The 101,349-nt window shown below is 44.7% G+C and overlaps 1 protein-coding gene across 1 annotated transcript; it reads left to right on the top strand.

The window, feature by feature from the left end:
• The first annotated feature begins 5,030 nt into the window (after positions 1-5,030).
• LOC132589606 (cytosolic phospholipase A2 epsilon-like) lies at positions 5,031-96,869 on the top strand. Its single transcript, XM_060262357.1, has 20 exons — positions 5,031-5,057; positions 7,156-7,228; positions 40,459-40,595; positions 40,985-41,113; positions 43,243-43,283; positions 46,774-46,816; positions 51,503-51,572; positions 53,352-53,521; positions 53,641-53,736; positions 57,381-57,418; positions 59,941-60,076; positions 60,375-60,511; positions 68,822-69,047; positions 70,629-70,743; positions 71,115-71,252; positions 79,210-79,317; positions 81,100-81,285; positions 81,733-81,899; positions 82,467-82,650; positions 96,525-96,869. Exons 1-20 carry the CDS (start codon positions 5,031-5,033, stop codon positions 96,785-96,787), a joined length of 2,484 nt encoding a protein of 827 aa, XP_060118340.1. The 3' UTR covers positions 96,788-96,869.
• The last annotated feature ends 4,480 nt before the right edge of the window (positions 96,870-101,349 follow it).

The following is a 101,349-nucleotide window of genomic DNA, read 5'->3' as shown; positions in this document are numbered from 1 at the left end:
GAGGCAGGAATTGTATATAGAAGATATTGGATTTATATTGGATTTATTGGATTTATATCCCGCCCTCCACTCCAAAGAGTCTCAGAGCGGCTCACAATCTCCTTTACCTTCCTCCCCCACAACAGACACCCTGTGAGGTGGGTGGGGCTGGAGACGGCTCTCCACTAGTCTCTGGAAACACAGCTGCCACCTCAAGGAGAATGAGGTCAGTGGTGGGGCTTTGGAAAGTGAGAGCTAGCAGGAAAGGTTACCCCGGCAATCTCTGGAAACACAGAAGCCACCTCAAAGAAATGCTGGTCAGTGTTGGGATTTTGGAAAACAGGAGCTGGCAGGAAAGTTCATCCCTGGCTGGCCTTCAGACATTATGGTCACCCTACTGGATACAGAGATGCCACTCCAAAAGAGAAACAGATCAGTGGTGGGGATTTGGAAAGCAAGTTTAGAGAGCTGGCAGGAAAGATCACCCCAGGAAATCTCTGGATATGCCAATGCCACCTCAAAGGCAATCAGGTGGAGCTTTGGAAAGTGATATTGATGATGATGATGATGATATTGGATTTATATCCCGCCCTCCACTCCGAAGAGTCTCAGAGCGGCTCACAATCTCCTTTATCTTCCTCCCCCACAACAGACACCCTGTGAGGTGGGTGTGTTAGGGAAACTGCTCTCAAAATAAAGTTGGGGAATTAGACTGAGAGACAGCTAGCCCTAAAAAGGAATCTTTGTTATCTGTGTATACGAGGCTCAACCGATCAGAGAGTCAATGCTCAATAAAAGGACTCTAATTTAATAAAATCAATTGTGGTTTATTTGAAACAATAGTTCTTTCATTCAAGGTACAAAATCAATCACACATTCACACAGGTCTAAGAAATATAGAGAGATCGATAGGGGAACATAAAGGATGAACATACAGGGTAATACTACCTCTCGCAGACTCCAATGGAAGGCTCCGATGGCGACGAATGAGGGAATAGGGGTAAGGTCCCGAAACTGATCAGGAATCGGGGGTGTAACTACACAGCGGGAGTGGGGTTTACTGAGTAGAAGGCACACCTGTGGGTAGCTAGTCCACAGGTTATATAGAGTCACCTTAGTCCTGAGGGGATGGGAGGTGACTGGGAGTGGTAATGGGAGGTTCTGCTGATGACCAGGAAGGCTGGACATCGGCTGGACCAATGGTGGGTCAATGGCGACACCTGATTGGGTGTGTGCTTCGACCAATGAACATCACCTTCATCCTGGGCATCCTGGAAACTTCCAGGTTGCGACAGGGCCTGGGGCGGCTCCGTTGGTATCAATGTGGGAATGGTTGGGTGATTGGGAGGAGATGGGATTAACTGGGAAAGGGACAATAGAGAATCAGATATGCACCTAGGTATTCCGGTGTAGACAAAAGGGCTTGGTGGTATCAGGAGAGATCCTTCCTCTTTCTCAACTCTCCGGGGTGAAGACAGTTGTTTAGGAAATCACTGGGCAATCAGGATTAATAGTGGAGCCATTAATCCATTCATAGACTAGGTGGGTTGCTTGCGGGCTAGGAATGACTCAAGGTGTGTACGTGAGGTTTCCACCTCGAAGGAATGAATCCCATCCAGGCAGGAAGATGGCTACATGTGGTGTTAGCAAAACACAGTGGTTTCCATGCTTAGCGCTTCACACCGTTCGCCTGGACAGCTCCGTGGCGGCGTAGCCTCCTCCTTACCATGGCGGGTTTCACGCGATGGCGGGGAACCTTTAGAGCGCGGCTGCAGACACTTTGTGCCTGACTCAAGCGCTTATATACTTGTTAATAGGTACACGGGAGTCTTATGTAGTTCCTGGGTAGCGTCACTCGCATTCACTGGCCAGGCGGATGCAAGCTTACTTCTCCAGGCGCCCTGGCAACCATGATGGTAATCATGATGTTCACGTGTATGAAAAGTAGGGGGCTTTTCCTCACAGGTGGGGCTGGAGACGGCTCTCACAGCAGCTGCCCTTTCAAGGACAACCTCTGCCAGAGCTATGGCTGACCCAAGGCCATGCTAGCAGGTGCAAGTGGAGGAGTGGGGAGTCAAACCCAGTTCTCCCAGATAAGAGTCCGCACACTTAACCACTACAGCAAACCACTACACCACTACACCAAAACAGAGCAGGCAGTGAAATTGACCCCAGGAAGCTCTGGACACAACAACCAGGTCAATGTTGGGACTTTAGAAAGGGGGATCTGGCAAGGAAGGTGATCCCAGGCATTCTCCATACATATAGCTGCCACTTCAAAGACAAACAGTTGGGGGGGGGGTTTCGAAATGGAGAACTGCCAGTCAAAGGAATTCACCCCAGTATTTCTGGACACACAGATCACCCCCAAATAGAACAAGATCAGGGGGTGACTGAAATGAAGAAGTTACTAACCGGATGGCACCCCAATACGTCTGGACACACAAATCGTCTCCCAAGTAGAGCAAGATTTGGGGGGGATGTGTTACTGGCAGTAAACGGAAGGTATCCCAGTAATTCTGGAACAAGTTCCCCAAGGCAGGCTGGGAGCAAGGAGACAGGCTGACAAACACAGATCAGACCCCCAGAAAAAGCAGATAAGTAGAGGAGTTTCAAATGAAGAACAGCAAAGCCAGTGGGCATTAAAATAAAGACAAACACAGATCACCATAAAACAAAGCAGTCCAGTGTGTGGGAAGGGGATAAAATAGCAGAGAACTGAGTTGAAACCTCCTCACCCCCCAAGATCCCAAAGATCAATCCCTCCACTGCAACTCAGTGTGTGGGGGGGGAGGGGATGAAATGAAAAGAAAAGGGAAGAGAAACCCCCAAGAAAGCAGACAGCAGCAAACTCCCGCTAAACCAAAATACTTGCTATGTGAAAGAGGAATTTTATCCTGATTTTCCCACCCTTTGTACCAAACAAACAAACAAAACCCAAATCAAAGCACAAAGGAACCCATGGCAAAACTAAGCCCCCAGCCAGCGACTGAGTAGGCTAGCTAAGCAACCCACCACCACCACGCCCAGCAGCAAAGCTCTTTTGTGCGCTGGTACACCCTCTCCATCCCAAAACACCCCACCCCACCACCAAAGGGTGTGCTTGTTCAATGAGTATATACATCATTGTCTCCCATAGTGAGCAATGGGAAGGGAACTCTGCCTGTCAAGCTTTGAGGGCCCCCTTTCATGTTTCCAAGGCTGGAAAACATCACCCATCCACACCATTACCCAGCACTTTTGTGCCAGCCTTTGTGGGTGGATTTCATTGTGCCAGTCTCTCTGAGTCACACCCCAAAACTTGGAGATTTATTCAATGAACACGTCAGTGACAAACTTTGACTTGTGAGCTGCAAACCAAAGTTCAGTTCAGATTTTGGCTCATCATGCAGTTCATGCCCATCCTTACAGACTATTACTGCACTCTCCCTGAGGCAGATATAAACTCTTCCTGCTGCTGTGCTTCCCTCCAATATTCCATCTACCTCCTGAAAGGTGACTGGATCAAACCTCCAATGGCTAATCTGAAGCCTTGCTGGGCAGAAGACTACCCTAGCCCCACCCACTTTCTAAAAACACCTCTGGACACTAGAAAATGTGGTGCTGAGCACCATGGTGCCCACAGGTACCATGTTGTGGATTGATTGATTAAATTTATAGATCACCCCATCTCTGCCATAGCAGGACTTTGGGCAATATACAGCATACTCAAGCAATTAAAATAAAATAATCAATAAAAACAAAATTAAAAACGTACAGGACTAGAACAATATAAAAAAAGAACAGATGGCAGACTTCTGGCTACAGGGAGGGGCAAACAAGATGAAATGAACAAGACAGGATGCCAGTACTGGATGATCTGTCACTGTCCTCAATTGAAAGCCTGGTGAAACATCTCTACCTTGCAGGTCCTGCAGAACTGCATAAGAACCTGCAGGGCCCTGATGGAATTTGGCAGAGAGCTCCACTAGGTTGGGGCCAGGATCCCTGCTCTATGGTAATGACCATTTAATGATGGCATTTCTATAACCAGAGAGGCCTGAACTCTTAGCAGAAAGGCATGATAGTTCAGGGTAGAATACAAAGTACTCCCTTTCCAATTTGATTTCTGCTACAGTCCTATGAGGTAGATGAGACTGAAAGAGAGAGAGTGCCTGGCTCAGGCTTACCCAGATTGATTTCTGGCTGAGTTGAGGTTTGAACTTGGGTCTTCCTGGTCCAGGACCAAAATATACATTATATACATAACATAGTGTGAAATATAGCCCAACAAGTCACTTCAAGAGGGGCTAAATGCAAATGTATGATTGGAATCCCCTTGGAAAGGATATCTGGAGCAGTAATATGTTAGAGAAAGAAAGAGTTTATTGCCCCAGCTCCTTCTGTGCACACACCTGTACATTCCAAATGGAGAAGGGAAATATGTACCTACATTTGCACACATTTATGAGTAATGTCTACCTGACTCTTAAACATATATTTTAAAAAATTGAGAGAGCTGAATGTAAGCTTAATAGATTGTTACTATTTAGCATTTATCTTTAGCAGGGCATTTTTTGAGCAGAAATGCTAAGGAACTCAGTTCTTGCTGAATTGGCACAAGGGGGTGTGGTCTAATATGCAAATGAGTTCCTGCTGGGGGTTTTCTACAACAAAAATCCTGATCTTTAGTATTTGTGGTAATATTTTCCAAAAGGAAAATATTACAGAATGCAATTGTAGTTCTGTCATTGTTTGCTCATAAGTACCCTTTATCAGTCCTCTGTTGTGGAATCTACAGACTATGGATTTTCTCTAGTTTCAGTTCTACAGTCACCCAGTGGGGGAAAAAAAAACCCTCTCTTGCAACAGGCTTTTGCATGGTGCAAGCTAAAATGGGTGGGGATTCTTTCTGTTTCTGAAATCCCAAAGAGGTGGGGCTCTGACTCAGTGTTTATAACACCTGCTGAACAGCTCTGACAATTTCAAACTGTGATATACACTTGAGGAGCCATGGCTACATTTTAGATGTACTGTTCCTAGCATCTAACAGGAATGCAGTGAAGTCCACAATGGGATCACCCACTACCTTCCCCCTGGTAAGTTGATTAAAACTGGACAATTTATTTGGAGATTCTAAATGTAATGCTAAAACAAACAGAAGATTTAGTGACTAACAAGTTTTTATTCCAGCATAATTTTTTGTGGACTGGAGCCCATTCACCAGATGCAAAGTAAAACATATATTCTTCTCTTCCAATCCAGCCCTGTGATTCACTGATACAGATAGGCTGCTGTGATAAAACTAATGTTTCTACCATAATCCCTATGCTTCTTTTATCACACAAGACACATTTTCTTTAATATTTCTAGAGGCAGCAGACAGGGTGGCTTGAGAACAGACTGGACTGATAAAAAAGCCAGAGTGAGAAGACAAAACATAAATGAAATGCCCAACATCAGAAAGGATTGTTGAGTGAGATCATCTTGAAAAACCAAGTAGAAACTTCAAATGGTTCTTAATTGAAAAAAAAAAAGTAATGAGGTGAAGCCGTCGGTATTATCATTTGTAAATCAGCAAAAACCTCTGTTCTTGCTGCCTCAGCTCTTGAGAAACAAGAAATGAGAAAGTTTGGTAACAGCATGGAGAGCAATCAAATTATATGTAATCAAGGACTGAAACAGAATCAAAGAAGGATTTGTTGCAGTAGATACCTGATGATAATACAGAGAAAGAAAGAATGCTGCATGGCCTTTGGAGTGGCACTCTTGGTGGAAGAGAACCGTAGGCATGTGTATGGCTGCATATTTCCTAGAGATGCCAGTGTTCACCGGGCCAAATTCTGGTGTGCTAGTATACCAGTCTCATCTGTGCATTCTGTGACAAACCAAATTATGATTCAGAAGCTATCTGAATTTTTCTGAAAAATTTTCTGAAAACAACATCAGGGAGAGGACCGCCCCCTGAGGCACCCCACAATTAAGTAGGTGTTTCTGGGATAGTTCTCCCCCAATCTCCACCCTTTGTCCCTGACCCTCAAGGAAGAAGGAAAGCCACTGCAAGGCTAGCCCCTGAATCTGTGCTTCGGCGAGGCAGTGGGACAGCAACTGATGATCGACCATATCGAACGCAGCCGAAAGGTCTAACAACAACAGTACAGAACGGTGTAATGATACAAATTAAAACAGTACATTTCTAAAACCCCGAAGGTGTCCTGGTGATTTTGTTCTTCATCCAGATTTTTGGAACATATGGGGGGAAAGGGGGAGAGCAGAGCAGCATTATCAGCGTAAAGCAGAGCTGGAATATAGCAACTGGCCAAACGGGGTGGATGACAAAGCTCATTAGAGGAAGTTGAAAGATCATTTATACATAGATTGAACAAAAATGGGGACAAAAGGCAACCTTGCTTAATCCCTTTATTGAGGTTAAATGGCTCAGTCAGCTCACCATCATAGTCACAGTGAACCTGAGCTGTAAGGTCCACATGAAGTTGCTGCAAGAGCTATAGCAGCCTTCTATCAATTGTGATATGACACAGCTTTTCCCAGAGTCTTGCTGTAGGGATGGTATCAAAAGCCCCTTTCAGATCAATAAATTCTATGTAAAGGGTGCCATTTGAGAAATTGGTGTATTTTTCTGTCTAGTGATATAGAACTAGACTGGCCAAAGGTTGAACTATCTCTTCTGAACCCTATGCTCCTGGCCTAGAATATCATTCTATTCAAGCCAATCAGATAAGGCATCTAGCAAATACAAAGAGTATAATTTGCCAAAGCAAGATAATAAACTGGATGATAGCAGCTTTGCTCTGAGCACTGACCCTTCTTGAAGATCAGAACTAATGTAATGGCCAGTGTTACTATGGTTGCTGCCAGGACAGCTGTGTGGAAGCTAAGCATGAGTCTTGTGAATAAGATGCTGGTGGCATATTGTAACATTTGAGGTTCAAGGGACAACTACAATCCAGTGATGTTTAAGTGTATTGGTTGCTTATTGGAGATCATGTGGATCTTGCAGGGTGATCACATTTGCCCAGAGAAATTATAGGGAAGAGTCCACTGGGGGGAGGGGTGTTTGAGCTAAGTCTTCTAGTATTATTTATTTTATGTTCAGACATTCTCCATTTGTAATATAGTACATTCGAGTTCAAGTACTTTAATGATTCACCTTCCCCAAAATGCCTTGTTTTCCAGAGAGTGGCATCATCTTGCTATATACTCACTGTAAGAGTCATACGGATGCGAAATGTCCACCAAGAAGATTTTTGTGAGTATTGGATTTGTCATTATGCTTCCTCATCACTCTAAAATTGCTATGTCTGAATACTAATATTAATTGACCCTTAAGATCACCATTTCAAGGGGGAACAGATGGTGTTACACATGGCTTCCCCCCCCCCCCCCCAGTGGCCAACAGCTGAGGGGGGGGGAATGTAACAGAGGCAATGTGCGGAAATGGGCAGTTGAAGCTTTTCATGGCATGGAGGTAAATAAGCCTCTCTTAAGGATGCAGGACATTGTGATAGTCTGTTTTATAAATACTGCAAGTTATACCGTACAGTTTTGGTTTAGACATCATGCCAAACTATTACTTGAACTTAAACAAACAAAATATGTTTGTTTGCTTTCCTTTTCAGTCTGCATAACATTCTCTTTTTTAAGTGCAGAGGCAGAGCAATGACAGTAATAATGGATTCTCAATTCAGACATCACAACAAACCATAATTGGTACAAACCATAGCTTGCAAATCCACTTCTGATTGTACTTTACTGGCTAATTGCAAACTATAACTCACCAATCAAGATGGGCACAAACTGAGAATATGCAGTTCCATTTGGTTCATGGCAGACCCACAAGCTGAACCACAAACTGTCATGAACGAAAAGACTTCATATGAACTAAACTGGTTTGTGATGTGGTAGGCCCCCCGAGTGCTGGAGACAACTAATTTGTAGGGAATCTCTGGCTGACTCTCCTCTACCTTTCCTCCAAGTGGTGGCTATTGGATTTCCAGGGTCCAAGTTACAGCCCCCCAAAGAAGGTGTCCCCAGGAAAGTGCTTTCTGGGGAAATGGCAGACACAGGTTCAGGAAGTTATAGAACAGCCCAGCAGAACCAGTGCAATGTACCCTAAGACCACCTGAGACCCAAACCCAAACCTGTATGCAATGATGTATGTAGACATGGTGGCTTGAAGTCCTGAGACATATGTAGATATGGTGGCTTGAAGCCCTACTGAGACCACCCAAGACCCAAACCCAAAAGTATGCAATGATACATGTAGACAATGGTGGCTCAAAGCCCCCATGCCCATGATATGTATATAGACATAGTGTCTCAAAGCCCTGAGATGGATATAGATATAGCAGCTTGAAGCCTTGAGTCCTCCCCTGACACTCAAACCCCAAATGGTACAATAATGTATGTAGACATGGTGACACAAAATCCTGAGTCTAACTCTGACACCCCAAACCCAAAGCATGTCCACAATGATCACAATCCCCCAGCAGGGCTGAAACACATAGCCAGTTATGATGCACCCCTTCCACTTCCTTCCCTCAGAGGCTAGATTTTCCCTCCATTTCTCTTTCCTTTCACCAACTGAGCAGCCCTGGTAACTTGCTTTCTTCTCACCTGAAGAAACTGTGGCTGTTCCACCCTGTCAGTAAGATATATTTTGGCTATTTGCTCAGCACAGGAACTTGAGGGAAGGGATAGGATCACATTTCCCTTAAATCTTTGAAAATGGCACTTGAGACACTTTAAAATTCAAAAATAACAAAACATTTTATTTAACACTGAGGGGAAAGGTCAGGTAAAATCAGGGGATTGAAACTATTGAGGTAAAACTAGTACAAGCACAGACTTTTGTTCTTATATATCAGGCTCATGAGAGGTGCTTAAATTATTTACAGTTATTTAGATCTTTATATTGAGAGGCTTTTGTTCCAATGTTTTCACAAACACTCTAATACGCTTTGTTTATATAATTGCTGACTCTTTTAGTTCCCAGAAGATTGGTACCCTCTTCCCAGTACCCAAACCCCTTCTCTTGGAATGCCAGCACTCTTCTTGAGTTTTTTTTTTATAAAAAGTCAGAAGTAAAGCCATCCAGCCCTGGTGATTTACCCTTTTTGAGCGCTTTTATTACTTCCTTTATCTCTTGGAGTGTAATCTCAGCACCCAGTGAGGCTTTTGCTTCCTCCTCTATAATTAGCTTAGGTGCGTCCCACACCTCCGTTATATTCTTTTTCATATATAAATTTTTATAGAAGTCTTCAAATGCCTTAGTGATTTCCTTAGAGTTTTGAGTTGTACTATTATTAATTTTAATAGTTCTAATTGATTGTTTTGCCTTTTTAACTTTCAAATAATTAGCTAATCTTTTTGCTGTATTAATGCTATTCCTCTGGAAGTTGTTCTTAACCATTATTTCCTTTTTCCACATTGTTGCCATATCTAGGGCCTCCAACTGTTTTTGAATCTCTTTAATTCTAATCTGTAAACTAGGATTACACTTTCCCACTATTTCTTTTTGTAACTCCTCCAATTCCTTAAGTTTTGTTTGCCTTTTTTTATACCATTCACTTTTTATGTCTTTTTCCTTCCTAACCAAATGGCCCCTTATTACCGCTTTAGCAGCGTCCCACAATATATTAGTTGACACAGTTCCTCTATTTTCCTTAAAATATAATTTTAACTGTGTCATTAAGTATTCCCTATCCTCTTCTTTTGTCATTACCAAGTTGTTATACCTCCAAGGTCTATTTTTCGAGGGAAGATTTAATTCTAATTCAATACTTAGAGGGGCATGGTCAGAAATCAAAATTGGATGGGTCTTGATCTCTTTAACCACCATATTATTATTTTTTTCCAAAATTATATAATCTAAGCGGGATGCTGTTTTATGTCTACAAGAAATATGTGTCGGGCTGGGTCTCGTATTGGTGAACTCATGAGCGTCCTTCAAGCCCCAATCTCTTAGGTTAATACTATTGTTCTTAGTTATGTCCATATTTAGATCGCCCACTACAATTAGTTCGCCCTCTGAAAACTGTTGTATCTTCTTAAAAACCAAGTTTAAGAATTTCCTTTGTCTTTTATTTGGTGCATAAACATTTACTATAGTGATTTTTATGGCTTCCAGCTTAAACTTAACTAAGAGGTATCTACCTTCCTTATCTACTAATTTTTCCATGTTCTCCACCTTAATATCCTTACGAATCAATGTAGCCACGCCTCTAGCTTTGGAAGACCCTCTTGCTTCTGCTAAAACCTGCCACCTCAGATCTTTTATCAATGGTTTTCTATCATTTATTTTTTTGTGAGTTTCCTGTAGGCACAACAAATCTATTCTTTGTTCTTTAGCCATTTTAATTACTCTGAATCTCTTAAGATTTGATGATAGACCATTCGCATTCAGTGAAAGGACTCTTAAAGATCTATCCATTCTCTTTATATGTAACAGACTTGGGCCCTAATGGCTGAGGGTATTTTTCTATACTTCTTACTGAACCCCCCCCCCCCTATTCCCTTCCCCTGTGGCACAGACAACTTCCTGGATGAAACCATCATCCTGTCTTTCACCTTCCAGGGGGCACGCATCCCGCCCTCCCCTTCAAGCTTATAGCTAAATTTAGCTCAAAATATTTTATACTTCCCTTTAGTAGTCCGTTCTTGGCCTTTTCTCTTGTCTACTTGAGCTTCCTTCTCCCGGGTCCACACCGAGCTCCACTGTTTCTTCTTCTTCTTCTTCTTCTTCTTCTTCTTCTTCTTCTTCTTCTTCTCTCGGGTCTCTTAGGTCGTCTGTGGCGATGCCCAGGCGAGTGAGGAGATCTTTTGCTTCTTTAGGGTTGCGGGCCACCAGCCTTTTTTCAACTTTAAAAATAATTATTGAGGAGGGGTACCCCCAAGAGAATTTAATCTTGTTGTCATATAATTTTTGCCCAAAGGGTCTCATTAGCCTTCTCTTTCTGATGGTTTCCTGGCAGAAGTCTTCTCTCACCCAAACTTTCCTTCCTCTAAAAGAAAGGTCTTTCCTTTTTTTCAAAGTCTTGAAAACTGTCTGCTGAGTCTTTTCCCTTGAAAATTTAATTATGACTTCCCTTGGGGCACCCCCATCTTGTCTCCTTTGCAGTCTATGAGCTCTCTCAATATCCTGAGATTGCAGAGTGACTCCTTGCTCACCCATCCAGTCTATAAGGGTTCCTTCCAGGAGCTTATTATTTATTTCCTCTGAAATTCCACCCAGGATCAGATTCGCTCTTCTGTTACGATCAGAGAGCTCTGTAAGTTGCGAATTCAGCTGGAGTATTTTTTGTTTATTAGATAAGGCCAGCTCATTAGCAGAGATTGCAATGTTCCGTGTGTCCTTGAGCTCTGCACTCAACTCTGTAAAAGCGTCCCTCAGTGATTTAATTTCAGATCTCATCTGGTCCTGGGACGACATTATTAAAGTCTGGAAAGCTGATATCTGCTCAGATAATTCTTTAATTGTCTTAGCCATGATGATTATTTTCCGGAGTTACCCGCGACCGCTGAGTAATTAACCAGGGCGTTGCCTCGTTAATTTGATAGTAAAAGTTGTTGTCTTACCCTCTGGGACCCCAGAAAGGAATTCTTATGATCTTCAGACCTTCGTAAGTAAGCTCGTTTTTCAAATAGACTTGCCAAAGAGCTATTTACAGTCTTTTGAGCTATTTAAAATTCCAGTTCGAAGGGGAGGACGAGCACACAGCCGGCTTAGTTAACGCATGCGTACAAACCCCCCGAGTTTTTGACTGACTTTTAAGATCTCTACAGGCAGTTTCTAATCACACCAGACCAGGGAACTTTGTACTCCTTGGTGATAACTCTCCATGTTAGACTGTCTCTAGAAGATCTATCTATCCTGTTTCCTTTGTCCAGAATGGGAGAGCAACAGGCTTGGTATCTCCAGTATCGATCTTGTGTTGAGCTAACTGGGTTCTCTCTAGGAAATTGGAATAATTGGTCTGATACTCTGTTAAGACGTATCTGCCATCACTGGTCTTTGGTCAGGGTTGGTGCCAAATTAACCTTACTAACCATGCTTCCCTTGGTTATTTTCCCCCAACTCATCAATGCAATTGGCCAAATGGGACAGGAGAGTGAGAAGTGGCAGGTCTTTGTGCTTCTCGCAGTCAACTGGCTGCGAAAGAAGGAAGACTTGGTCCATGGAGGCCGCCTCTCAGGGGCATAGCCAGGATTTTCAGGTCAGAGGGATTTTAAAAATTTGAATGCCCCTCAGATTTTTTAATAGCCCCCCCCCCCCCAACCTAAAAAATCCTGTCTATGTCCCTGCTAGCTGGCAGACTTACATTTGACAAAGGCAAACAAGTGGCAGGGCAGGGTGAGAACTCTGGAATTATTCAGAAAAGTCACCCCACATGAGAAGCTCAAACAGAGTATGTATTCAGTGTAATTTTATCCTACTTTTCTTCCAGAGGATCCATCAAAGGACCTTAAAAATAATAATACATTTTAAAGACATTTAATTTAAAACAACAACAAGTGGTACACATAACATCCTGGGCTGTAGCCATCAGTTATACCCCCTATCCCCTATATCCCCAGTGGTCAGGAGGGAACCTGGCAACCCTACCCACTGTCTTCAACTGACTTAGAAGGGTATGAACCCTGCATAGGGTTATTCTCATAACTGAAATAGTAAGAACTATAGGCATTGCATGAAAGTACCTTACTGCCTTCTTTAGACCTATAACATATGTATCTATCTGATTCCACCTTTTGGGGGCATACTAGTTTGATATACAGAGATGCCAAAATATGGAAATATCAATATAACACTAGAACACTTTATAGAACAATTGTTGTAATAATCAATGTATCATAGCATAAACACTCATGAGCTTGAGCTCACTTCATGAGATCATCAACAAATATCAATTCTTTTTCATATGATTGTTTAATATTTTCTCTATCTTTCTGTTTAATTAATTTGAGAATAACAAGGAATAATAGAAAATGTTCCTCCATTTTTTCTGCATAATTTAATTTTAATTTAATTTACTTTAATTTTTCAATTTATACTCCACCCTATCCCGCAAGCGGGCTCTGGGCAGCTTACAACATTAAGAAACCTTATAAAACATCAAGCAAACTACATTCAAACTAGATAATCTCATAATTACAGAATTGACAAAAAACATGATCTACGTAATTGGCAACAAGTCATAAACCACATATAGGCTGTTAATGTTCAGCATAACAAAAGCATAAGGTGCTGGGGGGAGCGATGATTTCAGGGGACACCTACTGGATCAATTAAAAGACTGATGGAAGAGCTCCATCTTACAAGCCCTGCAAAACTTAGATAAATCCTGCAGGGCCCGGATCTCCAGCAGGAGCTCATTCCACCAGGTAGGGGCCCAGATCGAAAAGGCCCTGACCCTTGTTGAAGCCAGTCGGGTGTCCTTAGGCCCAGGGATCATAAGAAGATGTTGTGCAGCTGACCTCAGAACCCCACAGGGGTTTATATGGGGAGAGGCGATCCCGAAGATATGCAGGCCCCAGGCTGTAAAGGGCCTAAATTGTAGTAATAACAGCCAAACTACATATTACGTAGTAGGGCAATGAGCAGATTTCCTGAAATTTTCATTTTTACTTAAACACAAATGCAAGGAGATGGGAGCCACAGTACAGGAGAATATTTAACTCTGTTCCCATGGCATTTTTTTGTGATCTAAACCACTTCCTTTGGATGTATGTGTATGTGTGATACAAAAAATGGCACCAAGGAAGAGTCAAATGCTCCAATTCCCCAAGCACCGCTGTCCCAATCACATTTGGAGTTTCCTGTAGCTGCTATTAAGTAACAATTAAAATGTCAGCAGTCCAATCAGGGATTGCTGGCAAGCTCGTATTTCACCTTGAGTCCTTAGACTGAGAAGCTTATGTTATGCTGATCAGGATTCATGTTATGCTGATCAGGACTTACTTACCAAACATCACAGCTTTATGGGCTTTAAAAGATGGGGTTAGATAAATTACTAAACCCAGCTGAGTATTCCTCCATGAAGCTCACCACAACATTAAAAAGATGCACTTAATTCTGAGATATCTTTCAGGATTTAAATGACAAATAGATACCTGCTGCTACCTGGCAAGGCACACCGTGCTTTCATGTCATGCCTGTCGAAGCTGCAGCAACGCCTCCTTCACCAGAAAAACCTGAACACACCATAATACTGTATATAAACTGAATGATATCTTAATAACAATATTAAATGCCAAGTCACCCAAAGTCTGTCATTATTCGTTTATCACACTATTAATTTAAGAGGTTATCAGAACATCTGTATCCTAGTTTGCAAGATGAGGTCTTCAGAACAATCAGCTAGACATGTGATAGATTCATGTGATAGATTCAGGTTCTGAAGCAACAGAACAAAGTTTGTTCAAGACATGCAATGACAATCATCTGATTTATTTATCTCATATTTATACCATTCATACATAGAATGTGTGTGGGTGTGCTGGAAGTCTAATTTTTAATGTCCAAAAAAGAGACATAAGAGAAGGAAATTGAACCCTCCTGCTCCTACCTTTGTATAGAACATACCCCATGGACTTTTATCCCAGTTTGGCTCACTTTTGCTATTGGAAAAGAGCTGAGAGAAGAAAAGGAGCTTGGATTTAGAGTTCAGTGTGGAGAGAGACTTAAGAGTCAAAGTAACCTTTAATGGCATATAACAATTTAACAAATAAATGGCCAGCAGTAGAACAATAATCAAGAGCTATTTTTGGTACAATCTCTCCTCCTAGAGGCAAAATACAAAAACTTGGCAACTGCTTCGATTGTACCAACACAACAACTGAAGAGTACAAAACGTGTCTTATGTTCATCAGGCTGATTTTTTTGTTTTCTCAGTAAAGGCTCTAGATATAAAGCACGAAAGTCACAATAACAACAATAGAAAAACACATGGTCTAGAGATTCTATTTCGTCTGCACTACAAGCACATAGTCTTATCACAATATGGGATTTGATGAAACCTCCCATACAGAACCGCAGAAAGTAACACATTAAAGTGGGCTTGCATATTGGCTCTTCGAAGATGTGGAACTGTTATGCAAAAAAAAAAAAAAAAATACTCTGCTATAGACCTTTGGGGGAAAGTCCCTAACCTTATGGGGGAGCATCTACAGGTAGCCCGGCTGATAAGCTCTTGTTGTTCAATGTCTATAAACTTTTGCTTGATGAGGATAAAGGCTGTTTTTTTCTGTGAGAAGACAGAGTTCCTCAAGGCTAAGCCCTAGTAAGACAATCTTCTTTTCTATATGAGATAACCATACAGATGATTGGGACTCCACAAACATTTGTGGGATGAGTGAGCAGTGGTTGGTTCTAAAGGGTAATTTAAGCCAAAATTTGAATGTTGTAATCCAGGCTATTGTAACCAGAAGTCTTTGATTGAGTTCCAAACAGATAGCTGCATATGGAACACAAAAAGGGAGGCCTAATATCATTCGCAGAACTAATATCTTTTTCAGAACTTTGTCTATTTCATTATTGATGGCTGTGATCCAAATTGGGATCCCATAGAAGAATTTGGCTCTGATCTTGTAATTAAAGATTCTGAGCACAGTGGGTACATAATGATTACCCTTGGTGTAATAAAATCATGTGATTGCAGGTGTGTTAGTGTTAATAGAGTTAATCATTTCCTTCTTTTGGACCAGCCATCTGGAACTATAATGAAAATAGACTGCTAAATATCTGAAACTTGGCACCTGCTTGATCCTATTGCCTCTTACATTCCAGTTAAAGGCTTTCCACACTTTCCCAAAATTGGTTGGGGAGGGACGGTGGCTCAGTGGTAGAGCATCTGCTTGGGAAGCAGAAGGTTCCAGGTTCAATCCCTGGCATCTCCAAAAAAGGGTCCAGGCAAATAGGTGTAAAAACCTCAGTTTGAGACCCTGGAGAGCTGCTGCCAGTCTGAGTAGACAATACTGACTTTGATGGACCAAGGGTCTGATTCAGTATAAGGCAGCTTCATATGTCCATGTCCAAAACCCATGATTTTTGATTTTTCAAAATTTAGAGTTAATTTGTTTAGATCACAGTACTCCAAAAAAATGAACTAGCAGCCTTTTCATTTCAGTTTTTTGATAGTGAAAGAAGCAAGGCATCATCTGCATAGAGGAGAAGTGGGAGATACATTGTCCCAAGTTTTGGACTGTTGCCATCAATGGATTTCAAAAATGAATCCAGATCATTCACAAACTGGAAGAGCCAGTTTGGTGTAGTGGTTAAGTATGCGGACTCATATCTGGGAGAACTGGGTTTGATTCCCCACTCCTCCACTTGCACCAACTAGCATGGCCTTGGGTCTGAGACTCTTCGGAGTGGAGGGCGGGATATAAATCCAGTATCATCATCATTATCATCATCATCAAAAAGGTTAAATAATAGAGGGGCTGGAATACAGCCTTGCTTTACTCCTATATTTATTAAGATCAAGGCTTTTTTGGAACCCCGCTTGTTCTGGGTCCAAGATTTGCTGCTCTAGCAACCAGAGTCTGAGTTTATCTGCCAGATATCGAGCATACAATTTCCTGACCACAGACAGAAGACTGATCAGCTTGAAGTTACTCGGAGTTTGTCAGTCTCCTTTTTTAAATATTGGGCCAATTATAACATTTGTTCAAGTTTCTGGCATTAAACCTGTACAATCAATTACAGTAAATAGGGCAGCTAGAAATGGAGACTTCATTTTATGCCAAAATTAATCTTCCCCATACAAATACTTTATATCAGTGGAGCAAACATATGATTAAAGAAGTAGCTACCAAAGATGGAAGACAGTTGGATCAGTGAAATTCTCAACATATGCATTCAATACACCAGCATGCAATGTGGGAATGTTGCCAGAAAGAAGGCAGACCACTTATCAATACCAAAGGGTCATTTCATAGAAAAAGAGGTGCTGGAGCTCATTAGCACAACTCATTTGCATAACTCATTTGCATATGCCACACACCTTTGATATCACTGGAAGGTGTGCTAAATTATATCAGCTCAGCATCTACCTTAAAATACTTATTAAATTATAATTATCATAATAAAAACTGACTCCCATTATACTTTAAAAATTACTTTCTCCTATGTGGCCACAGTGGTATGCTTTATATGTTTTGGTTATTTTCCCATTTTTTATGGGGGGAAATATTAGAAAGTTTGTCAAATCTCAGAGCTCAGCAAAATTCTCACCAGGGGTTTGAACAATGGAGCCCAGAAGCAATTTTTTTTTGCGGGGGGGGAGGGGTAAGAAAGAAAGAGCATAGTAAAATTTAGAGGTTCTGGAGCTCCACTGCCCAAAATGAGGCCTGTCAATATCATACAAGAAAGCTAAAAAGAAGACAAGATAGGAAGACAGGGTAGGCCTGCCAGAATCCCCATTTTTGTGGGGTGTTTTCCTGCCATGGGCCAGCTGGCTGGTGGGGAAAATCCTGTCCACGACTGGCCCAAAAGACAATGTGATGACATCATCTAGAAGTGACATAATCATGTCACTGATGTCACATGGCAATGCTCCAGTTTTTGGGCAAAACTCTATGGTAAAATAAAAATTGGATACGAACCATAGAGTTTTGCCCAAAAACTAGTGTCGCCCCCCGACTTTCAGGTGACATCATTGTGAAGCGCACATGGCAGAAGATCCTAAAGACGACCAAGGATCCCCCCACCAACTGCCAGGTAGGACCTCACAACCAAGAGTGATTCATAGTATGTAAGTTACAAACAGAAGCAAAAAGCTGTGAACATAAGTAACATTATAATCATAATTTCAAAACATGGATTGTATTGTACAACAATAATTTACAATAAAGACAATATGAATAAAGTGTAATATATGTAAATCAGAATATGAATAAGGTGCAATATATAACAGCCTTTCCAAATACAAATAATATAATCCAGCTTCCAGCCTCTTCAACCGAGTAGGTACAAAAGTGCTTAGGTCAACCCTATGAATTTCCAATAAAGTGCTTCAAAGAATATAGTCTTTGTCAGTTTATTCTTGTGGATTTTCAGCTGATGATTTCTCTAGATGAAATGGATGTATTCAATTTGTGGAGTTGTTTCTTAATAATTCTTCCTCAGAGAGGCATAAGAACAGTCCATATCCTTCAACAGTCTCAGGCACCAATTTTCTGGAGAAAAGCACTTTTGTACCTATTCGGTTGAAGAGGTTGGAAGTAGGATTATATTCTTTGTATTTGTATTGCACCTTATTCATATTCTGAAAGACTTACATACATAGGAAGGGAAAAGCTATATGCAGTCAGACTTATAGGTTGGACTTCAGAAAGGCAAACTTCGATAAACTTAGAACTATGCTGGGTGAAATCCCATGGTCAGAAATACTTAGGAAGAAAGGGGTTCAGGAGGGGTGGGAGTTTCTTAAAAGTGAAATACTGAAAGTGCAATCACAGACAATTCCTATGAGAAGAAAAAATGGAAAAAACCTGAAGAAGCCAAGTTGGCTCCATAAATAGCTCTCTAAAGACTTGAGAAATAAAAAAGACTCCTTTAGGGGTTCTTTTCTTATGTTCAAAGAAAGAAAAAGAGCATGGACATGGTAGGCCCGTTGCGAGGGCATTAAAAAGAGAAATTGTAACAGGTAATGAAGAGAGGGCGGAACTGCTCAATTCCTACTTTTCCTTAGTCTTCTCTTCTGAGAGAAATAGTGCTCAACATGGCAAAAACAGAACAAATAAGGAGGGTATGAAGTTCCAACCTAGGATCAGCATAGGGTTAGTACATAAACACTTGGTTTCTTTAAATGAAGCTAAGTCCTCAGGACCAGATGAATTGCATCCAAGGGTTCTAAAAGAGCTTGCAGATGTAATTTCTGAACCTCTGGCTATTATTTTTGAGAATTCTTGTAGAACAGGAGAGGTGCCAGAAGATTGGAGGCGGGCAAATGTTGTCCCCATCTTCAAGAAGAGGAAAAAAGATGATCTGGGTAACTAACGACCCTTCAGTTTGACGTCTATACCTGGAAAAGTGTTAGAACAAATAATCAAACAGTCGGTCCTGGCCTGGAACATTTAGAAAGAATGGATGTGATTACTAAGAGCCAGCAAGGGTTTCTCAAGAACAAGTCATATCAGACTAACCTGATCTCCTTTTCTTAGAAAGTGACTACCTTGCTGGATCAAGGGAATGCTGTAGACATCATTTATCTTGATTTCAGTAAGGCTTTTGATAAGGTTCCACATACTATCCTTGTTGACAAGTTGGTAGTTTGGATCCTGTTACCATTAGGTGGATCTGTAACTGGTTGACAGATCGCACCCAAAGAGTGCTTGTGAATGGTTCCTCATCCTCTTGGAGAGGAGTGACAAGTGGAGTGCCTCAAGGATCTGTCCTGGGACCTGTTTTGTTCAACATCTTCATAAATGATTTGGATGAAGGAATAGAGGGAATGCTTATTACATTTGCTGATGATACTAAATTGGGAGGGGTTGCAAATACAGTAGAAGACAGAAACAGGTTACAGGATGACCTTGACAGGCTGGAAAACTGGGCTAAAATCAATAAAATGAATTTTAACAGGGTTAAATGTAAAATTCTGCAATTAGGTAGGAAAAATCCAATGCATGGTTATAGGATGGGGGAGCCTTGTCTTAGCAGTAGTATGTAGGAAAAGGATCTAGGGATCTGTTGTGTCCTAGGCTCAAATGGGAGAACTGTTACTTTTGGAGGGAACTGTTACTTTTGGAGGGAAGTTGAACAAGCCAAAGCTTGTACTCCACACCAGGGTTCCAGAGAAGGCCTAAGCGTGCCCAATCAGGGGAAGGATTGAAACATAAGTAGCCAATCAACATCTAGGCTCATACTGTACCCTGATAGGCCCTTAGGCCCCTGTAAATAGCCAATCCATGTACATAGTAAAGGACCAATCAGAAGGGGGCAAGAATTGTATAAAGGAGCGGGAGGTTTGAATAGAGCTCAGTCTGTGTTTGTGTTCCTGAAGTAAAGCTTGCTGAAATCACTCTCTGACTCTGGTCTCTTACTGCGTCGACCCCAGTACTTTACACTGGCGACGAGGATGGGATGCCAGTAAGAACCAGCAACAGAACCAGGAACATGGAAAGGTGGCTAAATCCAAGCCATCTGGGTCCGCACCTCCGCTCTGCACACACCCCATCTCGCAAGCCTCCCAGACACGCTGCCAAGAATGGAGGCTTCAGCCAACCTCCTGCAGCCCTTTAGCATCGATCGCCCCGAGCTGTGGGACTCGTGGGTCGAAGGCTTCCAGTCATACCTGACCTTTTGGAAGATTACAGAGACTACCATGCAGAGAGCTCTGCTTATCAGTACGTGTGGCACGGAGACCGTGGACTTAGCCAGGGCTCTTCTCCAACCCAGGAAGCTCTCAGAGACGCCGGTGGACGACATCATCAGCGCTCTGGAGAAGTATTTCCAGCCTCAGCCAACCAAGCTCACCCGGCACTGGGACTTCCGACAAAGGACACAGAAGGCAGGCGAAACCACCATGGCGTTCTTGACAAGCCTGCGCCGGGTGGCAAGCCGATGCAGTTTCGCAGACCTCAATGAAGCCCTGCTCGACCAGTTTGTATGGGGCTTGAGGGACAAAAAACTAGTACAGAAACTCCTGTCCCTCTCGAAGTGCGACCTAACACAGGCAATCGACGTGGCCACCAGCTGGGAGAAGGGCAGATCAGCAGAGCCGCGGCTGACAAGACAGGCTGTGACACACCAGATCAACCCTGAACCATCTATGGAGGACTCGGACGAGGACAGAGCTCTACAAACCGGCTATTGTTCAGCAGGAAGGAAGACCACCCATGTCCCACAGGGCATGAGACACAAGAAATCACCTGCATGTGCAAGTTGCGGGGGCCAGCACGAGCGGAAGACCTGCCGATTCCGAAATGCCACCTGTCGACTCTGCAACAAGGAAGGCCACATCGCCTGTGCCTGCAGATCCACATCCCGAGCACGCGTCCCGCAAAGATCTGCGCACTCCGAAGGCCAGCCAGACTTCGAGACCGACGCTCTCCACGCCCACCGATACCCGGTACAGTACCTACCCTCGCCAGTCAGGCCCTCCAAAATCCGGGTCAATGTAGGGATCGGGGGGGGGGGGGGTGCCCTGCCAAATGGAGGTGGACTCTGGGTCAGCATCATCTATTATAGCGGCAGAGACATTTTTTAAAATCCCCACCAGGCTGAGGCCTCGTCTCAGGGACCCGGGGTTTACCTTAGTGGACTTCCAGAAGAATAAGGTGCCTATCTTGGGAGTGGGCCCGGTCCCAGTCCAATACAAGGGGTTCAAGGGCCAGCTACAAGTGCTACTGGTCAAGAACCACCTTACAAACCTTTTGGGTCTCGACTGGTTCAAGCCCCTGGGAATAGAGATCAGGGGGGTCAATAAGACTGTCGGAGTGGACTTTAACAAGGTTTGTGAAGAGTTCCCGGCCGTTTTCGATGGCACCTTGGGCTGCTACACAGGTCCCCCGGTTACACTACACCTCGACCCCACAGTGCGGCCTATTAGGCTTAAAGCGCGGCGAGTTCCATTCGCGCTCAAGCCTAAAATTGAGGAGGAACTGGATAAACTGATTGCACAGGGAATACTAGAGCCTGTCACCCACGCAACCTGGGAAACTCCCATCGTGACTCCAGTCAAGCCCAGTGGGGAGGTGCGGATTTGTGCAGACTATAAGTGCACCCTCAACAAGGCTCTTCAGGCCCACGCATACCCTGTGCCCATCGTCAGCCACGTTTTAGCCACCCTAGCCGGCGCAAAATTTTTTGGCAAGTTGGACTTGGCCCAAGCTTACCAACAGCTGCTGGTGGATGAGGCCACGGCTAACGCCCAAACAATTGTGACCCACCGGGGGGCCTTTAGAGTAAAGCGGTTGCAATTTGGCGTGAGTGTGGCTCCGGGGTTGTTCCAGGAACTCATGGACTCTCTTTTAAAAGGACTTCCCGGAGTCACTCCATTCTTCGACGTTGATGTGCTGATCGCTGCAGCCTCGCCTGAAGAATTTGCCGCCCGCCTTAGAGGAGTCCTACAACGTTTTGAAACAGCCGGCCTCAAGGTCAAACGGGAGAAGTGCCTCCTGGGCGTGGATCGGGTGGAATTCCTGGGGTTCTCCATCGATGCCCAGGGGGTCCACCCCTCCGACACCAAGCTGCGTGCCATCAGAGATGCTCCAGCGCCCACCAACAAGCAAGAACTCCAGGCCTTCCTCGGCCTCCTAAACTTTTATCATGCTTTTCTCCCCCACAAGGCAGCGGTGGCCGAACCCCTGCACCGGCTTCTAGACAAGAACCGACCCTGGGCGTGGGGCCGCCAGCACGCTAAAGCCTTCCAGGATATCAAGGGCCTCCTGATGTCCAACTCCATCCTTGCCCATTTCGACGAGACCCTGCCCTTGGTCCTTGCATGCGACGCATCCCCTTATGGCGTGGGGGCAGTTCTGGGCCACCGACTCCCTGATGGGACCGAAGTCCCTATCGCATACTACTCGCGGACCCTCTCGTTGGCGGAGCGGAACTACGCCCAAATCGACAAAGAAGGGTTGGCAGTTGTGGCCGGCGTCAAAAAATTTCATGATTACATCTACGGCCGGCCCTTTACCCTCTATACGGACCACAAACCCCTCTTGGGCCTCTTTGCATCAGACCGGCAGACCCCTCAGGTGTTGTCCCCACGGGTCCTCCGTTGGTCCATTTTTCTAGCCGGCTACACTTACACCCTAGTGCATCGCCCGGGCAAGGCAATGGGCCATGCTGACGCCCTGAGCCGCTTGCCCTTGCCTGACGTGGATCCCGATCCAGCCCCGGCTCATCAGATCCTACTGATGGACATGCTTCCGGACAGGCCATTGCTCGCCCGCGACGTTGCTGCCCGCTCCGCTCGTGATCCAGTCCTCTCCCGTGTCTTGGACTGGGTGGGGAGGGGGTGGCCCAAGGGCTCGACTGGGCCGGAATTTACTCCGTTTGCAGCCCGGAAAGACGAACTATCCACCCACAAAGGCTGCCTACTATGGGGCAACAGAGTCGTCATCCCCAAACCCTTGCAAGACCAAGTGCTTAGAGCCCTGCACGAGGCACACCCGGGCATAGTCCGCATGAAGGCTCTCGCACGGAGCTATGTCTGGTGGCCCGGCCTCGATGCAGAAATTGAGGCTTGGGTTAAAAGGTGCCCGACATGCCAAGTGTCAAGGCCTGACCCCCCACGTGGCCCAGTGCAACCATGGGAATCCACCAAAACCCCCTGGTCAAGACTGCATATGGACTTTGCTGGCCCCTTCCATGGGCGGACTCTACTCATACTAGTGGATTCATACTCCAGGTGGTTGGAGGTGGTCCAGGTGCCCTCGCCATCATCGCAGGCGACCGTCACGGCTCTGAGGGCCATCTTTGCAACCCACGGGTTGCCAGAGACCATCGTCACCGACAACGGCACAGCATTCACGTCCGCAGTGTTCCAGGACTTCTTAGCCAGGAACCTCATTAGGCACATTCGCTCTGTCCCATTTCATCCAGCCACCAACGGCCAGGCAGAGCGGATGGTGCACACGGCAAAGGAGGACTTGAACCCTCTGGGCCCCTCAGGCTGGCCAAAAGACATGGCGTGTTTCCTAATGGCCTACCGGACCACACCCACCGCCTCCACAGGTCGCAGTCCAGCCGAACTCCTCATGGGCCGCCGCATCACCACCCTGCTGGACAAGCTGCACCCTGACCGAGCCCCAGACAGGCGACCGGCGCTGGAACACCTTAAAGCCCCCAGAGGGTTCTACCCAGGTGAGACAGTGTGGGCACGGAACTATGCCACCACTGGCCCCTGGCTCCCTGGAAAGGTGGACCACGTCACCGGACCGGTCTCCTATGCAGTGACCTTGGAGGGTGGACATCTCCTGAGGCAACACATCGACCAACTCCGTGGTTGCCTGCCTGCCGAGGAGCCAAGGTCAGAGGCTCCAGATCCGGACAACGTAAGTCCCCGTGAGCCTGACACAGAACAGGGTTCCGTGGAGCCCGCTTCGGCCCAGCAGGAGGAGACCCCCGACTGCGCAGCTGAACCCAGGTCTCCCGGGGCCGCCGTCCCAGATGTCTCCAGCTCTGCAGCCGCGGAACCACCAACCGAGTTGGAACGCCCAGTCCCCTCGGAGCTCCGACGCTCGACACGAGACCGCCGCCCTCCGGCGTATCTCCAGGACTATGTCACCTGATAGCTGGATCTATGGGGGGAGGGGTGTTGTGTCCTAGGCTCAAATGGGAGAACTGTTACTTTTGGAGGGAACTGTTACTTTTGGAGGGAAGCTGAACAAGCCAAAGTTTGTACTCCACACCAGGGTTCCAGAGAAGGCCTAAGCGTGCCCAATCAGGGGAAGGATTGAAACATAAGTAGCCAATCAACATCTAGGTTCATACTGTACCCTGATAGGCCCTTAGGCCCCTGTAAATAGCCAATCCATGTACATAGTTAAGGACCAATCAGAAGGGGGCAAGAATTGTATAAAGGAGCGGGAGGTTTGAATAGAGCTCAGTCTGTGTTTGTGTTCCTGAAGTAAAGCTTGCTGAAATCACTCTCCGACTCTGGTCTCTTACTGCGTCGACCCCAGTACTTTACAGGATCATACACTGAACATGAGTCAACAGTGTGATGCGGTGGCTAAAAAGCCAAATGCAGTTTTGGGCTGTATCAACAGAAGTATAGTGTCCAGATCACGTGATGTAATGGTATCACTTTACTCTGCTCTGGTAAGACCTCACCTGGAGTATTGTATTCAGTTTTTGGCATCACATTTTAAGAAGGATATAGACAAGCTGGAACGGCTCCAGAGCAGAGCGATGAAGATGATGTAGGGTCTGGAGACCAAGTCCTGTGAGGAAAGGTTGAAGGAGCTGGGGATGTTTTGCCTGGAGAGGAGGCAGCTGAGAGGTGATATGATCACCATCTTCAAGTACTTGAAGGGCTGTCATCTAGAGGATGTTGTGGAATAGTTTGCTGTGGCCCCAGAAGGTAGGACAAGAACCAATGGGTTGAAATTAAATCAAAAGAGTTTCCGGCTCAACATTAGAAAGAACTTCGTGACAGAGCAATTTCTCAGTGGAACAGGCTTCCTTGGGAGGTGGTGGGCTCTCCTTCCTTGGAGGTTTTTAAACAGAGGCTAGATGGCCATCTGACAGCAATGAAGATCCTGTGAATTTAGGGGGAGGTGTTTGTGAGTTTCCTGCATTGTGCAGGGGGTTGGATTAGATGACCCTGGAGGTCCCTTCCAACTCTATGATTCTATGATTGCACTTTATTCATATTACCTTTATTGTAAATTGTTGCAACCAATTGTTATACAATCCATGTTTTGAAATTATGATTATAATGTATTAGTGACTTATATCCATGGGTTTTTTTGCGTCTGTTTGTAGCCAGATAGGACCTGGCAACCTTAGGACAAGGAGGATGATATACCTGATGCAAAAAAAAACTCTACAAAAATTGCTGATGCCAGAAAGACAATTAGAGAGAGCAGTTGAGCTGGAACTGATACGGAATGCTGTAAGGGAAAGAAGGCCATTTCCATCATGACTAGTGGGGTGGCACTGAATTAAAAGGCAGGAAGGATTGTGGGATTCAGATAGAACTTTCTGTTGAGGACAAAGACATGAGGGGAAGAAGAGGTCATGGAGCATGGCTATTTTTTTTCCTGCATGAGGAAGTAGCAATTGAAGAGGAAACAGGAGATGAAAAGGCTATTGAGGATGGGATGAATGGGAGGCTGTCATGATGCTTGAAACCATCATATAAAGGTCAGGGGGGGAAAGGGTAGGGTGGTGGATAAATTGTTAACAGGAAGAGTAATGCGATAGGAATAAGATGATCATATCGTAAGGTTCAGTTCACCAGGTGAAGTAGCTGGTTACACATAGGAACTAAAGAAGGTATGCACTTAATAACCACTCTGCCTGGCCTGGAAACTGACTGAAGTCAAAGCAGTAGAAATCGAAACAAAAATAATTGGACAGCTGTTATGGGCAAGAGGTTTATAAAGCCAAAATAACAGCCACACCCATTTGTTCCAAGCAGGAGCCAGATTTTAGTGAGATCCAGGTGGGTGCAGAAAGCAGAGCATGTCTTAACTTGCAAAACAGTGACCACACCCTTGAAATCAAAGCAACAGCTTGCTTTTAGTGGGATGCAAGTGACACACCTAGTTTAAAAGACCTTCATTCCTTGGTTAGTAAGGGCTGATAAAGCCAGAGCAGCTGACACACCCAGCATAGCAGTAAATTGTCAATGGGATCTAGGTGGATGCAGAAAGCAGAGCACATTTAGCAACTGCCTTGCTTCTTGACTGGCAGAATACTCTCAGTTTCCCAGTTAGTCAGTTCATATCTCTTATCAATATTAGTGGGAAGGAGGAGATCTGAACTTAATGCACAGGCCTTCAGTCTTATGTGCATTTACTTGGAAGTAAGCTCCATAGAACAGGACTGTATGAAAGACAAAGCATTTTAAATTTTTTCATAAAGCTTTCAGCCTGCAGTAGTGGTAGAACTCAGAGCATTCAATGGAACTATTCCAGCTGTGCGTAACTTCAGTCTCTATGCATGAAAGCTTGCCTTCCCTATCCTCCACTCTCAAATCAGCAGCAAATGTCCCTTGAAATTCTGCTTCTTGGGAACAGGACATGCCCAGGGGCAACATGAAGGGAGAGCTGGAGGGCTACCACAAAAGTGGGAATTCTGCACGCCCCCCCCCCACCCCACCCATGGGCAGATCTTCACAACAGGATCCAAGCCAGAGGTTTTAAAAAGCACCATCTCAAAAAAAAAAAAAAAGGTACCTTTGACTCGTTTCTCCTATGCTTCTTTGTCTTTGTTGATCTGGAATTGAATCTAGTATGCTGTTTCTCCCTTGGCATGTAACAATGCAAGAGTAAAAAGAAGGCAGCACACATGTGTGTACAAAAATTGATCCAGAGACAGTATGGATCATTCCCTTCATTTGGGGGGCAGCCGCCTTCTGAGTCATCAACACTGGCATGACACTGGCACCACTATGCAGCATTCTATAGCCATTCAGCAGAGAAGAATTAAGTAAAAGGAACACCTCTCAGCAAGGTTTTGGCCACAGAGAATTCATGTTCCATTATCAACCCTGATCATGGACCAGGATGCTGCCAACACTCCTGTGATTAGCAGCTCCTGACACAACCAAGCGTAGCTCACCCATGCAGCCTGTCCCACTCCTGAGTCTCACCACCCACCATGCAGAGTGTTAGAAGACAGGAAGGAGAGAGCAGCCAGCCCTTGGACTCCCAAGAAGGAGCCACCAGTCTGTGTACAGAAATCATGATTGGAAGGTCAAGGAGAGTCAACAAGGGACCTGGTCTGAGGCTGCAGGCATTTGTGACAAATTTATACCCCAGTTTTCTTCCCAAAGAGGCTTACAACATTTTTGTCTCCTCCATTTTATCCTCACAACAAGCGCATGACATAGGTTAGACTTGTGGTGTGTGACTGGCCCAAGGTCACCCAGCATCTTTGGGAGAGGCTATGGCTCAATAGCAGAGCATGTGCATGGCATGTAGGAGGTCCCAGGTTCAATCCCAAGTGTTGCCAGTTAAAAGATCTGACAGTAGGTGATGTGAAAGACCTCTGCTTGAAACTTTGGAGAGCTGCTGTCAGTCTGAGTCGAAAATACTGAGTTGCTCGACAATGGAATCAGCTACTGAAGGAAATGGTGAGTTTCCCCTCACTGGCAGTCTTTAAGCAATGGCTGGATGCACTGGTCAGGGATGCTCTAGGCTGATTCTGGATTGAGCAGAGGTTTGGGCTAGATGGCCTTTATCTCCCTTTCCAACTCTATGATTCTATAACGGACCAAGGGGCTGATTCAGTATAAAGCAGTTTCATGTGTTCACACTTGAGTGGCAGAGTGGGGTATTTGTGCTAACTGTTCCTCTGTGGTGTTATGCCCTTTAAACATAGTGCCCACCACCCAAGAGCATCGTATTGTCCTGATGGCATGATACTGGAGTGAATAGCCTTGGACAGGATATGTGATTGGATAGTGAGCTTGGGGGGATCAAAAGCAAAGATCATGAAGGTCCATGAGGATCCGTGATTCAAAATTAAGTTTTTGGTCCATGGCACTGCCACAAAGCCGTGGATATATCATTTCTGTGGTGCAAACTCTGCCCATGGACATGATATGTGATTGGATAGTGAGCTTAGGGTGGTCCAAAGCAAAAATCATGAGGATCCATGAGTTTTTGGTCCAAGTTGCTGCCACAAAGCTGTAGATCCATGATTGCTGTAGTGCAAACTCTGCCCGTGGACATGATACGTGATTGGATGGTGAGCCTGGGGTGGCCTAAAGCAAAAATCATGAGGATCCATGAGGATCTGTGGTTCAAAACCAAGTTTTTGGTCCATGGTGCTGCCACGAAGCTGTGGATCTACAATTTCTGGAGTGCAAACTCTGCCCATGGGCATGATACAAGAATTGATGGTGAGCTTGGGAAGATCTGAAGCAAAAATCATGGGGATCTATAGGATCCATGGTTTGGAAACATGTTTTTCCACTGTTGTGGCGCCACAGATTCATGGAGGCATGATTTTTCTGGTGCTGCCTATAGTCTAAGACAGAATCTACAGCATGATGGTTGTTTGATTTCATTTCACCATAAAAATTATATGAATTCATGAGGATCCATGCTTTGGAACCCTGTTTTTGCACTGGTGAGGCGCCACGAATCCGTGGAAGCATGATTTTTGTGGTCCTGCCTATAGTCTAAGACAGGATCTATAGAATAATAGTGGTTTGATTTCATTTCAATGTAAAAATCATATGAATTCATGAAGATCCATGTAGATCCTACTTTTACCTTTTCCCCAAAAAACTTGCTCCAATGCAAGTCAATCACTGACTTCTTTGAGATTCTCTTACCAGTATGTGCATAATAATAATAATAAGTTTTTATTTATATCCCGCCCTCCCCGCCAAGGCAGGCTCAGGGCGGCTTACAGAACATAGCCGTGATCTTCCCTTCGGGCTTGTTGGCTCTAAGTCTGGAAAGGGTGGAGGGACAGGGGGTGGGGGTCTTGGAGAGAGCCAGTGGGTCTTGTTTATGGAAGAATCCCAGAGGTGGAACAGAGAAAGCGACTCTTCTTTTTATTCTGTTTCGGTAGCAGCAAATTGCCCCCCCAGGCGGAATAACGAGACACACATCAGATTGGATTAAAGGGCCACTTTATTAAACTTAACGGCAAGGGCAAAACATGGGGACAGATCAAGCCAGGGGTCAACCCGACCACCTCCTTGACCTGAAACTGGGCGAGCCCCCAAAGCCCCGGGTATGAGCCAACCCAACGGCTCAGACCCAGCCGGCCCAGCAACATGATCACCGCTCACCTGAGCTCCGCCATCCCCACAGCCGTGCAGCCTGGGATGCAGACACTCACCGCGTGCCGGGATCCACAGACTCCCTGGAGCCAACCTTGGGCCGTACAGCTTAACGGTCCCCCAGGGAAGCCCTGCACCAAAATGGCGCGATGCTACGGGAGCTCACCAATCCCCAAAACATAATCCCAACCACAAACTGCCAGTGACCAACCTATATAACGGCACCACCATTCCCAATTTGCCAGCACCAAACTTCAGCAGTACAGGGTAGGCGAAAACACCCCCGAACAAGGCCAATCAGTCCGAGGGCGAAAAATTCCTACCCAGCCCCCAGAAACAGGCGACCAGCCTCTGCCGGTACTGCTTGACGGGCGGGCGGATGGGCCGAGAGCGGATTTCCAACTGCGTGCGAGGGGCCGGGAGTGGCCTCTTAAGGCCGCTCCTTGCCCCCTCCCCTATGGGAAAAGCCATTGCCTTGCATCTGCACGGGGAGGCAATGGGCGGCTCCCAGCCTCAGCGGTCGATGGACCGCTTGGCTGGGAAGGGGCCGAATTGTCAGCCTGGATTTTTTTCTCACCTGCTTTACTTTGATGAGCTGCAGGAATGAACTGCAATTGTCAGACTACTGGCAAAGGGCTTTTTCATGCAGAGCAGAGGCTGGTTTTTTTGGGGAGGAGGCGAGATGAAAGCACTTCTGAAGTGGGGGGGAGGAGATAGTCCATGAGATTCTTCCTTCCTTCCATCCCTCCCACCCCAACACACACAACCGGTTACACTGTTGGGGAAGTGTGTAGGACCAGGCGCCAATGGGAAGGGGCTGGGGTGGTGGGGGGGGAGAGAAGAAAAGCAGCCGGGAGGGAGCTATTATTGCATTCCTGTATCTCTGCGGGTGAGGCAAAGGAAGGGAGTCCAGCGGACTGGGTGGCAGTGCAAAAGAACCCAATCTTTCTCTCCCCCCGTCATTCCTGGGGGGGAGGCGCCCAATTTGGACCCCCCCCCTCTGGCAGTGCTGGGGACAAAACACCCTCTCTGCCCCTCCCTAGATCCGGCCCTGCCCCAGGTTTGTGAGATAGTATAGATGGTGGTCTTATACAAATACTCTGTGTACTTTCAGCTACCACAGTATAAGCTTTTAAAAAATACACCATGTTGTTGGTTTCTCTCTCAGGTGCAATTTAGGAACTGCAGTGATCAGTGATCTTCCCATGCAGGGTTGCCAAGTGCGTCATTCCGCTGGTGATGTTGTGCGCCGGTAGCTCTAGGAGCATCAGGGAAAACTCTATGGTTTTCCCAGACGCTCTAGAAATTTGGAAGGAAAAACTCTATGGTACCTATTGTACCATAGAGTTTCCCCTCCCAAATTGCTAGAGCGTCTGGGAAAACCATAGAGTTTTCCTGGGTGCTCATAGAGCAGCTGACATGAGCTGATGCAATGATGTCACTGCAAGTGACATTGCGCTGGCGATGTCAGGGGAGGATTTCCCCCCACTGGCCCAATGTGGGCTGGTGGGTTGGGAACCTCCTGGGCGGTGGAACCCCCACCAGGCCTGGGGATTTTACAGCCCTACTCTCATATAGTCAGCTCTACTCTCATGATAGTCCCATTGCCCTAGTATTAGAACTGTCTGGTCTTTGATTTTTTTTTTCAGAGTCAAGATGTTTTAGCAGGGGTGTTGAACTCATTTGTTATGAAGGATGGATTTGACATAAATGGGACTTCGTTGGGGCCAGCCATGTGTGTCATAAAATATAATGCCAGGTAGCAGAGATATAACCTTTATAAAGGATATAGACAATCACAAATAAAGATATTAATTTTTTAAGTTAAAATAAAAACATGCTTAAAACAGTAATGCTCTTTATTTAATGGTCTTTGATATCTGACACCTCTCAAACCTCCCCCACAGTGGCAGTGGCTCTCCAGGATCTCAGGCTTTTTTGCAGGGTGGTTTGAGATAATTTTGGTTGACTTCTTCACCATTTATTCTGCTCTCACATTAGGAGGGTGTGTGTGTTAAAGGGTGCGTGTGTTAAAGCTAATATTTCTTTGCAAAACTGGAGTTCCTTGAATTTGTAGAACTGTGGTTGGTCCCAAACTCACCCCTCCCTCACTTAAAAGGTGCCTGCCTAAAATGGATATGGGGGGGGGAGGAATAGTGGGATTTGGCAATGCAATTTTTAAAATAAAACATCAAGAAAAAGCACATGGATCACAGCAGAAACTAAAAATCTGAACTAGAAAATCTAAAATGCTCTGAGCCTAGGAAAACTTGAAATGGCTGGGCATTGCAAGCTTCTCCTCCCTGCATGTCTACTCAGAGTGGCAGTGGCTCTCCATGTAACCCTTTGACTATGGGTTCCCAAGTTAGACAACTTGCTCAGGCACCCATTCTCAAGTCCATTCAGCAAAGACAAACTGACTGAAAACACCACACTCCAGGGTCTCAGGTTTTTTACAGGGTGGTTTGAGATGGGAGATGCTTGAAGGCCTATTGGATATAATGGGAGCCAAGAATGCAAGTTGACTTGCATGGGCTCCATTGAAAAACACTGCAGCACAAAAAAGTTGTAAAGAAAATGCAGAATGGATGATCCATTAAAGTCTCTTGACCCAGATAGACTAGGGTTGCCAAGTCCACTTCAAGAAATATCTGGGGACTTTGGGGGTGGAGCCAGGAGACATTGGGGATGGAGCCAGGAACAAGGGTGTGACAAGCATAATTGAACTCCAAGGGAGTTCAGGCCATCACATTTAAAGGGACAGCACACCTTTTTAAATGTCTTCCTTCCATAGGAAATAATGAAGGATAAGGGCACCTTCTTTTGGGGCTCATAGAATTGGACACCCTGGACTAATCATTTTGAATCTTGGGGGGTACTTTGGTGAGAGGCACTAGATACTATACTGAAAATTTGGTGTCTCTACCTCAAAAAACAGCTCCCCCAGAGCCCCCGAAACCTCCAGATCAATTCCCCATTATACCCTATGAGAATCGATCTCCACATAGGGAATAATGAAGTGCTCAGCAGACGTTTCCCTCCCTCTCCTCCCCTCCCCCCATTTCTGGCAACTGAAGTGAGGAATTGGCCTCTCTACTCACGAGTTGCTGCCAACTTCTTCAAAGTAACACAAACACACCATCCCAAGAGGAAGCCTTTCCAATCTGAGACTGAAGCCTCCGGAGGTGCAAAGGCACATGGTCTTCTGGGGGCAGGGCTTCCCCCCGCCGGCCAGCTGACTGGGGGCAGGAAGTAGCCTAGGAAAGCAGAAGAACCCCCACTGGGACCTGGGGAATGGCAAGCCTAAAATTGACTACTCTTGGAATGGAAAATCCATTCTGCATTTTCTTTGCAATTTTTTTTGTGCTGCAGTGTATTTTAAGGAGCCCAGAGGAGCCTCGGGTGGACAAGAAGCCCACAAAGACAAGCTGGGGAGTTCAGCAGCCCTGCACTCAGTGACAGCTCAAGCTTGAGCTCAGAAGTGTGAGGACAGGCAGGGGAGAGGGAGAGAGCCGCAGGCCAAATTAAAGCCCTGGGCAGGCCAGTTCTGGCCTGTGGACCAGAGGTTCAACACCCATTTTAGAGTGTTGTTGAATCTGTATATCTACCTTTCTTGGACATTGCACTATGGGATACCAACCTTCAGTCAATGCAGAAACCTAAAAAGGTATCACTATGTTTTCTTTTCCTTATAATCCTATGCTCAGGGCTGATGGAAAAGACTGGAATATGAGTGATTATTCATAGTTAGAAACACCTGGATGTCCCTGCAGTTCTTTAACTGCATTCACTCATTTTTGTTGTTGTACTCATCTCATGACATGTTTGATGTTTTTCCAGTTAGGGTTACATTCATAAGGAAGCTCCAACACAGGTGAACAACACTGACATTCCTCAGTAAAATTTAGCTATTGTCACAAATACATACACCTTTGGTGAGAAAACATGAAGTGACATCATTGCTAGAAACAATTACATTGGTAAGAGGAGAAATTAATTTCAGCATATCATGATAACCTTCCTCATTTGCACAAGAGGAAGATGGCGACGAGGCAGGAGCGCAGATGCTAGAGCTCCTGAAAAACCAGGCTTCCACCTGCCTGTAGTCACCTCAAAGCAGCGAAGTACAACATATTTCAGGTAACGTAATCCCCTCACCTCACCCCGAGGAGGGAGGTGTAACATCGGAGGGGAGTGTAACAGCGAAGCGCTGATGGAGTTCGGTTTTGCCACCAACTTTGTAAGTGGGGCCTGTCGCGGACGCGGAGGTGGCAGAGGAGGCACCCCGGGCTGCAGCATGGCCAGCTGGGCGGTGAGCTGAGCTGGCAGCATCAAGTGGAGTGAGGCCAGAGATACCCGCACAGTGAGCGTGACGAGCAGGGCGCTGAACTGCTGACGTGGTCGGACGCCAGGAAAGAGTGCCATCAGGGGGAGTTTGACAGCGGCGACTGGGGTGCCGTCAGCAAGGAGGAGAGCCTATGACAACGACCCCGGGTGCTGTTGAACACACGGGTGGAGCAGGAGTCCCCAATGAGTCGGTCAATTCCGCAGGTAAAATGGCAGAGCTTTACTGCATGACGGGGAGGCACGAGGGGGGTTTCTACCCTCCCCGGGCCTGCCTGGTTGTGCGGGGAGCACTGGACTTGGACCCTTGGCTGCTTGATATGTGTTATCCTACACCCTGTGGCACGACCACTGCTCTCAACACTTCACCTAACGCGGCATTATCTCAACGCCGACACCTGACTCTGCACTTTATTTTACTCAGTGCTCTACCTCGTATTTACTCTAATTTGGAAGAACTTGTAATGACTAGCATGATAGCACTTTCCCTAACAACATTCTACTTCTCATGAACTGCTAGTTTATAATTTGAATTTCTGTCAATTAACTCGTTTTGATTATCTGTTGTTGTATAGATTGGGTTTGAATTATATAAATTTTTGGCAAATTAATTTGAGGGTGGTTATTAGGGTGGGATTTATAGTTAATTGTTGCCATCAGATTTAAATTATATATTTTCCAATTAATGTACAAAGGGAGATTGTGGGTTGGGCTTGACTGGGTTGATTTGAGAATTGGGATCTGGTGGGGCGGAGTGGATAGTTGGGCATTGGTGCTGGCTACGACAGCAGTTGCCACCAGAGGGGGATGACTGGCCTAGGGATTCCCGTGCTCCTGGGGAGGGGGAGGTATGGCGGTGGGAACAGACAACGATATAAGGGAAGGAGACCGAGACCAGTCAGTGCTCAGTCACCTTCCAGTCTGTGTCCCATCCCGAGGGTGACAGGTAGTAGGGTCAGGTCAAATGACTCGCCTCCGTCATTGGTGTTGTGCAATGCCAGGTCCATTAATAATAAGACCTCTATCCTTCGAGAGTTTTTACTCGAACAGGATATGGACCTGGCTTGCGTTACTGAGACCTGGGTCCAAGAGGGAGATACAGTGGCCCTCTCACAAACAGCTCTCCCGGGTTACTCAATCCTTCACCAATCGCAGACTAGCGAGCGGGGGGGGGAGTTATTTATACGAGAGGCATACTCCTTTAGGGCACTCCTCACCCCAAGGATTGAGGGCATTGAATGTGCCAGTCTGGCGTGGGAGGTTGGAGAGGGGTTGGCAATCTGGCTGGTGTACCGTCCACCTAACACACCAGCCAACGCCTTACCGTCCCTGCTCGAGGCTGTAGCAGGCTGGGCGTTGCAGCACCCAAGGCTGGTGATCCTGGGTGACTTCAACGTCCAAGCTGATGACCCGGCCTCTAGTCAGGCGATGGACCTAGTGTCATCCATGGCAATGCTAGGACTCTCTCAATTTGTTACATCCCCAACCCACCAGGCCGGGCACATGTTAGACTTGATCTTTGCAGCTGGGGTTATGGTGGACGATATAACCACAGAAGCGGTGCCATGGTCGGACCACCTCGCCCTGAAGGCTCGTGTAGATGCTCCATTCCAAATCTGTTTAGGCAACGAGCTTATTATGGCTTGCCCATGGAGCCAGATGGACCTGGAACGGTTCCAAATGGCTCTACGGGATCCCTGGCCCTCTGGCAATTCCCTCGATGACCTGGTCGAGACCTGGAATAACTGGCTTTCCAGGGCCATTGATGAGATCGCATTGACGAGATCGGATTAGGCTGGCTCCCGGAGCTATGCCAGCTGAAACAAGGTCTCAGACGGCTAGAGAGGCAATGGCAACGTACTCATAACAAAGCAACTAGAACATCTTATAGGGAGTTTATGAGGTCCTATGAGATGGCAGTCAAGGCCACAAAGAAAATATATTTTGCGGCTAAGATTGCGTCTGCAAATTCGCGCCCGGCACAATTGTTTAGGATAATTCGGAATTTCACTACATTGCCACAAGGCAAGCCAAATGTTAAGCAATTAGAGATTGGCTGTGAGGCTTTTGCGAATTTTTTTACAGACAAGGTCCGGTCACTCCGCCACAATTGCCCTGCCATATTGAATACAGTATGTGAACTTGAGGCCCCGTGCCTGTCTTCTGGTTTGATCCTGGATTGCTTCAACTCGCTCAGCTTGGAGGAAGTTGACATGTGCCAACTACTTGTGATCTGGACCCATGCCCCTCCTGGCTAATTAAAGCTTGTCAGGAGGAGCTAAGATGTCCTATATGGGACATCATAAATAGATCTCTTTCGGAGGGGTTTTTTCCAACACCCCTGAAAGAGGCAGTGGTCCACCCCCTCCTGAAAAAGGCTACATCAGACCCGGCCGAATTGGCGCATTACCGGCCGGTCTCAAATTTGCCCTTTTGGGGCAAAGTTATAGAGAGGGCCATGGCGTTGCAGTTACAGAGTTTTCTCTGGGACGGAGACAGTGCTTGTCGCCCTCATGGATGATCTCCGGCGTCATCTGGATCAAGGCGGTTTGGCGGTATTGCTGTTGTTAGACCTATCAGCCGCGTTCAATATGGTCAATCATCGGCTGCTGACCCACCGCCTTGCCGACGCAGGGATCCAGGAGCTAGCCTTGCAGTGGCTCTCCTCTTTCCTTGAGGGTCAGGGACAAAGGGTGGCGATTGGGGAAGAGCTGTCCCAGGGACACCTACTTAATTGTGGGGTGCCTCAAGGGACAGTTCTCTCCCCAATGTTGTTTAACATCTACATGTGCCTCCTAGCCCAGATTGCCCAGAGATATGGGCTGGGTTGTCACCAGTACGCTGATGACACCCAGCTCTATCTATTGATGGATGGCCGGGCTGACGATGTCCCTGTAAATCTGGACCAGGCGTTGCAAGCCATGGCAGGTTGGCTTAAGTTGAGCAGGCTGAAATTGAATCCAGCAAAGACAGAGGTCCTTTGCTTAGGCCGCGGCGGGCTGGGGGAGGGGATCTCCCTACCAGCTTTTGACGCTGCATCACTGGTACCAGTGCGCAGGGTCAGGAGCCTGGGAGTGCTACTGGAGCCCTCCCTGACAATGGAGGCCCAGATAGCAGCCACTGCTATATCCGCCTTTTTTCATCTCAGGCAGGCGAGGCAGTTGGCCCCCTCCCTGAAGCGTGGCAACCTGGCAACAGTGATCATGCAATGGTCACCTCGAGGTTAGACTACTGTAATGCCCTCTACATGGGGCTGCCCCTGTACCGAACTTGGAAAGTGCAGCTACTGCAGAATGAAGCAGCCAGACTGTTAGTGAGACTACCTCGGTGGGAACAAGTGCGGCCTAGGCTGCGGGAGCTGCACTGGCTGCCAATTGTTTACCGAGTTCACTACAAGGTGCTGGTTATTACCTTTAAAGCCCTATATGGCCGAAAACCCGCCTACCTTAGGGACCGTCTCTCTCTATATGTTCCCCAGAGAGCACTGAGATCTAGTTCACAAAACCTTCTGAAAATCCCTGGGCCAAAGGAGGCCAAGCTAAAAACAACAACGGAGCAGGCCTTCTCGATAATGGCACCCCAATGGTGGAACCAGCTGCCAGAGGAGGTGCGGGCCCTACGGGATCTTAATCAGTTCCGTAGGGCTTGTAAAACCGCCCTCTTTCAACTTGCTTTTTAAGGTGGAACCTTGGCAATAATATTAAGCCGTTTTATATATACTGAGACTGTAGCATCATTAAATTATACTGGTTTTTAGATAATTATTTAATTTAAATTAATTTAAATTTATGAATTGTATTTTAATTGTTATTATTCTGATTTTATTGTTATATCACGGCATACGTACCATGTCTTGTAAGCCGCCCTGAGCCTGCCTTGGCAGGGAGGGCGGGATATAAATAAAAAATTATTATTATTATTAAATCCAGTTACTTGAATGGCCACTATTTAGCTGAACTTAAGTAGGCATGCTTCTTACATAACACTGGTCAGTTCTTCTGGATTAAGTCAGTAAAATATGCCCTTCATCAGGGCTTTTTTTGTAGAAAAAGCCCAGCAGGAACTCATTGGCATATTAGGCCACACCCCCTGACATCTGCATTGTTAAACATAGGGGTTTTGTGTTGAAAAAGCCCAGCAGGACTTCGTTTGCATATTAGGCCACACTCCTTGATGCCAAGCCACCCAGAACTGTGTTCCTATGCGTTCCTGCTCAAAAAAAGTCCTGCCCTTAGTTATTTAGTTAATTGTTAGTTTATGTCATTAGATTTATATCCCACCCTACCCCACAAGTGGGCTTAGGGTGGTTACAACATATAGGAAAATATAAAAAATGTTAAAACATATAGCCTAAAAAATGGATTTGATAGTACCTCCTGCAAGATGTTAGTTAGAGTATAGTTAATTTTATTTGATTTGATTTATAGCCCGCCCTCCCCGCCGAAGCAGGCTCACCTTATTTCTACAATCTTGGAAACAGGATAACATATGGGGCTCTATGGCTGGTGCTGTGAGCAGGGGAGGTCAAGATGGTTGAGCATCCACCACTTCAGCCAAAGAACTGCACAAGGTCCTGCAGGGCCCTGATCTCAGATGAAAGCACATTCCACCGGGCCAGGGCAAAAAAAAGGCCCCGGTTAAGGCTAAGCAGACATTTTTCAGGCTGAGGACTACCAGGAGATGTTGGTCTGAAGAGTGCTGGGCTCTCCGGGGCACGTACAGGAAGAGATTGTTCTGTAGATATGCTGGTCCCTGGCTGCATAGGACTTTGAAGGTCAGCACTAAGGATGGGCATGAACTGGGGAAATGGCGGTTCATTTTATTTTGTGATTCATATGGTTGCCCAAACCAGTTCATGTTTCATTGGTTTGATTTGTTTGGGAGGCGTAAAACTCACTGGGAATCTTCAGCAGGCTCTCCTCCACCCACTCTCCAAGTTTGATGAAGATTGGATTTTGAATGCCCGAGTTGTACCCCCCAAAGCAGGTGCCCCCAGGAAAGCTCAGCTTCAGCTCTCACTCAAGTGCCAGGCTATCTGGAAAAAAGAAAAATGAACCAAATGAATCACCAAGAGCTGAACTGGTTTGGAACAAAACAAGGCTTTTTTTTTAAGCAGGAATGCACAGAAACACAGTTCCGGCTGGCTTGGAGTCAGGGGTGTGGATTAATATGCAAACAAATTCCTGCTGAGCTTTTTCTACAAAAAAGCCCCATGTGAAACAATGGTGATGTCATGGGGTGTGGCCTAATGTGCAAATGAGCTCCTGCTGGACTTTTCCTACAAAAATAAAAAGTCCTGAATTGGCCTTATTCGTACACAAATCACAATTTGTGGATTGGTTCATGCCCATGTCTAGTTAATACCCAAACTTTGAACCACATCCAGTACCCAATTGGCTGCCAGCTATCATACTGCAGTGCCCAAGCAGACAAATAGGGATGGGCACAAACTGCACTTTTGCGGTTCAGTTTGTGGTTCATGGCTGAACTACAAACGAAACCATGAACCAAACTGAATGGATATGTCAGTATCCAAACTGAAATGTTCATATAGGTTTGTGAGCTGTTTAAAGTTTAAGAAAGCGTTCTGTCTTCTGTGAATGTGGTGGGAGCAGAAGGCAGAGGTTTAAATGGCTCAGAGCTATTTAAACCAGATAGCTAAACAGTGGGTCCTCCCATTCTGAGCTATTTAAGCCTTCCAGATCTGCTTCCCACAGCTTTGAAGAAAAACTAGAGGGTTAAATATGGGGGTGAAGTGCCTCTCAAGGGGAACTTCACCCTCTCATATCTGCTGATCATGGCCAGCAAAAAGATGGGGCGAAGGACCCCCGGGAAGGCACTTCGCCCCTTCCTTTCTGCTGGCCCAGCTGTTTGGGGCTTCATTGTGCATCAGGCACTGAAAACAGCTGATCCTGTGGGAAGAGATTTCTTCACACTGGCCCAGCTGCTTTGGGCTCACTTGTGCCTGCTCAGCTGCCTCAGGATGCCTAGTATGGCCCCTTTAAACAGACTATGCAAGTGAGCCTGAGATTGCTCGGCTAGCATGGAGAAGTCTTTCTCTGCTGTTTCATGCTCCCTCTTGCAGCCTGTTTAAAGGGGCTCTGCAAGAGAGCCTGAGGTGGAGGTGAAGTGTCCCCTGGAAGGCACTTCACTTCTTCCACTTAAACTTAGCTTTTAACTCCCCATCGCTTTTAGCTTTTTAAACCAATGTTTTCTGCTCCCCATGGAAGGCTGCAGGGAGCAGAAAGCAGTGGTAGTTTACATGGTTTGGAGCTATTTAAACCCTTTCTGTTCCCCACAAAAGCCACAGGAAGCTGAAAGCAGACTTTAAATGGATCAGAGACATTCAAACCTAACAGCTGAGTGGCAAGGATATCTCAGCTTCTCAGCTCATTCTTGTGAAGACCAGAAAGTAGGGGTAAACTTCTGCTTTCTGCTTTTCACAAACCATCATGAGCCACTACAAATTGCACCAAAATTTGTGACATTTCATCCCAGTTCTTCAGGTCATAAACTTCAGTTCATGAACTTCAAACAGGTTGTCATGATCAAAATTCATAACAAATTTTGGTTCATCAGCTGGTTTGTGTCTTTCCCTAAAAACAAATTGAAATGGCTGCTGCTTCCACCAGATTAAAAGCTCACTCTAGTCTACTATGTATTTCTCTTCTGTCCATAAATTTAACAAAATTCTGTATTTTTTCTGCAGTAAGTGAAACTGATTGTTATGTAACCTTGTGGCTGCCTACTGCCTCATTTGAAAAGGTTCGAACTAAAACGGTTGCCAACTGCAAGGATCCAGTGTGGAATGAAACATTCTTTTTCAGGATCCAGAGTCAGGTTAAGGTAAGGAAATATGTATCTTACCTGGGTTCTACTCGATGAAGCAAAGAAAAGTTTGAGGCCTTTACTAATGATTTCCTCCTCTTTGGTGAACACTTTGCCTTTCCCTATCACTCAGTGCTGCTTTTTCTGATGGGCAGCAACTGTTTCTAGGAGTTTAACAGATATTTCCCAACTCTGCTACTTGAGATAACTTTGAACTGTTTGTCAGAGAGGGAGCCCAAGATCTTTGGTAGGAAAGCCAATTGCTTCACCACTGAGCTTTTAGCTGTTCCCTTTGGCGTATTATGGCAGTCAGATGTCTTCCTCTGAGATACAAAGTTGGGCAAAATGGCTTTTGGTTCACTTACAACTATGTTATGGTGTGCTTCTATAATGTATTTCCATTTCAGAATGTCTTGGAACTGATTGTCTGTGATGAAGACGTTATTCGAGATGATATGCACCGTATCATTCATTTTGACATAGCTGAAGTGCCTCTTAGAGAGTCAATTTTTAAGACATTTGAGTTGAATCCACAGGTGAGTATGTATAGTTAGCCACTGTGCTAATACACATTAATGGAAGGCTTCCATGCTTCCTATTGCTGTCTTTCTATTACAAAGGAAAGCTTAATATTATAATGAGTAACTTGGACAGATCATTTTTATATACAATTCCCACTGTAATCTCTGGTTACCTATAGTGCAATCATAAGTGGAGTTACAGCCTTCAAAGCCCACTGACTCTAATACAATTAGAAGTGTGTAGCTCTTCTTAGGATAGCATTGCCAGCCTAGGGTGGGGATCTGAAGGACCTGTTCTACTCTGCACATTGCAGCATAGGGCCAGAGATGAATTTTGCCATGCAAACCTGAGATCCCCACACATGGTTAGCCTCTATAATAATGCTGGCACTCTATAAAACACTAAGGGCTTCTCAGTTATGTAGAACAATGCACTTTAAAAAGATGTATTGTTAGTATGTCAAATATCTCTCAATTTTTAAAAAAACAAATTTCCTTCCCTTATAAATAAAGCAATATTTCTATTAAGATATTTACTTAAAATGTTATATACTATTTCACCAATGTAATATTCAAAAAGTGATTCAAAACAATAATTAATACAATAAATTATTGTTAAAGTTTGCAATAAATCAAATTAAACCAGCAAGCATAATAATATAAACTGGTACAACAAACCATTAAAAGCAGATTGAGCAAATGTCTAAAATTCAGGTGGTTAAAAAGAAAAAGCCAAAAACCCAAACAAAATAGTAACTGGCTTATAGCCATCCTATGTTGAAAGATCTAAAAGTGGGATTGGCAAATCCGTCTTGGGAAACTCTTAGGGATTTGGAGGCAGTGCCTGAGGAGGGCAGAATGTGTGGAGGAGAGGGAGCTCTGCAGAGTGATAATGTAATATAGACTTTACTCTCCAAAGCTTCCATTTCCCCTAGAGGAGGTGATTTCTGTAACTTGAAGATCAGTTGTAGTTCTCAAAGAACTCCAAGGTACAATTGAAGGTTGCCAACGCAGTTTAAAAGTTCTGAATGCAGCAGTTTTTAAAACTAAAACCATAATGAAACTATCAGTAATGAAATGCTTCACTATCAGCAGGGGTGGAGTTCTAGCAGGCCACACACCCCTGATGTAGCTAATCCTCCAAGAGCTTACAAAAAATAGCCTTCTAAGCTCTTGGAAGATTGGTTACATCAGGAGTGGGTGGCCTAATATGCAAAGGAGCTCCTGCTAGAATTCCACCCCTGACTATCAGTAGAGAATACAAAGGTTTTGGCCCAGTGTCTAAGAGTCAACAGATTGGCTGACAGGTGAACTTCCATAGAAAAGAGATGCAAAGTCTTGGCACCAGAATAGAAAGGGCCCTGTAGGTACACCAGTCAGAGGGCAGGAACTGCAGGCAACTATTTTTGTCACTCATTGTGATTGAAATTTGACTCAAAACCAGACATAATTGCCTCAGGATCTAGTCCAATCCCCTGCACAATGCACAACATTCACAAATACTTCCCCCTAAATTCACAGGATCTGCATTGCTATCAGATGGCCATCTAGCCTCTATTTAAAAACCTCCAAGGAAGGAGAGCCCACCACCTCTCAAGAAAGCCTGTTCCATTGAGGAATTGCTCTGTCAGGACGTTCTTCCTGATGTTGAGCTGGAAACTCTTCATGCATCATTGATATTCCATTTTTATTTAATCTTCACAAATCAAGAGAGAGTTCCCATTTCTGGAATATATCTCAGCTCATGACATTCTACCAAGCAATTTATCTCATTGACAAATCCTCTCTTTTGGCTTTTCTTTACTTATTTTTCCTAAGACTTGGAATGTAGTCAGACAGAACTTTCAAGACATTATTGAACAGTGATTTGTACATCAAGTTTTAGTTGGTAATCTAGATTACTTGAAATAGTTTTTTCCCCCTATTGAAATAGTCTTATTGAATTTGTTTTAGATATAAAGTATAGGATATATTGTACATGTATGTACAGTAGTTTCTTTTGGATATTGTTTAATTATTTCTCAATATACATTATCTGTATCATTATAGTTTGTAAAGCATTTGAAAATTAAAAGAGAGAGAGAGACCACTGTGTGAACCACTGTAGAACTATTGTTTCCCTTATGTTATAACTTAATTTTCAGAAACATGAGGAATTGGAGGTTGAGTTTACACTGGAGAATATGTGAGTAAGCCAATTCTTGTAAAAAAATAAGTCTTGTTATTATTCTGAGACCTGATGTAGTGCAGTTGTTGCCATGTTGGACTAGAATCTGGGAGACCCAGGTTCAAATTTCCACTTTGTCATAGAAGCTTGCTCACTGATCTTGGGCCAGTCACTCTCTCTCAGCCTAACCTACCTGCCTGGACTGTTGTGAGGATAAAATGGAGGGGAGAATAATATAAGTTGTTTTGGTTCTCCAGTGGGTAGAAAGTCAGGGCACAAATGATGTAAATAGATAAATAAATAAATCATAAAGTTTGTAATTAATACAATTGCAGCTGACAGACTAACAAAATCAACCATGAACTTTATTTTAGTCACTTGCTGTCTTTGAAAATAGAAACTCAAGATCCAGTAATTCAAATCAGCAATCTTTAGCCACACCCTGTGTGTTAGCTAGGAAGCAATTAGTAGGATGGAGATTGCCTTTATTTCAACACTTGTATGAGTAGTTATTCAGAACCAGCTTCCATGATGTCAGATTTTCCAATGATGGTTGTCACAAACCTGAAAGCAAAACAGGAATGAATGTGAGTACCTGTCATTATACAGTAGGCAGCTATAGTTTCTTGTTAAGGATGGGCACAAGGCAGGAAAATGCAGTTAGGTTCATGATGTGTCCAGTTTGCAAACCATGAACCATCACAAACTTCTAAGGGCCAAATGAACTGGTTTGGTTCCTGAGGTTCTTGATGCAGTGGAATCCCCCCTCCGGTGCGCTAGAGACATCAAGCTCACAGGAGATCTCTGGCCCTCTATCTGCCCTCCAAGTTAGGTGAGGATTTGATTTATAGGGTCCAAATTATGACACCCCCCCTTGAAGGTGCCCCATTAGAAACAATGGAGGAAAAACGGGGGAGGGGGAATGCAAGGGCTTCTATTGCCCAGCAGAACAAAATCAAAATCCCAGAGAATCTCTGCACTAGAGGGGGTGTTTTTGCAAGTCCCAGTCCCCAGACTGAAATGAAGGCCCCTGAGACTAGGATAAATGTTCTAGGACCCAAAACACTTCGACTCCCTTCCAGAGGCTGCCATTCTACCCTGGGGGCTGTCCTTCCAGTTCCAGAACACTTCTACTCCAAGGAGTTGTCATTCCACTCAGTAGGCTGTCATTCCAGCCCCATAACACTTCTGCTATTCACATGGGGCTGTCATTCCAGTTTGGGGACTGTTATTTCAGTGTTAGAACACTTTTACTCCCAGGGGCTGCCATTCTATTCAGGGGGCTGTCATTCTAGTCCCGTAACACTTCTCCTAGTATCAGGGCTTTCATTCCACTCAGGGAGTTGTCATTTTGGCTCCAGAACACTTCTGCTATTCCCAGGGACTGTCATTCCACTCTGCAGCCTGTCATACCAGTGTCAGTAGTCTTCTTCTACTATCACGGCCCCCCATTGTACTTTAGGGGCTACTATGCCAGCTCCTAAACACATCTACTACTTCCAGGATCCATCATTCCTGTCTCAGGGTTTATGTTTCACTCCCTAAACATTCCCATCACTCCCAGGGGCTCTCATTCCACTCTGGGGCGTGTTATTCCAGTCCCACAGCAGTTTATCTGAACCCAGAGACGTTAACTGAAAATCCACTCCATATTTTCATTGCAAGTATTTTGTGCTGTAATGGATTCCAATTGAGCCCATGCAAGTCAATTGGCATTCCTGGCTCCCATTGTCTCTAATGGGTTTTCAAGCCTCCTGCATCACTTCCAATGGGCAGTCCTTTCATTCTTTTTAGTACATCTCCCATCAGAACCAGTGCAACATACTAGTACCCAGTAGAACCCAGTGCCATTGTGGCAATGCCAGCTCATCAGGACTGATGTGAAGCACAGAATAAGCAGGGAGGGGGGGTTGCAAGCCCAGCAGACCAGTGCAATGTACTAGTGACCAGCAGAACCCAGTGCCATTGTGACAAGACAAGCAAAAGTAAGACTAATGTCAAACCAGAGAACCCCTGCAATTACAATGTGCAGAATGCCCTGCAGAACCCTGCGCCACTGGCATTGCAAGCTTAAAAGGACTGCTTTCAAAGCACTGTCACAACACATCCAAGCAAGGGGGTACTTTGCCAGCTCTGTGCAAAAAAATGGGAAGGGAAAACAGGAAGGTGATCAAAGGGGGAAAACCCTCTTGAAACTGACATGACTAGTTTGAAACTGACCAGAGTTTTTCCAAGGCTGGGGAGTTCTGTCCCCCTCTCATTGTTTTGAAGTTTGGTAAATATTTTGATTAAGGAGGGACAGTCTGTCTGGAAATGTATCCATTCACAAACTGCCATAAACTTCCATGAACATCTTGAAAATTCACTTCATGAACCAGCCACAATTCATCATGGACTTTAGTTTGTGAGCTGGTTTGTGTCCATCCCTATTGCTGGTTTTGTATGATTGTAGATGCTTGCAATGAGCAGATCCGTTTCAACTAGCAGAGGCCAGCAGGGGTATCGACACAAGAAATATCTGGCTTGCAAGAGTTTCATGCACTGGCACAGTGTGCTGGTCTCCCACAAAAGCATTATGATCACTAGAGAAAGCTAGCATTGGACTTCTACATCAGGAGGTAATGTTTTTAATCAAATATAATGGTGTGACCTTTGAATAATGAACCAAATATTTCCTCAGGTTATTTATATACAAAACAACCAATGACAAGTTATTTAGCAATGCAATTCTGAAACAATTTTCTGGTATTAGCAAAATGAATTATGCAGTTGCCAATCCCAGCCAGAAGTTAGGGTTGGGCCACCTCTTCACACTGCTTCAGGGATCTGAATTTCCTTCCCCTGGGAATTTTGCAAGAAGAGACAAAGAGCTGTGTCATCCCAGTCATTCAAAGGAGCATGGTGGTGGGCGGTGACAGCAGCTCTGAGAAAGTATAGCACAACTGTGTTGACCAGGATGGCAGACAGTTTGTAGGACATGATACTAGCAATGAAAACACTAACTGGATTGGTCTTGGAAAATCTTGCTGTCATAATAAATAGGTTCGCTGTCCATATCTAGAGCCAAACATCCTAGTCATATTACTCTCAGTGCACTCCTACACAGTTGTACACTGAAAAGACCATTGAAGTCAATGAGCTCAGAAGGGTGTAATACAGGATCTAAAAGATCTTGCAGGTTAATTGCTGCCTAAATTCTTTCACACATTCTTGACATTGTAGTTTATGCCAGGTTCCAATCAATAAAGCATCCCTCCTTTCTATGGAAAGTGGGTTTGATCAAGAACTCCTTGAATCTTTTTGGCCATTGTGTGTTTCACAATCATTTACTTTTTGACTGGCTTTACTTAGCAGCAAGACTTGGGGTCTCTATCACTAAAGACAATGTCCATCAGAAACAAAAAAGGAAATAAAATGTTAATAGATTTAACTATGACCTGAATTTTTTTTGTAAATTAGATTATTCAAGTTGTAACATCTCTTCTCCCCCCCCCCCCATTTTTTCTAGAATGGGTCCTCCTGAAATGATCACAACAAATGGAGCAATAGTGGTAACCTTCATTTTTTAAATTTATTTTTCTCCTATGGTACAATTAGACAATACATATGACACTACTGGGTCCAGGAGAATCTTTAAGCTGCCTTGTATCATGACGGTATAAGAGGCTGAGAGAGAAGAGAAGGACAGCAGTTTGGAATCCTTTATATAATAAAAGTCCTTTCATCTTGGCAAAATGGAGCACCCTGATTGGCTGGGATTGTTCATCAGCCTTTGGCCCATCAAATCATCAATCAACTGCTCTTGCATTGCATTGGCTGACTCTACTACCCCCACGCACTGCTGCCCCCAGGACAGATGGAGATTGGCCCTCTGGGGAAACTGCTAGGCAGTGGCTGCTGCTAGGCAACTAACCTTGCTTTCTCTCAGTAAAAAGCAACAAGCTTGGTTCTCTCAATAAGAGGTGGCAGGGGAGGTCCTTTCAAGTCCTATTTTGGCCTTTGAGGGAGAACTCATTGGTTGACTTCACTCCACTCTCCCTCCAGAGTGGCTGTTGCTTGCCATCCAAGCTGCTTGTCAGTAAAAGGCAACCACCTTGGTGCTGGCAGTTTCTGACTCTTTCTACTCTCCTTCTGGCTAAGCTGCCTGTTGCACTGCTTTGCAGAGGGAAGAAAGAAAGCCTTCCATTAACTGGCTGAAGGATGGCGGAGGAGGGAAAGAAAAAGCCTTTCATGATTGGCTGAGGGAGGAAGGAGGAGGGAAGGCTTTCTCTCAATTGGCTGAGGACTCCCTTGATTGGCTGTGGACTCCTCCCTATCTCCTCTAGAAGGGGAAAAATTGTGTCCTGTAGCAGCAGGCGAGATTCAGAAAAAGAGATAGGGAAGGAAAACAAGAGACAGGATTTTGTGAAGTCCTGTGCTTAAGACCAACAACATTATCAGAGAGAGAGTATTGGTCTGAAAGGTATCACTGAAGGTCTCTGAGGGAGAACTCATTGGGGCCAGTCCTGACTATGGCTGCCAGTTTCGGGTTGGTGGGAAATTCCTGGAGATTATTTGGTGGAGTTTGAGGAGGGCATAGGAGTTATGGCTTCAGAACAGGGTCTGCCGAACACAGATTCTTTCTGTGGAAGCTGACTGGGTGATTTTGGACCAGTCACAGACTTCCAACCTAACATACATTGCAAGGTTGTTGTTCAGATCAAAGGGGGGAGAGGAGAATGATGTAAACTTCTTTGGTCCCTCCCCCACAATGTGGAGAAATACTGTCCTTTTCCTACGTAGCGGCTGCAGGGAGGGGGGAGGCGATGGAAAGCTGAAGTCAGAGAGGGAATGAGATAGGGTGGCCAACTCCAGGTTAGGAAATTCCTGGAGATTTAAGGGGTGGAGCCTGGAGAGGTGAGGATTGAGGAAAGCCTGGACCTCAGACAGGTACAATACCATATACTCCACTCTCCAAATCAGCCATTTCCTCCTGGGGAACCACTGTTGCCAATCTCCAGGTGATGGCTGGATATCATTCAGAATTACAACTGCTCTCCACATGGCAGAGATCAGCTCCCCCAGAGGTGGGGGGGGGGGAGTGAATGTCTTCACTTGAGTGAGTAGGAAGACAGCAAAGGTGGGAGGGCACTTGCCCAGAGCCTCTTTCTAGAGCCCGTTGTATTGTTTCCCACAACGGGCCTTATTCCTAGTTGCCATCATAAAAACATAAGGGAAACCTTGCTGGATCAGACCAATGGTCCATCTAGTTCAGCATCCCTTCTCACACAGTGGCCAACCAGTAACTCTGGATAGCCAACAACAGAGCATAGAGTCCAAGGCCTTCCCCTGATGTTGCCTCCTGGCTCTGGGATTTACAGGTTTAATGTCTTTGAATGTAGAGGTTCTCCTCAATCACCATTGCTAGTAGCCATTGATAGACTTCTTCTCCATGAATCTATCTAATCCTCTTTTAAAGCTGTTTATTCCTGTGGCCATCACTACACCATCTAGGAGAAATTCTACATATTAATCACTCTCTGTGTAAAGTAATATTTCCTTTTATCCATTCTGAACCTACTGCCCATCAGTTTCATTGGATGCCCTCAAGTTCTAGTATTTTGGTAAAGGGAGGGGGAAAATATCTTTGTCAACTCTCTCCACCCTATGCATAATTTTATAAACCTCTATCATGTCCTCCTTTAATCATCTCTTTTCTTTCCTCATAGGGAAGGTGCTCCAACGCCCTAATCATCTCAGTTGCCCTCTGCTGTATTTTTCCAGCTCTGTAGTGTCCTTTTGGAGACCAGAACTGTACAAAGTATTCCAAATAAGGCACACTATAGGGACATACAGGGGCATCCTCAATCCCTTTTCTAATAATCCCTAACACAGAGTTTGCCTTTTTCATCACTGAAGCACACTGGATTAACACTTTCATTTAACTATCCATTATGACCTCAAGATCTTTTGCCTCTCCGTTTCAGTACATTCTGACCTCATTTTCCTATATTTGAAGGAGGGATTTTTGTCCCAAAGTGCATCATTTTATACTTCCCAACATTGAACTTGATTTGCGGTATTGTCACTCACACCCAGATCGTGGAGGACCTCATGGAACTCTTCACAGTCAGCCTTGGTTTTCACCATCCTGAATAATTTTGTGTCATCTGCAAGCTTGGCCACTACATTGTGCACTCCTAGTTCCAGATCACTGCTGAATACATTAAATAGTATCAGCCCCAATCTAAGCTGAGTTAGCACGAGCTAGCTCACAGATTTTTAGCCTCCAGCTCACACATTTTTGTCTTAGCTCAGGAAGGATGATCCCAGAGCACAATAATTTATGCAGTAGCTCACAACTTTAATGCCAGTAGCTCACAACTTTAATACCAGTAGCTCACAAAGTAGAATTTTTGCTCACAAGACTCTGCAGCTTAGAGGGAACATTGGCCCCAATATTGATCCTTGCAGGATACCACTGTTTACTTCCCTCCATTGTGAGAACTGCCCATTAATCCCTACTCTTTGCTTCCTGTCATTTAACCAGTTTTTAATCCATAAGAGAATGTGTCATCTTATCCCATGACTGCTAAGTTTACTTCAAAGTCTCTGTTGAGGCACCTTGTCAAAAGCCTTTTGAAAATCCAAATATAGAAAGTCTGTTGGGTCACTGTTGTCTACATGCTTCTTCATTTTCTCAAAAAAAAAACTCCAAAAGGTTGGTGAGGCCAGGGCCGGACCATCTACTAGGCAAATTAGGGATTTACCTAGGGTGCTAGCAGGACAAAGGTGCTGAATTTGGACCTCCCCCCTTCCCCTAGGCAAATGCCTCCTTTGCCTGTGAGGGCTGCTCTGTGGCACATGGTGCCCCAGGCAGACTTGCCACCTGCCAGCCCCCCTCAGTGGCACCATACCCTGCTGCCCCCTATGTGGCACCTCACCCCACTGCCCCCCACCCCAGCAACTCCTCCTCCCTCCCTTCCCCACCTTTTCAATGCCTGGGAAGGGGCAGTGGAGCACTGCGCTTCCTGGGCTCTTTAAAGGCCCCCTCACTGATCAGCTGATTGGTGGGTAAAATGGTGCCGAGGTTCGCGGCGCCTATGCTGGCCCTCTGGTGTGATCACAACCAGTGTAAGATTGAGGGGGCAGCAATGGCAGGAAAGATGAGCAAGCCACTGAAATAGTGGCTGCTGCCTCCCACCTTCCTTCCCCATGATCCAGAAAGTGAGGGAGGAGGCAGTGGTGGTGGCTGCTCTTTCAGCAGCTCGCTCGTCCTTCCCAGCACCATTTTATCTGCCAATCAACTGATTGGGGGGGGGCTTTAAAGAGCCTGGGAAGCACAGTGCTCAACCGCCCCTTCCCAGGCATTGAAATGGTGGTGAAGGGAGGGAGGAGGAGGTGCCATGGAGGGGGCAGCGGGGCACAGCACTGCTGAGGGAGCAGCAGGGTGTGTGTCAAGCATTGTGAATTTTCTAGTTGTTATAATAGTCAGAGTATAGAATTGTTACTAACCATGAAATAGATTCAGGCACATCAAAGTAGCTAACCCCCTCCATTGCTCCTTTCGCTTTTACTAATAAATGCAGGAATGTCCTCTTTGAAGATAAGACCTCCTGGGACTCATTCCCAGGCCCAGCGAGGCCTGGACCCAGGAAGAGCCAACCGCAATAGAGATAAGGAAGTTAGAGTGTGAACTTCACACGTGAATGTAGAATTGTTTATAGAACCTTTGATGTGCCATTTTAAAGCTTGTATTCTGTTGTTACTAAGTATCAGTTCCAATACCTAGCTCAACTGAGCCACATGGATTATCAATAAACCAAACTTTGTTTCAAAACCCCAAGGACTGGTTATTTTGAAATCTCATGCTTGACAGGGTGCCACCACGAAGGGGGGCAGTGGGTGGCAAGTCTGCCAGGGGTACCATGCATCCTAGGGCTGGCCTTGGGTGAGGCAGGACTTCCATTTGCAAAAGCCATGCTAATTTCCTCTCAGCAGGCTTTGTCCCTCTATGTGCCTAATAATTCTAACTTTGTTTAATCAATTGATTAATGATTTGCTCATTGTGGGAAGCAATGCAATAAATGGCAGTATAATACATAGAGTAAATGATAAAATAAAACTGAATTACAAAATTAAACAATATGATGGCTGCTTGCATATTCTTCTCAGTATAAACAGTGAGATGAAAACCCAAGCCAGTGCTTTTTGGACTTTTGGTTGTTCACTATTTTGTGGATTATTTTTTCTTATAGTGTCGTGAACTTTGCTGCTTGGAAATTCAGGTGGACCGAAGGAAAAGGAAGAAGAAAAAGCATTCTAAGCGTGAGATTATTACTTCATTAAATTCTTCTTCCAGGTCAAGATTATAGGTTCTTTAAGAATGCACTCTAGATTAAATCTAGGCTAGATTAGTCACAAATACCAGAATCCATAATTTGATATATTTTTAATTTTTTACTTCAAAATTTAAAGTCAAGTCAATTGCCCAGAGTAAAAGACTTGATTAAGTTTATGCACTAGTATCTGAGTTATTACATTTTTTTTGTTTTGCACATTCATTTTTATACTGATTATTAAAGAGTTATTTGGTATTCAGTGAACCCTTTGAGCTTAATTGCCTTGCATCTTGTGAGATCATTATGGTTACATGATATCCAGTTAATAAATGAGCTGGACTAGAACTATTCTTCATAACTGCATAATTTCCTAAAGATACATCAAGACAGTAGTTTGTTATTATAGCTATTGATTTTTATATATACCTTTCCTCCAATCATGCCCACTCACTTTCATCCTCAAACCACTCTGTAAAGTTCACTGGCCCAAAGTCATCCTAAAGGAGCCAAGTGTGGATAGTCCCTGATCTGCATCTACCACTAATCAATGCCACAGAGGCTTTCATTGTTATATTTATTTACAAAATTTGGCCCCTGCCTTTCTGCCCGATCAAGGCCACTTTCATCATGCTGATGACTTATGGTGCTCACTAATTCACCCTACCTATCATGAGCAATCTGCTTTCCTCCTGCCAAACTAGTTATGACCTAATCAATCCATAGACCAATCCTAATTATCCTTTTCCTTCCCCAGAAAATGAAATGTGTCCAGGGAAAGTCCCTTAATAAGCCATTCATAGCCATTCATTGCTTGGTTCCAATGTGCCTGGCTAGCCCCGTGTTGACTTAGGGAAAGTGGAAGGGTAGCAGTACGTGGCAAATGAAATTTACATGAACCCCCTTATATGACTTACCCCTTGGCCCTTCTCATAGCCTAGGCAACTATCTGCCCAGCCTGCACCACATTTAAATTTAGAAGGAGCTGGGACAACAGTATCCATGGCACCAATGGCTGTTAATGAGTTTTTGAAAGTGTTTTCAAGATTGAGATCCTAAGTATACTTAGAGTCTGTTAAGATAAATGTCAGATTAAGAACTGGGACACTCTGAGTCAAATCCCCATTTAGCTATGAGATTTAAATGCACACATGATGGAGTACAAGAGGTTGGTCTAGGTCCATACACTGTCAGGCAACCAAATGTGAGCTGTGGGTTCTCCTGAGTTTCCACATGAGTGCTGCCCAACAGCGATCAGAGATGTGATGGGTATCAAAAAGCCTTCCTCTCTGAACCATTTTCCCAACCTGAAACCGTCCTGAGGTGCTTTGAGGGAAATTCATGTATGCCCTGGGATATATACTGGATTCCCCCAACAGGCCCAGGTGGTAATTCTGTCTTAGCCTAACAAGGTTTTACAAGATTATTGTGAGAATAAAAGGGGAAGACAGGAGAAACATATATGTCACTCTAGCCTCCTTTGAAAATGGTTGGGCTAAAAACATGTAATCATAATTAGTGGGGAAATTTTTCATTTTCTTATTTAGCACTGGAAATGGTTTACTCATAACTCTCTGCACTGGGGTTGGACTAGATGACCCTGGAGATCCCTTCCAACTCTATGATTCTATGAATTTTAAAACAATGTATTATGTCTAAATATACAGGTTCCAATGGAAGGAATGCTGATTTTATTTACAATGGGTTTGGGTGAGATTTGGGGGTGCTAGTATAAACTCTCTTTTTTGTACTTGCTCTCTTTCTTTAGAACAAGTTGTCAAGTGTACATTGAAAGGATCCTTTGAAGAAACCCAAAACCTTTCATTGTGCAGTAAATCCTACTCGCACAGTACAGATCCCGCCATCTTCCACTATGCCAAATACAAGCAAGCGGAGATGGAGATTCTGCTCCCCAAGAAGAGGTCACTTCCTTGCTTTGTATGTTATAAATGAGCATGGTAGCAATCTGGATGAATTATAATTATCATGTCTCTAATTACTAGAGTAATTTTAAAGGGATTTTTAAAATTAAAATAAATAAATCTTGTTTATTTCAGGGTGCTTGCATGTCGTGTAAAACAAATGTACAGAGGAACAGAAGATTGACCTTGCCTTTAAATTCATTTCCCTTTGATCAGGATGTAATAAATGATGTAAGTAATGCCAGACTTTCAGGCAAGGGGGAAAGCCAAGCACATAAGATGTCTCCCAGATGCTCTATATTTATTTTGGACACTATTAGCCTACCTTTTGCTAGTCACTGACTTATGGCAAGTTAGGATATTATCCTGTAATATAGCATCTGTTGCCTTACATTTAGCTCTTTTACTACCAGTAGTAATACCCAAGCTACAGCTGTAGCAGAAATGTATGGTGCAGCTTTTCCCAGATTATTTCTAATCACTGCAAATAGATGCATATCTGAATTTATTCATTTAAACTATTTAAATATTTCTATACCATCTTTCCTCTTTTCCTGCATTATTGTCTCCTTGTAAAGAAACCAAAAATACCATAAATACCAAAAGTACCCCAAATCCAACACTATAAATTATCAAAATTTAAAACAATTTTCAGAAAAGCAGCATAAAACAACCACTGAGCTGCCTAAATGATATACATAAAAATAGGGTTGTCAGGTCTGTGTTGGAAAATAGCTGGAGACTCTGGGAATGGAGCTGGGAGACGGTGGGATTTGGGTAGGGGAGGGGCCTCAGCATGGTACAAAGCCATAGAGTCCACTCTTCAAAGCAGCCATTTTCTCCAGAGGAGTTGATCTCTGCTAGCCAGAGATCAGTTGTAAAAGCAGGAGATCTCTAGGCCCCATCTGGAGGCTGTCAACCCTAGGTTACAGTCCTTGGGCTCATAGGAGACTGTGCAACAACTAAAAATGAGATTGAATTGTAAAAAGAAATGTTTAGGCCTGTCACCTAGGCAAAAGTAAGCAGGACCAGATCTACATGGGTTTTTTTTTTTTGGGGGGGGGCAAAATTAAAAAAAGATGCCCCCTTATGGACCATTCTATTTTATGGTCCCATAGAATACAATGGACTCCATACCGAATTTGGTGCCCCCCCCTCCATTGGCACCCGGAGCAAACACCCCCCTCTGCCCCACCAAGATCTGGCCCTGACAGTAAGGCAGGCACCTGGTGAACCATAAGGGGAATGAATTCCAAAGCTGAGGTGCCACCACTGAAAATTTCCTGTTTCTAGTCACTATCCACCAAACTTTGTAGGTGGTGACTTGTAAGGAAGATCTTAATTGGCAGACTCCTTGTAAGGTTGACAGGTCTAACTCAAACAATACCTGGGGACTTTGGGGGTGAAACATGCAGATTTTCCCAGTTCCCTAAAATAAATAAATAAATAAAAATACAGCACTGCAGTTTCCCTGAATACAGTCTGCATTTCCTTGTACCCCAGCAGCTGCACTTCCACTAAATGAAAGCAAGTCCACAATTTTGTGATCTCCCTGGGGTGATTGCTTTACTCCCTGGTAGAGGGGGTTTTCTTGAAAGTGCTGGAACCTTCAAGAGAAAAATGAAGGAGAAACACATGGGCACCCCTCATAAACTTTTAAATGTTTTTTTTTTCATATTTTTTTTTCCATGAGGGGTTTTCGGAACTCTGTTCTGCCATGTTTCCCAAGAAAAAAAGCCCCGCTCATGGGAGTTACTGAATGTAACAAACTGCTGTATTTCCACCAACTTCTTCAGACTAACACAGGCAAATTAAAGTATAGAAGAGAGAGGTCTAAGGGGTGCAGTTTTCCTCCATCCCATAATCAGGTTCTAATTGACTTTTTACTATCTTTTTAACTATACAGACAACTTCTGAAATGAATACAGGGATTGTGCTCTCTTCTTCTCTCACACACTCACAAGGAAGAGCCATGTGGCTCTGCCTGCTCGCCCCTCTCCATGCAGCTTTCACATCCTGTTGAGATTTAAAGGCACACACACATTCCAAAACACAGTTTGCAAGCTTCTTCTAAAGCTGTCTAGGTCTAAAGGCACAACCTGGCTGTTGGGGCAGGGCTTCCCCCTGCTGGGCAACTGGCTGGCAGTGGGGTGGAGCTTGCAAAACCAGGGATCCCCTACCTGGACTGGAGGCTGGCAAGTCTAGCTCTTTGGGTCATCCCAGTAGGATTACTAGGGTCCCAAACTGGAGACTTCAAGCTAGAATTATGTTGGTTGTTGTGAATGCCACAGACTTGAGACTGTCAATATTCAGTCTACACTTTCTGATTTATTGGCTGAGTTCAGTCATCACATGACACCATGATTTAATTTGTTATAGTAACTTCTTGACTGAATGCAGACACTGAATTTCACTTTGGTTAGTTGGGATTCTTCACACCAAGATCTGAAGCTTATTTATTAACCACAGTTAGTCTTAAGTATGGTTTTGCATGGTGTCTGAATGAAACACCTTGATTTAATCCTGTCTTGTTCTCTGCCGATGCCCTCCTAGTCAAGAGAGAGTAAAGTAAATAGTATTTGTTGAGGGACACCAGAATTGAAGTGGTTGCCTGTGAAATGAAATTTAGTTTCACAAACTAACCATAGTTAAAAAAAACAAAATCTGGTTTTATTTATGCCCCAGAGTGCAAGAAGTTGTAAATCACTAGTGGGACCACGGTGGAATAAAAGGTATAAAGGCAAAAAAACCACACCATGAATAACTGTTCAATACTATAATGTAAATAATAAATATTTATACAAATTCTTCAATGAATTGATGTGTTTTTGCTAATATTCAAATTTGATATAAAAATCAATACAACATCATATCCACCATGTTAAGGACTTTTCAAAAGTATCAAATCCGTAAGAAGCTAGACAATAATTGTGTCAGCATATACAGTAGTTGTCTTCTGGCACAATAATTGATTTAGCCTCTTTGTGTTGCAGTTACTGAAAAAAAAAATTGTTGCTGTCCCCCCAGTCTGATGTGTGAACTCTTTAATTTCTATCCTGTCCACAGGTGGCAGTTATTGTACTTGTAGTGTCCTATCACCTGACAATAGGCATAACATGATTCCTGTATCTGACAGTAGCCATGATATGATTCCTAATTATTTGGCATATAGATTGTGCTTTCATGGTGTATTGTAATCTATCTGGGTGTTTTCGCACTTACGTTTTACTGGCGCGACGACCCTCCTCACGCCGGCGGATCTGCAGTGATTTCGCACTAGAAGCGCCGGCGCAGCCCATTGCGCCGGCTACTTCCGTCGCTAAGCCAGCGCAAACGGAAACCGCCAAGAAGCAGGAAAACGTTTGCGCTGGCTTAGCGACGGAAGTAGCCGGCGCAATGGGCTGCGCCGGCGCTTCTAGTGCGAAATCACTGCAGATCCGCCGGCATGAGGAGGGTCGTCGCGCCAGTAAAACGTAAGTGCGAAAACACCCTCTCAGAATCTTTCTGCCAGTGTTTGTTCCCTATTCACTGCTATGGATCTCAGTTTCACTATGCCTTTTGGATAACCTCTCTCTATAAACTTTTATTGCAAAATTCTGAGTTTCAGTGGAGCTGGTAGAGTAAGGGGTAATGCAAAAGTTTCAGAGAAAATGTGACTTTTGAAGAGGATTTAAAGAAAGGGAGAGAGATGGCATCATGAAGGTGTTCTACAAAACAGTTCCAGGCAAGAAGGAACCAGTTGCAGGAGCAAGAGCTACAGTCATAGTGGAAAACAGAAAATCTATCAGAGAACTGTGCTTACGACTCACAGAAGAAAATCATGAAGGCTCTGATAACATGTCAGAATTTGTGATGCATACTTTCTTGATTTGCAGGACACAGAATTTGATTTACATTTCAAAGCAAAGCAATGGTAAGATAGAATATTTATATGTTCTGTTCACAACTTATAGGAGACAAACATGCTTTCTGCATATATGTTCATACATCTGTTTGAAAAGAACCAATATATGTTCACTTTACAAATAGAACCAGAGACCAGTACCTGGATAAATGTGAGGTTTAAACCACATGTTCAGCTGTTTATGCATTGAATGTAACATGAGAATTACTCAGTGCACATATAAAGAAAAATCAAGTTTACTCTATACACATTTTTTCTGTCTAGGGCCAACACCAGGCCTAGACTTCACCCTCCTTCCTGCAGCTGGGCCCTCCCCAGAGCTGGTGAGCCTAGACCTGCCATTGGGACTGCTGACCTGTTACCTGGAAGGAGCACCATAACAGCAGCCAACAACTGGGGGTCCAGCTGCAGCTTGGGACATCCCTGAGAATGCAGGAAGGAACACTGCCAGCTGCCTCGCCAAAGCCAATGATCGCAGCAAGCAGCACCAGCTGGGGGAGGCCTGTAGTGGCAAAGAACACCATCAGGAAAGCAGTCATCACTCCAAGGGAGTACACCACTTCCTCCACCATAGCCTCAGCCCAGGCAAGGAGCCAGGGACCAAGACAGGACCGGACAGGACAGGTCTGGCTGTGGGAGGGTCCAGAACTGAGTCTCCAGTCAGGATGGAGTTGAGAGGGGCCAGTGGGAGAAAGGGAAGGTAGATGAGGCAGGAGGAAAAGCCAAAAAAGTTTGGTTCTGTGGGAGAAATCTCACATTTTATATGCATTCACTGTAATGTGAACAGGGCTATAGATGAAGATTAGCCCTGAGAACTTTCATTTTTTTTAGGATAAAAGATGCACCTCACTGCATTTTTCCCCCTGCATCTTTTCTTTGTAAAATTGTCTCTTTGCTGGTTAGATTCTAAGAACCAAATTTTGGGCATGAGAGGCTGAGAAAGTTTATTTCAAACTTTTGCTTATGATTGTGATTGGACACCTGAGAAAACAGCAAGCTAATATGGGTCAAGAGGAAGCACAGATAGAATCATAGCATGGATGAGCATGCTTATTCTCTGCCACTACGATTCTTAAATAGTAGCTTGAATTTTGAACTTGAGACTGTAATAATCTACTCTTTAATTCTCTTAATAATAAACTCTCACATACTTTAATATAATTTGTAATAACTGTTTATATCTCTGTATGTAATTTCATAACAACTAAACTAAAATATTTTGGAATCACCTGTCATTCATTCTAGAGGACAAGATTTTTACATATGACCAAAGTAGATATGAGGAATTTACATGTATTTAGAGACATGTTCATCCATACATATCTAAAGTGGGTGAGATTATTTTTAACAAAGTGTCTTACATTGCAACTTGTCATTACATTCAGAACTCTATTTCCAACCCAGCTGCAATACTAGAATTGAGCCAAGCTGGAAGAAACTGCTGAATGCTACAGAGCACAGTACAATATGGTGACAAAAGGGCAGGATTTCTCACCCCTCAATCAAGACATAAGGTGGAATGGGTCAACATGTGTATAAATACATTTCTTCTAGAGACCTCCTGGAATTACAACTGATCACCAGACTACAAAAATCAATTCTCATGAGGAAAACGGTTGTTTTGGAAGGTGGACTCTATGGTATTATACCCCACTGAGGTCACTTCCCAGGTTCCACCTCCAAATCTCTGAGAATTTCCCAATCTGAAGCCAGCAACCCTATAAATATGCATGGATCTGCCAGTCAAGTTTGGCCCATAGCTGTCAAGCATGCTATTTCTAAATGTTGGTTTTAATTGTACCTAGTAAACAGGCCAGATTTACAGCAGAGTATCACCTTTGTCTTTTCCCCTTTTTCTTCTTCTCCCCCCTTCTCTCTTTCCCCCTCTTGGATGCATAATAAATCCATCTGGATCCAGGATGTTTAGAGTAACTTTGTATTAACGGTGTAGAATGCCTCTCCCCCAGATTCACACAGCCATGCCTTATCAGCTCGCAGAGAATGTGTGAGAAATGGAGATGTTGCCATTAGGTAACATTCCTTAGTCATAAAAGAGATACTATAAAGTAGCCTTTGAACCCTCAACTCAATTTGCATCTTTATGTTATTCTTTTGAAGTTATCTGTAACCCTGCCTTTTGAAGTTTGCCTATAAGATACTATTCAACACTATGTAAGCCATTACTTCTAAGGTATCCGTCCTTGTAGCAAGCTATGGAGTTTTACAATAAAACAAGTTTTTGATTAAAGAACAAACGCTTGATTATTGTGAAATATCGATGCTTGACACATTGTGCAAGATGGGTTTGAGTTTTTGAGAAGCAAAACCAGCCCTGGATGCAGATCAGCGTCTTTTCAACAGGAAGCCACATCCATGCTGTGTGATGTATGGCTTTATGTGAAACAATGAACCAGGCAGACTGCATCCCTCATTCATGGGTGGTGGGAGAAGCTGTCTTTTTGAGATCTGGGGTTATTTACTCAGTATATAACTGCAAATTATGATGTGTGACATATCTGCCTGTGTTACAGCACGGCAGGCCCAGATGTTCGCTTGGGTTTTGAACTCTGTCCTGAAGAGCAGGAATTCCTGCAAAAACGGAAGAAAGTGGCTGCTGCGGCTTTGAAAAGAGTTCTTCATCTAGAGGAAGATCTGCAAGATGATGAGGTGAGAGAACAAGAATATCTTTCTATCTTGCACATTTTTGTTCTCATTCAAGGCATTCATGTGGGTGTATATGGTTCTCTCCTCGCCATCTCATGCTCTTTTGCTGGGTGAGCTGAGTTCTGTATGGCTGCACTGTGAGCCAACAGGCAGTCATTAACCAGTGTGTCTGCATTTGTACGTGACAGCTATGAGCAGCTGATTTTTCACCCTTCCTTATCTTGTTGCTCATATCTTGTTCTGATTTGTTAATACAAATTTGTCAATACAAATGTTTCACTTGTGCGTGTTTGTTCAACAGGTACCAATTGTGGCAATTATGACTACTGGTGGAGGCATAAGAGCCCTGACATCAATGTATGCTCATATGCTGACTATCCAGAAGTTGGATATTTTGGACTGTGTTTCATACCTCACTGGCTTATCTGGTACAACCTGGTAAGGAAATGGAAAGCAATAGATTCCTGTTATCCGTTTGGTCTTTCATGATTCAGGATGTTTCTGGATCTTTTTATCTGTAGAAAGTTGTAAGTTGCAGACAGTGCCTTTTACGTTTCTTGTTCCATCGACAGTTTGGGATCAGAAAAGAATTTCATGGAAGTCAGACTGTCAAGCAATCTCTTGTGTTTGTTTCATCTTGCCCCACAGATCAGCAGACGTTGTGCAAATCTCCCCTTGCTATCTGTCATACTGTTAGATGGAATCCCCCCCTCTCCTTTTAGTTTGGTTTTCCATGTGGTATGAATTATCTGGGGAAAATTTTCACTTAGAGGATATATTGCTAAGAGGTGAAAGGTCATTTTCCACTGAGAGATTTGGAAACAATAAGCATTCAACCAGTGAAGGAAAACAGTTTTATTGAAATCTCTTTGGTAATGTATAGAAAAGAATGCTGCCATGCCTGTTTGGGCCTGAAAGGTGTTCCTGCACTTGTGGGATGAACTTCACTGATGTGGCTTTTGGGGGAAACTGTCTTGTGAGGAAGTCAGACATACAGGCTTTAGATGCACTTAATGGACTTGCACTTTCCAAATCACTAATGGGTTTGTGACCAGCAGAGGAAATGGGAAAACACAAGGCTTCCATCATAGTTTCAGTTGACGCAAATATGCCTGTTGCATAATAAGAGGTAATCCAGAGCAGTTTGTGTAAAGGTGTTTTGTTAGAGCCTGAAGGGCTTTTGCATACAATCCTTCTACAGCATTTGGTAGGGGGACAGTTAGTTTGCTTGCTAGTTCTTCATGGTAGAAACCAGTGGCCATGTGGGCCAGATAGCGTCCCTGCAAAAATCCATTGAGTACGTTACGCTGGGAAGAAATGCTTCACAGAATTCTGATTCTATGAACTTAGGCAGATCATGAGAAGGAGGACACGAAGGGCAGCACCTATATTTAGTTCTCATGGCCTTTCTTACATGTCCAGGGAAATGCTGATTGCCACTTTGGGGTCAGGAAGCAATTTGCTCCAGGCCAGTTTGGCCAGGGATCCTGGTGGGGTGGGGTTTGTTGCAGTTGTAGTTGAAGTCTCCCAAGATTAAAAACTTGGGGTATTCCAATACTCAGCTTGCAGCAGCCTTCAATCAGCCTGGCAGGGTATCAGCTGGAGAGTTAGGTGGTTGGTACATCAGCCAGATAGCCAAGCTCTCCTTCACCTCCCACACCAAGCTCACACATTCAATGCCAGCAATTTTCAGGTCAGGGAGTGCCCTAAAGGGGAAAGACTCCCAGATCAACATTGTCACACACACACACACACACACCCCACCCAATAGTCCAGGAATGGTGAAGGACAGAGAAACCTGGAGGAGCAAGCTGGTTTAAGGCAACAGTTTCGCCATCTCTTACCCAGGTCTTGGTCATGCAAGCCAAGTCCACATTTTGCTCTGTAAGATAGTCTCAAGAACAGAGGTCTTGTTATATATGAACCTGGCATTGCACACCAGTGACATATTCCTAAGCCCACAACCAACATTTATTGGGATTGGGTGAAGATGGGAAGGAGGCCAAGCATGCTCATATCTCTGTCTCCTTCCCCTGTGATACCTAGCCCCATCACTATATCTTCCCTGCCTTCCTATAACTGGGATCTCTGACCCTTGCATGGCCCCGCCTGACAGGTCTTCTGGACTCAACAAGTCCTTCCAGAACTCTGCACAGGATCACCATTCAAAGATCACACTATGATGGTCTAATAAACTCAGTAACTAATAAGACAATGCATTATAAATTAATTCCCATTTGTAACTCCCCAGCATCCAAACCTCCCTTCTTATTTCCCTTCCCTCCACAACAGCAAGAAAAATCACTCTAAATCTAACTAATTCCTGTAATGGGCAGGTAAAAGATTCTACTGCCTAACTAGAACTAACACATAAGTCCTGAATTTAAACAAATATGCAACCCTACATATGTCAGGGTTGCATATAGCAGAGAACCAAATAAGGCCCTCTGTAAGAGTCCAGAGTGGTCTGGGGGAAATAAGGGATGGTAAATGCACAGCTCTTCCACAGTTCAGCTGGATCAACTGCAAGGGGCTGATGTAGCTCATGCTCTCCCAATCACTCTCCCAGTCCCGACTTTCTAATTCAGATCCCCCTACTTTCATAGTCACCCTAATGTCAGGGGGTGTTGCAGTGAGGATGAAGAAAGTCCAACTGTCCAACTACCAATCTGCTCTTCACACCAATAGCAAGTGGGGAAGGATGTGTTTTGAATGAAATACGTTTGTGCTGGGATAAAGCATTGGAGCGAAACAGGAAAAATAAAATCGATTAAACCTGTCGTGCTATCGATTAATTTGCTGCAGAAATAAATATATGCACACAGATGGAGAAGAAGAACGTATCTTGTGGATGTATGGCATGTAAACTTGTATCAATCCACACTTTTCTAAGGCTTATTGCTATATGGAGCAATAAACTGGATTTGCAACATAACAGTGTTTAACACAACTTTATTGAAGATATATAAATTATTGTTGCTGAGAGGTGCCTTACGGTTTTCTCCCCATAACCTCCAGGTGGGGCCTGGAGATCTCCCAGAATTACAATTGATCTGCAGTTGACAGAGATCAGTTCCCCTAGAGAAAATGGCTGCTTTGGAGGGTAAACTCTATGACATTGTACCCCACTGAGGTCCCTTCCCTCCCCAAACTCTTCTCTCCACAGGCTCCTCCCACCAAAATCCCCAGGTATTTCTAAAGTCAGAGCTTGCAACCCTGCTTGAACAGCACTATGTAAGCCTTATTTTGGAATAAACTAAGGTAATGAGATCTTAGAAAAAATCTTCAAACTTTCAGTTCCTTAAACATAGGGATGTCTTTAAATTATTATTTCAGGCTTGGGAGACCTCTGGAAAACCTCCCCAAGGCTCGGGAGACCCCGGCAAAGTCAGGGGTTGTGTGGCAGTGAGAGTGCTCAGAGCCTGGTTCTGAGCATGCGTGCTGCCTTCAGGACTTCACCAAGGACTCCTGAGGCTCAGAAGACCTTGGCGAAGTCAGGTGGTGTGGCAGCGAGCACGCGCAAAGCCTGGCTCTGAGCACACGCGTTGCCTTCCGGACTTCACCAGGGCCTCCCGAGGCTCAGGAGACTTTGATGAAGTTGGGGGACATGGCAGCGAGCACACTCAGAATCTGCCTCTGAGCGTGTGCACTGTCTTCCGGATTTCACCGAGGTCTCCTGAGACTGGGGGGGGGGGGGGGTGTGACACTGACATCATCAGTGATGTCATTGAGGTGTGCGCGCAAAGCACACACGAATATAGCCCGGAGGGGCAGAGGAGCGAGGTTCAGCCTGGAGTGCAGGAAACCCTAGTGCCAGGCCTGCACACACACAAAATATTGCACTTTCAATCCACTTACCATGTGAACTGGCAAAAGCCATTTGGAAAGTGCATTGAAAGTGGATTGAAAGTGCTTTAGTGTGTGTCAGGGCTTTTTTTGTGGCAGGAACGCCTTTGCATATTAGGCCACACCCCCGATGAAGCCAAAGAGTCTCCCTTTTTGGTAGTGGAAAGAACACTTAATGTTTCTACCCTTGGCCATGTGTTGGCTCCCTGATTTTCTGACATAAGGCTCTGATGATTGTGGATGGTACAGGTCTCAGCAATTCCGCAAAGATTATGTCAACACCTGGGGCTTTGTGGTTTGGTAGTTGGCTCATTTCCACATGCTCTCGTCCTCAAGGATGGCTGGTTCTTTCTCAGCTTCCCTTTCCTTGGCATCCTGAGGCTGGACTTGTTTGCTACCAGTGTACAGTTGTTCTGTGTATTCTTGCAATCTATTTTTGATGTCTTGTTAGTTGGACAGTTCTTTTCCTTGTTGGCTTTTGATGCCTTTATGAGCAGTGAATGGTGTTCGAATATTTTTTACTTGCATAAATGCATGCTTGGTGTCACCTTTAATAAGACCCTTTGAATGCCATATTTAATATTTTTCTGTGCCCTAGTCCAGGCTAGCCCAATCTCATGAGATTTTGGAAGCTAAGCAGGGTCAGTCCTGCTTAGTATGGATGGTAGACCTCCAAGAAATTCCTGGGTTGCTGTGCAAAGAAATGCAATGGCAAACTACCTCTGCTGGTCTCTTGCATTGAAAATCCTATGGGGTTGCCATAAGTTGGTGGCAACTTGATGACACTTTACCAGGGGTCGTTTTGTAGAAAAATAGGTGATGGAGCTCATTAGCATAACTCATTAGCATATCCCCAGCCAAAAGCAACACAATGCAAGAAAGGAGAGCCCTGGGCAAGCAAGGCCTGCTTGGGCTGCCTAAAGATCCAGCCAACTCAAGCAGGCCTCACTCTCCTGCGGCTCTCCTGGGCTGCCACCTCCCAGGTCAAGAGGCCAGCAAGGCACCCACCGCCCAAAATCACATTAGAAGTGGAGAAAGGGTGACGCAGGCCAATTCTCCACTAATGAGGGCTGCTGGGCCCCTGGTGGCTGGTTGGCTGCCCACTCTTCTAATTCAGGGATTGTTATGCAGCTGCACCTACTATTTAATGGACAAGGTAGGAGGGAAGGAAGATAGGGAGCCATCAGAAAGGTTCAGGAGCTGTGTTCCTGTGAGCTCCTGCTGAATTTGAGGCTTGCAATTTACACACATACACACACACACAATATTTTCATCTAAGTGTAATCTTGACAGCATTGCTCCTACAGCAACCTAAAAAGGTCAAGTTTGGTGCTGATTGACCACTACCACTCTTATCCAATACAATTTTCAGAAACATAAGTACTTCACAAGTTGAACTAATACATACTTGCAGCAGCTGAAAATAAAGGTACCCTTTCTTCTCCCACACATTCTATTATCTTCCAGCCTCTTCAATAAAAGGTAAACACAAGAGAAAGCTAAGGTTGTGGTTTATTACTCTTAAGAAGAGTGTCACAGGTTCATGTCAAGGGTTTTAGTCCCCCACCCCCCACCCCAAACCTGGGACAAGAATCTTTGTTTCAAAGGCAAGACAAAACAAATTACCAAAGTCCCAGAGAGAAATTAAGTCTCGTCTCTAGGTTAAATTAGTAGCTGCGACCAGTCCTTTCTAGTCTATTCCCTAGCTACGGAGCAAAGGGATAAGTCTCTGAGCCTTTCAAGGAATTATTCCAGAAAGTTAAGGTTAGCTTGCGGTTCTGAGTTTTCAAACTAAAATGGTAAGCGTGAGTGAGTAGTCCGAGACTTCTGGACTGAGCTTTTGAGGCTTCAGGAGACAAAGATCCACACCAGGTTAATATATATATATATATATATATATATATATATATATATATATATATATATATATATATATATGTTTATTTAACATGCAAAAATATTCTAAAAGGAGAAAATAAACTAAGCATTTCCAGCAGAGCTAAACACAACTAGCAATAGTAACCAATATAATCCAAGAAGGTATCAAGTTCAACAGCAACATTCTCTCTCAGAGACAAGTCAGGGCCTTAGCCCTCAAGAACAACAACCAAGATGGATTCCTCTAAACAAAGCTGAGCTTGGGTCACCACTGACATGGTGTCTTGCTAAGTGATTACCCAGCCAGTACTTTGGCAAAAGGCTAGCTAACTTATAAAAGGATTCTGACTAGGGTTGCTAATCCCCAGGTGGAAGGCAAGAGAAACAATGCTTCCTTGTAAAACATCCAAACAATACTATTAAAGAAATAACTACCAATAACAACCACTTAGAAAATTACCTTAAATTCCTTAATAGTACATAACAAAGCATACACTTATAATGGACAGAACGAATTATTACATTTAAAGGGGAACAATCAAGATTAGATTTGAACAGTAGAACAGGTAAATTCGTTTTTTCTTAAGTTGATTGTCCACTCCTCCTGTGGTGTAGATACTGAAAGGACGGACCTCAGGATGCAAGGGGAACAGCAAACTGCAGTCCAAGAGATTCTTTGATGTACTGTGATATTTTAATCGTTTTACAAGCTGAATGGGCTCTCCCAGGACTTTTGAACCTCGTTTTCACCTAAAGGGCTTTTTCCAAGCTTCAATACGTGACAAGGCACTTCCAACCGATCCAGTACTTCACAGTCTTACACTTCCCAAAAAGGTTTCAATCTTTACTTTACTGTCTATCTACACCACAGGAGAAGTGGACAGTCTACCTAAAAAAGAAAGAAAAACAAACTTACCTGTTGAACTGTTAGGCTTTGGGAATTGATTGTTCCCCTTCCTGTTTAAGTGTAATAATTTGTTCTGTCCTTTATAAGTGTATGCTTTAAAGTAATTTTCTAAGTGGTTGTTATTGATAGTTATTTCTTTAATAGTATTGTTTGGATGTTTTACATGGAAGCATTGCTTCTCTTGCCTACCACCTCCATCCGTGAGTCTCATTTTCGTTGCCAAATCCCCAGGTGGGGGCAGGGGATCCCCCAGTTTGGAGGCCCTCCCCCCACTTCAGGGTTATCAAAAAGTAGGGGGAGGGAAATGTCTGCTGGGCACTTCATTATACCCTATGAAGACCAATTCCCATAGGTTATAATGGAAAATTGATCAGTGGGTATCTGGAGCTCTGGGGGGCTGTTTTTTTGAGATAGAGGTGCCAAACTTTCAGCATACCATCCAGCACCTCTCCTCAAGACACTCTTCAAGTTTCAAAAAGATTAGACCAGGGGGTCCAATTCTATGAGCCCCAAATGAGGTGCCTCATTCTTCATTATTTTCAAATGAAGGGAAGGAATTTAAAAGGAGTGCAGTCCCTTTAAATGTGATGGCCAAAACTCCCTTCTGAGTTCAGTCATGCTTGTCACAACCTTACTCCTGGCTTCACCACAAAGTCTCCTGGCTCCACCCACAGATTCCCCAGATATTTCCTGAGTCAGACTTGCAACCTAATTTTGACTGACTCTGGGCCCTAGCGCCAATCACAATCCAATAGGTGATGTAACCTCTTTCCCTTGTTGTTTAGACATGTGACCATGTACTGCAGATAGCAGTCCTGCTTCCCAACTCCAAGGCCAGCTGTAAGGAATTTGCCAATTAAGAAGCCCTTCTAAAGGATGATATTGGCTTCACCCAAGTGCAAGCAGTTTGTTTGAAGGTCACTCACCAACTATCTCTGTAATAAAGTATGTTTGCAGCTAAGTCAGGGTTTTCACACAGGCAATTCTTGACCAAAGGTTTGTAGGAAACCAAAGTTCTTTACAGTTCAAATGTCCACTTACAGCCAGGAGGCCCTCCTCCTCACTTTCTCCACTTGTCTCCATAAAGATCCAGATCCTGTTCCAGGATTCTTTTATTGCTGCCTCTATTCACTCCACATTCACCACAGGGTTAAGTCTTGATCTAGCTAATCCCCCAGATAGTAACCTGTTGCTCTCCTGGCCAGGAATGCTACTTCCCTAGACCATAGAAGGGCCTGATCCTTTCTGACCTCTAAAACCCAGGCTGTCCAGGTTACTGCCCTTGTCAGATGGCTGTCTCTCCTCCTTCCCTTGCTCCTAAAGTTACCAACTTCAAGGCTAGACCTGGAGTTCTCCTAAAATTTCAACTGATCTCCAACATCCTCTGGAGGGAATGGTAGAATCAAAGGGCAGGATCTGTGGCATCACATCCCTGCTGAGCACTGTCCTTTACAGGAAATGTTCTAAAATCTCCAGGAATTTCCTCAAGCCAGAGTTGACAACCCTACTCAAGGCTGCCAAAAGCCACCATGGGCCCCTAGACGAAGATTCCACCTGCCCTCCCCGTATGACCCTGATCCAAACCCAATATCATAACAAATCACTTTGCTTGCTGTTACCATCAATCTAATAAAAGAATCAGCCTGCCTGTCTATCTGTCCATTTATGGCAGGGCCAAATTTGAAAGACAAGGGAATATCCTGGCCCAGGTGAGATACACTCTGTGCTATTTGCAGTGGAAGCTATGAATCTTTGTTTGTGGGGACTTAACTCATTAGATGCTCCTGGTGGCAACTAAAATGCACCCTCTCTTGGGCTGTTCCTGGGTTTTCCTGCCATACATCTAAACCTGGGATACCACAGAGTGCAAAAGTTGGACTTTCAATTCAGTGGTCCTTAATTAAAACACTTCTTTGGCAAACATGGATGAGTTTCTATCACTGATAAATTTTATCAATGGGTGTCCTGTGAAAACTAGCACCCTCAGTGGGATTCATATAGACTTCAAAAACTCAGAACATGGCCACAATAAAGTAAAGCAATGACACAATAAAGTAAAGCAATTTTATCTTACTCTGTTCTGAACTCAAATTGGTCTTTATTGTGTTTCTTTTTAGGACAATGTCAAAATTGTATGATGATGCTAACTGGTCAAAGAAGAATTTAGAGGAGCTGATCACTGATGCCCGAAGGCATGTGAAAAAAAACAAGTTCTTTGCAAGTTTTGCCCCAGAGCGTCTGAAATATTATCTAAAAGAACTAAAGCAACGGCATCAAGAAGGCTACAGCATATCTTTTATTGATCTGTGGGGGCTCATGATTGAAGCCATGCTACGTGATGGGGTATCTAATCAATCACTCTTTTTCTAATTTCTCCTCTTTCAATTAATCCATAACCCTGATTAAAGGCATAATCCTGCAAAATTAAAGCACTTCCAAATTAGGGGTTCTATGCACCCATTGACTATATACAATATAATTTTTAGCTGGGGCATATGGCATAGAAGCTGACAAAACCTAGAATACCTCATCCCTTTAACACAATTAGGAAATGGTCTGTGAACCATTCTTTTTATTAGATTTGAATTGTACATATTTGCATTTCACTTTTAGTTTTTGTATTCCATGGCTCTTGACCCTGTTTTTTCCCCCCTCAACTCCCTACATAAAATGTCTGCATAGCAAGTGTCTAGTCATCGCATCTGAAGAAGCAGGCTATAGTCCACAAAAACTTATTCTGCAATAAGTATTGCTAATCTTTAAGGTGCCACAAACCTCCTGTTCATAGAAGTGAAAGCATCAAAAACAACCATGGATGAATTCCCCATTTTAAAACAGTTTTCCTTCCATATATGTGTAAACAGAGGTAGTGGCAAAATAGTCCTCAGTATTCCCAGCATGGTACTAAGGAGTTCTAATTTTCCAGTATGGTGGCTATTATGCAGGGGTGATGTTAACTTTTATAGTTTGTGCATGGTATCTGTAAAAGAAAGATGAACACAGCCCATGCTTTGATGCTTACTGTATATGTGATACATACTTTGAACCTACTCTGATAGTCCTATCCAATTCTTAGGCTTCTCAATGAAGAAATGGGAAATTTTATCTAATGTTCAGAGTTGTCTCCATTTTTAGAAGATGCATACATTCCAAAATACAACATTTTTTGTGTGTGCAAAGAACCTTATTTATTTATTTAGGCAATTTATATTCCGCCCTTTCCCAAAACAGTCTCCAGGTGGATCACAACATTCTAAAAACAGTATAAAACAGCAGTTAAAAACCAAATACGTAAATGTGATCAATACAGTTTGATAAATCATAACAAGTTATAAATAAATAGCAGCTCAGTTGGGCACATGTGATATAAACTGAGAGTCTAAAACAATAGATAGAGTTCATATTACAGCAGAGATGGTACCGTAGCATAGGGCCAGCCGATAGAATAGGACGCCCACTGTCTCAACCAAAGGCCTGGCAGAATAGCTCCATTTTGCAGGTCCTATGGAAAGGTAACAATTCAGTAAGGGCCTGGATCTCTAAAGGGAGCTGATTCCACCAGGCTGGGGCCAAGGCTGAAAATGGCCTGGTCCTGGTTGAGGCAAGTTGGACATCCTTCGGGTCAGGGACGGTCAGCAGATGTTGTGTTCTGGATTGTAGTGATCTCTGGGGCACATATGGGGCACTTGCTACTCTTTTTAAGAAACAATAACCTTAATGGATGTTCATTTTGAATTGAGCATTATATTTTCATTACAAATCTTCTTTATATAGAATGACCAAATGCAGCAAGGTGGATTGTTCCAGGCATATTGATTTAATGCCATAGTCCATGGTACAGAATACTAGAATTCTAGCTGCTGCTGCAGCTAACTGTATGTTTTTGCAGATACATTAACTGTTTCCCCCAATTTTCACAAACAGGAAAATCCTCATAAACTCTCAGATCAGCAGCAAGCATTAACTCATGGCCAAAACCCACTGCCTGTATACCTTTGTCTCAGTGTAAAGGAGAAATTAAGTAGCCGGGGTTTCAGAGGTAAGAGTCATGTTCTACACTTTTGCCAGATTGTTAAACCTCAGTTTCCACAGAGAGTTTAAAAAGTCTGACTCAGAAATACTCAGTGACCAATAACATTTATTTTTGAATTTGATGTTCCTCATTTTCAAGAGAACTAAAACTTTGGAGGCAATTTATGAAAATAATAACCACAAGTACATTCATTTAATTTTTCAAAAATGCTCACCATTTAGTTCTATGAGATGTATTATATTTTCAAATATATGCTTATTGCTTTGAGAGCAGGGAAACAAAATATACTTGTTATTTTGCTGTACCTTATTATAATAGGATTTCTCTTTAGTGGTGAGTAATTGCTATAGCATAACTCCCTTATGCTTCCTTTTTAGAATGGTTAGAGTTCACGCCATATGAGGTTGGATTCCAAAAATACGGCGCCTACATTCATGCTGAACATTTTGGCAGTGAATTTTTCATGGGTCATTTACTTAAAAAAATCCCAGAATCTCGGATCTGCTTCTTGGAAGGTGAATTACTTATGAAAATATTGATGGTCAGGTACACTAAATGCCATTAGCACTGTTATTGAAACTTGGGTCAAAGCAAAAAGTCACATGGCAGATTATTTAGAATTCGGTTTCAGAATCTGAACACTGTTCTTTTCAGTGATATTTGCTGCCTTTGGTGCTCCTATCAGTTAAGGCTAGCTAGGTGACAACTCATGAAAAGACCCTCTTGGCCATGGTGCCAAAACCTTGGAACCCTCTCCTCAGGGAGATTCATCTATCTCCCCCTATCATTGTCCTCTGCCAGGAAGTAAAGATTTTGTTTTGTTTGGCATTCCCCCATTAACTGTTCTTGGCCTTCCTCCTTTGTTTTGTTATGTGTGTTTGTGCGCTGATACATTTTATTGTTTTTTTAAAAAAATATTTTATATAAGTTTATTTTTTAAATTTCACTGTAATGTGTTGATGTTTTAATATTGAAACATTCTAATATTAGGGTGGGAAAATGGCATAGAAATGTTTTAAATAAATAAATAAATACTTGAGTCATCTGAAACATAAATTCACAGTGCAAAGAGATTATAAATAAAACATTTCTGACAATATTCTTCTGTATTAGCCTCAGACATGACTGTTGTCATGCATTAGTTGTATGCCTGGTTTTCCAGTTCCCAAACATTATCCAGAACATGGGGGTCACTTCCTACTACTCCTAGAAAGTTCAGTTTCTGGGGCCCCTGGGTTGACCTTCCTAGTCAATGCTGTTATTTTGGCTTACTGCAAGTGTCCCTGCATCACTGTTCCTAGGAAAGACTGCAGTCCATTTGCAGTCTTGTCTGCTGCCTTGGATGTCTTCCTTTTTCCTTGCTAATGCTTGGACCATCTTTCCTGACCATCATCAGGAATGAGGACTTTTAATAACCTTCTGATTGAAATAGAAATGAGGGTTGACAGGGCTGTAGCGTATTGCGATAGCATAAGGCGGCAACCATTTCGTTATGACGCAATAGCGTTAGTCCGCGTAGCCGGACAGCGGAGGCGACTGGGGACACCCAGGCGACTCCGCGGGAAGTGCTGAGCCCGCCAATCACCAGCAGCGGCGGGAAGTTCAACAGGCCAGGATTGGGCTGGCCTGTCGGGGAAGAAGTTCCGGGAATGTATATAAGCGGGACCCGGCCCGCGTGCTCGCTCTCTTGTAACGTGTCTCCATTAAAGCATGTTGCCCTACCAACGTCTCCCGTCTCAGTACGTTACAGTGGCGACGAAGGTGGGATTCTAGCCACGTCGGCTACACCGGAGACAGGGCAACCCACAGGCCACGATCGCCGCCGCCATCAGCATGGCTCACCAGAGCGGCACCACCGGCCACATCAAGACCTTCAACCCCGTGAATCCCGAGGCCTGGGAGTCGTACTCGGAACGGTACGAGTGCTATCTGAGGGCCAACCGGATCACAGAGGATAGCATGAAGAGGGACGTTTTCCTGAGCGTCTGCGGGGCGGCCACATTCGAGATCGCCAAAGGTCTCTCGGCCCCCGCCCGACTCACGGAGAAGTCCTACGAGGAGGTCGTCAGGCTCCTCACCGGCCACTTCTTGCCTCAACCGTCGCGAGTGGCCCGCCGGTTCCTCTTCCATAGGAGGGATCAGGCCTCAGGGGAATCGGCCACCGACTACCTGGCGGCCCTACGCCAGATCGCAGGCAACTGCAACTTCCCCCACCTGGAAGAGACCCTGGCCACGTGGGCCTACGCCAGATCGCAGGCAACTGCAACTTCCCCCACCTGGAAGAGACCCTGGTTCACGTGGGGCCTTCGCGACGAGAGGCTCCAGCAGAAGCTCTTTGCGAAGGAAGAGCTCACCCTCCAGAGTGCATTCAGCGAAGCCGTGGCGTTCGAGAGGACCTCGAGGACTTTCCCCAGGGCGAAGACGGACGCAGTCCACCACGAGGAGCTGGACCCCGACCGTCAGGACGAAGAAGCGTTCCAGTTGTGCCGCCCAGCGGGGGCCACCAACCGCACACCACAGCAATCCCGAGCCACCGATCGACCCCCAGCGGCAGAGAGAGCACCAGCCACAAAGTGCACCAGCTGCGGTGACCCCCACGACAGAAGGGACTGCCAGTACCGGACCTGGGACTGCCGGAGCTGCGGAAAGACCAGCCACATAGCGAGGGCTTGCCGGGCCAAGTCCAATTGCCGGAGGACGACCACTCACCACGAGTCGGCGGAGTTCCACTCCACGGCCTCCACCACACTACAGGTACTGAACTTGCCCCTTACCACCCCCGACAAGATCAAAATGGCGGTCCTCATTGAGGGAGCCCCATGCCAAATGGAGGTGGACTCAGGCTCCTCCATTTCCATTATAACAGAGGAGACCCTGAGAAAACTGTGCCCCCGCCAGCGGCTTCAACTAAGGCCGGCGGACTTCATACTGCAGGACTTTCAGAAGAACCCGGTTCAAATCATGGGGTGGGCCTGGGTGCAAGCTGAGAGGGGGTCCTTCAGCGGCCCGCTGGACATCCTGGTGGTGAAGCGCCAGCTTACCACCCTGCTAGGACTGGCGTGGTTCAAACCCTTGGGGATCCGCGTGGAGGGGGTGGGGCAAACCCTAACACCCAGGGGGTTCGGGGAGGTATGCCAAGAGTTCCCCGACGTGTTTGACAGTTCCCTGGGGAGCTACAAGGGGCTGGCCATTTCCCTACCGCTCGACCCGACAGTCAGGCCAATCCGGCTCAAGGCCAAGCGGGTCCCGTTCGCCTTGAAGCCAAAAATCGAGGCTGAACTGGACCGCCTCATTGCTCAAGGGGTCTTGGAACCGGTGGACTACGCCACATGGGAGACCCCCATTGTAACCCCGATCAAGCCAAACGGGGAGGTGTGGATTTGTGCCGACTATAAGTGCACAATAAATAAGGCACTGCAGGATAACCCCTACCCCGTGCCAGTGGTGAGCCACGTCCTGGCAGCCCTAGCAGGGTAAAAGATCTTTGAAAAGCTGAATCTGGCACAGGCCTACCAACAGCTTCCGGTAGATGCTAAAACAGCGGAGGCCCAAACCATTGTGACACACAGGGGGGCCTTCCGAGTGCGGAGGCTACAGTTCGGGGTCAGCGTCGCTCCGGGGATTTTCCAGAGTATAATAGACGCTCTCCTTAAAGGGATCCTCGGAGTCCAGCCATTCTTCGATGATGTTTTGATCGCCGCCTTGGACCCCGAAGAATTCGGCAACCGCCTAAGAGAAGTGCTCCGCCGGTTCCAAGCGGCGGGGCTCAAGGTCAAGAGGGAGAAGTGCTTGCTGGGGGTACCAAGGGTGGAGTTCCTAGGATTCGCCATAGACGCAGCGGGAATCCACCCAACGGAGGAAAAGACACGAGCCATCGTGCAAGCCCCGGCCCCCACCTGCAAAGCGGAGCTACATAGCTTCTTGGGGGTGCTCAATTTTTACCACTCGTTCCTCCCCCACAAGGCAGCCCTTGCAGAACCCCTACATCAGCTGCTGGACAAACAAGCCCCTTGGGTATGGGGCAAACGGCAAGCCGCCGTGTTTCAGGCGGTAAAAGACATTCTGGTTTCCAATGCGGTGCTCCACCATTTTGATGAGCGCCTCCCGGTCATCTTGGCTTGCGATGCATCGCCATACGGGTGGGCGCAGTCCTGGGGCACCAACTCCCGGACGGAAGGGAGGTACCGGTGGCGTACTACTCCCGTACACTCACACCGGCCGAGCGCAATTACGCGCAAATAGATAAGGAGGCCTTGGCAATCGTGGCGGGGGTCCACAAGTTTCATGATTATCTGTATGGGCAGAGGTTCACAATAGCCACTGACCACAAGCCGCTCTTAGGTCTGCTGGCCCCTGACCGCCAAACCCCCCAAATACTTTCACAGCGCATGTTGAGGTGGAATCAATTCCTCAACTCTTACATGTACACACTAGTCCACCGAGCCGGCAAAGCTATGGGCCACGCTGACGCGCTCAGCCGTTTGCCACTGCCCGACACAGAACCTGACCCAGCCCCAGCACACCTAGTCATGTTGGTCGAGTCCCTCCCGGAGCCGCCCCTTCATGCCGCGGAGGTTGCGAAGGCCACTGGGAAGAACAAAATACTGGCAAGGGTTCTCGACTGGGTGGTGAGGGGGTGGCCAAAAGGGAACATGGGGGAAGAGTTTAGGCCCTACAAAACGAGGAGAGAAGAGCTAGCAGCTCACAAAGGGTGCATCTTGTGGGGAAGCAGGGTGGTGGTTCCCCCCATGCTGCAGAAGCGAGTTCTAGAGTCGCTTCACGAGACCCACCCCGGCATAGTCCGAATGAAGGCTTTAGCCAGGAGCTACGTCTGGTGGCCAGGGATGGATGAAGAGATCGAGAACTGGGTTCGGAGGTGCAGTGTGTGCCAGGAGTCGCGGCCAGAGCCACCCAGTGCCCCGGTTACACGATGGGAAACCACTAGGAAACCCTGGTCCAGGCTCCACCTAGACTTCGCGGGGCCCTTCCAGGGACAGATCTTCCTGATTATGGTGGACGCCTACAAAAAATGGCTGGATGTCATTCCAGTAGCGTCCACTTAGCACCCACGGGATTCCAGACACTATTGTCTCTGACAATGGGGCGGCTTTCACCTCCGGGGAATTTCAGGCGTTCCTGCAGAGGTACCTGATCAGACACATAAGGTCAGCCCCGTTTTACCCGGCCACCAACGGACAGGCAGAGTGCATGGTCCGAACTACCAAGGAAGCCCTGGGCCGGATAGTACAGGGTGACTGGGACCACAGGCTGGCCGCCTTTTTGTTTGACAACAGGGTAACCCCCAACCCGGTGACGGGAGTGAGCCCGGCGGAGCTCCTCATAGGGCGCAAACTCATTATGAGGCTCGACAGGTTACACCCCGACCGAGCCTCCGACATCAGGGGGTCCCCGGAAACCAGGGACGCAGCCAGGGGTTTCTTCGCGGGGGACCCGGTGTTCGCCCGTAACTACGCCGGAGGACCGGGGTGGCTAGCAGGACGGGTGCTGAGGGTAATAGGGTCCCGCCACTATGAGGTGTCCACAGAGGGGGGGCCAAGTCCTACGGCGGCATATCGACCAAATGCGCCGCCGCACTTTACCGGAGGGGCCCACCGAAGCGCGAGAAGCAATGCCCGGGGGGGGAGCCAGCGAGGGATCTACCCGAGGCCGCCGAGCCAGCACCGCACCTGCCCACACCAGTGGAGGCCGGGCGATCAACAGAGCCAGACCAGCATCACCCCCCGGAGATGCCCCGACCGCAGAAGCCGCCCCCATACCTCAAGCAGCACCAAGGAGGTCAACACGGGAGGGTCGGCCTCCCGCCTACCTCCAGGACTATGTACATTAACTATGGGGGGAGGAGTGTAGCGTATTGTGATAGCATAAGGCGGCAACCATTTCGTTATAACGCAATGCGGCAACCATTTTGTTATAACGCAATACAGCAACCATTTCGTTATGACGCAATAGCGTTAGTCCGCGTAGCCGGACAGCGGAGGCGACTGGGGACACCCAGGCGACTCCGCGGGAAGCTCTGAGCCCGCCAATCACCAGCAGCGGCGGGAAGTTCAACAGGCCAGGATTGGGCTGGCCTGTCGGGGAAGAAGTTCCGGGAATGTATATAAGCGGGACCCGGCCCGCGTGCTCGCTCTCTTGTAACGTGTCTCCATTAAAGCATGTTGCCCTACCAACGTCTCCCGTCTCAGTACGTTACAAGGGCCCACCTGACCATCTGCAGGGGATGGGAGGTAGAGTTGCCAGATATAGCTTAGGAAACTCCTGGAAGTTTAGAGATGGAGCCTAGGGAGGATAGGGACCTCAGTGGGATACAATGCCATAAAGTCCACCCTCCAGAGCATCCATTTTGTCCAGTGGAATTATCTCTGTAGTCCGGAGATGAGCTGTAATTCCAAGAGGTCTCCAGGCTGACATCCTTAATGGGAATTTCTGACAGGATCATGTGAACATCTGGTCAGACCACCAGCTCCATGTACTCACTGCAGAGTTCCACAAGTACACATCCTGACACATTGATAATACTTGTGTTACAATACCATACTCAAAATATTGGAAACATGGTATATGCATTTTTCCACAACTCATACCTAAAGCATGTTAAGGGCATGATTCACTCATAGCAAGTACATTTAAATTGCCTTTAAATCTTGATGCTTAGAAGTTCTTAAATATGACTGGCTTGTGCCCTCAATTTTTCACAAGAACAATGTGCAAGACATCTATTTCTGTTGGTACCAGCATATAGATTTTTCCCCTCATTCTGTTGCAATTTGCATGGAGTCAGGCAGAAAATATAAAATGCATTTGTGATATCTACAAACAATGTAAAACAAATGGCAGCAGCTTTGAAACTGCAAATCTTATTGAAATTAGAGAATGCCCTGATTAGTTGGTGGTGGCAAGTGCCATCAAGTCACAGCTAACTTATGGCAATCCCATAGACTTTTCAAGACAAAAGACCTTTAGAGGATTTCCTACTGCCTGCTTCTGCATAGCAACTCAAGACTTCCTTAGTGGTCTCCCATCCAGGTACTAACCAGGGCCAACCTTGCTTCGGTTCCAAAGTCTAATGAGATCAGGCTAGCCTAGACCGTGCAGATCAGGGCTTTGTCCTACAGTTAAATGTTATTTTTAATTGCATTATATGCCGTGTTCTTCTTTACCAGTAGATGGTACTGTTCATTCAGAAAGTAACTACAAATTTCATGTGAAGTATTATTTCATTTGGTGTGTTCATGCATGCTTCACATACATTTGTCTCTGTGATCTCCAGGCCTCAGATTTAGCAGGAGCTCATCTTCTGAACCTTTCTGACAGTTCCCCCTCTTCCTCTCCACCCACCTTGTCCATTGAATAGTAGGTGCAGCTGTTTAACAATCCCTGGAAGCCTTCATTAACCCCTGGAAAAGCCCACATCACACTTTTTCCACTTCTTATGTGATTTTGGGCAGCGGGTAACTTGCTGGCCTTTTGACTGGGGAGAGGGCGTCCCAGGAAAGCCCCAGATGAGTGAGGCCTGCTTGGGCTGGCTGGATCTCTAGCCAGCCCAATCAGGCCTCACTTTCCTGGGGCTCTCATTTCTTCCATTGGGCTACTTTTGGCTAGGGAGGGGGCAGCATATACTAATGAGTTATGCTAATGAGCTCTGCCACCTATTTTTCTACAAAACAACCCCTGGTAATCTCTAATAGCCTTTTAAAATGAAGAAGGTGGAGGTGGAGGTGGAGGTGGAGGTGGAGGTGGAGGAGGAGGAGGAGGAGGAGGAGGAGGAAGAAGAAGAAGAAGAAGAAGAAGAAGAAGAAGAAGAAGAAGAAGAAGAAGAAGAAGAAGAAGAAGAAGAAGAAGAAGAAGAAGAAGAAGAAGAAGAAGAAGAAGAAGAAGAAGAAGAAGAAGAAGAAGAAGAAGAAGAAGAAGAAGAAGAAGAAGAAGAAGAAGAAGAAGAAGTAGTAGTAGTTAAGGATTATGCTGCTAATAATGACCAAGACAAGAGCAGCTTGCCTGAAATGCCAGAGAGTTTGTGGCTGGGGCGAGATTTGAACCAGCAATTTTCCAGTTCATACTTTCTGTAGTTGGTACACTAAACCAGCATCTCTAACTTTAGGATTGTTATAATGACTGCCAGTATTCTTAGCACTTTAACAAATTATCCTGTTGTAATTCCTGTAACAACCCCAGAAAATAGGGTGCTATTATTACCCCCATATTGTCGGGGGAAGAGAGAGACAGAGAAAGTGGCTCACCTAAGATTGGCATCATTCAGACGGGGGACTTCCACCTCATAGCCCCATCTACTGTGGTAATCCAACTGATTCACAACTAGTTTATGCTTCTAAAATACTTTTTTTCGCTGAAGGTGACTGAGAAGCTAGGTTCACAGGAATGGGAAAACATCACTTATTTAGTAAAAATTGGGTTTTTTTTGATGATTTCCTAAATGTCTTCTCCCTATCACAGGAATCTGGAGTAGTGTTTTTTCTGTGAATATCATGGATGGCTGGTTTCTGTCTGTTAGTTCAGATGATTTTTGGCAAAAGTGGACTCAAGACCGAATAACTGATATTGGCAAGTTACTGTTATATTTTGTTTCTGCTTGGTTTACTAGTATAGACAGAGTGTCTTTGTGTCTTCATACGTATGTCTCACTGTTGTGGCATTCTGCAGTTTCTTTAAAGTACTACTACAAAGAAACATTTCTTACATAATTAATTTCCATGCCTTATACACTGTAATCAACACATGCTTCCAAAATACAGCACATTCAGAGTATCCAGTAGAATATGCAACTACCAAAGTTTGCAGTCTAAATGTACACTCAACAAGGACCTGCAGCCAATCATAACTCTTTGAGTATACTTGTCTGAGACACATTTTGAAAGAAGTCTTTGCCTCTTTTACACTTCACATTTTAAGTATACCTCCCAAAAGTATGAAATGAACCATAAATTGCTTTAAAAGAAAGAAAGAAAAAAGAATAATTCCACCAGCTAGCTTCTGAAGTTTGCTAAATGCTGCCTCTCTTTCAAAATCTGAAAGTATGTAATTGGGAACAAGACCATACTGGTACAAAATATGCCTTTTGTTTTCTGGAGGAAGGACTTAAGGACCCCAGATCTTAGGGGAAAGATGGTTTGTCTCATTGGCTTAACCCAGCATTCAGTATATGTGCAAGGATGGGGACATAAAGCCTAAAGTATGTAAACTGAGTAGAAGATTATTGAGTAGACTGTGGAACACAGCTTGTACTTGACCCATTGATTGTTGCTGGACCAAATAGACTACCAGACTCAGCAGAGCCTGTTTCTACATAGGGCTATTTCCTGCATAATAGTACTTTTTCTGTGTAGTGTAGTATTAGGATATGGAAATACTCATTGTGATGTGGAAAAATGACATGATATACCATTTTGTCTATCATGGCAACAGGGAAAGGGAAAAACCATCATGTGAAGTCTGTTTCCAGTTTTCTCCACATGGTCAAGGCAACCTGTAGACTGGAGTGTCAAACATGTGGCCTGGGGGCCAAATCAAGCCCCCAGAAGGCTCCTATCTGGCCCCCGGGCAACTGGCTGTTATTGGCTTCCTTCTCCCTCTTTCTTGTTTCCTTCTGCATCTCAGCTTGCTTTGCCAGCTACAGGAGCTACAGAACAAAACCCTATTTTCTCCATTGGTTGAGGCTCCTCCCCCTCCTGGTCCCCTGTGGAGGGAAAGAGCTAGCGCTTCCTTTGCCCAGTTCCCTGGATCCCATGGGAGAAATTCAAAAAAGCACCTTTAAAACCAACAAGTGCTAATGTTTTAAGCATGTTTTATTTTAAGTTTTATCTTTAGCATGTTTTATTTTATTGGTAGGGGGGGCAACAGTGGAAAGGCGTCTAGTGTCCTGGCCCCACTGATGGACCTCCTGATGGTACCTGGTTGTTTTGGCCACTGTGTGACACAGAGTGTTGAACTGAATGGGCCATTGGCCTGATCCAACATGGCTTCTCTTATGTTCTTTATGTTCTTAAGGGTTTTTTTAAAAAAATCTTTAGTCATGTTTGTCTGTGTCTTTTAAAAAGTTTATATCTTCTACCTAATCTTAAATAGGTACACACATGGCTCCGGCCTGACACAAGGTCTTGTTTAGGTCAGATCCGGCCCTCATAACAAATGAGTTTGACAGCCCTGTTGAAGACCAATTTTGAAAAAGCAACTTGAGATTTTAGTTATGTGGCCCTTGTAGGAACCTGAGGTTTAAAAAGAACAGGGAGCTCAAGGGATTTCCACATATCATGTAATAAATTGTCGTTACTTAGAAAGACTAATGTTCAAACAATGAAGCACTTACTAAGCTTTATTTCTTTTCAGATGACTGTGTGTTGTATACACATGTGAATAAACTACCTACTCATATGGAGAGTCCCCCAGATAGTCTTGCTAGTATTTTCCAAGATATTATCATGTGGCGACCAGCAGTTACCCAGGTCCCCAATTTTTTGAAAGGCTGCCCGATGCACAACAAGTACCTGGAGAGTCAGCTTGCACAGTGGAAAGGTACAGTGACAGCTCCTCTTTTCATGAAGTGTGGAACAGATTATCCAGACTGAACAGCTGTTATGAATGATGCACAAAGCTGAGTTAAGGCAGAAACTCTTTAAAAGGACTGCATGCTGGCCATTCTTCCAGAGGGAAGGGTGTGGGGCATAAGACTGTCTTTTATTCCCAGAGAAATAGCTAGCTGTCATTTGGAGATGGGATTTTGAAGCCCTAGTAAAATGCAGTATGAGCACAGAGCATAAGAAGGGGAACTGCCCTAAAGATCTTGTATAGGCAGAAGGGCAGCATTGGAGCATTTTAAATTATTAACAATGTATTCCTAAGCGGAGTTGCACACTTGAAGTCAGTGGTTGTGATTTGTTTTAGAACTGTGCTTTCTACTTCTTTACTTTCCCCACAATTAGCTACATTAATTATTGTTGACAACAAATTCATTTCTTTTAGACTGTGATCTGGACAGTTTTCCTAACCAGCTAACAGGATGTGAAGACCACCTGTATCTAGTTGATAATGCATTTGCCTTTGCTAGCAGCTACCCACCACTCATGAGGCCTGAGAGGAAAGTGGATGTCATCATACATTTAAATTACAGCTCAGCATCACAAATGATGGTGAGAAAATGCAAACTATAACTCAACTGCTGTGACAACCATAATCACAGTTTATGTGCTTTGAGAGTCAGTTGATGTTCTATGATATAAAGAGAAACTTGGTTATTAAAACATACTTCCTATTCTTCCTTCAGCTGCTTCCTCCTCTGCCAGCAGCAACTCCAGGGCTATAAAAGGGGAAGTTTAATAAATGTTATTTAGTAAATGTATGCAACCATCCTGTCTTGATTAAAGTGAGATGAAAGAGGTGTTCTTCACTCTTTATTTACTTGCACTAGGGTTGTCTGGAAATACCACCTCCACCAAAACAGTCTTAGTTAAACCTTGGTCTTCAACTTTTATGCATCTTAGCAAACAGAAGTTAACAATTTTGGGGGCATATGGTGTATGTATCATGAGTTAGTCATATTCTAGAAGTCATTTCTGCATAACAGGTTTGCTTTTGAACAATGCATGTTATTGTGCATCACAAATATATAGGTGACTGCTGATACACATGCACACACACAAATCTATTTCTAGGGGTTCTAATATCTTGTTTGGATTTTTCTTCCTGTAATTACACAGCCCCTGAAAGAAGCCTCAAAGTATTTCTCAGAACAGGGAGTTCCATTTCCTCAAAATATCCCAGATGTAGAAGAAAAGGATATAAAGGAGTGCTACCTAGTTGGAGATCAAGAAAGCCCCGAAATACCTATAGTGGTCCTTTTCCCTTTAGTTAATGATACTTTCAAAGAGTACAAAGTACCAGGTAAGTCTTTGCTCTTTTTACCTCATTATCACTTACATAGTACAAAAGAAGACATGGAAGGTTCATGATTATACTGCCACACATTTTTTTAAGATTAATGATCAGGCCATGTGAGAAAGCAATTTGGATTGAGTCCACAGGGTAATGGAAGGGGTAGTTAACCCCCCACCTTCCAAAATTGTTCTGAAATAAATAATCCTCAGCTGTTATTAGTATAGTCTAGGTTTCCTAGTAAGGTCCCCCAAGGAAGTTGATTTCCATCAAGAAAACAGCACAAGCGGAAAGAGTTACTCCTCCCTTCTGCCATGTCAGCATCTAAATCCAATTAGCAGGTTTTAATGTGCTTTAAAATATCTCCTCTTGTTGCACCCATTGTTATCTCATTGGCCAGGTAACAAAAGATCTGGGAACTGTTGGGATAAGAATATTTGCAGATTAATATACGAGGGTAGGATGTTAGGAAAAGAGGTCATAATTGGGGGCCATAAAGTATCAGAAAGAAGACAGTAAAGAATCATGAAAAGAATAGAATTTGTGTTCAGGGGTAGGACAACCCAAACAACTACATTCCATGAGTTAGGTGATGTAATCCAGATTTCTTTACAACCCTGCAGAGGATTTGGGACACATCTCTCATATCCCATGCTGCTTCACTGGCATCCCTAAACATACTACCACACCAAGTGGGCTGGCCCTAGACTATCTGGTGCCCTAGGCAAGGCTAACTTCTGGTGCCCCCCCCAAGTTTTATAATAAAGAGAATTAAAACAATAAACCCTTATTTACAATGGATAGTGGAAATTCCTTTTCCCCCATCATGAGCTGCAGAGGGCTATGTTCACCTAAGAAGTTTAAAATAACTAGAGAAAGAAAATAAGGATTGCCAGCTTTAGAAGCAAAAATCACATCCTGAAATTCTAAGCAAAGTGTTTAATAAGCAGAGCACATTAATCACTACTCTATGATGTACTGATTGTCTAATCCAGACTCCTTTTGAGTTACCAAAAATAACTTTTCAAGATGGAATGCAAAGCAAAATTGAAATGTAAGAGATAGCAATAAAAAAGTCATTTAAAAAGTTAAGTTTCAGTGTTCTTGAATTATATTTCCAGATAAAGCTTAAGCGATATTTTTAAAATTTTCAGTTTTGTGAGTTTAGGCTTTAGTACAAGAGTCAAACCTTTTTGAGTAAAGCTCTTGTACTAAGTAACATTAGACTTGGAAAATTTGTCTGATCTTCAATTTGTGTAGGGTTTTCTTCCCCCGTTTCAACACTAGTAAGTGGCCTTAAATCTATAAAAACTGGAGTAGGGCATAGTCAGTCTTAAACTTACTACAATCTACAGTGCAGTTACCATAGACAAGCTTCTTCATTCACTTCTATGGAAGGGACAGGTCCATGTGTACAAAGGAAGTAAATTTTCAGTGCAGTAAATGGGAAAGCCACTGTGTATACAGATGCTATATATGAGATTGTAGCTGAGAGATGTATCCTGTTCAGATCTCTCATGGGCTCATTAGGAAGTCCTAAGCTGAGTCAAGCAAGCCACTCTCTGTCTCAATTTCCCAGGGAAGAAAGGGAAATTGTTTCCTCTTTCCTGCAGGACAGAGAAAGCCAGCCAGGCTGCAGGTTCCCAGGGAAAAGAAGACTCCTAAAGGAGGGGTGAGGGGGAGGAAACAGCACATGGAGGAAAGGGAAGGTTGTTTTCTCTCTCCTGCAAGACAGAGAGAGCCAGGCTGCAGTTTTCCAGGCTGAATAAGAGACCTATATGGGAAGGGGAGAGGAGACAGCCCACAGAGGAAAAGGGACGGTTGTTTTCTCTCTCCTGTGCAAACAAGCCAGCCTGCAATGCAGCTTTTACCTGGAATAAAACTTTGTTGGTCTCTTAGGTGCCCTGAGATGACTGTTCTTTCTCAAGACTCTGCTCTCTTTCTCTTTCTCCCCAAAAGAGAGGGGGAGGAGACAGTCAACAGCAGCTCAGGAGAAGGAAGTAGGAGAGGGACAGTTGCTGATGAGCAGATAAGAGCCCTGCGGGCCATATCTTTGACACCAGCTCTTTCTAGGACTGCACTGAAAATTTACTCCCTCCATCCAGCTCTCTCCTCGGCACTCCAGTGAATCAACAAACTTTCCTGGTCAATTGTTTAAACAGGCCATGGCTACTTAGACTGCCATTCACCCACCAGACCCTCAGCAGCAAAGAGAGGAGTGGCAGGAAGTGGTCTGTAGCCCATTGTAGGAATGTCACATGACTCAGGGTTGATGTTCATCACACCAGTCTGTCTCTGCTGCTGTGACAGTGGTTGTGTTGCTTTATTCTTATACATACTTCTTTACACAATCATTTACTAACAACGTGCAGAATAATGAGGCCGATGTTTACCTTAGCTTATTACCCCAAATGTGTATTCCAGGAAGGAGGTGAAAGGACAGCACATTCTTGCATAGGGCAAAGTACATGAAGGCTTAAGCCTGCCTTCTAAGTCTATAGATGAAGTCGGATCAAGGTTGGCCAGGCCGTTGACCCTTCCTTCATCCAATTCTTTTCTGTTTTTTTAAGGGGTATCTTAAACATTCTGACCCCTCACCATCACTCTCTGGAATCGATTGTATTGAAGGGGTGTATTGTTCCAATTGCTTTGCTAATACGTATGCATGATTGGCTTACAAAGTATATTCTTCTCCTGACGGATTACATATTCTTGTAAACAAGACACATAAGGAAGGCAAGCATTGTACAAAGCCACACACCACTACAGCTAGTCCTTACATTCCCAAACCCCACTGACACAAAGTGCCCAACCACCCTTAGGCAGCCAGGACCATAGTGCTTCCCACCAGGATGGTAGAATGTCCTTATGAATGGAAGCAGCTAACTGCCGTAGGTTATCGAGCTGATGGTTTATTCTTTGAGAATTGTCAGTGATATTGAAGCAGCCCATATTTTGCAATGATTCGCATCCTTGGTGTTGGAGGAGCAGCAGATAGGTCTATAGCTGCATGGTTGTCTAAAACAGCATCTCCATCTGTTCTGCACTCAAAGCAGCCAAGGCGATGGATGTAGAATTAATAGTTTTTGCTAAGCTGCAAGCAATTTTACTTAATGTTCTGTGATTAATAACAGCTAAGGCTGGCACCCTGATGAGTGAAGCAGCAAGGGACACATATTCAGCTTGAGATAATAATGCCATATCAGAAGAATCACAGGTAGAGTCTAAGGGGACAGTTTCTCTGTGAGGCAGAGGATTCCATAAGCCAGGATCTTTGAGGCAACACCACAGCAAGGTGACTTAAACAACATACAGAAAGAGATATATTAGCAGAAATATAATGAACAGTTCAATGGAAGCAAGAGAAAAACCAACAAGGTGGTAAGGGAATATGGCCATAATTACTGGTTACATTGATTGTTGCATTTTTACCATCTATGCATAAGTAAGATTTTCATGGTTAGCCACATATGAGGTATATAGAGTTAAGGCATCCGCTGGAAGCTTATAGGTGGGAATGCCCTAGTTGGGTAAAGTTGCATAAGAGATTTGGGATTCATTTAAACATTTACCAAGAGCTGTATCAGTTCCTGGAGCCTTGCAAACAGGAATTAGACAGGTTCCTAATAACATATGTAAATCAGCGTGTTGTGTCAAACAAAAAGGTGAAACGTTGTTAATGTTAGCTAAGCGTTCCCAAATATTAAACTGAAGACAATCTCCAAAACTAATAGCCTTGTCAGGAGACAAAAGACATAAACACAAACAACAAAGAGTTGTTCATTGTGAGTTGCAAAAACAGCAGCCATCAAATTCTCTGGAGATGGCTCTCGCCCAGCCTCTTCCAATGTTAGTTGAGCTGGATTAGTTAGATGCTTCACATCCCCCCATGTGACATCATGAGCTGCCTGGGTGTGTGGGTGTTGTACCATCTCCCTTTTGTGGCTGAGATGGAAATTGGGAATCGGATTTGGGAGACCCTGATGCTACTCCATCTTTAGCTGGGCGAGCACAACGTGCCAGAACCCGCAAAGGACCTGCAAGAAAGAACACAGCAGCATGCCAGCACCATCAGTTAATAAGGGGAACTGGACCATGCCAAGTTAATAAGACCAAATTCAACTGTTCCTGAACCCGCATTTGGGTAGGAACCCTCATTTTCACTTCTTTTAATTGTTTTTGAAGAGTGGTTTTCAATGTCTGATTAGCATGTTCCACAATAGCTTGACCTGTGGAATTATATGGAATGCCATGCTAGATTTGAATGTTCCATTGTGTACAAAAAGCAACAAATTCAGAAAAACTATATGCTGAGGCGTTATCAGTTTTCAACATTTGCAGACAACCCATTACCACAAAGGCAGAAATAACGTGAGCCATGACATGTTTTGTGGCTTCACCACAGTGAGCAGTAGCCCAAAGATATCCAGAGTATGTGTCTACACTAACATGAACACAGTACCAGGGTTTCAAGAAAGCTATATGGGTAAAATCCATTTGCCAGAGCTTGTTAGGAAACACTTTCCCTATAAAGAAAGGTTAAAACACTTGGGGCTCTTTGGCTTGGAGAAACATTGACTGTGGAGTGACATGATAAGAGGTTTACAAGATTATGCATGGGATGGAGAAAGTAGAGAAAGAAGTACTTTTCTCCCTTTCTCACAATACAAAAACTCATGGGCATTCAAGGAAATTGCTGAGCAGTCAGGTTAATACAGATAAAAGGAAGTACTTCTTCACCCAAAGGTTGATTAACATGTGGAATTCACTGCCCCAGGAGGTAGTGGCAGCTACAAGCATAGCCAGCCCCAAGAGGGGACTGAATAAAAATATGAAGCAGAGGTCCAGCAGGTGCTATTAGTCACAGTGCATATATATATATATATATATATATATATATACACACACACACACACGCGCATAGAAGAAGACACTGGATTTAAATTCTGCCCTCCACTCAAGAGTCTCAGAGCAGCTCACAATCTCCTTTATCTCCCTCCCCCACAACAGACACCCTGTGAGGTGGGTGGGGCTGAGAGGACTCTCACAGAAGCTGCCCTTTCAAGGACAACCTCTGCCACAGTTATGACTGACCCAAAGCCATTCCAGCAGTTACAAGGGGAGGAGTGGGGAATCAAACCTGGCTCTTCCAGATAAGAGTTTGCACACTTAACCGCTACACCAAACTGACACATATATTGGTCACTGCATGACACAGAGTGCTGGACTGGATAGACCAGTGTCCTGATCAAAAGGTAATGAGAACTGTTTGACAAATGCTTTGGCATTCTGGTGAAAATAGCTATGACTGAGAGAGGGATTAGTAAATAGAGAGGTATCACTTTTGAAGCCTTATCAGCATGCATCACCCTGAGCAATCACACCAGGAAGATTAGAATGGCTTCAAATAGTGAGCAATGAAAAAAGTTAACTCACAGCAAGAAATTAAAAACTGCAAGATTAAAAATATAGCCAATCAAATTAGGGTCAATTTGAAAAGTGATACATGCACCAGGAAGTTGATGAATCAAATTTAATGCATATAAGGTGTCAACTAATAAGTTGAAAGACCTTTGTGAATAGAGCTGAAACGCCATTGTTACAGCAGCCACTTCAGCCTGCTGCACTGAGAGCTGTTGCAAAGTAAAGTGTGTCTTTTACACTTTCTCCCCAGCAAACTGGGTACTCATTTGATCAACCTAGGAAGGATGGAAGGCTGAGCAACTTTGAGGCAGCTACCTAAATCCAGCTTCTGCCAGGATCAAACTCAGGCTGTAAGCAGAGCTTAAGACTGAAATACTGCAGCTTTAACACTCTGCACCACTGGACTCTTTCTGAATCCAAATTAGCATTTTCCTTAGCCAATTTTATGATCAATTATCCTGCTGCATCAGGATTATCAACCTGTCTTCTGATTGCTGCCTGAAGACAGTTGATAAGGTCTAAGTCGGGCTCTTGTGGCTTTTGACAGATAGTTGCAAAACTATGGGCTGACCGCCCTTCTGTAGGTACCTTGGCAAAGGCCTGTAAAGCACATTTCGATACAATAGCAAGGGTTGCAACAGGGAGCACAGCTTGTGCTTCAATAGTTCTGAACTGTCCAGATCCATATAGTTGTTCAGCAGTATAAGTCCCGTTGGAGCCACGCCCTTGAGCATTAGCCAAATTACAATATTCACTGTCCCATACCACATACTGTCCAGGAGTTAACATCATCCTCATCATATTTTTCCAATCTTGAGGAATCACAGTGTATCCATTAGAGAGTCCTTCTAAAAGACTCTGCACATTGGTTCCCCTTATGGCCATATCTCTGATAGCCTTTTGAATTTCACTCAAAACAGAGTGGGGCAACACAGTATAGTTAACAACCTGTTGCCTATTCTAATTCTGTGCATATGTTACTGGGCATACCAATAAAAGGTCAGGCAACTCTTCCCCTGTCAAATGTTCAGGGCAAATAGACAACATGTCTGCCAATTCTGGAACATTTTCCAATTTAGCCTGACTAAGTTCCTTCTCCAAAACTTCACAGACCATTCGTCCCAAGGCGTTAGATATTGGGCCCACGGGTGGATCCATTGGGGAGGAGGGGGGAAAGGAGGGGCAGGGAGCACAAGTTGGACACCAGTGCATTTTAGGGGACAATCTTTGGAAAGCTGCTTTGTATTAGAAATGGGCATAAATTTCTCTACTGTATACCTGCATTGATGCCAGACCTACAGAAGTTTAACAGAATCTCAAGACTTCTGTTGAAAGGTCTTCCCTATCTTCTCCCATTCCCGAAGTTTAAGAGAACCTCCCTTCGGGTACCAGGGGCATTGCTCACTGATCTCTTGTAAGAGAGTCTTAAGTTGCCCAGAAGTCACGGACCCGCTGTACTTCTGAATGAGGAACTGCAGCTCCTCCAAATGTTTCTGCTGGGTTTGCGAGAACTGTCCTCCCATACTCACCAATGAAGGGGTCGTTTAGAACGATGGAGTGCACTCAAGGGGCCTATGCCAGGCGTTGATGAGAGGTGTCCCTGTTCGCTGTGCCACTTGTAGGAATGTCACACGACTCAGGGTTGATGTTCATCACACCAGTCTGTCTCTGCTGCTGTGACAGTGGTTGCATTGCTTTATTCTTATACATACTTCTTTACACAATCATTTACTAACAACGTGCAGAATAATGCGACCGATGTTTACCTTAGCTTTTTACCCCAAATGTGTATTCCAGGAAGAAAGTGAAAGGGCAGCACATTTCAAGGCCCTTAGCATTCTTGCATAGGGCAAAGTACATGAAGGCTTAAGCCTGCCTTCTAAGTCTATAGATGAAGTCAGATCAAGGTTGGCCAGGCCGTTGACCCTTTCTTCAGTCCATGGCCCCAGCCACCTCATGGTTGCCTTTCCCCACTACACAGCTCCTTGCTTCTCCTGCTCCAGCAGCCATCCCTAGCAGGGATACTCTGTGCTGTGACCTCAGTAGTCACGTGGGAGGCACTCAATTTGGCACCCCCTAGTGACTGGCACCCTAGGCAGTTGCCTGATTTGCCTAGTGGCAGGACTGGCCCTGACCTCAAGCAACCATCTCAGCTGCTTCTGTAGTTGTGGTGGCTGTATTTGGGTGAAGAAGTCATGCATGTGTTCTAGATACTATTGAGTTCTAAAACAGCATTTGAGACAAGATTTTGAGAGTCATTATGATTACCTGGATAAAATATTGAGCTTAGAACAATAACAAGTCTTGAAATCCTTTCAGCACAGCCATACAAATTAGGAGAGATTACATATATTACTTCTGATAAATATAGCAGCTGGCTCATAAAAACTTTTGCCGCTATGAATCTATATATCTCATTCCCAGCATGCCCCCATGCGCAGATACTAATTTCTGCAGATTGGAGGCACATGGAGGGCAAAGAGGGGTTTTTTTTGGGAGGGGGGGGGGTTGCACACTTGGGCCACTCCCAGGTGTGCAGAAACATCTTATATCTAAAAAAAAAAGTTTACGTAAATGCCCTCAAAAGTTAAACATGTGCATGTGCAGAGAACAGACTTGCCAAGGGTGTCCAGCCTTGGAATTCTTCAAGCCAGTAAGGCCGAACACAGCAAGGCCATGGTTCCCCAAGCCCATGCTGGGGCCTCCAGGAAAGCTGCTGTGGCAAGAACTGTCCCTGCCACTGCTAGGACTGCCATAGCAAGAACCATTCCCACCTCTGCTAGGACTGCTGCTGTAAGAACCGTGCCTGCCACTGCCAGGACCACTGGCAAAGAAGAGGCCAGGAGGGCAACAGCTTCTCAAGGAAACACCAGGGCTGCTGGCAACTGAAAGAATGGCAGGGCTGGGGCTTCCCAAGCCAATGCTGAGGAAAAGTGTTGGGCCACAGAAGAATGGCAGCCCACCTGACAGGGACCCTGGAGCCCACCATGGCTACCCCAAAGGATACAGGGTGGGATTCCCAAGGCCCCAAAGCAGGAGCCCTCCAAAGGCTGAGCATGAGTGAGGGAATGAGGGAGAAGGGAAGGGAAACCATTGACTTACCTTTCCAAAGAACATGAACAATGGGGGCTGAGGGAAGAGATGCTGAGCACAACCACAACCACTCACCCACAGGAAGACAGAGCGGGGAGGAGCCAAGGAAGGAGGATTAAAAGGGAAACATGGAAGCCAGTGGAGAGGGGGGGAAGGAGACAGACCAGAGAATCCACCATACATTCATGAGAACTGGAACCAGGGAGAGGCACCGACAGCAGTTACAAGTTAAAACAAGCCACAACACATTGCAGAACATTTTGTTGCAGGTCCCCTCTTGTTATTTCTATTTAAGAAGCCACAAATATTTTGGCTGCAACAGGCTGACCCTGTTACCTCTTCAGAATGTGGTGTTGTATCTATGTTCAGTTTATCTAATCTGTAGAAAGAAATGAATCTAAGAGAGATGGCTTTTAGAACAGATAGATTAAGGATCACTGTGTATTTTCACTACAAATGATTAACAACAGTGATACACCTTAGCTATAATTAATCCATAAACTCTTTTTCTCCTCATCAAGGAATATCTTTCTTTACAACAAGTTCTGTATCTGTAAAACCTTTATTAGGCATTTGTTCATAAGAATCCGGATAATAACAAGTAGGAGGCAATACAATTATCTCTCTCGGCTTGGCTTCGCGAACGAAGATTTAAGAAGGGTGCAATAGTCCACGTCTGCTGCAGGCTCGCTGGTGGCTGACAAGACCAATGTGGGACAGGCAGGTCCGGCCACAGCGGCTGCAGGGAAAAGTCTGATTTAGGGTTGGTCCTGTAGCAGTGCGATTCTTCCTCAATCTCCTTTTGTCCTCAAGACCAGCTATGCGTGTGTTCTCAAAGGAAGAGACAGCCTGGTGGATGGTGTGCCTCCATGCTTTGCGATCTGAGGCTAGGTCAGACCACTGGTGATGGTTGATGTGACAGGTGCTAAGGGATTTCTTCAAGGAGTCCTTGTACCTCTTCTTTGGTGCCCCTCTATTTCGATGGCCGGTGGAGAGTTCGCCATACAGAGCAATCTTGGGAAGGCGGTGGTTTTCCATCCTAGAAATATGCCCTGCCCAGCGCAGCTGCGTCTTCAACAGCAGTGCCTCGATGCTGGTAACCTCTGCCCGCTTGAGGACTTCAGTGTTGGTCACAAAGTCACTCCAGTGGATGTTGAGGATGGTGCGAAGGCAGCGCTGATGAAAGCGCTCAAGGAGTCGCAGGTGATGACGGTATAAAACCCACGATTCGGAGCCATAGATGAGGGTTGTCATCACAACCGCTTTGTAAACATTGATCTTTGTGCCTTTTTTCAGATGCTTGTTGCTCCACACTCTTTTGTGCAGTCGGCCAAATGCACGGTTTGCCTTTGCCAGCCTGTTGTCAATCTCCTTGTCGATCTTGGCATCTGAGGAGATGATGCACCCCAGGTAGCTGAACTGCTGGACTGTCTTCAGAACTGATTCACCCACAGTGATTCAGGGAGGGTGATAATCTTCCTGAGGTGCAGGCTGGTGGAGAACTTCTGTCTTCTTCAGACTAACTTCTAGGCCGAATAGCTTGGCAGCCTCTGCAAAGCAGGACGTCATATGCTGCAGAGCTGATACCGAGTGGGAGACGAGTGCAGCATCATCAGCAAACAGTAGCTCTCGGATGAGTTTTTCCATTGTCTTGGAGTGTGCCTTTAGTCGCCTCAGGTTGAACAGGCTGCCATCGGTGCGATAGCGGATGTAGACACCATCGTCCTCATCTAGATCTACTGCGGCTCTTTGAAGCATCATGCTAAAGAAGATCGTAAAGAGAGTTGGAGCGAGAACGCAGCCTTGCTTTACACCTGTGCCTATTGGGAAGGGCTCCGAGAGGTCGTTGCAGTGTCTGACTTGGCCTCGCTGGTCTTCGTGTAGCTGGATGATCATGCTGAGGAACCTTGGGGGACATCCTAAACGTTCCAAGATTTGCCACAGGCCTTTCCTGCTAACGGTATCGAAAGCTTTGGTAAGGTCGACAAAAGTCACATACAGACCCTTGTTCTGTTCCCTGCATTTCTCTTGGAGCTGCCTGAAAACAAATACCATGTCGGTGGTGCTCCTGTTAGCTCTGAAGCCGCACTGGCTCTCTGGGAGGAGTTCTTCTGCAATGGTGGGCACCAGTCTGTTCAGGAGTATTCTGGCAAGGATTTTGCCTGCGATGGAGAGCAGGGTTATCCCCCGGTAGTTGGAGCAGTCTGATTTTTCCCCTTTGTTCTTGTATAGGGTGATGATGATTGCATCGCGAAAGTCCTGTGGTAATTTGCCTTGTTCCCAGCAGGTGACAAGTACTTTGTGAAGTGAGCTATGTAGTACTGTGCCCCCATGCTTCCAGATCTCTGGTGGAATTCCATCAACTCCTGCTGCCTTGCCACTTTTCAGTTGCTTGATGGCTTTAACAGTCTCTTCTAGGGTGGGGATCTCATCCAACTCTGTTTTCACCGGTTGAAGTGGGGTGAGGTGGATTGCTGAATCTTGAACTACGCGGTTGGCACTGAAGAGAACCTGAAAATACTCCGACCACCGGTTCAGTATGGATGCCTTGTCTGTGAGGAGCACTTGGCCGTCTGCACTATGCAAGGGACTCTGAGCCTGATATGATGGACCATATACTGCCTTCAGGGCTTCGTAGAACCCTCTTAAATCACCAGTGTCTGCACACAGCTGGGTTCTCTCTGCAAGCTTGGTCCACCACTCGTTCTGAATGTCTCGAAGCTTGCGCTGGAGGTTGCTACATGCAGCGCGAAAGGTTGCTTTTTTCCCAGGACAGGAGGGCTGAGCAAGATGTGCTTGGTAGGCAGATCTCTTTTTTGCCAGTAATTCTTGGATCTCTTGATTGTTCTCATCAAACCAGTGCTTGTTCTTCCTTGTGGAGAACCCGAGGACTTCTTCAGAGATCTGCAGGACGGTAGTTTTTAGGTGTTCCCAGAGTGCTTCTGGAGAAGGGTCTGTGGGGCAACTGAGGTCCTCAATTCTTGACTGGAGTTTTGCATGGAAGGCAGCTTTAACTTCGGCTGACTGGAGGCTGCCAACCTGAAACTTCCTCCGAGGGATACCTCCTCTCCTGGGTGTGGGTTTAAAGTGAAGACGGAGATTGCAGCGTACAAGACGATGATCCGTATGACATTCTGCGCTGGGCATTACTCGGGTGTGTAAGACATCTCGAAGGTCTCTCTGGCGCACCAGAATGTAGTCGATAAGGTGCCAGTGCTTGGACCGTGGGTGCATCCAGGTTGTCTTCAGACTGTTCTTCTGCTGGAAGATAGTGTTGGTGATGGTGAGCTGGTGCTCCATGCAGAATTCTAGCAGGAGGCGCCCGTTGTCATTGCAGTTGCCAAGGAGTCATTGCAGTTTGCCAAGTACTCCTTTCCAGGCTTCCGAGTCTTTACCTACTCTGGCATTGAAGTCGCCAAGGATGATCACCTTGTCCTCTGTAGGGGTCTTCCGTACGAGGTTGCGTAGATCAGCATAGAACTTGTTCTTTTCTGCAGGATCTGCTTGAAGGGTTGGGGCATACACACTGAAGAGTGTTGCATGCTGCTTGTTTTGAAGTGGGAGGCGCATGGACATGATGCGATCTGAGTGACCTGTTGGAAGGTTTTCGAGTTTGGAGGCAATGGAGTTCCTGACCATGAAGCCAACGCCAGAAAGGCGGCTCTCAGCCTTTGACTTACCCGACCAGTAGAGGGTATAGCCAGCACCGTGTTCTTGAAGACTACCTTCCTCAGGGAAACGGACCTCACTGAGAGCTGCTATGTCGATATTCAACCTGAGAAGTTCGTGGGCAACTAGAGCAGAGCGTCGTTCAGGGCGACCACTGCCTACTGTGTCAAGCATGGTTCTGATGTTCCAACACGCAAGCTTTAGTCTTTGCACACTTTGTGAGGCAGGTGCATGCCTTTTCTTTGTTGTTATTTTTCGACCGCAAGTAAGGATGCCCGTTGACCGCGGCTAGCCAACTGGGGTGGGGGAGACGAGCTTTGTTTAGGCCACTTTTTCTAGGCCCCTCTCCGTGTGGAGCAATACAATTATATTATAAAAGAAAATGCCATTTAAACCTATAAACATCTACATTTAGTATAAAATCAAGGATAAACTAAAAAATAATTCTATCAATACCTCAAGTTGTAATTTTGCATTCACAAAAACCTTTGTATGATCTCTCATGAGAAACTTAGTGCATGCTCAGCACAATAGATGTTTGTTCCTGTTAAGCATCAGGCAAAAGCCATAGAATGCAAGTGTGAATTTCCTGAATTGGTAAAGTAAAACTGCAGTGCATCGTGACATGAAATGTGGTAGTGTTAAGTCTTCTTCTTTTCTTTATGTGCCGTTCCCACTGTGATTTCTCCTTACCAACTTGTGCTTCAAGTAGGTTCAAATAAGCATATACAGATCCCTCACTTCAGCAAATCCCAAGGCTAACTTCCACAAACATATTATGAGAAAAGAAAGCACAAGCACACAAAAAAGCTAAATATCACAACAAAAATGTGTATGAGTCGCTTTTTCTCCAGATCCCTTCCAAAATGGCAGCATTTTAGTTTCCACACAACACCATCATGGAATTGTTCATTTTCTGGGTTTCTTCTTGCCTCATAGTATATCTTCCCCAATCTTCTTTGGTATGATTTTCCAAAAAATGTAAAGTAGGCTTAGTCTCAGTGTGGATAGGAAGGCATGGTTTTTCAGAATGCCATTACCACATCTAGGACCATTTCCTCTCTATTTGATCTTAACACCTGCCATTACCCACCCCCACCACCAATGGGCTTTTTGCTGTTGTAGGTATATTACTGTGTAGTCATACTTACTATTAATATTTTACAAAAAGTTAGCAAAAAGCACTTTGGAGGTGGGGTTGTGAGAGGAAATGGAGGAAAAGCACAGATGATATCCCTGTGTGGAGGCTCTGTTTTGCAGCTATCTGAGCACAACAGGGAACAGTCCCCATGTAGATGGAGCTACAGTTTCACAAGACAGAATACAACATTGACAGTGCAATCATAAGCAGAGTTATACCTTTCTAAGTCCATTGAATTCTCACTTTGCCATGGAAACCCACTGGATAACATTGGGCCAGCCACTTTGTGGCTGAGCAACAAACTAATCTAATTTATAAGGTCGTTGTTGTAAGGATAAAATGGAGGAAGAAAGCAAGCTGTTGTGAGCCACTTTTGGTTCCCACTGGGGAGAAAAGTGGGATATAAATATATAACCTGAAGTCAATGGGTTTAGGAAATTTTAACCTTACTTGGAATTCCAATGTCAGGCTATGACCTGCTATATATTTTTGACAGACAATCTCAAGATGTCAGTTTTCTCAATAATAATAAAACCATCATTTTCTTTAACAACAGGTGTCAAACGTAGTCCTGAGGAGATGGAAGATGGTATAATTGATCTTAGTACCTTTGGCCCTTACAATATAAATGCTTTACGATATTCAGAGGAAGACTTTGACAAGCTGGTAGAACTGAGTCAGTACAACATCATGAATAACAAAGATATGATTATTAAAGCCTTGCGCCTCGCAGTGGAACGGAAAAAGCAACGTGTAAACAGTCTGCAATGTGGAACAGAACAGGCATTTCAATCTGGAAGGAAAGGGAACAAAATCTAAAGTGCATTGCAGTCCATCAAATGAATACTTAAGACAGTGTTCAGCCTCTTCTATGAAACCAAACACCTATGATGGATTTTAGAAAATTGTTGTTGTTGTTGCAGCTATCTGAGCATAATAGGGAACAGTCCCCATGTAGATGGAGCTACAGTTTCACAAGACAGAATACAATATTAACTTTGCAATCATAAGCAGAGTTATACCTTTCTAAGTCCATTGAATTCTCACTTCGCCATTCAGTCATGTTCGACTCTTGGTGATTCTATAGGCCAGCTCTCTCCACATTTAGAAAATTAGCTGGTCATAAAGGCAAGCATTTTGTCAATCAAACAATATTGTTTGCTTGTTTCCACATGAGGTAGTGACCAAATGAAAGATGGACACAGAACCACCTGCTCACCATAGCTCTTCCCTGTTGACCTATTTCCCCTAGTGTACATGATTAGATTGTAAGCCTGTTTTATTTTTATTTTTTTATGGACGGAGTGCTTTTAGGTGTTTTATAAATAAATATTTTTAAAAACTGGTAGGAAGTGCTGTGAACAAGTTATGAAACACACAACGTAACTACTGTTGATTGTAGCTTTCAATGCTCTATGCATTTTATGCTTAAAGAAATAAAACCTCACTCCTAAACAATCTGTTTCTGATGGATTTGGGTTTGTTGGTTTGCTTTTTTTTTTAAGTATTATTTAATGGGTTCTGTGCAACAAACTATGCATGAACAACTGCAGTAAAATTGGTGCTTTAAAAATAAATAAAAGTAGTTTGTGATAAAAGTTCTGTTGATAGTTATAATCAAGAGTCTTCCTATGCAAGGATGGGCTTCATGAGAATCTTCACATGAAGACTCCACATTAGTTTTACCTAACAGCACCAAGCACCTATTTGTTCTTGAAGAGGTGGTTGTGTGAGTGCGCAACACATGGGATTTGGGATTCTATATATCTCCCATTGCAGAGGTAATCAAAGTTGTCAGAGATCACATTGCTAAATTAGGGTTGCCAACAGTGGACTGGGAAATTCCTGGAGGTTTGGGCTGTGGAGCTTGGGAAGGATCCTCAACAAGAACCTCATTGAAGATCATGTGAATTTAGGGGGAGGTATTTGTGAGTTTCCTGTATTGTGCAGGGGGTTGGACTAGATGACCCTGGAGATCCCTTCCAACTCTCTGATTCTGTGATTCTATGAAGGTGTAATGCCACAAAACCCACCCTCCAAAGCAGCTATTTTCTTCAGGGGGCCCTGTTCTCTGTTATCTGGAGAGCAGCTGGAATTCTGGGAGATCTTCAGAACCCTGTAGGTTGGCAATCCTATTGCCAAAAATGTATTAAGAAAGAGTGTAGTCAGCATGTTTGGGTGCATGAGGATTTTGCAGATTGAGGACAAAATTATGGTTTTTCCCATACAGGTCCCAAGATAAACGTAATCAACGCAAAAAAGTCTGTGTGAACACAGATCACATTGGCTCCATTGGGAAATATACAAACAAATGGCTAACTCCTGCTTAAAATAACTGGCCCTGTTAATGAAAGATGCTTCTGCCAGAATTTACCAGACTGTCATGTTCTGTTTCCTGTCTTCATTCAGTCATTTCCTGAATGTGGAAAAACTACTAGCACGTTCCATTACTGTAAATACACCCTTTCAAATGGAACACATTAGCAGTTTTCAGGATGTACAGCTTCTTAAAGTAGAATTCATATGGCATTCTGGGATCCCTTCTTCCCTTCTGGGATTCCTTCTTCAAGTTTTCAACAGAACACTTAAAAGTTGTTTTTTAGGCATTTATGGATTTGAAAGCAGTTGTATTTTTATCCTGGTAAATAACATTAAACAATGTTGTCACAGTAAAATCTCTTATCATTGACTTCTGTGTATTAAAGATAAATGGTTGTTTTTTTAAGCATAAGAACAATTAAATTTCATTTTAAAATCATTCAATAACTACATCTCTAATTACCAGAATGTTCTACATCAACACTTTGTTAGCATTTTTTTCTGACCCAGACCCCTCCTCTTCCCTGGGTTTCCCTCCCAGTTTCATTGTGTTCTAAAACTAGGGAAGTGAAACTGAAATAATAATTTGTTTCCTAAATGAGAGAAGGTAGCTTTGCTAGTTTACTGAGTGTGTGTATGTGTGTGTATATGTATGTGTAGATATACATATATGCTAGATTAATGTGACTATGGTGCCTGTCTATTATATAACTAGCCTTCAAAGTTGTTAACCAGTTAAAAACACTAAAACGTACTGCAATTTAAATGACTGAAAATACATAGAAATAAATTGAGAACACAGATCATTTAAGCAAGTCAGAGTAAAGTAGGGTAAAAACAGTAGTAGTTGTAGATTTTCTGGGCTGTATGGCTGTGGTCTTGGCATTGTGAGACCTGATGTTTCGCCAGCAACTATGACTGGCATCCTCAGAGATATAACCCAGAAAATTGAAGTTCTCTCTGGGTCAAAGTTAGAAGATGGCAGGCAGGTAATTTATATCTATTCAGGAAGCTGGGCTAGGGCTGACTCATTATCTTATAGGAGCTTCCCTGAAAAGGTTCTTTTGTATATGGATTGGCTATTGAAATTCTAATCTTATCTGTAGTGCTGTTAATGGAGGAACTTTCCTGAGGAGGTTCTTTAGAATTTCAATAGCCAATCCATATACAAAAGAACCTTCTCAGGAAAGCTCCTCCACTAGCATGTCACAGCCTGGGAAGCTCCTACAAGCTAATGACTCAGCCCTAGCCCAACTTCCTGAATAGATATAAATTACCTGCCTACCATCTTCTTCTAACTTTGACCCAGAGACAACTCATTTCTGGGTTATACCTCTGAGGATACCAGTCACAGTAGCTGGCAAAACATCAGGTTTCACAATGCCAAGACCACACCATACAACTCTGAAAATCTACAACTACTAATGAACTCTGGCCCTGAAAGCCTTAGACAACAAATAGGGTAAAAACAGCTTTTAAAAGCAATCAGCAGAAACTGGGAATCGGGAACCAACTTCAGCCTCTTATTTGGTTAAAAAACAACAACAAACCTTATCTGATCCCAAATGCTATCTGAAATGGAAAGACTGTTATTTAGCTATCCACTACGACTCTATGATCTTTTCCCTTCTCAGTGTCAGCAACTTCAGGCCATATTAGCCCATACTTGAAGGTAGGATTTTTTGTCCCAGTGTCCATCACCTTATACCTACCAACACTGAACGTCATTTGTCACATTGTAATCCATTTACCCAGTATATGGAGGTCCTCTTGGAGAGCATCACAGTCAAGTTTAGTTTTCACCATTCTGAAAAATTTTGTGTCATCTACAAACTTGGTCACTACACTACTCACTTTTAGTTCCAGATAACTGATGAATACATTAAATAGTACCAGCCCCAATAACTTGCAGGAATCCACTGCTTACTTCCCACCATTGTGAGAACTATCCATTGATTCCTAGAAGAGGTTCCTTCTAAGGGATCACATCCCTCCTCCTCAGGCTGATGCCCTCCGACTTCAAGACTCTCACTCTCCAAACGGCAGAAGAGCTGTCAGCACAAGAATGGGACTGCTCTGGTAAGTCTCTTAGGGTCTCTTTCCCATAGTTGTCTTTCTACTTAAGCTTCTCCCGGTCAGCAACCCTAGCCTCAAAGGAATGAGCCTGTTCCAAGAGCCAAAAGCTCCATGCAGTGAGTAAACTACCATAATTTCCACCCATTAGGTAGATAATTGTACATGTCTCTCGGCCTGACTTCGCGAACGAAGATTTAAGAAGGGTGCAGTAGTCCACGTCTGCTGCAGGCTCGCTGGTGGCTGACAAGACCAATGTGGGACAGGCAGATCCGGCCACAGTGGCTGCAGGGAAAAGTCTGATTTGGGGTTGATGCTGTAGCAGTGCGATTTTTCCTTTGTTGTTATTTTTTGACCGCAAGTAAGGATGCCCGTTGACCGCGGCTAGCCAACTGGGGTGGGGGAGACGAGTTTTGTTTAGGCCACCTTTTCTGGGCCCCTCTCCGTGTGGAGCAAGCAGTGCTGTCCCTAGATAAGGCTGCTTGGTCGTTCAGGGTGCTGCCGAAAAATGCTTTCGTCTCCGGGTCAGCATCAGGCGACCAATACCCTGAACCGCCTACATGCAGGATCGGGACTGCGGCTTCCAGTGGCATCTTCCACCTGCCGTTTCGCCCCTTGCCCATCGCTGCAGGACTTGGTGTGTTGTGGGTTGTGGATATGCCCTTCAGGCTTGCGCAGAGGAATTTTTAGGTGAAGCACAGTGTGCGCGGTACGAGCTCCACCCTTTCACCTTGGGGTCATTTGCCATGGCCCAGTAAGCCGGGACGCCAGCAGCGAGTCCTCCAGGTGGTAGGTGTTACATTAACGAGCTCTATCTGCCTGGGTTTGATGTTAGAGTTTTCCTTCTCTTGGCTGGCGAGGTTGGTGACCCCAGCCTGCTCATCTGGCTATACCGCCGGACATTCGGTCGCACCATGACGTGGCAAACTCTGTGAGAAAGAGGGGGGGACCAGCAGGAAGGTGTTGCCACGGATGCAGTAATGCAGGAG

The sequence above is a fragment of the Heteronotia binoei genome, chromosome 21 (assembly GCF_032191835.1).
Source record: "Heteronotia binoei isolate CCM8104 ecotype False Entrance Well chromosome 21, APGP_CSIRO_Hbin_v1, whole genome shotgun sequence".
Lineage (NCBI taxonomy): Eukaryota > Metazoa > Chordata > Lepidosauria > Squamata > Gekkonidae > Heteronotia > Heteronotia binoei.
The sequence above is the reverse complement of the archived record's forward strand: the minus strand, read 5'-3'. Positions and strand labels throughout refer to the sequence as shown.

What these genes read in the sequence shown, in the direction of transcription:
- LOC132589606 (XM_060262357.1), top strand. Translation starts at nt 5,031, where the DNA reads ATGGGATCACCCACTACCTTCCCCCTG. An exon ending in GAGTTTACACTGGAGAATAT is followed by an intron (nt 43,284 to 46,773) that starts GTGAGTAAGCCA and finishes CATTTTTTCTAG; the next exon opens with AATGGGTCCTCCTGAAATGA. An exon ending in AAGCCATGCTACGTGATGGG is followed by an intron (nt 69,048 to 70,628) that starts GTATCTAATCAA and finishes TTTCACAAACAG; the next exon opens with GAAAATCCTCATAAACTCTC.